The sequence below is a fragment of the Telmatherina bonti genome (genome assembly GCF_933228915.1).
Source record: "Telmatherina bonti genome assembly, chromosome: 24".
Taxonomy (NCBI): Eukaryota; Metazoa; Chordata; class Actinopteri; order Atheriniformes; family Telmatherinidae; genus Telmatherina; species Telmatherina bonti.
The window spans coordinates 28,468,335-28,608,746 of record NC_136633.1 but is presented as its reverse complement, the minus strand read 5'-3'; the positions used below and the strand labels follow the sequence as shown (position 1 = coordinate 28,608,746).

Genomic DNA, 140,412 nt, shown 5'->3' with positions numbered 1-140,412 from the left:
GGTAGTGTGAGGCTGCAGTGTGAGGCGGTAGTGTGAGGCGGTAGTGTGAGGCGGTAGTGTGAGGCGGTAGTGTGAGGCTGCAGTGTGAGGCGGTAGTGTGAGGCGGTAGTGTGAGGCGGTAGTGTGAGGCTGTAGTGTGAGGCGGTAGTGTGAGGCTGTAGTGTGAGGCTGTAGTGTGAGGCGGTAGTGTGAGGCTGTAGTGTGAGGCGGTTGTGTGAGGCTGTAGTGTGAGGCGGTAGTGTGAGGCTGTAGTGTGAGGCTGTAGTGTGAGGCTGTAGTGTGAGGCGGTAGTGTGAGGCGGTAGTGTGAGGCGGTAGTGTGAGGCGGTAGTGTGAGGCGGTAGTGTGAGGCTGTAGTGTGAGGCGGTAGTGTGAGGCGGTAGTGTGAGGCTGTAGTGTGAGGCTGTAGTGTGAGGCGGTAGTGTGAGGCTGTAGTGTGAGGCTGTAGTGTGAGGCGGTAGTGTGAGGCGGTAGTGTGAGGCGGTAGTGTGAGGCGGTAGTGTGAGGCGGTAGTGTGAGGCGGTAGTGTGAGGCTGTAGTGTGAGGCTGTAGTGTGAGGCGGTAGTGTGAGGCGGTAGTGTGAGGCTGTAGTGTGAGGCTGTAGTGTGAGGCTGTAGTGTGAGGCTGTAGTGTGAGGCGGTAGTGTGAGGCGGTAGTGTGAGGCGGTAGTGTGAGGCTGTAGTGTGAGGCGGTAGTGTGAGGCTGTAGTGTGAGGCTGTAGTGTGAGGCTGTAGTGTGAGGCGGTAGTGTGAGGCTGTAGTGTGAGGCGGTAGTGTGAGGCTGTAGTGTGAGGCGGTAGTGTGAGGCTGTAGTGTGAGGCTGTAGTGTGAGGCTGTAGTGTGAGGCGGTAGTGTGAGGCGGTAGTGTGAGGCGGTAGTGTGAGGCGGTAGTGTGAGGCTGTAGTGTGAGGCTGTAGTGTGATGCTGTAGTGTGAGGCTGTAGTGTGAGGCGGTAGTGTGAGGCTGTAGTGTGAGGCTGCAGTGTGAGGCGGCAGTGTCAGGCGGCAGTGTGAGGCGGCAGTGTGAGGCGGTAGTGTGAGGCGGTAGTGTGAGGCTGTAGTGTGAGGCGGTAGTGTGAGGCTGTAGTGTGAGGCGGTAGTGTGAGGCGGTAGTGTGAGGCGGTAGTGTGAGGCGGTAGTGTGAGGCTGTAGTGTGAGGCGGTAGTGTGAGGCTGTAGTGTGAGGCGGTAGTGTGAGGCGGTAGTGTGAGGCTGCAGTGTGAGGCGGTAGTGTGAGGCGGTAGTGTGAGGCGGTAGTGTGAGGCTGTAGTGTGAGGCGGTAGTGTGAGGCGGTAGTGTGAGGCTGTAGTGTGAGGCGGTAGTGTGAGGCGGTAGTGTGAGGCGGTAGTGTGAGGCGGTAGTGTGAGGCGGTAGTGTGAGGCGGTAGTGTGAGGCGGTAGTGTGAGGCGGTAGTGTGAGGCGGTAGTGTGAGGCTGTAGTGTGAGGCTGTAGTGTGAGGCTGTAGTGTGAGGCGGTAGTGTGAGGCGGTAGTGTGAGGCTGTAGTGTGAGGCGGTAGTGTGAGGCGGTAGTGTGAGGCGGTAGTGTGAGGCGGTAGTGTGAGGCGGTAGTGTGAGGCGGTAGTGTGAGGCTGTAGTGTGAGGCGGTAGTGTGAGGCTGTAGTGTGAGGCGGTTGTGTGAGGCTGTAGTGTGAGGCTGTAGTGTGAGGCTGTAGTGTGAGGCGGTAGTGTGAGGCGGTAGTGTGAGGCTGTAGTGTGAGGCGGTAGTGTGAGGCTGTAGTGTGAGGCGGTAGTGTGAGGCTGTAGTGTGAGGCTGTAGTGTGAGGTGGTAGTGTGAGGCGGTAGTGTGAGGCTGTAGTGTGAGGCGGTAGTGTGAGGCGGTAGTGTGAGGCGGTAGTGTGAGGCGGTAGTGTGAGGCGGTAGTGTGAGGCGGTAGTGTGAGGCTGTAGTGTGAGGCGGTAGTGTGAGGCGGTAGTGTGAGGCTGTAGTGTGAGGCGGTTGTGTGAGGCGGTAGTGTGAGGCGGTAGTGTGAGGCTGTAGTGTGAGGCGGTAGTGTGAGGCGGTAGTGTGAGGCTGTAGTGTGAGGCGGTTGTGTGAGGCGGTAGTGTGAGGCGGTAGTGTGAGGCTGTAGTGTGAGGCGGTAGTGTGAGGCTGTAGTGTGAGGCGGTAGTGTGAGGCTGCCTGGTGTTCTGTGTGACGAGCCGGAGTTGGTTGCTGTAAGTGGGTCACAGCTCTTCCCTGCTGCTGCAACACACACTTCATTGAGTCTGGCTGAAACCCTCCTTAGGCTGATTCAGGGAGAAGTAATTGGGGCAGCGGTTCCCAATCCCCTGGCAGGGTGGCCCAGTCCAGCACTGGGTGGGTGAGGCTGCCAAAAGACCCTGTAAGACCCTCTCACATGCTATTAATCTAGGGTGCATACCTGGCATGCCTTCCAGCACAGAGGAGCCATCATGTCCACACAGAACACGGTGATTTGGAGTTAAAATGAGAAGAAAACTGTCATTAGGAGTCCGGGAGGATCCAGACTGTAAATGATCTAACTTTAGGGAATAAACTCGACAGAAAAACACACAGATGCTTGAAAGCACCTTGCTGTTAAATGCGTTGAAGGAACCTTTACCGGCTGTTGCACCGGCCTGAGAAATTCCCTCCCATCTCTGCTTTATTTAGCAGGTTGTTTCTGTAGAGCCTGAGGCTTCGTTACAGGAAAAGGCAAGCAGTTTTGTTTTTTACGTGTTGGGATGGATGATGTGTGTGGAAAGGGCTGAGGAACTCCGTGTTCTCTGCCGGTGGCTCTTATGTAAGCCTGCTTTCTGCCTGGCAGCAGAGCGAAGCGTCCCGCTGCTAATTAATACACACCAGCTAGAGGTGTGCCCTCCCTGGCTGCCGTCTGCTGGTGGGAATCTGCATTGTGGATGTACTGCGTACATGCAGCATGAAGAAATGATGCCTGTGAAAAATATGTCAGCGTCATCACTGCAATGTGATGATAATCATGATGGTTTTCATAATTACTGGGTTGTAGAGTTTCCGTTCCATAGCTTTATCTACCACTTGCCTGTACAAATACCTGCAGGCAGGCTGTTCAAGGCCGTTTCCACAGAGGTTGTGTTGTGTAATGGAACATAAAGAACATTTCAGATGCTGAGATATTCGATCATTTTAATGGAAGATATAAGTTGACTGTGAATCTGTGAAAAGGCTGGAAAAATAAATTCCACAAATCCAAAACAACTGGAGGAGAATTTTACAGCTAATCAGGTTCTTCAGCAGCAGCTCAGTGTAATGACGGGGTGGGAAAGGAGCATTTCAGAGAGGCAGAGTCTCTCAGGGGGAAAGATGGACAGAGCTTCACCAGTCGGACACAAACTGGGTCTAAAAACTGGAACAATTTCAGAAAAAATGTTTGAGACGTTGAAGATTTCACCATCTGCAGAGTAAAAAATCATCCCAAGCGTCTGAGAATCAGAAGGAATCTCTGTATGCTGGGACCAGGCTGGATGCTGGTGATGTTCTGCATTATAACACGATTCTCTACTAGAAACCAGTGCATGGACTCAGGAAGCTTCCAGAAACCAGTGTGAACCCAGTTCAGGCTGAAATCCACACCTGCAGGTTAAAGCTCCATCATATGTGAAGAGGATCCAGAAACACGCCGTCTTCTCTGGACCAAAGCTCATTTAAAATGTTCTGAGTGGAAACCTGGATGAAGATGTGGAATAGTTTGTGGACAGCATGGACGGCGTGTCCTGCAGACTAAAGAGGAGAGGGAGCATCCAGCTTGTTATCAGCCTGCATCTCTGATGGGATGGGGTTGCATTAGTGCCGATGGCGTGGGCAGCTTCCACATCTGGGAAGCTCCATCAATGCTGAAACATCTGCTCCCATCCAGACAACGTCTGGACATTTTGAAACCTCATTTTAAAAAAAATAATTGACCATTTATTTCTGTGTCGTGTCTAAAAGTATGAAGTACTGAAAAGTATTTGTCAGATTTCATGCAGTTCCAGGCGAATGAATGCATGGACTGATATTTCTTTCTGAACAAACAGGAACCAGAGTTTGTTCAGACGGACAATAGAGTGACTATTCTGTTGTGTTCTATTCTATTCCTGCTGGTTTGTTTTAGAGAGACGTTTATTATCACCATAAAAGTAGTCCGAACTTCTGAAAACAGTCATGCTGAGACATCAGTACCTTTATTTTCCACAGGTCGAAAAAGAATAGTTTGGTCTTTGATTTAAAATTTAGCTCAAAGTCCAACATGACGCCAATATTTCTGAATCAATCTGTTTTGTTCTGTTGATCTGACTGTAGCTGGACAGTCATCTTTGGTCACTCATGTTTGGTTTAAAAACAGTTTTAACTTTATTTAGCTGAAGGACATTCTGACGCACACAGGTTTTGATTTGAGCGAGACATGAACTGAAACTTTGTCTGGGCTCAGAGTCTCCTGGTGAGACAGTAATATAGAGCAAAGCATCATCAGCATAATTATAACCAGATATTGTTTGTTTGTGAACCAGTGGGAGCATATGGAGGCTGAACAATAGGGGACCCAAAATGGAGCCTTGGGGAACTCCACACATCATCTTTATGTGAACAGATAGCTAATTGATAAAAAGTAGTCTTTGTCTGTAAGATTTAAACCTGTTCAGAACCGGTCCAAAGATTCCAGTCCAGTTTCCCAGTCAGTCTAACAGGATGTTCTGGTCGGAATAACTATACTGTATTTATTTAATTTTTTCAATTTCTTTTTTTTTATTATTATTATTATTTTTATATAAAAAAAACCTAAGCTCCATTTATTTATTTATTTATTTTATTTTTTTTATTTAATTATTTTCATATTTAAAAATTAACTGCATTTATTTGTTTTTTTCCTTTGTTTTTTTTCTTTTCTTTTTCTTTTTTTTAAAATCATATTTATATATTTTTAAAAAATATATATAGTAATAATAAAAAAAAATTTTTAAAAACTAAACTGCATTTAGACAAACAGCAAACTTTCCCCTTTCTGTGTCTGGTATCTGAGGTGTTTCCATCACAGATTTACGTATCAGCTCACACACATTATCATGGTGTTCTTCTTCTTCTAACTAGCATTACAAATAAACACACAACCTTTACTTCTGAATACCTGCAAACTGAATGTTATTCGTTCCATGAGAGTAAAGTCTGAAGATGAAATGATAAATCTATTATATACAGAGCAGATACCCCTACATCTCAGCTACAATACTATCTCTTAACCAATCCAAGTAACCATTGATAAGAAATGTAACCTTGTCAGAAGAAATATGTCTGCATTGATGGTGTATAAGGAAGCAGCACAACACAAACAACCGTGATAGCTCCAGCAATCTGCAGGGAATGTGTCGGAGATAAAGACGAGTGTTTTCCACTGTTTACTTCATGAAAGGAACCAAACAGCCTTCAGGAACAGCAGAGCTTCACAGGAAATCATCGACTTGCAACGAGCTTCCTGCTCAGCTTCCGTCTGAAGTTCCAGAAAAGCAAAGAAAGGTTGGAAGTGTTCTGCTCCTCATTCTGCTCAGGATGGCTGTCGGAAGTCCTCCTCTCAGCACAGGAAGCCATTTGACTCGCCGCCAAATACGTCACGTTTCAGAGGCTGAGGTGGAGAAAACTCAGGAGGAGAAACTCGACCCGGTGACCTTCGCTGTTCTTTCTCATAAAATCCGAAAATGAAAGCAATAGTATGAGGAGAATCCAATCAAATTCAGGGTTTGTGTTACATGTTTACTGAAACTGTAAACCAGTTTAATCAGATTTTTCCCTCATGACTTTACACACACACACACACACACACGCGCGCGCGCCAGTGTTTCCAGAAATTACGGTGTGGGATGTAAATGCACTTACCTGTAAATATTTTTACCATACTTTGAGAAATAATGTGTGTAAATGTTAAATAATGATTTGTATTATTTTTATTTAGAACTGGAAAGAAAACTTTTAACACAAAATCAAAACTTTTTAAGTTTGAAAATGAATAAAGTAAAATACTGATCAGGTCTTCTTTTGTCTATAATAACTAAATATGGACACTGCAGCGATTCCATAGTTGTGTTTCTGTTTGTTTCTTCCTTTTAAACCACATTTATTCTTCATTAACTGGAAAACGTTTGGATGCTGAACATCTGGAAAGCAATCATTCATAAGTCTGTATTGATTTAAACATATTTAAAATGGATCAACTCCTCAAATTTCTGTGTTTTTAGTTTGATCATGAGTTATCTGTTTTGTTTTTGTGGACTTAATCATTATTCTCATGATTTTTATTTGAAGAAGAAAGACCAGATTTATCGTCATGAATTCGCGCAAACTTCCACGCAGCATGTCACGTATGTTACGGAACAATGCAAAATCTGCAAAAACCACTGGTTTAAAAAATCTCTAAAGAATTTAATTGGATGTAGATTATTTAAATTAATATAAAATATATGTTTTTCATCTATTATTACTCCAAGGAATTTCATTTCAAACACTGTCAGGTTTTATAGGTAGATATATGAAAATGGCACAGAGGACAAATTTAAAAAATGGCTTTCCTAAAAATAAAAAAGACATTTAAAGATAAATCTGAATATCTCTGGATTGATGCTGCTGCTCTAAAATACTCGATCATAGAAAATGTGTTATTATCTACAAAGCAGCAACTCTGATAAAAATGAAGGAAAACTAAATTAATATTTTTATGCAGGAAAATCAACATTTAGGGACTTTTTCTCCATTTGTTCTCAACTCCTTTTAGTTCAGAGACCTCGGGTTATTAAAGGTTAACTACCTACAGCACAAAATAAATAAACTTTCTTTCTACAGGAAATAAATAAGCAGATTCCAATCATTATAGCCAAAATGTCTAAATAAGTTGCAGCACTTTACCTTATGGGAAAGACGACTTCAGTAAATAAAATTCATCATTTAGACATAAAGTTTCAGCAAATGCAAATCTGAATCTGAGAAAAAATACAAGACTTAAAACCACTAATGCCTTTTTGCTAAAGTCTCATTAAAAACCATAAATCTGTATTTATAACACTGAGAATACATGCTTCTGTAAGGGCTGATTTCACAGGGAAAGTCTTACTCATTTCAGCAATACAACTGCTGAAATAAATATTTATCCCATATTAAAACAGCAAACATCCAATAAACAGAGGACAAAGATGTAACTGTTTAAATAAATTCTTTTTTTTTTTTGTTTGCTACTCATATTTAATACAGACAAAAGCAATACTTGACTACCAGAATTTATAAATGGTAATTATCTCTTGTGAGCATCACAATAAACAATATGTTGAGCTATGTACAATGGAAGACAACACCACATTCAAACTGACTCAATCCAACAGCAATCAGTAAAGAACAATCTGTCCATTAACGCAGATGGAAAAAGAGCATTTAGACATTTCCAGAACAAAGTTCCCAGCAAAAAAAAAACAAAACCCTTGGCAGAAAGAGAAATGTACAAGGAGCGAAAACGGCTCCTATTTAGCAAAAACAAAAAGAAAATGCAATGTTACATTTGGTTCCACAGTTGTAAACTAGATTTTATTCATGTCACTATTGCATATGCCATTAGGTAAAGTGTATCAACAAGGCAAAGAGATTTCTATAATAAAATAAACAGTTTTTTTCATTTATATGTATAATCACAGAGTCTGTGAAGGAGAAAAGCATACAATACACTGTACAACCCAAAAGCAAAAAGCCCATCCCCTTTAATAAATCTGTAGCCAAAGTCTTTACACAGGAACATCATTATAACCTACTTAACTCTGAATTTCCAATAGATTTATTTCAGTTAAACTCTTTAAATATATACAGAATGTACACATTGAAAACTCTGAAGATAAATAGATATAACTTAGTGTGGTGCAGCTCCAATATTATTCAACACTAGTCATTAAATCTGCAGTATTTCCAGCAGCTCAACAATACATTCAGAAATGTACAGTTTTACAATCTATGTTACACTAAAAGGGCTGAGAGCCAGTTGGAGTCGGCACAGTGGACGGCACAAAGACCACAGTCAAAATGCAGTTCGTTTTAGTTTAGCTTCTTTAAGCTACAACCTGGAAACTGCTAAATGACAACACAAGTCTGGCTAAATAAAATAAGAGACACTGAATGTTTACTGGTGTGCCCAGTAGATAAATGGACTACTGTTATTATTAGCCAATTCAAGCTAGCATTAGTAACAAGCTAATGTTTGGGTTAGCTAACATTTAGCAAAACTCTGATAAATACACAAACTTTCCAAATTAGCCAACTAACGTTTGCATTTATCATTATAAACAAGCTTGGGGGCATACTTACAAACTTTTAATAAATGAAAAACACATTGAATGAATCTGACTGAATTAAATTAAATGCCACATGTTTACTGTTATAACCAGCGACTTGCTTACTGAGGCTAATGTTAGCTAATCCTACCGTTAGTAGCTTGTTTGTTTTTTCCTTATTTAAGTCTCAGATTTGTCCATATGTTGTATTGCCAGGGTGTATTTGTGACTAATAGGCATACTCAATTTTTAAATCAAAGTTTTGTTAAATTAAAAAAAAATGCTAGCATTAGTAGCAAGCACATTCCTACTAATGCTAGCTAGCATTATCAAACTTCTAAAGTGGATATGCTTGCTTTTCATATAGACCTACCAGCATTATGCTACATTAGCATTAGCATTTATCATTATAGACTGGCTTTGGGGATACTTTAATAAAAATATATATATTTTACTTTAATTATAAAACTCTGTTACAGACTTGTTCAGTCCCTTTACTTGGTCTGACTGCCTTTGGCTAATGGTTGTGACATTAGCCAACTTCAGCAATATACTCTTGTAAAATACACGAGGCCATCCTAGAACTGTTACGTAATTATACCCCACATTACGTAGTACTAGAGAGATACTTGATTTGAAGTGCAATATTACATAATTTTCTCAGCTAGCTCATTTTTTATGCTGCCTGTCATGTAGTTATTATTTCCAGACCAATGATTCTTCAGTGACCTTCCATATGGTGCCAGATGTGGCTGTATGCCCTTCCTCCGCTACTTTGTCCATGCAGCACAGCCTTAGTCCTGGCCTAACCGACCCAACGTTCACCATTTGTTGGGTCCACCCCTCCATTTTCACCTCAACCAGACAGTTGCACAGTCAAACGATATCACAGCAGGACGGCCTGCGTGGAGCTAAACAGCAGGCCGTCGGTTTGCAGGTAGGAGTGTGTGAGGTCTTCAGGCTAAAGCGAGGAACTGTGGGAGGCACAGTGCCTGGTGTTGTAGGGCTGAGTTATACCGATATGCATAATTCATAAAGACATTTAGAAATATACTTTTGCAAGTCCAAAGCTTTTAATTGAACAAATAAATAAACTTGGTTAGAATGATTAAGAAACTATTAAGAAAATACTTAAATATCATTAGAATGCATCAGATCTGGAGCATCCCCACTCTTCTGTACATTTCTGAAGTAATATATAATTAATGGTAAACTATGCGATTCGCGTCCACTAGAGAATAACAATATAGAGATGTAGGTCCAAACAAACAGAGCATCATAGAATATTTACCTCTAATTTTATAGAAAAAATAAGGACAGTATACACATTAAGGCATCATGTAAATCTTATCCAACATTCAACATCCAAAAATAAATAAAATATCTAATCTAAATATATATATATTTATACTCAGTGTACCTTGGTTTCCTCCTTGTAGACCTTGTAGCAGGTTTCATTGTTCACTGGCATCCCTGTCGCTTGTTTTTCGTCTCAGAAACACACACACACACGCGCAGACACTCGCACGCTGACATAAACCTACCCTCAGGTAAATAAGTAGTATCTGGGTACCGTTTGGAGCTTCGTATTGTCTGACTATCTTTGAGTCTGTGCTTGTGCCAAAATGTGGGTCACAGGAGAAATGGCCTCTCAAAGTGCAGGAAGGTAGACGTAGCAACACAAACGCACCTACACACACACACTTGTCCTGGATTCCCTCCATGCATAGTCGGCCACCTGCTTGTTCACTGTGTGTGTGTGTGTGTGTGTGTGTGTGTGTGTGTGTGTGTGTGTGTGTGTAAAGCCACTGTAATGCTTTACAGTCCTGGCAGTCTTTTTAGGGCTGAGTCGTTGCAGTTTTTGTTTGTCTTTGTTGAGCAGCAGGCGAGTCGAGACGCCAAACACGAGGACGGACGAGTCCTTCAGTCTGGAAGAGAGGAAAAGGGGAAATGGCAGTTAATGGAAATGTAGAACATCTTACACATTCTGGACCCTGGTTTGTGGTCCGATCGCAACACAGGTGCCAAATAATCAGACCTCAGAGAGCAGCCATGAGAGGATTGAAAGAACAGAGTGCTGCTCTGTTAGCGAATGCCGTGAACTCAGATTAATGAGCCGCACAAACAAGGAAACTGGCTTCGTCTCAAAGCCCAGAACAGCGAGTGCTGATCATGGACAGGAAGCTCCACGCGGCTACGTTTCTTTTCCTAAACACACCAGCTGTTCGCTCCGTGAAGCTCGTTGGCAACGCTAGCATCATCCACATTTCTTTGTATTTTGCCACCAAGCAGTCGGGATCTTCTAATGTGGTACGACAAACAGTTCCGTTTGGACATTTTCTGCGTTTTTCACCAGACATTGTCAGAAAGATATTACTTTCAGCCACTTAGCCCTGACTTATGAACCATGGAAGCAAAGCAACGGCTCCTAACTGGAAGAGACTCTCGCTGCGCTTCTATCACCCCTGGAAGCGTACGATATCATGATATAAATATCACGATAAAGGAAACACGTCGATAAGGAAGAAGTTTGAGAAAAATCGCGAAGTAGGGGGCATGCCCAGTGCCGCGGGCGGCTCACCTTCTGGAGGAAAGCTCACTTTCCTCCAGACTTAAATCCCTCGACCCCTCGTCCTCCCCCCATCACACACAGGCAGGGTATTGGGAGGTGTGCACGTGGCGCTGGGTGGTGAGAAAAGCCATCAAGGTGGTCTTGATCGCTGCACCCAGCCTCGGCTCACCCCCCAGTTTTAATTACACTTAGACACCAAACACCAAAACACTGACGACTCACATGATTAGGGGGGGGGGCGTGCGGTGTATGGTGGGGGGGCTGCTTAGGTGGTCCCTCTCCCAACACCGCGTGGCACTTCCCTCAATTTTAATTGCAACTAATACATACTTCACAATCAGGGGGGGGGGTATGCATGTATATGTGTGAGGGGAGTGCGTGTTGGGGGGGGGGGGGGGGGGGGTATGCATGTATATGTGTGAGGGGAGTGCGTGTTGGGGGGGGGGGGGGGGGTGTCCTGTACCCGGGGAGCGCAGCTGGTGCGCTGGGGTGCGACCTGGCTGCCGCTGGGTGGCGGTCTGGGGATCCTGGTCCTCCGTCGGTGTGGGCTGTGCAATGTTTTCACTAGCAAACACAGTGGGTTCGTGTCCCCCAGCTGAAAGCGAGGAGGCTGATCTACTCGGCCATCTAATCTCTCCCACAGAGGCGCTAATCTCATCTGGAGCCGTGGCGGGCTGAACGTGGGGAACGCTGGCCACGCAGTTATCTAGCAGTTAGCGCTTCTGTCTGGAACATCCCGGCCTACTTTAGCCCCCCTCCGCCTCTCTGAACCGTCACACACACACACACACTCAACGCTGGAAACTCTGACACAAGAGCCTTCAGGGCTACGTGTCCATGTTTGTGCTCTATATATCCCATAACGTGGCATTTCTGCATTTCCTGCCCTGGCTGCATGGGAACGGCGTGGTCGTTCTGGCAGCTTGGGATGCAAACACCGGTGTTTGGAAGTAGGGATGCCAGGCACAATCCGGCTGATGGGTACAATCAGGCGAGTGAGTAATTCCATGAGTAATTCCACAAAACGTGCATGTGATGGCAAGAAAAACGGGACCTCGGAACGTCGTTGTAACATAAAAAGCAAAAACAACATGAAATCCCACTTTTTCCCCAAAAATCATACAAAAAAAAAATCCATTTTCACAACCTAAAATATAATATTACAACATTAACACCTAAATCAAGAAAATCATCACCTGTTAAATCCTAAATATAACTGGCTATTTACCAAAATGTAAATTAATTTGCAAATCTGCATCGTTTATCACAGCCGTTTATTCCAATAATTTGGACTTTTAGAACATCAGAATTATTCTCATCGCATGCGGCTCTCTGACTCCTGCCTTGCGGCTCGTGAAGCAGGCTTTCTGAAAATGCTATCTAAACAAGTCATAATGATCCTCAACGCTGCAGTTCTCTCCACAACAAGAGCTGCAGGCTGCTTGCAGAAACTCTGCAGTCCTAACGGCCCTAACTGACCCTGTCAGAGTTGCCAGTTCTGGATGATTTCAGCTGCAGTGAACTCCACCAAAGAGCTGCTCCGTCGGTCGCTCCGTATATATAATGAAAAAGAAACGCCCACATTCTGGAGGCATTGTTGTATTTTCACCACATACTGTTGCATAAGAACGCCGTTACTCCGGGATGCACCGATCCACTTTGTGGTTCCGATCCAGATACCTGAAACCTGAATATCTGCCGATACCAGGTGTGTTTATGTGAACATTATGGTGACTATGGTTAATACTGCTGTTATAACTGTGTAAGATTTCATTAGGTTGTAATAAATGACCCATCCTTTCTGAAGTTACCTCACCAATACAAATATAATAACATTACAGAATTTCAACAGGTTTAATGCTGATTTAACACATTTTACCTAAATACAACTATAAAAGTGTGGTTTTGGAACAAAGATCTAGCTTTTAGTGGAACAAAAAATGTCACATTTTAACATTCAAGGCATTTATTTCTTTTAAAACACGTCCGAAGCATGTCATCACACACATCTGCACTGGCTTGACTAGTGTTGGGTATCAGAACACTTTTATTAATACCAAGTTCGAGAACACACGCTTGGTATTTACCCGAAACCAATACTAGTATTGGTGCATCCCTAATATTTAGGATAACCATTCCTTGCTAAACAGTGAGGATCACTGTTCCAGAGCATAAACTGTCCCCCAGGACGGGGTGAACAGGGTTGGGAGGTAAACCAAAGCAGGTCTCAGAAACTGTATGCATCAAATATGACATTATACTTTATACAGTTAATTATTTGTTGCATTTAAAACGCGTTTCTGTGAAAATACAGTGTAGCTAACTTAGCAACTTAGCCGCTATATTTAGCGCCATTTAGTCTGAAGCAGCTAGCGCTTAATGTTGCTACCTCTGTTGATCTTATTGGACACTTTTGAAGATTTTAAACTTGCAAAACTTATTAATGTTTATTGTTAATCTCTATATAATCTACATTAGATATTTACAGCAGCTAAATGAGGCTACATTAGCTTGTTTGGGGGGAAAAGAAGCAGCTCTGCTAAAGCGAACAGAAAACCAAACACAGCCTGACTTTAGATGTTGTAATGACTGGTTTTTCTGTCTCCATGGCGATCACTCCTGCGTGGTTATAATGTAACGGGAAACCAGTAAAAAAAACTAAACATCTCGCATGGTGACGGTAACTACGCCAACTGCATTATGACATCATTTAGCAACTTCTGCCAGCTAGCAGCTACGTTCCTCAGCGCGTCGGCAACACTGAGCGAATACCACGTCAGATTTATCGGAACGTACGGATCTACGACGCCGACCTGCAGAACGCGCTGTGGGTCAGGAGTTCAGATCCACCCGCTGCATCCTCTTTGCGATGACATCACTCGCCGTGACAACTGGATGACGTTAGAGGGAAGCAGGATTTGAGTAGATGGACGTGGTTGCCTCTAATCTGGCACACACACACACACACACACACACACGCACACACACACACACACACGCCACTGATGGTGCAGCTCCCCGAGGGCGGCAGATGGCGGGCCGTCATTAGCGGAGGGATCGAGTGTAGGTACGGATGTGCAGCCATATAGCAGCATGTTTAAGTTTAACGTGCTTGTACGTGCACAGGGACGCAGGGGAAGGGAATTGGTGTAATGAGTGTTTGCATGTGTGTGAGGATAAGACACCCCCCCCATACACACTTGCCCTCTGGAAAGCGGCCATCTGGGGGAACTCAACATTGCGATCCTTCATTTTTTAAGCCCATTTGATAGATTTTTCTAGAAAAAGTGAAATCTGTACAGAACTGAAAGAGTGTGGGGGCTGCAGCTCGCGCCTGTTAGCACCAGTTAGCTGCAGTTAGCGCCAGTTAGCACCTGTTAGTGCCTGTTAGCTTCAGTCAGCGCCTGTTAGCTGCAGTTAACACCTGTTAGCACCAGTTAGCTGCAGTTAGCGCCTGTTAGCACTAGTTAGCACCTGTTAGCACCTGTTAGCACTAGTTAGCGCCTGTTAGCACCTGTTAGCACCTGTTAGCTGCAGTTAACACCTGTTAGCTGCAGTTAGTTCCAGTTAGCACCAGTTAGAACCAATTAGCGCCTGCAGCAAGAATGAAGCAGATGAAAAGGTATTAGTAAGTGGAGGAGCTGGAAACGGAGACGGCTGACTTTGCTAATCTGAGTCTGGTACAGAACATCCACCTGGCTGAGCCGCGGCGAGCCAGCTTTGGTTAGCACGGCGGTAAACGCCACCTCCAGGTCACATGGCCTGGCCCGCTGACAGCACAAGGAGGTAAACAAACTCCTGACCCCTTTCCATGTAAGCTGACTCAGGGTGGGAAACCGAGGTGAAGAAAGGAAATCCAGCCGTCAGAAGCTAATCAACGGATACTTTCTCCCTATGGGGGCCGTCACGTGGCTGTTGGTGGGGGGGGTGACCCCGATCTCCACTGACGGGGTGAACTAACCTGCAGAAACCTGCAGAGTTTTGGGTCAGAGCAGCCTTCCAGCATGACGTCCTGATAAACACAGAATCAAAGGCGGTTTTAACCCCCCCCATCCCTCACCCCCCTTTGACCCCCGTCACCCCACTGAGGTGGACTCCAGTAAACAAGCCATAACTCCTGGTTTCCCAGAATGCAACACGCTGAAAAGAGGCCTTGCGACCAGTTTGTTGTCGTTGCTTTAAAAAGCCCGCTCCCCCTTCTCCCCCCCTCCGTCTTACTTCTGCTAAGTGAACAGCCTAATGAGGCAGAAGAGCTCCAGAGTGCACGTGCCGTCCTGACCCATTATGCACGCATTCATTCGCTCTCCTGCAAAACAGTGAAAAACAAACCGACTCGTGTGGCTGCGAACGCACCATTACACGTTACACGTTACATGTTATATGAAATGTATAATATGTACAATATATCTATCTATCTATCAGGTAGATATAAATACAGGAAACAAGATTTTACAATATATCTATCTATGTATGTGTATATATGTATGTATGTATATATATATATATATATATATATATATATATATATATATATATAGATAGATAGATATAAATATATAGATAGATATAGATAGAGAGATATATATATAGATCATATATATATATATATATATATATATATAAATAGATGCACAAAATGTACAAAATGAGAAAAAAGTGAACTTGATGATAAAAAAAAATGTTTTCTGTCGCTGAACCAGATAATTTAGTTTATTTATGACTGAAACTGGGAGTACTGGGAGTACGGGGAGAACAGGAGAACACACCACTGCATGTGTACGTGCTGCCGTCCACATGGATGTTCTCTTCTTCTGGCTCCAGCAGCACCATGGAAACGCCATGTGCGCGCGTGGAGCGCGTGCGCAAACATTCAGCAGCATCTTTCATCCCTCAGACGTCGTTTCACGGTGTTACGCGCATTCTGTCACTGTGTGTGTGTGTGTGTGTGTGTGTGTGTGTGTGTGTGTGTGTGTGTGTGTGTGTGTGTGTGTGTGTGTGTGTGTGCGAGCGAGCGCGTGTTGACTGTACATTCCAGCTTATTTACCGGAGCGTCCCTGTCGCGCGCTGCACGCACGAGCTGGAGGTGTTCTGCAGATAAAAACCACTTTCATTCTGCACATACAGGCGCGCGCATGCCCCCTCTACGTGCGGACGTGCACCTACTAGGCTTGGGACCACGGGCCTAAAGTCAACACCCCCCCTCTGGGCGTGGTGCGTTCACGGCCCTGCTGTCCTCTGTCCTACGCTGGCTGCAGTATTGATCAGAGAGGAGAGGAAATGGGGGGGGGGGGGGGGGGGGGGGGGGGCGCTCGAGGCTCAGTGACTTTCCAGCATGAAAACAGATCTGTTGCTTCCGTTTCACAAATGACTCCCAGATTATTGCAGAAAGTCGAAATTAATCTCCAATCTGTTGCTTCCATGTGGAAATGCAGAATGTTTTTTTTTTGGGGGGGGGGGGGGGGGGGGGGCTTGTTTATGTCCCCGCTTGCGCCTGGGTCACGTTTCACAGCAGCCCTGTGTTGTGTTCACAGGCTGCAGGAAATTACAGAGACAGCACACAGAGGGGACTAGTTTTAGAAAATAGAAAGAAAGCTGAGGTTAACTTTCAAACCTCCGAGTTTAGCAGGAGCCTTGAACGCAGCACCACTTTGTTTTACTTCTTATTTTTCCCTTTTCTTTTCTCCTCTCCCTTCAGCTCTACATAAACACCTCCTGCATAAAACTTCTTTTATTGCTCCTAAAAGAAGCCACGTAGCAGCAGGAACACCTGGACCAGGTGGTGGACCAGGTCCAGGTCCAGAAAAGACCCGTTGAGGCGTCTGCACCCACCTTTGGCCGTGGTCGCAGCCTCCTTGAAGCCCAGGCAGACGTACGGCGTGCTGTGTAATCCATTGATGCCTCCTTTGCAGCTGCCGGTGCGTTTGAAGCCGACCAGGTCTCCCCGTTTCTCTGCGTCCCTCTTGTCCAGCAGGTTCAAGGCGATGTAGTTGAGTCCGTTGGGGTAGCCGACCGAGCTCTGCAGGTTCACGGGGCTGCCGCACTCCTCGTCCGAGCCCTCGCTGCTCCGGGACGAGATGTTCTCCACCGAGCTGGGCCTTTTCACCGCCTCGCCGTGGGCGAAGGAGGGGAAGACCGGAGTCACGGTGGCGGTGGACGAGAAGGTCTCCGAGCTGTGGCGCCGGCGTCCCTGCGGATTGGCGCGGATCACCTTGGCAGAGCAGTCCGGGTCCACGGCGGAGGAGGAGGACGCCCCGAGGAGGAAGACGCCGATGCTCTGTGGGACGCCCGGGTCCTCCACGGACGGCCGCCTCTCCCTGCTGGAAAACGGAGACAATCATCAGATTTTACGCCTTTCAAAGGAAATCTGCAGATCAAAGTGGCTGGATGTCAAACACACCTTCCTGAGGTCTGCGGAACAAGCTGCGGCGGCGAGCTCGTCATGCCGAACGTCATCTCCGTGTAATCACTCTTCACCTCGTCGGCGAGCTGCCGGCAGCTGGTCTCGCTGTCCTCCGGGCAGGACGATGACTCCGGGAGCGTGTCCAACCTCTCGGCGGGCGTGTCGGCTTCTTTGGGCGAGTGGGAACCCAGCTCCAGGTTGATGTAGTCCTTCAGCGACGGCCTTCCCGGACCCCCGCCGCTGGACCCTAGCGATGGCGACTGGCTCTCCGTGGAGACAGCGGACGGCGGGTACGATCTGGTGAAGTCGATGTTGATGTACTCGCCGGGGCTCTTGGGTTCTCCTGGGAGGGGGTGCTCGTTCATGCTGGGGAGCGTCCTCAGGGTGTCCAGGGACAGCCTGTTGGGACGGCCGAGCCTTCCCCGGTAGGACAGGCTCTCTGCCCGGTTATGTCGGACGGGCGACGGCGCCGACGGGCTCAGGGGGGACGTCTGCATCACAGAGTAGTAGTCCGACTCCGCCGCCCTCGGCCTCGAACTCTGCGGGCTCATGAGCACGTACTGGTCCTCTTCGCTCCTGGACTGGAACTTGGCAGGCAGTGTGAGGGAGCCGGTCTGGTAGGCCGACCGAACCGCGGCAGGCTCACCTGCGATGAGGCCCATGTAGTGGTCGGGCGGCGTCTGGAGCGGGGGTGGGTTTCCGGGCGACATGTTCATGTACTCGCAGTGCCTGTCGGGGCTTTCCATGGAAGACTTGGAGCCGCACCACATCCTCATGTAGCCATTGTCCTCCAGCGAGCTACTGCAGGGGGAGATGGTTTTGTAGCCACCGTTTGCGGCCGCCTGGGGGTGCACCCTCGGGTTCACGATCTGCTTTGGAGCCGAGACACACATGGGGCTCATGGGGACGTAGTTGTCTCCCTTGATTGATTGAGCCGCGACGCCCGGCGTCATTGGCATGTAGCCGTCGTCGCCAAGGTTACTGCTGGAGCTCCTGGACGAACCGATTTCGATGTCTCCGTAATCCTCGGGGTAGCACACTTTGGGGGAGGCGGAGTGGGAGTTGTGTCCGTGGGCGAGTCGCATCATGGTGTAGTCATCCAGGGAGGCGGAGGACAGCGGCGCCACCACCCTCTGCTGGCGTGGCGTGGTGAGGGAGTGCGTCCGCTTCCTGTAGGCCAAACCCTCAACTCCGCTGCCGGACCGGACGCCGTTGGCGCCCTCCATTATCATGTAGCCACCCGGGTCGCTGGTGTCACGAGAGGGGGGCGTGCTGCAGAGGGAGTCGGGGGTGTCGCTCCGGGTCAGAGAGAGGAACTTCGGCTCTCCGGGGCTGGAGCTGTAGTCGTCGCAGAGCAGGAAGCCGGTGTCGCTAAGGGAACCGGAAATGGAGGCGCTGCAGCTGAAGGGGCGCCTGGCTTTGTCGGGGGTGGAGATGGCGCCCCCTCCTCGGGGGGACATGCTGATGGGGCTGGAGGCAGCTGGAGGGGAGTTGGTCACCGGCATGGACCGGCTGTGATGCATGTTGGAGCTGGACTCCAGCATCCTGCAGGTGCGCCCGCTGCTGAGGGTGTGGGACCTGCTGAGCTGGTTCCCGGAGTTCGGACTGGTGGGGATCCCGCTCACCGATATGGACATGGACACCGGCCGGGTCACGCTCCCGTCTCCCTCGCTGGCCGTTCTGATCCGACTGGAGGTAAACTTCCTCCCTGGGGACGTGGTGGCCATGCTGTCCGTCCTGGACCTCCTCACCAGCCCGGTCTGGCTCGGGGGCAGGTTGTTGAGGTTGCGCCTGGTGGGCACGGAGATGGGGTTGGTACTGGCCGACTGGCTCTTGCTTCTGGGTCTGAACTCCGACAGCTCCTTCATGGCCTTCATGGCCTCCAGGATGGTCTCGTGGATGTTCTGCGCCACCACCGAGTCCTCCACCTGCATCCAGAACTCCCCCGGCCCGGTCACCGCAGACCTGCCCACCTCTATGAAGAAGAAGCTGTCCGAGTGTCCACATCTCCTGATGTTCATCAGCTGCAGACTCACAGCCGCCGTTTCAGAGTTGAGTTTGACGAAGCTGATGTTCCTGCTGGACAGACACAGCCTGTAGACCCCCGTCAGGTTTTTCACCTGGCCCAGGCCCTTGGACTTCAGGTTGACCTGCCAGACCTCCTTGTAGGACGCCGCTGCAGGAGAAACGAGTCCATAGCTGGTCTCCTCGAAGCCCACCAGGGAGGAGGTGGACGCGGGGCTGTCGAAGACCTTCCCCTCCGCGATGAGGTCCGTGAGGACCCGGAACCAGCTCTCCTGGTCCTGCTCGCTGTCTGCGGCCACAGCGAAGTACTCGTCCTTGGTGTAGAGGGCGACCAGGTGTTTGTGTTTGGCGTCGGCGCGTTTGTTTACGCACAAACAGGAGTCCAGAGGAATGACCCGCTTGGCTGCGGACTTGTTCCTCCATTTCTTCTCGCTTTCATAGTACTCCAGCCGGGCTGGGCATCGAACCGCCGGTTCCCGGAGCACGAAGAAGCGCCGGTGTCCGTGCTTCTGCTTGCGCAGGTAGCCGCACTTCTTCACGTCGTCCGTCCCATTAGATAACAGGTGTCCCCCTGGAGGAGGAGGAGGACTGGCCATGTCTCCTGCTTCTCCTTTCAGCTGTTTCTCCGCTTTTTTCTCTTTTTGTTTCGTTTTGTGGGGAAAAATTCCCGGAGAGGAGGGTTAGGGGTCCGTGGCGGAGCAGGAGGAGAAGCAGCAGTCGGAGGAAAACAACATGTGACGCTGCTGCTCTAAAAACAGAAGAAAACACGGAGTCATAGGGGGCGGGGCGTGCTGCAGGGGCTGTGCCTGTCAATCACGCCCGACTCTCGCTTCCTATTGGCTGCTTTCTCCATTCAAAGCCCGGCAAGCCCCGCCCCCCGGCTGGCAGATTTCTCATGAAGAAAACAAACAGAGAAAAACAGCAATTCCTGTTAATGCTGCTGCAAAACGAAAGCAAAACGGCCTGAGTGTCAGATGGCTTGTTAAAAACTGCGCCAGAGGAAGCGGTTCAACACACATCCAGGTGTTTTTAAACCGAGTCCACTGGGGTTAATGGGGGTTGGAAATGTGCAACATAGTGCTGGACTGGAACCATTCATCTGTCAGGCAGGGAGACTGTAAACAAGCCTCAGGTCCCATTGGTTATATAAGGATTGTTGTGGCCTATTTTTAAAGCTGCGGGTATTCCTCTCCAACTGGAACGTTGTGTTTCCCATCCACCCCACCTCCCCCTTCTGTCCTTCCCTTCCACTCATCCTCACCCTTTCTGTTTGCTAGAAGAGCGTTTTCCTCTCAGCTTTCATCTGTAATGCTTATGGTGCATTTTGCTGCATATTTACAAAATGTTCAGTGAAGGAAAACAGCAATCTGCCAGTGAAGGGGGCGGGGGGGGGGGGCAAATGCGTCAGAGGGTTCGCTGCAGACTGCAGAGATGCTTCCATCCTCTGGCTGCAGGAGCTGCTTCTACATAACTCTTCATGATAAAGATGCAAAACATCCAGTTTGACCTGAAGTCAGAGTGAAAGGTGAATAGAAAGGCAGAATGAACGTTAGGCTGGGGGGGTCGGATCATCCTGCTGATTGGTACCCTGACCTGATCGGGGAGGACCCCAACACAACAAACAGATCAGGGCTCATTCTCCGAGGTGTCATGGTTCCATGTGAAGGCATCCTGCTTGTTAGTGAGCTGCAGCCACACAGATCTGCAGATTAAGGCTAATCCCTGCCGCCTCCAAACGCTCCTCATCGTTCCTGTTGTTCCAGGATCCAGGTTGGAATCTCCTGCAGGCTGCAACACGCCGCCACCTTTAATCTGACGTACAAACAAGCATTTAAAGACACAAAGAAAAAGTAAAGCAACAAAGAGACTATCGGGAGGCTTAAAGAGGATCGGTGCTGAAAAGGAGGAAAGACATCAGAAACAAAACAAGAATAATCTGAGAAGATTTTTTTCAGTCAATTTCAAATCTTTCAGAATCTTTTTTTTCACACAAAAAGCTGCAAATCTTCCCAAAAGTAGGATGTTTCAGGAAGTTTTCAGGTGAGTCTGGGTTCCCCTGCTCAGGCTGCTGCTGAAATCTGTTGAAACTCCAGCAGACTTCTGTTCACATCACAATAAATTACTTTTATGTTAATTAGAAGGATTTTTTTATCGATGTCTTTAAATGGGATGTTTATAAATTCAGTTTACAGCAAGAAAATAAACAAACAAACAAATGTCTTGCAGCTTGTTGTGATTCTGACACAACAGTGACCTCTTGTGGCTGAAGAGCAGAACTTCACACGATTTGTTTACAATAATACACATGAGGAAACAACAGAATAAATACAAACAATTTGAAAGTTTTGGCACATTTAAAAACTTACAAATTTTAATTTTCTTTTCTAAAACTAAACAGTTTTTTCATGATGATATAAAATGTTATTCAGTCACAATAATCAGGTGATTTATGATTAATTGTAGATAAAATGCTTTTGTTTGTCCCCCATTGAGCTCCAAATCAGACCCAGGTGAATTGTTTCTGGTACAAAACTTTTTAAAATATTATTTTTCATGATATTATTTTGCATTCTGGTTTAGTTTCAGAAGCATCAGTATCGATAATGTTTCTGTTTAAAGAGAGTTTAACTAAGATTAATCCAGTTTATCTGGGTACTTGGTCTGGTACTGGTCTGGCAGCATGCTCAGGTGAATCTTTGCTCAGATTCATGAGAGTTCATCGGAGATTTGTACAATTCTTTTGTTTTAACCCACAAAATCCAGGTGAGAGATACAATTCAAAACAAGTTTTTTTATTTGATAGTTTTTGCTTTTCGGGAGGAAATAAATAACCGTTGAAAGTGACATCTGAGAAGCTGATCGGAGGAAATAATTGTTTTCAGGCCAGATTAATGTGGTTTTTAGTGACGTCGCTCCATAAGAGTTCAGTAAGATGATGCTCTTTTTCTTACTTTTTTTTTTTTTTTTTTTGGGCAAACTAAACATGATTTCTTCGGATCAATAAATCCTCTTTCAACTTTCTTTCAACTTGTTGCAAACGTGCTTAAAACTGGTCGTTCAGACACAGTTATCTTTTATTGTGTCATTTTCCGATGCTTTCCAAATGGCGGCTTTTCTGCTTTCTGGAGTCTTAGAGGCGATATTCAGGCTGTTCGATGGTAATTATTGATTTATTCATAAACGTTGTGTGTCGTACGACAAGGAACTACAATCCCATAGACGTCATATATACAGAGACGCCTCATTGAGCGCTGGAGAGTGAAGCAGCGTCGCCGCCATATTGGATGGGTCGCCGCCATATTGGATGGGTCTCCACTTTCGAGTCTTGCTGCAGACTCAACGTAGTTTCTCCACAGAACTGTTTTCTATGGAACAACGCGTATATATTACACACAAACAAAAAACTTTTCTACATAACTGGTTTATAAATAATGTTAACACAGTGTATAATCTACTAAATGCAATTGATAAACTTTACTCCCATGAGGTGTTTCTGGAAAAATATGATATTGATGTTTCACAAAGAGAGTTTTACATGGTAGCATAATTACCTCCGCCAAGGAGGTTATGTTTTTAACCACCTTTATCTGTTTGTCTGTTTGTGTTCAAGATAACTTAAAAAGTTATGGACGAATTTTCATGAAATTTTCAGGACTCGTTGGAAACATGAAAAGGAAGAACTGGTTTAATTTTGGTGGTGATCTGGATCACTGTTTGGATCCGGGAACTTTTTAAAGGTCTTGGCGGAGGTTTACGTTCTTCAAGTATTTTTCTGAGTAACTTCTGAATTGCACAGTTTTGATACAACACTTTATTTTCAGACTGTAAAACTGTTTCTCTATATTGATAAATTAATAAATGTAAATTTTAAAAAAAGAGTCAATCGTAGTCAAGAGAAAGCAGCAACTATTCCTGTATTTTGTTCAGCATTCGGTTCCAATAACCGGTGAAATATTGAAAGCAGGTTGTGTGGAATTACATTTCACAAGGTTGAATAATAATTTATTTGACCAGATAAAAATAGACAAATCCAAATGCATCAATAAACATTAAAACATCTTTATCTTCATCTTCATTTTTTTAGCCGCTTATCCGGGGTCGGGTCGCGGGGGCAGCAGCCTAAGCAGGGAAGCCCAGACTTCCCTCTCCCCAGCCACATTTACCAACTCCGATCCCGAGGCGTTCCCAGGCCAGCCGAGAGATAGAATCTCTCCAGCGTGTCCTGGGTCTTCCCCGGGGTCTCCTCCCAGAGGGACGTGCCTGGAACACCTCACCAGGGAGGTCCAGGAGGCATCCTGACCAGATGCCCAAGCCACCTCAACTGGTTCCTCTCGATGCGGAGGAGCAGCGGCTCTACTCTGATCTCCTCCCGGATGACCAAGCTCCTCACCCTATCTCTAAGGGAGAGCCTGGCCACCCTGCGGAGGAAACTCATTTCAACCGCCTGTATACAAGATCTTGTTCTTTCGGTCACGACCCACAGCTCATGACCATAGGTGAGGGTAGGAACGTAGATCGACTGGTAAATCGAGAACTTCACCTTCTGGCTCAGCTCCTTCTTCACCACGACAGACCGGCGCAGAGTCCGCATTACTGCAGACGCCGCACCGATCCGTCTGTCGATCTCACTCTCCATCCTTCCCTCACTCGTGAACAAGAGCCCGAGATATTTAAACTCCTCCACTTGAGGCAGGACCTCACTCCCGACCCGGAGAGGGCAATCCACCCTATTCCGGCTGAGGACCATGGTCTCAGATTTGGAGGCGCTGATTCTTAACCCAGCCGCTTCACACTTGACAGCTCTGACACCTGTCGTACAGGGACCAGATAGCTCGTACAAGGGGGTCTGGTACCCCATACTCCTGGAGTACCCCCCACAAGAGCCCCCGGGGGACAAGGTTGAACGCCTTCTCCAGGTCCACAAAGCACATGTAGACTGGTTGGGCAAACTCCCATGCCCCCTCCAGGACCCCAAAGAGGGTATAGAGCTGGTCCACTGTTTCGTGACCAGGACGAAAATTCCCCCCACCGACCCACAACGTCCCAAGTTGAGGTCAGCAGCTCCCCATCTCCACTGTACACAGTGTTGACAGAGCACTGCTTCCCCCTCCTGAGCTGCCGGATGGTGGACCAGAATCGCCTCAAAGCCGTCTGGAAGTCTTTCTCTGTGGCCTCGCCAAACTCCTCCCGCGCCTTAGTTTTTGCCTCGGCAACAGCCGAAGCCGCATGCCGCTTAGCCTGTCGGTATCCATCAGCTGCCTCCAGAGTCCCACAGGCCAAGAAGGCCCGATAGGACTCCTTCTTCAGCTTGACGGCATCCCTCACTGCTGGTGTTCACCAACGAGTTCTGGGATTACCGCCACGACAGGCACCAACGACCTTACGGCCACAGCTCCAGCCGGCCGCCTCAGCAATAGAGGCACGGAACACAGCTCATTCGGACTCAATGTCCCCCGCCTCACTCGGGACATGGTTGAAGCTCTGTTGAAGGTGGGAGTTGAAGCTTGCTCTGACAAGGGACTCAGCCCAACGTTCCCAGCAGACCCTCACAACACGTTTGGGCCTGCCAGATCTGACCGGCTTCCTCCCCCACCATCTGAGCCAACTCACCACCAGGTGGTGATCAGTTGACAGGTCTGCCCCCCTCTTCACCCGAGTGTCCAAGGCATGTGGCCTCAGGTCCGAAGATACGACTACAAAATCGATCATCGAATTGCGGCCCAGGGAATCCTGATGCCAGGTGTACATATGGACACTTATGTTGGAACATGGTGTTCGTTATGGACAATCCATGACGAGCACAGAAGTCCAATAACAAAACACCATTTGGGTTCAAGGGGGGGGGGGGGGGCATGCCTCCCAATCCCTCCCCTCCAGGTCTCACTGTCATTGCCCACGTGAGCAATGAAGTCCCCCAGCAGAACAATGGAGTCCCCAGAAGGAGCACCCTCCAGCACTCCCTCCAAGGACTCCAGAAAGGGTGGGTACTCTGAACTGCTGTTCGGTGCATAAGCACAGCCGACAGTCAGGACCCGTCCCCCCACCCGGAGGCGGAAGGAAACTACCCTTTCATCCACCGGGGTAAACCCCAACGTGCAGGCACCAAGCTAGGGGCTGATGAGAATGCCCACACCTGCTCGGTGCCTCTCACCATGAGCAACTCCAGAGTGGAAGAAGGTCCAGCCCCTCTCGAGGGTACTGGTTCCAGAGCCCAAGCCATGCGTCGAGGTGAGTCCAACTATATCTAGCCGGAACCGCTCAACCTCGCGTACAAGCTCAGGTTCCTTCCCCACCAGAGAGGTGGGGAAGGAGCCAGCTTCTGCAGCCGGGTATCGGACCGCCAGGGTCCCCGCCTCTTGCTGCCGCCCAGCTCACATTGCACCCGACCCCTACGGCTCCTCCTGCAGATGGTGAGCCCACGGGAGGTGGGGCCCATGTAACCCTTTCGGGCTGAGCCCGACCGGGCCCCATGGGCAAAGGCCTGGCCACCAGATGCTCGCTCTCGTACCCCACCTCCAGGCCTGGTTCCAGAGGGGATCCCAGTAATCCGCGTCTGGGCAAGGGAACATTTATGCCCAAGTTTATCATCATCATAGGGGTCGATGAGCCGTGCTTGGTCTGGTCCCTCCCCTAGACACCTGTTTGCCATGGGTGACCCTACCAGGGGCATAAAGCCCCCGACAACATAGCTGTTAGGACCACAGGGACACACAAACCCCTCCAGCACAATAAGGTGACGGCTCAGGGAGGGGACATTCGAACATGTTAGTATCACATTCAAACATATTAGTATTAAATTCATTTCTACATTTATTTATATTTCAGCTAACTTATATTTTAGTTAAATAACATTATAAAAATATTTTAGCATAAAAGCAGGCTGTTTTAATGTTTTACAGTGATCTATATCATAACAAGATCTCTGGCCAAACCAAACTGTGACAAAAATCTTGTAAAAATAGGTGAAATTATTGTTGTGGTTGGGCCCACACCTTACAAATAAATGCATTGGAGTCGCATGGAGACCCATCCAAGATGGCGGCGAGATGTGACGTCAGCACGTATAGGCAGCGTGATGCCATGCGGCGTCTATGTATATTATGTCTATGTCTGCGTATCGTCCATAGACTGTACAGGAACTACAAGGAACGATAAGGAACTACAATCCCAACTTTGCTGAAAAACTACTTCCGTGTTGTCCGGACAACCCACCGTGCAGCCAACCATATGCTGCCACATCATCATTGAGCGCGGGTCATCAAGCTGTCTGGGGGTCTGTTTCTCTCAGCAGCTAGCCGTCACAAGCCGTCCGCTCACTTCTGCGGAAATATGAGGTTCTCTGTGGTTCTCCTACTTTTCTCTGCGGGTTCTGTGTGCGGACAACTTGTTGCGGAGAGAAAACTGGCCTACGTGACCGTGGTGAGTGTCGTTAATGTCCGTTTTAACGTCGTTAAGCCTGTTTTTTCTACAACATCTGCGGAACTCCGCGTGAGATTCCGGAAGTTTAAAGTTTTCTCTACTCAGATTAAAACTGTGTGGATCTGCAGACTAAATGTTATACTCGTCCAAAACCTGACATGTTGAAGTAATTTCGGCATTAAAATAATACATTTCGGCATCAAATGTTGTCTTTAAAAAGGCATTTTCAGGTAAATGTTTGTTTGTGTCAGACAGCCAGCTGGCATCAGGGAATAATTAGTAGTTAAAAACTGGCAGAATTCAGCTTTAAATCTACATTTTAGGTCATGATGTGTTTAATCAAAGCGAACATATTGAAAAGGTTTTGCTTGGTGGCGAAATGGTCATTGCAACATGAAACTTTGGGTGGAAAGGGAAATATTTAACACATGAAAGCCAGTTCTGCAACACCTGTCTGACCTGAAACCAGTAAGGCCTGCAGGTGTTTGACCTGAAACCAGTAAGACTGCAGAGAGCTAAGGTGGTATTTCTGTTGCTTTATTGCTGGTTTCAGATGTTTTATCTTTCTGTCCTCCCCCCCTCCCCCCTCCCTCCTGCTGTACGAGAGACAAGGATTCTTGCAGGATTGTGAGAATGGAGGCAGTGTCGTCATGTTTTCCTGCATTAAATCACGACGTGGAGCCTTCTGCACGTCCCGGTGTTTAGATACGTCCCTCTGGAGGAAGCTGGGCTTGGTTTGGACACATCGACTCCTAATGTGACGTTTAGTTCTGTTTCTGCTGCTGGTTTTCCTCCTGCAGCCGTTCTTAGAAACACGGCGCTGGTTTCCTGCTGCAGACAAGATTAGGGCTCAGAAAGGGATAATCCACCCCGTAAATAGTCGACCCGCTTATTTGGAGTGCGTCGTGCACGTCTCGTTTACACGTCAGGACAGCAGAAGTCCTGCTTCAGTCTGACTGCAGCTGCAGCACAAGTTGGAGTGTTTAAAGTCTCTGTGAGGTTTGACCCGGACCCGGCCGGACCCCTGCTGACAGATAAAAGCAGAAGGAAGGTTTCCGGTGGAGCTCAGAGAAGCTGCACCGTCTGCAGCACATGTTGTATTCTGCAGGTGTTTCCTCTGAGCCAGGTGGTCAGTTTTACAGCAGAAGTCTGATATCAGCCTCATCATCATCATTGTGTAGCTGTGATGGTCATGTGACCCTCCAGCAGGTCATGTGACCCTCCAGCAGGTCTACGGAGGTTTTCCAGCGTTTCTATCCGTCCAGGAGGTCTACAATCCAGATGTAGTGTTTATTCAGAGACTCTAGATGGTAAATCCACCATTATTTATCACATCTTCATCACCATCACTACCATGTTGCTAAGAGACCTCTATTTTCACCTGGACATGATGATGAAGACACTTCCTGTCAGACTTTCCACCAATCAGAGAGCTTAAACTGACGGTAACGTCCAATCAGGAGCAGCCAAAGATCAACAAGTGATGAGAAAAGCAGGAAAATAATGATCCTCTATGGCTGGAATAAAGCCAGGAAGACGTTTGGGATGCAGCTGAGGTGGAGGTGCTGCAGTGAGGACAGCAGGTAGATAGTAGCAGGAAGACGTGGAGATGAGTCTTTATGCTGCTTTATCTGTTCATACGTTCATTTTACATCATTTTAGCCTCAGAATCTGAAAACATCCCGTTTCCATGGAAACGTCTCGTCTGCATGCTGACAGGAGGGAAAGTTTCAGCTTCTATGTGATAAAATCCATAAACGTGTTGGAATTAAAGGGTTAAAGGTGACTTTAGGAGATCTGACTGATGTCTCTTCTTTGCTCCCTCCAGCTGTATCGCCATGGCGACAGATCGCCCGTCAAAGCCTACCCCACCGATCCGTACCAGGAGAAGGACTGGCCTCAGGGGTTCGGACAGCTGTCGCAGGTACGAGCACACGTAGCGGGAAGGCAGGACACCGCGGTGGGAGAGACGGGTGGAAAACGGATAAAAGCAGCAATGTTCGATTCCCTCCACATGATGTTGCTTCTGGGTTAAAGCCTGAAACGCATGCAGAGCGGGGCAAAATAAGTAAAACTGGGCGTGACCATCGTGGCGAGGAGAATGGCGGCGGCGGCGAATCTCCGTCTGGATATTTCTCAGATTTTAGCCGTAGACCAGCGGAACGATCTGATTGGTTGAAGCTGTCGGGACTTTCCGCTGCTCCAGAAAGCAGAAGCCTCTGCAGCTGTTTTGTTCTCGTCAGACTCGGTCAGGTGGCGTGGAGGCGGAGTAAAACCTCGCCGCTGATGCTGCGTTCCTGCAGCGCTGACAGCAGAGTGACCCCGCACCATCACACTTCCTCCTCCGTGCTTCGCAGAGGGGGAAGCAAAACCAGCTGCAGCTTCCTGTCATCAGCTGATCAGAGGAAACTGGAAGACCCGCTGCACGCCGCTCCACGTGGATCCACGCCGCTCCACGCCGAGCAGCTGACGGGTCCGCCACTTTCAGGAAAGTAACTTTCCTAAAGTTTAGAGGCGCCTGGCTCCTCCCACCCGGCCCGCCATCCGGACGCTGATCTCCGTCGTCTTTCAGACGGCGTATGTCTAGTTGTTGCGCCGTGCTGGAGTCTCGCTGCTGGTTATCAGACGGCGGCGTGATGGCGAGCACGCGTGGCGCATGGCCTCATCCAGTATGACCAGTTCCCAACGGGCCCTCCAGCCGCCTTGTTGCTTCCTCTGGACAAACGATGGACCAGTGTCTAGACTGGGACTGGGACGGTATCGCCCAGTCCAAACTGGGAGCATCAGAAACCACTTTTAAAGGGTTTTTAGTGTGTGTGTGTGTGTGTGTGTGTGTGTGTGTGTGTGTGTGTGTGAGTATAAAGTGCAGAACTGGACCAGGTTGTGTGACGTAATGAAAAGGGCTGTATAAACGTGCTGCCTTGCAGGAGGGCATGAGGCAGCACTTCGAGCTGGGCCAGTTCCTCCGGACGCGCTACCAGAACTTCCTCAACGCTTCCTACGACCGACACGAGGTACGGTGGCTGGCAGGTCACATGACTCCGTACCAGGAGTCATGTGACCAGATTGTTGATTGTCCGCCTCCTCCTGTCAGATCTTCGTCCGCAGCACCGACTACGACCGCACGCTGATGAGCGCCGAAGCAAACCTCGCAGGTCCGAACACGCACCGCTCTTCTTCTCCGCTCGTCTCCCTCCTCGCCGTTAACCTTCCCTATCTGCCGTCTCATCCAGGACTCTACCCCCCCAGCGGCCAGCAGGTGTTCAGACCAGACCTGAAGTGGCAGCCCATCCCGGTCCACACGGTGCCGCAGAGCCAGGAGAGGGTCGGTAGGAGGTGGACCAGCTCCGGCCAGGTGTTCATGCTGAAGGTTTAACCGCCTTTACCGTCTGTTTCTTCAGCTGCTTTCCTTTCCTCTGGGCGACTGTCCTCGCTACCAGCAGCTGATGAGTGAAACCGAGCACACGGCGGCGTTTCTTAACGTCACCGCGGCGTACCAGGTACAGCCGGAGGAAACGGGCCGGTCGGGCCGACATGCGGCAGATTTACTGGCTTGGTCTGAAATGCTGCTGGTTTTCCAGGACGTCATCGATCTGGTGAGGAACAAGACGGGACTGGAGAAGACCAGCGTGGAAACGGTGTGGAGTGTGTACGACACACTCTTCTGTGAGGTGAGAAACCAAGAAACGCAGAAGTAAAAACGCTCATCACCTCCTCGCGCCGCGCTCTTCCATGTCACGTCCAGGAAGACGTTTCTATGTCGAAGCGTCTGATAAACCACGTTAAAACTTTTTAGCGATATGAGACATTTTTTTAAAATGTAGGTGTTTCCATTAGCGGTTTTTATTGCGATATTTAATTGTAGGTATAATGGAAACAGAGATAGTTACAAGTAAAACGAGTATGAATCAGTTCAGAATGAATCCGTAGATTTTATTTGCTGTAGAAATGCACGTTATTATTGTGCCATCTTCGCGACCTTGTGATTCCATGATGATTCAGGGAGCAATGGTTGATACAGTAGATTACTCCAACAACTGGAGAGCTGAGTGGCTCTCTCTGGTACTCTCCAAAACTGGCTCAAAACAAACTTGTAGAACAGGAAGTACTTTGTGTCAGTAGGTAACTTTATATCTAAGCAGACAGGAATTACATGTGGAGTTCCACAAGGTTCCATCCTGGAACCTCTTCTGTTTAACGTCTACATGCTCCCACTGGCGCAGGTCATGTAGAATAATAACATTAGTTACCATAGCTACGCAGACAACACGCAGATTTATATTACAATGTCACGGATGACTACAGGTCACCACAGAACTGCATTCTATACACCTGGAAACCACCAAGCAGACCAGATATCTGGGTGTTGTGATGGACTTGGACCTGGAAACCACCAAGCAGACCAGATATCTGGGTGTAGTGATGGACTTGGACCTGAAAACCACCAAGCAGACCAGATATCTGGGTGTAGTGATGGACTTGGACCTGAAAACCACCAAGCAGACCAGATATCTGGGTGTAGTGATGGACTTGGACCTGAAAACCACCAAGCAGACCAGATATCTGGGTGTAGTGATGGACTTGGACCTGAAAACCACCAAGCAGACCAGATATCTGGGTGTAGTGATGGACTTGGACCTGAAAACCACCAAGCAGACCAGATATCTGGGTGTAGTGATGGACTTGGACCTGAAAACCACCAAGCAGACCAGATATCTGGGTGTAGTGATGGACTTGGACCTGAAAACCACCAAGCAGACCAGATATCTGGGTGTAGTGATGGACTTGGACCTGAAAACCACCAAGCAGACCAGATATCTGGGTGTAGTGATGGACTTGGACCTGAAAACCACCAAGCAGACCAGATATCTGGGTGTAGTGATGGACTTGGACCTGGAAACCACCAACCAGACCAGATATCTGGGTGTAGTGATGGACTTGGACCTGGAAACCACCAAGCAGACCAGATATCGGGGTGTAGTGATGGACTTGGACCTGAAAACCACCAAGCAGACCAGATATCTGTGTGTAGTGATGGACTTGGACCTGGAAACCACCAAGCAGACCAGATATCTGGGTGTAGTGATGGACTTGGACCTGGAAACCACCAAGCAGACCAGATATCTGGGTGTAGTGATGGACTTGGACCTGAAAACCACCAAGCAGACCAGATATCTGGGTGTAGTGATGGACTTGGACCTGAAAACCACCAAGCAGACCAGATATCTGGGTGTAGTGATGGACTTGGACCTGAAAACCACCAAGCAGACCAGATATCTGGGTGTAGTGATGGACTTGGACCTGAAAACCACCAAGCAGACCAGATATCTGGGTGTAGTGATGGACTTGGACCTGAAAACCACCAAGCAGACCAGATATCTGGGTGTAGTGATGGACTTGGACCTGGAAACCACCAAGCAGACCAGATATCTGGGTGTAGTGATGGACTTGGACCTGGAAACCACCAAGCAGACCAGATATCTGGGTGTAGTGATGGACTTGGACCTGAAAACCACCAAGCAGACCAGATATCTGGGTGTAGTGATGGACTTGGACCTGGAAACCACCAAGCAGACCAGATATCTGGGTGTAGTGATGGACTTGGACCTGAAAACCACCAAGCAGACCAGATATCTGGGTGTAGTGATGGACTTGGACCTGGAAACCACCAAGCAGACCAGATATCTGGGTGTAGTGATGGACTTGGACCTGAAAACCACCAAGCAGACCAGATATCTGGGTGTAGTGATGGACTTGGACCTGAAAACCACCAAGCAGACCAGATATCTGGGTGTAGTGATGGACTTGGACCTGAAAACCACCAAGCAGACCAGATATCTGGGTGTAGTGATGGACTTGGACCTGGAAACCACCAAGCAGACCAGATATCTGGGTGTAGTGATGGACTTGGACCTGAAAACCACCAAGCAGACCAGATATCTGGGTGTAGTGATGGACTTGGACCTGGAAACCACCAAGCAGACCAGATATCTGGGTGTAGTGATGGACTTGGACCTGAAAACCACCAAGCAGACCAGATATCTGGGTGTAGTGATGGACTTGGACCTGAAAACCACCAAGCAGACCAGATATCTGGGTGTAGTGATGGACTTGGACCTGAAAACCACCAAGCAGACCAGATATCTGGGTGTAGTGATGGACTTGGACCTGAAAACCACCAAGCAGACCAGATATCTGGGTGTAGTGATGGACTTGGACCTGAAAACCACCAAGCAGACCAGATATCTGGGTGTAGTGATGGACTTGGACCTGAAAACCACCAAGCAGACCAGATATCTGGGTGTAGTGATGGACTTGGACCTGGAAACCACCAAGCAGACCAGATATCTGGGTGTAGTGATGGACTTGGACCTGGAAACCACCAAGCAGACCAGATATCTGGGTGTCTGTCGGAGGATGGACTTTAAAGTTCTGCTGCTGGTCCATGAAGCTGTGAATGGTTCAGGACCAAAGTACCTCAGAGACCTCCTGTCCCAGTAGGAACCTACCAGACCCCTCAGGTCATCTGGATCTGGTCTTTTATCAGTTCCAGAGTCAGAGCGAGACCTGGAGAATCTGCATTCAGCTTCCGGTTCTGTCGTCCAGTCTTTTGCACGCTGTTGTGTATCCGTGTCGCCGCGTGAAACGACCTGTTCCCATCCTGACATGTGACTTCCTGCGTTGTCGGCAGGCCCGCCACGGCAAGGCGCCTCCTGATTGGCTGACCCCTGTCGTCATGGAGAAGCTCAAGACGCTGAAAGACTTCGGCTTCCAGGTAAACGCTGCAGCAACATGTCCGCCGTTTGGAGCTGATCCATGCTGACGTTTCTCCTCCGCAGGTCACGTTTGGCTTCTACAAGCAGCGGGAGAAGAGTCGTCTGCAGGGAGGTACGCACTGTCTCTGGCCATACTGGGCCATACTGGGCCATACTGGGACTATACTGGGACTATACTGGGACTATACTGGGCCATACTGGGACTATACTGGGACTATACTGGGCCATACTGGGACTATACTGGGACTATACTGGGACTATACTGGGTCATACTGGGACTATACTGGGCCATACTGGGACTATACTGGGCCATACTGGGACTATACTGGGACTATACTGGGACTATACTGGGCCATACTGGGGTCTTACTGGGACCATACTGGGACCATACTGGGGTCATACTGGGCCATACTGGGGTCTTACTGGGGTCATACTGGGCCATACTGGGGTCTTACTGGGGTCATACTGGGCCATACTGGGGTCTTACTGGGGTCATACTGGGACCATACTGGGCCATACTGGGGTCATACTGGGACCATACTGGGCCATACTGGGGTCTTACTGGGACCGTACTGGGCCATACTGGGGTCTTACTGGGGTCATACTGGGACCATACTGGGCCATACTGGGGTCTTACTGGGGTCATACTGGGACCATACTGGGCCATACTGGGGTCTTACTGGGGTCATACTGGGACCATACTGGGCCATACTGGGGTCTTACTGGGGTCATACTGGGACCATACTGGGCCATACTGGGGTCTTACTGGGGTCATACTGGGGTCTTACTGGGACCATACTGGGCCATACTGGGGTCTTACTGGGACCATACTGGGGTCATACTGGGACCATACTGGGCCATACTGGGGTCTTACTGGGACCATACTGGGGTCATACTGGGACCATACTGGGCCATACTGGGGTCTTACTGGGACCATACTGGGGTCATACTGGGACCATACTGGGCCATACTGGGGTCTTACTGGGACCATACTGGGGTCATACTGGGACCATACTGGGCCATACTGGGGTCTTACTGGGACCATACTGGGGTCATACTGGGGTCTTACTGGGGTCATACTGGGCCATACTGGGGTCTTACTGGGGTCATACTGGGACCATACTGGGCCATACTGGGGTCATACTGGGGTCATACTGGGACCATACTGGGCCATACTGGGGTCTTACTGGGGTCATACTGGGGGAACTGGATTCGCTGCCTGGATGTTACATTTTTGCTGCTTTCTGTTCAGTTTTCCTGACATCCATCACCTCGGTGTGTCTGAACGGAACATGACGTCTGCATCGTTCCCTCCCGCCATGTTTAACGGCGACATGGTTCCGTCTGCAGCATGTCTAACGTCCTGCTTTTTATCCACATCATTCTGCGTGAGTCCAGGCAAGCAGCAGACTTTTCCATGACTTTCCAGGCTGAGTGTAACCTGGAGGTCCTGGTTGGGTCGTGTAACGGCTGTGATGGAAGTCAACGTTCCTCCCAGTAACGTTACTGGTATCAATGAGGCGTGATCAGTGGAATCAGAGTTTGTAGTTTAATAAAAATAAACGAGAAGAAATCAGGAATAAAAGTCAGTTGTGTTAAAAAAACTGGTTCTGTGTCTGAACCTGGACCTGGTTCAAGACCTCAGGGGTCCAACTGGAACCGGTCTGACCAGGCTGATGGAGACAAACCAGTTCAACCAGTACTGACGAGTTAAAAGGCCACTTCACGGCAGTCTGGTCTCCAGTGGGCCGCACCAGTACGACGACAGCAGAACCAGTTAGAAACACGTACATGATCACATGACAGGTTCAGTAACATTCATATTTATTCATTAAAGAAGGAAAAAAAACAGCTGCCTGTAAAATAAGCAGAAATTAAATTAATAATAAACATTTTATGAAAATCATGACATTATTTTCTAATTCTGGTTCAATAGAATTTTTTTTATTAAAAAGCAAATAAATAAGATAATTTATGACATATGACATCAGTCATAAAGTAATATTTAGTTGAACTTTAATGTTTCGGCTCCAGTCAGACTTCTGCACCTGTTGGCAGGTATTTTGTCCCACTGTTCATCAGAAAACTGCTCTCATTTATCCCAGACCAATTTGTTTGTTTTCTTTCTTCTACTTGATTAAATGAAAACACAGAGTCTTATATTACTAAATTATATTTTTAGTTCTTGTTCCTTTAAGTCTCCAGTTATTTGAGTTGTAAATTCAACCTTTTCTTGATGAAAGGAGATGAAGACATATGAACACAGCTGGAAAATATTGTCTGTTTTCCGAGCCGCAGATCAGGCTGGAAATACCGACCATCTCCTCGCAGGAACACAGAAAACGGATCCTCCAGCCTGATAAACACATAAAACACTAAAAATGACTGCAGAAGTAGTTTTATTCTGCCAGAGAAATACTGTAAAATCATAAAAATACAGTAAATTCTGCAATAAAATGCAGCTTATTCATTTATTTATTCATTAAATCTTCCCATTTATTCCGACTTTTCAGTGTTTAATGACAGAAAAACACATTTTATTGTCAACATGTTTAATGTTTATATAATTCAGCAGCGAGACACCTGTACACACACGTCTACTTTATACGTTAACGTGTAAAGACAGAATCACCTTCCAGAAGCTGTTGGACCTCAGCTCAGCGTGTAAATACAGATAAACCCTGAACGCACCACCAAGCTGCTTTTCTCAGAGCAGCTGCCGTCCTACCTGGAGACACCTGAGGGGATTGTTTCCATCCGATGCGGACGTGTATTTATCAGCCATGTTTCTGTCTTCAGAACAACGACCATGAATCCAAGCGTGAGACGTGACTTCCTGCTGCTGACTGGGAGGAATGTCACCAGTTCTCCCAGCCTGCAGGCTGAACTGGGAGGTAAACGCTGCTGCTTGTCTTTCAGGAATGCTGCTGCAGGAAATCGTGAGGAATCTGTCCCAGATGGCGGCGCCGGAGCCCGGCCAGCGCCTCAAGCTGATGATGCTGTCCGCGGTGAGCTGGCGTCTCCGTCTCCTCCTCCTCATCACGTGTGTTTGCTTCTTCTTCATGTCTCTTAACGTGTTTCGCAGCACGACACCACCGTGGCCGCTCTGCAGGCCAGCCTGGACGTCTTCAATGGCGTCCAGCCGCCGTACGCGTCCTGCCACATGTTCGAGCTCTCCACCGACACCAACGGGTAAAACGCCTTTCCTCCAGACTCACACCTCAGGATGTACACGTCATGTAGGAACGAGTTCAGAACAGTTTTATTTCCCAGCAGAACGGCCAGGATGCAGGTTAGAGGTTTATTCACGACGTCTTGTTGGTTCCAGACTTCCTGTTATTTCAGACATAAAAAACAAAACCAGCCCAACAATAATGTGGAGACATGATGCACTCAGGCCACGCCCACATCCGCCGTTCCGATCCGAGTCCGTTTGCTCGGAAAGTCGCTTCCTTTGGGGAAATGTGAACGCTCCAAACAGATTCTGATTCAGATCAAAGGAGCGACTCGCTCCGCCTACAAACGCAGGTCTCGGTTTGTTTCAAGCAGACCTCATACAGGAAGCGGACTACAAACCAAGTCCCTTCCTGCATGTGGCGTAGCGTTGCATTGTGGGTAAATCCATAGCGATGGCGTTAAGGGTCCTCTGCCTCGTCTGGTGTTCATACTGCGTCCATTGTTGCAGTGGATTTCTGCAGGATACTTGCATAAGACACAATAAAAACCCAAAACAGCCATAGTTTGGTCTCCATGTTTAACTGGCAGGTGGAGGAAACAGAGTTTTCTTCTTCACGCCGGTCTGGTCCTCTCTTCTGATAAATACTAGTGCAGCGCCACCTCTGGTGGGAATGGGGAGATATTATTCTTATTTTTTGGCTGGTTTGACCAAAGAGCAGCGTGAACACGGTCCGCATGGATACACCCCCCTACAGCTGGACCATGTCCCCAACCGGACCGAGTCCCCAACCGGACCGAGTCCCCAACCGGGCCGAGTCCCCAGTCGGGCCGAGTCCCCAGTCGGGCCGAGTCCCCAGTCGGGCCGAGTCCCCAACCGGGCCGAGTCCCCAACCGGGCCGAGTCCCCAACCGGGCCGAGTCCCCAACCGGGCCGAGTCCCCAACCGGGCCGAGTCCCCAACCGGGCCGAGTCTAGCGGACTGTCCTGATGTGATTCATCTTTAAACTTGGTTTGACATCTTGGAAACTCCAACTGCAAAATGAAACAATTCATGTAAACATAATTCAACTTTATTTACAGCGTCAAATCACGGCAAAGCCATCTCAAGACGCCTAAAAATATAAACGGCCATAAATAAAGCAAACAGATAATCACATACATGTAACACGTATGAAAAGCAGCAGGACGAAGTGCCAACATACTAACTTCCCTCCCACTATCGTATTAAATTAGTTTCCTACAACCAATAATTTGCTGTAATAATTACAGAACCTGCTGGAAATAAGTGTTTTATACTGATAAACTGGTCCTTAGATATAAATACCCAAACCGCAAACAGGTTCCTGCAGAGGAACGTCTAGCGGAGCTTGTGAAGGGAAACGGCCAACAAGGACTGCAGCAAGTACCGGGAAGTACCTGCTACCAGGTGTGGAGTATAAAAGATGGGCGGAGCCTCCGTGACGTCACCTGTAGGTTTCTGAAGAGCTGAACTGAGGCTCGGTGGGCGGTTCCTACCATCATCACCTGACAGCGTGCCGGCGCTCCCAGAAAAGGAAAAACTGACGGGTTTTAGTGTTTTCTAGAAAACTCTAATTAGATTTAAACTCAACTTTTAGTGTGATTTACGTATTACATTCCTTTTCACGTGAAACACAGCGGGATTGAAGATAGGCAGAAATAATGTGAAATAAAATGTTTAATTTGCTGGGGGTTTTTTTTTTAATCTACTTTGATTAATTCATATTTCATTATTTTATTATAAAATGTCATTTTATTTTTTCATTATATAATTAATTTTCTGTGATGTTTAATTTAATCGTACCTTAAATTTTTATTGCTGAATTTAAAAGCGTTTTGACGGCCTTGTGTCTCCACCAGCTCTGCTTTCGTGTCGATGTTTTACCGAAACGACAGCAGCGCGGCACCTTACCCGCTGACGCTACCAGGCTGCTCGCTCTACTGCCCCCTAGAGGACTTTGTGAGAATTACAAAGCCGTGGATCTCAGATGACCGGGATCGGGAATGTCAGCTGCCTTCAGACGGGACGGATAGAGGTGAACTCCCGCTTCACGTCGCTGCTGACATTTAGAAATAAAAACCTTCCTGAACGGCGGATTTGTCTGTTTTCAGAGGTCATCATTTGCCTCGCCGTGTCTGGGTTCCTGCTCCTCATCGTCATCGCCATCCTCCTCGCCATCATTTGTCGGCAGAAGGACCCAGTCAGAAACCGAGGGTACCATCATGTGATCAACCAGGAAGCGGGAGAGGAATCCTGACAGACGCACAAACTCCTTCCCCGGAGATCTGCAAGCCCCGCCCCCTGGGACAGCAGCGGCGATGACGAACTGTGAACTGTTAACATGGCCGCCGGCAGAGTTTCTGCAAGCCGATACAGAGATATATTGATTTTAGATCATGTGATCTGGCTGGAAAGAAATGTCATGAGTGTCTTTGTGTGTGTGCGTGTGTGTGTGCGTGCCTTCGAGGCCTGACGACCAACATGCCTTAAATACGAATGTGTTAACTTCGATATAAAGTGTTAATTTCGGGACGTTAAGTTTAACGGGAATCTGCGAACTTTAAAAACTCTCGAAAATCGGACTTTTGCACCTTTTTTGAATCTTCGTCGTGGGAATAAAAGATGCTAATTAAAGAAAATCTAAATTTTTTTCTTTTAAAACGGGTGATTTATGTAGAAAACGAAGTTTCTGTCAGACGTGAAATATGACGAATGTCTTGTTCAGATTGGGATCGCGGACCTTGGATTAATTTGCAGGTTGTCGGCGCAATCGCGCTCATCTTGTGAATGACTTCATATAACTTCTTTCTTTCTTTTTAAACTGTTTTCCTTTTTTGGTAAAATAAATCATTTTGTCATTTGAAACGCCGATCACTGAGAAGTTTTGTGGCTTCAGTTTGCAGATTGGACATCGGGACTTCCGACATTCCCTGTTGGGTCATGTTTTTACGTCACAATACAATGATTTGGTATCTAGAGGGGTTTATGGCCCTTTCAACCACTGCAAACTGTCCAGGTCTTATGGCCGTAGAGCTAGCCCAGATCATCATCCCTTCACCACCGTGCCGCACAATAAAGGCCGGTTTATTCCCCCTTTTACGTAGGTTAATGTACATCTGATTGAGTGTTTCCGTTTCTCATGGAGTGTATAAGCTTTAATTCGAGTCAGGCGTGTGGGAAACCTGGCGAACCCCACGGAGGTCCAGACCCCCAGTTTGGGAACCACTGCTTTCTAAAGCTCAGTGTCCAAGTCCGGTCCTCAACGTCCACTATCCTGCAGCTGTTATTAGACTCCAACACACCTGAATGATATGAAAGGCTGGTTACCAGGCTGATTGACAGCAGGATGGTGCGTCTCTAGACTGGACTTGGACACCTCCGATCTAGAACGATCCAGGACTTCCGGATGTTCAGGTATGATGGCAGAAATGTTGTCAAGAGGAAGAGCCAGCCGCTCTCGACTCCAGTTGCTCCCTGTAACCTTGTTATCTGGTAAATTCCGCCATGTGACCAGCTGCGTGCACTAATGGGAAAGGTCAGACCCAGTTGGACACATGGCAGCAGAAACAATAAGAACATTGTTCATCGGTTTGACGTCTTCATGAGTCTGGGTTTGGCCAGATTGTAAGAACCACTAAACAGAGTATTTATGAATGATTTGCTTCGCTCTGGTCTTAGCAGTGCCACAGGCCTTTATTTAAACATGGTAGTGCTTTCCTTGCATACATCATTAGTGATCTGTTGCACAGGTTACATTCAATATGGCCACATTTAAAACCATCAATAACATAAAACAGCTGAAAAAAGGGACTTTCACTGCAATTTAGAAGCAGAGCAAATAACATTTTTACACCAATAATACCACCCTTGGAAGAAACATTGACACCGAGTTCTTGTACACTGAAGCAGAAACATGCATTCTGCTCTGCAGGCTAACAGCTGGACTGCGGTCTACGACTGTCCAGTGAAACGTGATGACCAAATGGAATCTTAAAGCGACGTTTTACCGCTTTGTTTCCTAGAAAAATTGCTCAGTTCTGGCTTTAAGTTCGACAACGTCATAGTTTTCATGGTCATTTACAAGGTTTAGTTTCGTGACAGCTGGAATACAACAGTGTTCAAAAGCACACGGGCAGCATTTCTTCATGATTTAGTGCAAACGCACTGCTTTTGGTCTGAGAGAAGGGTCATAGGCAACAAAAAATTCCTTAAGATTATTGCTGACAGGCTGCAGTGTGTCATGAGATTCAGGAAATTAGTGAGCTTATGAGCAACAACAGGAAGTAAAAATACAAACTGTAAAAATCTGTCAAATAAAAATTCTCTAAATGTCAAAAACAAACTAGACAACACACTAAAATGTCTAAAAATGTCACTGGACACATTACAAACTGATTGGCGTGAAGTGACAATTAAACGCATCTCCCAAATTCTTGTGCAAAAGCATTTTCTGTAAGGAATATAGCTACTAAATATGAAAATATGATGGCACACAGATGTTTCCTTTCACAAAGGAGAAGTAAAAAAAAGACAGTTACTGAAGAAAATACGAGAAGAGACGAAAAAAAAACCTACATTCAGGCTATGAAGCCTTTTTCCTCTGAAGGTTATCTTCGTCTAAGTGCAAATTTCTGCCTCACAGCTCACAAAACAGATCATACAAAGATATTTGGTCACAAATGAGCTACAAAGACCCTTTCAATCTGGATCGGAGCAGCATCAGGGCTGAGTTATAGTGATCACAGGTATCATACAAACGTTCAAATCACGGTGGGTTTCCTAAATCATGTTTGAAACCCGAATTTTGTTTGAGCCTTAAGTTTTACAAAAAAGTCTGGATTTTCCTGTTTTCATGTTCCAGAAACTGATCAGATGCCTAAAGGCCAGAACACGTGTTGTGTAGCGCCACATGTCTCATGTTGATACCACCACAACAAGCAGAAACCATGTCATGCACCCAACATCTAAGTTCACTTCCAATTTTAATCAGTAACCTGAAAATGTATCGTCATCGTTTTTTCAATCATATATTTTAGCAGGTAGTTTACTTTTATCAAACATAGAGCTAAACTTCCAATAAAATATCTATTTTAGTTGTAAAGGGATAATGTAAGTGATTTCAGCTTATATCAGCAGGGGGAGCAGTTGCATCTTAAAGTGAGATTTAACATTAATTTCAACTATTAAACATAATTACTCTTACGTTAAATCGATAAACTACTGTCCATTAAAAAATACATTTTAAAAAATAGCCACAGTGGTACACATTACTGAAATTTGTCAAGTTTCTTCAAGAGTAATTTTCTAGCAGGATTTCATCGTGGAATTGTTTACAGTGCTAATAATTAACATAAGATATGCCTGTCACGTGACCATGTTGTTTTGGGTCAAGTTACCACAACATATCAAAAATTTGAGGGAATCAAAACAAAGAATTTTTTAAAAAATAGGTGTATACAATATGCATCATATGGTACCAGCGTGTTTTGGCCTTTAGGCAGGATTCGCAGAGACACGATAAATGGGCAATGTAGTATAGCCACAATAGTGACAATCAGTGTTAATGCCAGATAGCTTTGTTAGCATTCTTCATTGCCAAGTTAAACTGTTGTTTCCATTAAGCTGTGAGAAGGTAACATTGTTCATAGCACATTTAAGTTTGTTAGCATGATAACAGCCAGAAAGTTAAGGATAAGCTTATAATGGATGTCAAACTGCACTGTAGTTACATGAGTACAGTGGAGCCAGTAGCATAGTGCGACACTTGCTAATGGCATGTTTAAATCTTCCTGTTTGCATTATAGCAAAAGGACAAAAAGAAAAACTAGCTTACAAAAACACAACACTACAAAGGCTTTTATGAGATAAAGTTTTGAGGTTTGATTGCACAGTTTTTGAGATTTTGCTGTTAACACAGGATATAAGATACCAATTCTTGCTTTAGCAGCCACCGACAAATTAGTACCAGCTAATTCCTGTCATAAGTAACAAGATATAAAGGTGAAAATGAAATGTTCTGCTAGCTAGCCAGCACTCTAAGCAGCATTGACAATTTCTTACTTTTGCTAACAGTGTTTTTACACAATTATATGTAACTACAAACAACAATACCAGTTGCACAAAACGGATAACTTGTGTTTAACATCAAATCTCTGGTGGATTTGACTTTCCTGATTTTATTTTGTAAACTTTGAAAGAAAAAAAAAAAAATTTCGGTTATGCTAACTGTAAGGGCAACATTGAGCTTAAGCTAAGTGTTCGAGAGAACTGTTGGCAAATTAGTACTAGTTCATTCCTGGTATGTGTAGTTAGATGTAAAAGTGAAAATGAAACAGCTAACTGCATGCTAGCTGCAGCATTGAAGAAAACATTTATTCTTATATGGCACCAGAATTAACACAAGCTAAAAAAAAAAAAAAAAAAAGTGATAGGTTGTCTCTAACAATGGATTTGACTTTTATAATTTTATAAATTTAGGAAAAAAAAAAAAAACCTTTATGAGGTTAGACTTGCTGCTAGCATTGAGATTAAAGTAAGTGTTAAGGAGGAGCTGTTGGTAAATTAGTATTAGTTCATTCCTGCCATATGTAACTATATATAAAAGTGAAAATGAAATGCCCTGCTCTTCAGCAGCTCTGCTCTTCAGCAGCCCAAGCCATGTTGATCTTGCTAACAGCATATTTTCATCAGGCTAATTCTTTTTGTGTGTCGCTGGAATTAACATTAACTGAACAAATCTGATAAACCTGCCTCTGACATTAAATCTGTGATGAATCTGACATTTCTGATTTTATTTTGTAAACTTTTTATGAAAGTTGAGGCAAGCATAGAGATTAAGCTAACCGTTATCAGCAGCCTTTGGCAAATTAGCATTAGCTAATTCCTGTCACGTAACTAGATGTGTGAAATGAAATGTCCTGTTTGCAAGTCAGTATCGACAGCAGCCTAAACTACCCTTTTAATTCTGAAAAGATTGTATTATTTTTTCCATCACAACAACAGAATGTCTCTAAACCCTGCACTTCTGACTAACAGCCTCGGGATTAGCCATTTTAGCTAGCTACAGTCGGCAACTGCTACAGGAACCCAGTGTTTGAAAAATTATGAAATTTACATGTGAAATGAGAACAATCTGCTCTCTGATTTTTCCGGTCTCACATATTATAATGCAACCACAGTATTTAACAGAAAAAGCATTAAAGTTTTCAGGCACACCGGCCATTAGTGCTGAAACTCCGATTTCTTCCTCAATTCTTCTGCATAACTGCTAATCCAAATTATCTGCAGAGTGCTACTTTACCATTTTAAAATAGCCAGTTTGGATGTAGCTGTTCAAACTTAACTGTAACAAACAAAATAGGATTATTCACTATGAGTCTTGCTCAGCTGTTACCGTGGACCCTGCTTAATTCTGTGGGGTGCAAAAATACATCTGCGAGTAATAATTCTGTGGTGTGGAATAGAAGTTATTATGATGATGATGTTGGTAATTGTTTTGTGGGGTGGAGTAGTAGTTGTGATGGTGGTGATGATGATTCTGGACGTTTCCATAGGCGAAGAGGAGGGGAGCTGTGGAAGGTGGTGGCTGCTGGGCCGAGGCCACCCCTGCTGCCAAACTCCCATTACGCTGGATGGAGCCATACCAACTGGAAGGTGCCAGCTGGGGTGTGGTGGAGAGGACACTGAGAATGAGAAGAGAATATTTGAAAAGGAAGACTAAAAGAAGAATAATAAAGGTACAGTATTTATCGAGGCAAGTTTGTTTGGATAGCTTTTCATTTAACTGAAGGAAATTACATTGCATTAATCTGGGTTTGGATTGGACAATAGTATCCTGGTGAGATGGTTACGTAGATTTGAGTGTCATCAGCATAACTATGATAAAATATTATGTTGTTTTTCATAACTTGAGTGAGTGGGAGCACGTAGATGTTGAACAGCAGTGGCGCCGAAAGGGAGCCTTGGGGAACTCCACAGGTTATTTCAGTTCGCTCAGATTTATAGTTACTTATAGACACAGTAGTCCCTGCCTTTTCTATAGGACTCAAACCAATCAATTGCAGTGTGACAAAGTGTCATCCAGTTTTTCTGCTGGTTTTGAGTACCCACCTGGCCCGATCACTCCTGCTATTGATACTTCTGGAAAGGTCATCATCACTATCATACCGTCTGGGATTGTCAAAGAAATAAGCTCTGGAGCTAAAACTGTGGCTGTTTATCATTCCTCCAGGAGCCTGAAAGACACAAACATGTTCAAACTTGGCCATTATATTTAAGCTAAATTTTACATTTTACTGCAGACATTTGGCTTTTTACCAGATTTTGGTGGGGTCTCTGGACTCTGAAGAAAACCACGACTAGGCTGGTAGGTAGCAGCTCCCAGAAGAACAGAATGATACCAAAAATGATGTAGGCCTCACCGCTGATCTCCTGTACATCAGCCTTCATTAAACACACAAATATGTACATAAATAAAAAGTTTAATATGCGAAGATAGTTTTATTTAACTTATTTTCAGTTTTATTCATGAATATCATGAAAGGTGCTCCTGATGATTCTCTACTTTGTTTCAGAATAGATCATTAATTTTTTCTACTAATTTTCTTTACATTTTTTAGATTTTCTGCCTTTATTTTACATAAAACACAGATCTATTCTTATAACATGTCAATAATATTAACCCATGTTGGATATAATGGCCAACAGCAATCGCAGTTAAAAACCAACCCGCAGTTAAAACCATGACTTTGTCAGGAAAATGTCAACAGAGGCAGCAAACCAAGATGGTGGCAGGGTCATTTCTTCTGTTTTTAATTTATTGTATTTTATGTTAACCAAAAGTTGTGCTGATCATGAGACAGAATGCAATGCGAAAGTAAATTTTAACAGCTTTAGTTTTGTTGTGAAGCCACAGTTTCTGGACTCCGGCTTGTATTACAGCCATTTTATTTCAACCAGACAGACCTGAATAATTTAAAGCAAGTACATCTGTAAGAATAGAAATCTGTAAGAAAGACTAATTTGTAGAGTCAGATTATGGCCATGTCAGATATCCATTGGGGTTCAACAAATACCGACACAATGGATCTGTCTCAAGGCCTGAGCCCTGATGTAGGTCAGCATAAACACAAACACACATACACATGGTTATTTATAGCCAGACAAAGCCCTTTACCCCACTGAGCAATGCTCTCCCAAATCTCCTAAGATGGATTGTCCATACACTCACTGTCTGGCTCTTTAAAGCTTATTTCCCACCTAGAGTTAAAAAAGACTTAGTACCTGATCAGAGACGCTGTACCAGCCATAATTAAAGGGACTGGGTGTGTCCAGAGGGGACAAGGCCACCCCCACAAGGTTGTAGCAGGCTCTGGACGTGTAGAGGAGGATCACCACCGCTCCTATGGCTGTTGCTTGGCACACTGACGTACCCTGGAGGAAGAGTCGTGGTTTTAAAACGAGCATCAGTACAGAATTACTCTGGATTTTAAAGATAAATAAATATAAGCCACAGATGTGATCCAGATGTAAGCTGAACAAAAACAGCAGCAGGATGCTTGTGTGAAGCATACGCACACTTCCTGTTTAGCCAGAGTTAGCGTCATCAGTCAGTTAGCTGCTAGTTCTACTGAAAAGACATGGTTGTTCCCAAAATAGTCCCATCATTACTAAAACATAACGCCCAGTGGGACAGTCGGATAGTCTGATATGCAACAAGCAAAGTGAAACTTCCAAACACATAAAGGATTGGAACAAATGAAGGGAGATGGTGCGTTTTAGCCAAATTAGCCAAATCAACCTTTCTGATTGAATCGCTCTCCTTGTTAACCCTTAATGTTCATACTAACAAAAAGGAGAAAAATGTTTGTTTAACTTTTTGTTTTAGACAGGTATAAACAGAATAAATGTTTTTCAGTAAATGGTTGAGATGTTAAAAAGAAGTTAATAATAATGTAACAACAGTGTAATAGTAGTGTTATGACAAACAGTTTGGGTTTTACATACCCAAACCTGTTGGCAGAGATGCTCAGGCTGGTTTATTTCCACTACTTTTTATAAAGAAATTCATCAAACTCACTGCATATTTACCCCGACTAAATGATAGAACAGGACCTTAAAGGGTTAATAACGTCTTTCTATACAAAACAGCATAAACAGGCTAAAAGTTTGGGTGGTTAAAAGTCCACCTAAAATTATTAAAACATTCAAGGAATCTGAAGAAACCTATGCATGTTGGGGAAAAAGCCAAGAACCAGTTTTGAATTACTTTAGTTCGTCAATTAAAAGGTAAGACCACAAACAATATCAACAAGATCAATCAACCTTTCTTCTGGGACTGGGTTTGTTTATTTATCAAAAGACAAAAGGTTTAATGTCCTGATTGATCAGACTGGAAATGCCTTTTGGAATCGGAGTCTCCATGTCCTCCAGGCTACGGAACAGAGGAGACATCTGGCTTTTTAATCAGAGTGGTAACAAGCCGGCGTGTGCGATGTATGGGGTGCATTCATGCAAAAGCTACGTCTGTAAAGGCAGCATTATCGTCACATGATGTACACGGCATTTACACCAATGTGTGCATTTCAGAGAAACCTAAGGAAACCAACCATGCTGTACGCATCCTAACATCACAAGATTTATTTTTTAGGCCTCTGCTCTAAAATGGCAAATTAGTTTGTGTGTTCTTGTTAAAGAATGAAAGAAAACGGCACAAAGCAAAAATAGCAAAAATTCTGGCTTGTCGAAAGAAACAATGGATTTCAAGATGAAATGATAAAGTTGTAGCTTTAAATCTGTGGATTATAGTCCAACATGAAGACATTTTCCCTGCTAAAGACGACCTGATGAGAAGAATCAGAACTAAATAAAGAGGTTTAGTGGAGGCGGTTGGGCGAAGCCTCTAAATGTTCTACCTTGGACTCGAGGTAAACATTGGCAGATGACATCTTGGCGATCTTGAAGATGCACACGGCCAGAGATATGGCACACAAGACGAAAAGACTGTCGTTGATCAGGACCCGGGCCAAAACTGCGTGTCTGATCCCTCCATCACTGCGGACAAAAACAAGTTCATCTTTCAGTAAAGCTTCAGGCCTTTTAGGTCCCGTTTAGGTCAAACTGGCTGTAGAAGCTGAATCCCAGTCAGCATGCCGACATGATGCGGTCGGGATGTCGGAACATGAGGCCACAGTAACCATTTACCTTCTATTCCAACAAAACCAGCTTCATCTCAGCTGATTTCTGCATCAGAAACATCTTCTTGGCTTTATTCCAGCCATAGAGGATCATTTTTCTCCTTTTCAGATCATGTTGATCTTTGGCTGCTCCTGATTGGACGTTATCATCTATTTAAACTCTGATTGGTGGAAAGTTGCTGTTTCTAGGTGAATATAGACTTCTCTTTGCACCATAGTAGTAATATTGATGAAAACATGGTAAATATTGATGTCATCATGTGTCATATAGAGTCTCTGAATAAACTACATGTTGCATCTGGAAAAGGAAATAAACAATCGGCCAAACTAGCCGCAATCGCTACGGTTACATGATGTTTTTTAATTCTGAATTAATAATCTGGAATTAATAATATTAAGGTATTCTCCTACGAGTTTACATTAAAATAGTAATTCAAAATGAAGGTTTACATGAAATACATCTTCACTTAATTCCTCTTTAGAGCGGCGGGTTGGGAAGGGTTCTGATTGGACAGAGGGGGCACGTGACGTATGACGTAGACCAGAAATAAACAAAGTTCTCTCCCTGCTTCTCGTCTTTTCAGTCGTAACTTGTAAAAACTACATAATAAGAACCAGTTTCACCGCTATTTTTATTATAAATGTGAAGTAGCAGCTCAACACCAGCATACTACTTCACTTTCTGCAGCAGCTGAGAAGGAGAAGAGAGATAGACCACCGAACACGGGAGGTAAAACAAGGCGCGTCATCGGGACAGGACAAGGTAACGAGCATGCTCAGAACGACTGGAGTTAACTTAGAGCGGAATGAAGGTTTACATGACAGAAGAATTAAATAGTTCGGGATTAAAATGTGAATAAACCAGACACTTACATCGAAATTCATTCATTCATTCATTCATTCTCTGAACCGCTTAATCCAATTCAGGGTTGTGGGGAAGCTGGAGCCTATCCCAGCTGGCTTTGGGCGACAGGCAGGGTACACCCTGGACAGCTCGCCAGTCCATCGCAGGGCACTTACATTGGAATTAAGTTTAATTCCGAATAAAAATTAGCATTAGGACTTAAATGTTTACATGGTCATTTTTCATCAGTTTAAAGTGGAATTAACTTTTATTTGGATTAAAGTAAAATTAAAACTCCCGTCTAAACGCAGCGACTGTTAACCTCCGGGACGGATAGAAATGCTGTAAAACATCTGAGCTCATCTAGGCTCAGATATCCGTCACAGTTCCAGATGACCAGTGCTGGGAAACCGTGCTGGAGATGGAAAAGAAGTCAGACAGTTGTGAAATCAGGAGGCGCGAACAGCTTTGTTTGGTCTCTGCTTACCTTGGCAGTGCAGAGTGTTCCAGAGCTCCTTGCACCAATAACGCACAAGTTAAATTCACCACCAGGAAAAAGATACTGAGACACAAGAAGAACAAGCGCAGAGGAATCCTGACGGCAGAAAAACGGCGGTTAGTTGTTAAAGTTACAGCTAAACGTTTTCAGTGTGAAACAGGGACTTACTTGTACTTGGTGAGCTCGGGTGAATACTTGGCCTTCGCCTTGAACATCACCTGAGAAAACATGAGAAAAGCCAGATAATCAGTATAAAAACAACACATGGAAGTTTATTCCGACCTGAAGGATGGCAGAAACAGCAAGAACGAGAAAACTAGGTTTGGTTTAGGAGCAGTGAGCTTAACGGAGCTCAGGGAGATTCCTGCATGTGTGGAGCATGTATTCAAACAATACAGCGTTAAAAAAGCCAACGTGACTAATAGTGTTTATGTTTGATGTCACGGTTCCTCCTGCAGGGGAAATGCTGATTAGCAGGGTTTAAAATCATTTCATCACCCCAGACTGTATATAAAAGACGGGCGGAGCCTCCATGACGTCACCCGTAGGTTTCTGAAGAGCTGAATTGAAGCTCGGTGGGCGGTTCCTACCATCACCATCTTGGCAGGGGCATGTATGTCGTCTCGTCCCGAAAATACAAATATGGGCAAAGAGGCGGAGCTGAGAGGGGGGCTGTGAGCGTCATGGTGGATGATTGACATCGAGCGAACTCCGAGCTTTCTGTAGCTAAGAGCTAACCGAGCTAACCTCGAGATAACACGACCTAACCAGCTAACGGAGGTAAGCGGGCTAAAGCTAAGTCACGTTGTTAACCGGCTAAAAACCGCGGTTGTTCTACGTTCTTCTGACTTGAAGAAGGAGATCGGGTACCTGTCAATCAAAAAGACACGCCGCTAAATATGCCGAACTTCGAGGTTAAATTACTTTTAAATGGGTGAGTTAGAAAAAATTCCCTCCTCCCACAGTTGTCATGAAGCTGGACCTGACCTATTAAACCTAACATGGATTTTTGAATGGATTCTAGTGGATGAAGGGGGAACTGCAGTTTTATGAACTTCCGCATAGGTTTTACTTTGAACCGCCAGAGGCTCCGTTCATCTTTCATATACGGTCCATGATCATCACACGAAAATGAAATGTTTCCAATGATCTGCATTATTAAACGATCAGCTGATCGGATTAATCCCTAAAATAACACACATGCATCGCTGCCTGGGTGGCAAACTAAAGCAAATTTAATTTTATACTCATTAAATATGCATCATGAAGGAGAAATGGGCACAAACGAGTGCTTTAAGCTCCTGAAGCTGAAAGAAATGTCGGAAGCCATGATGTTTAGTCTTTTTGTAGTTCATTTGTTTACATACATTTTACACTTTAACACCTTATGAATCATGTTTGATACAGTTTCTGAGACGTTCTGCAATATATGACAACCATACAAAAATGATTTCTGTTATTTAATTATTTAACCTTTTGTTAAAAATTTAGACTATGACTTAAAATAAAATAAAATCTCCCCAGTTGTTCTTGGGAGGGTTAAAAAGGGTTAAATCCTGAAACGCGTTTTATTTTATAAGTTGGAACTCGGGAATTTCTGCCTGACTACACTGTCGTTTCTATTACATGTATTTGCTAAATAAACATGATGTTCGTAAGTTCTGACAAACAATTGCTATTTGCAGGTGTTTCCATTGAATACTGTTTAGCACGTTAGCCTCAGTTCTCGTAAAATCTGAGAGAAACAAAATTTTACAAAAATTGCGGCTTATGGGAGGTAGCCACGTAACGTTATTTCTGGCTTTTCTACTTGCTGCAGAGAATTTGCAATGGTTTTCCGAAGCTTTTGTTCGTCATTTTCTGAAAGTCACAGTTTATTCCAACCCACGCTATCTTTACCGGAAATGAACTGGTCACATGACCCCCCACATCACGTCCGGCGACACTTAAATGCAAAACAGGTGTTTCCACTTTACTTATGCGATATATTTCTATGTCAAAACATCTGAAAAACCGCCTCACAAGAACGTGAAAAGCGACATTTGAGACTTTTCTTTTAGAAGAGTAGGCGCTTCTATTTGCGGTTTTTATTGCGATATTAAGTTTTTGCGTAGTTCTAGGTGTGATGGAAACGCAGCTTGTGAGACTAATGAGTTCAGTATATGCGGTTTTCCTGCAGAGCAGGAAACGCTCCAGAGGTTTTCCATGTTTCCCGCATCAACATGCCTGACTGGAATGAATGGGTCTTTGTGCAGAAGTTAACAAGCTGCTGGAGCATTTTGACTTGAATGTGGCGTTGGAGCAGGGAAACATCTAAAGCCTGCAGGAGCAGAGTTTGACCTCCCTGCTGTATGATGTCGGAGGATCCAACATCCACAGCGTCTGAGCACTGAAGCGTGGAAAAACATGAAAAAAAGGTACTTTTCCTGCCCCAACGGCCTTTTACTGCTTTGTATTGATGCATTTGTTCGTTATGTCGGCAAAAGTTCCACAGTGCGTGTCCATATTTGTTTATATATTTGCATAAGATGTAAAACAATCTCATTTAATTTAATTTCTGCACATTTATTCTCATTACCGACACCCACATGATCACATTGCACAGATGATTCTGAGCTTCCTGGTGGTTTATTATGTTATTTGCAATTAATCCCAAACTTTGCTGAACCTGCAGGTCACGTTGCTGCAGACGTGTCATCAGCAGCAACTGTAAAAATATCTTAAAATGATCAGCTTATGTACACAAGTCAGCAGGTTTGATCCTGTAGATGTTTAACGATCTCCAGTCTGTTCAGCGTTTCAGGACAGTCGGAGGAAACACACTTTTTCTGCTTTATATAGACGAGAATTCTTCTTAGAAGTTTAACAAACCTCATCCGTGTGTCACAAACACGAACACGCCCTGAAACACATGACCGGTCAGAGGAAAAGTAGGTCAAAGTCATTAGGAAGCAAACTCATGCAGATCAGGACATGTTTTCTGTCACAGCTTCAGAGAAACATCAGCGACCGTTCCAATACGTCTCTGCAGCAAGCAGTAGGAGGAAGTACATGATGGGTCAGATCTGACTCATCAGAAAAGCAGCGTTTCCACACGCTTGTGTCGGGCGGCCGTCGTGTGACGCTCATCTGCTGTCAGGCCGTGTACCACATTCATTCCTGTCAGGGAGGTCAAAGGTAAATGGTGCGTTTGTCACTGAGGTGCTAATTCAAAACTGGCCTCGTGAATCATTATTACGGCTTTGCTACGACATTTCTTACGTTCTTCTATGCCTGCATGCATCAACTTCATGTTGAAACACTTCAGTTTGAAGTTCAGTACAGGAACCTTTCCTTCACAAGGCCCATTTTCTGACAAACCCAAAATAAATGAAGTAGAACTTCACAACGATGAGGTTCTGTTGGTAATCCTGGTCTACAGGAAGCTGAGACGTGTCAGGTAACCACAGAGGGTTACACTCAACATACGTGCTGCTGACTCACAGTAGATTCAGCTGGAAAACAGTCGAAAAAATAGGGAAATGGCCGTCCCTTCCAAAAGCAAAGACCACCATTACTTTCAGGGAAAACCTGGGAACAGCAGCCTGATCCACCTCGGAAGTAGTAAAGTAATCCCTGGTATTACTAAAGCGGTCCTACCAATAAGGAAAGTAATACTAGGATATTTTGCTTCACAATTGTAAAATCATTTTTCTTTTTCATATAAATAAAAATAATCCAGTATAAAATTGTCTTTTTTATATTATTTTTATTGATCTTTTCCCTTGTCTTGTAGGGCTTTATAGCAGCTGATGGTCAGGCTACTGTTTTTTTTTTTCCTTTTTTTTTTCCAAACTGAAATCAAGGAAAATGACAAGCAGAAAAAGTTTCGTACATTTTTACTTGTTTTTAGTCTACAAAAATAAGATATTGAATCGTGAGAACAGCAATTTAAATCAAATCGACACCCAAAAAACTGGACTCGAATCGGGACGAAAGCATATGGTCACAGCCCTAGTTAGTATCCTTCGGAATTGGCGAAGTGGACCGAGTAAACTGGTCCGATGAATACGTAAAGCGGTCCTAGGAATGCACAAAGTTATCCTGAGAACTGGTAAAGTAGGTTTACAGATTAGTAAAGCAGTCCTAGTTTTTAGTTCAGTATACCTTGGAATTAGTGAAGTAGTTGTAGGAATTTATAAAGTAAACCTAGAACGAGTAAAGTTGTGTCCAATGAGAAACTCTGCTACAGTAGAAGGTAAAAAAGTCAAGCTGAGCAGTTTCCATGTGTTTAATAGAGGTGTTCGCAAGTAAATATGTCAGGAAGCCATTGGCTGATGATGGACACCACTATCAATGGTCAGAGTCAGGAGAATCCAGGGATTGACCCCACATTCGCCTTAGAAACACCATGAGGGTCCAGAGAGACGTGGAGTTCAAGATGGTTCATGACAAGAACAGAGAATACTTCACCATAAAAACCTTTTAATCTCCATAAAAAACTAGCAGGACCTTCTTCTCCATGGAAACTAGCTGGGCCTTCGTCTCCATGGAAACTAGCAGGACCTTCTTCTCCATGGAAACTAGCTGGGCCTTCGTCTCCATGGAAACTAGCAGGACCTTCTTCTCCATGGAAACTAGCAGTTTTTACCCTAAAAGTGAGACGGGATTTTTGATGGAAAAAAAAATCCATTATTCTAAATAATTAGCATGTATATTTTCATTTTATGATGATGTGAGGGGTCAAAATAACTGTCATGCAAATGGTAACAACCAGGCGGCCGAAGAGCAGTATTAGATTGTAAACAAAAGCTTCAGTGTTCGACCAGAAACAGAAAGTTTAGCTTCAACAGACGACATAAATGAAAGAGATACAGAAGCACAAACATGACACAGAGGTAGGTCGTTGATGCTGTTGTGCTTTTCGCAGGTTATGCAGGGCTTCTATCTGGGAATAAAGCACATCGTTCCCAAGAAAAGGTTCCAGTTCCCACTTCCAGGACTCGCCGTGTGTTTCCGCCCCAGCATGTTGGTCTAAACGGGGCCAAAGAATCCCTTCAGACGCATTAAAAAAAGCAACTGATTGCCACAAAAATACCGACAGATTGGGATCAATTCTGGCATTGTTGTTAGACTGCGAGATAGCTTCCAGTTTGACTTCTGGAAGAAAACGTGAATCTGACACGTTTCTCGGTCTGAACTAGTCGCACATACAAACCACAAGCAGGAAAGGTTTGTTCGGCACATAAATTCCATTTTAAAGATATGATGTGAGGATTGGAAGAGCTGGAAGCTCATTTAGTCAAATGCCAAATATGGGATGTGAGTAAGTTTTGCTGCTTCATGGAAAGTTAAATTTAACATTTTGTCTTCTACTTGGAGCAGGTTTAGGCGGCCATGTTAATTCAGCGGTCATATGACACAGTGAGCTGCGTTACCAAATGACTCTTAGACAGAAATGAGTCGAATTTCCTTCCTTTTTTATTGGACATGACCAATAAACACATGCCCCGCTGTGGTTTTCTTTGAAACAGTGACTGCAAACATGTACATGTGTAGCTGCTTTGAAACGACACACAGGTTGAAGTCTGGAGTTCACACTCAGCCAGCAACAGCAAACACCAACCAGGGACAAGTGCTTGAATCTAGTCTAAACGGGAAATCCTGGGACTCTCTCCACTACCACTGAAGCACCGTCCACTGCTTAACTTACGCAACTGTACTGTTGTCCAAATAAAATGGAAGTTCAGCGTTATTTCACTGGGATACAAACACAGTTCAACACACAGACTGTCAGCAGCTTAAAACATGTTGACCAGATTACAGAACTGGTTGCATCTTATTTACTTTTACAAAAACCTGTTTAATGTGAGGAACTACTTTATGGTAGGGAAGGATATCGCTAAAAATCCCCCGATTCATTTACAGATATTTATGTTAAGAAGACCAATTGTTTTTCCAATATTAAGAATCTTTTTGCATAACTATTTTGATTAAACACCTGATGTGTCTACAAATATCATCTACATCTACCCGTCCATTAGGACGGGTAGATGTAGATGATAGGATAAACATTAGGTGTTTGTTGAACGTGGTGGAGCCTGTGTTCTTAGCGTTAGCTGCTAATGTGAAAGCCCATGATCTTAGCATTAGGTATAAGAAAATCCATGTTTTAGCGTTATCTGCTAATGCGAGAGCCAACGGTCTTAGAATTAGACATCAATGGGAGAACCATGAATTTAGCATAATCTATTAACATGAGAGCCCACAGTTTAAGTGTTAGCAGCTAATTGGAGAGCCTACGGTCTTAGCATTAGCATTAGCGCTGCAATCTCCTGGTCTTAGTTTTAGCTGCTAATGTGCAAGTTAATAAGCTTCTAAGTAGCCCAGTTTACAGGTGATCCACTGGTGAATGAAAAAACACAATTTGGCAATAACTTGCTGAAAGAAGGGGGATTTTGGACTGAAAGAAACAAACCAGAGAAGAAGAGGAGCAAGGAGAGAACAAAGCATAAACTGCCAAAGTAAAAGTTCCCAAAAAAGACAAAAAAGAAATTGAAAACAGCAAAAAACTTAATGGTCTTTATTATCCTATTTCTTCTGATGTTTTTGGGCAGTTGTAAACAACTTTATAGTGGTGCATTAGCGCTACCAACCAGGGTAAAAACACTGAGGTGAACTCTGAACTCAGCCCACTGGTGGATGAACTTATTGAACTACTATGGCAACATAAAAGTATGATGGCGGCAATGTGACAATAGAACGGACATTCACATTTATGTAGTTAAGGGAGGATAAATGGACCTTAAGACGGGGTATATAGTTGCTATTCTGTTGGTTGCAATTCGTCATTCGTGCCACTAGGTGTCAGTATATTCTACATATGAGCCCTTTAATGTCAAAAGCAACAAACCAAAGCATTCGTCATCTTTCTCCTCTTGAATTTAGGCTACCAAGTCAAAACAGTTTAACTTTATCCTTTTTCTGTGATGTTAAGTTAAAACTCAAAATTTATGATTTCTGACTTGAAAAAAATGGAATCACAACATCCTAAACAACCTGACCTCAGCCGTTCCCATAAAAACAGCTTTAATAATATTTGCAAAAGAAAATGTAGCTGTTATATCTGAAGTAAAACATCAAGCTTGATACTTTGTGTGTCCTTCCAGTTATTTAGGTCTCACAAAGGGTAAAAAGCTTTACAGAACTGGTGACAGCCACGACTTTCCCCCCATACTGTCACGCAGAGGTCAAAAACGTCAATTTTAAGTTGTCATTTCTCAGTTATGAGGTACAAAACATGCAGCAGCCGCATGTTTACTGGAAATACAGGGATTTTTGTACTTGCTGAGACAACAAGGTTCCTCCAGAACGGGTCTCCAGAGGAAAGAAGGGAACATGAGGATGTGTGGAGGTGTTCAGCCTTACCTGTGTGAAGTAGAGGTTGAGCAGGCAGAGGGTGAAGAACTGCAGGCAGACTGGGCAGCAGTAGAGCAGCCAGTAGGCCAGAGGCTGCAGCTGGTTGGCCTGCACCACATTTTTAAAGTAGAAAGAGAAAAGGGTCGTTCGCAGCGCTGCCCACAGCAAACACAGGAACAAAAACACGCTCTGGTAGCTGAAGCGCTTGTGGCCGTAATGCAAAATGAGCCAAAGCTGCAGGTACACGAAAACAAAGAGGAAAGAGTACAGGACGGTGTAGATGGTCGTTAGACTCAGCTCCAAGGTTGGGGAGATCGCATCTCCAGATGACTCCTTCAGTGAGGTAAACAAATGGGAATCGACCTCCTCTCCTGTCGAAAACATCTCCACCACACCAACAGAGATGCTGTGCAGCCAAAGACACTAAAAGTGGGTCAGACCTGCGCTAAATGGGTGACAAAAACACGATGGTATTCCTGTGAAATGAGGCGATAAAAGCAGTTTCTTCTGAAAAGAAGTGTCATTATTAAAGTAAGACTGGGTTTAAAACAGCAAAAAGTGCTGATAAAAAGAAGAGAAATGGATGTGGGTTTAAAAGGCGCTGGGATTAAAATGAAAAGAAAGAAACAGGAGAGGTGCCCCAGTGATTGTCTGCAAAGCTCCTCTCTGCAAAAAACAACTTGAGGGGGGGGGAAACCTCCAGATCAGCTGTGATGCTGTTTTAAACCCACCCCCTTGTTCACAAGTAGACGGAAACTAGCGCTGCTGAGGCCGCCATTTTGGCTCATTAACACCACTTTATTGATGAGAAACAGCTGATCGCGGAGCCGCAGATTCCAGCTAGTTTCCGACATTAAACTCCGGGAGCATAAAGTCCACGCCCACTTTTCCAGATTATAATTCCATTGGCTAAAACAGCCACCCAACCTCCACACATCACTCACGTCATTGGTTTTCGATGATGTCAGCTGCACGTGTGCCCGCCCTTTACTCGCTCCTGATTGGTCAGTTGTTCAACTGAAAGGTAGCGTCTGATTTAATTGGTTCATATGAGCACGTGGGTGTTTCCACCAGCAAGCGAAGAGTCAAAACAATCATGAGGAAGTTACATCAAGTCTGAGAATTAAAGCAGGTTAGCGTATCGTAGCTTGCAAAGTAAAAGTCGCTGTTTGCAACCGACAGCTTGTTAATAAAAAGCTACTCCTATAAAATAGTTTGTATTTATTATATATATAAAACAGTTTAATATTTAAATTTACGGTACATTAGCTAAAAAAAAAAAAAATTAATAAAAAATTTAATTTTGAAAATCTAACAGGAAGTAGTTGTGTTAACACTTTAGTGGAGAATGAGCATCTTTCTATCAAAACACATTTTTTCTACATTTATACTACAGCAGAATCTACTTACTTTTATTTCTGTCCTTTATTATTGTGCAGATGTTTAAACATTTAAACATAATCTTAAACTATTCATGCTAACGTTAGCTGTACGTGCAGCTAGCATCAGGCAGCTAATAAACTAGCATCGCTAACAGCTGGAACAGAAAGAGACTTTTTAATATTTCTTCTGTAATTAGACTCGAAGCAGAAGATTTAGCGTGTTGGGAAAATGTCTGTTTTTCCTTTCAGCACGGCTTTAGCTGTGATTAGCCACCAGTTCGCCCTGATGACAGACTAAAGTTAAACAAAAACAGGTAATCTCCAATGCTTTTCATCTGTAAAAGATTAATGTTTAATCTGTAAAAACTTCATGTTTAATCTGTAAAAACTTCATGTTTAATCTGTAAAAACTTCATGTTTATTCTGTAAAAACTTTATGTTTATTCTGTAAAAACTTTATGTTTATTCTGTAAAAACTTCACGTTTAATCTGTAAAAACTTCATGTTTATGTGTAAATATCACCAAACAATACTGAAAATGAGTTGGGTTTTCATTGAGGAGCATTTCAGTCTGTTGTTTGAAACTACACCTTGTTTTACTAATAGAACAAAAAGTAATGAGATGTATGTTTGATTGATTATTTCTTCCCCATATCAATATCTGATGTAGTTTTATACATACTTGGAAAGCCTGATTAATTATCTTTACACTGAGATATAATTTGTGAGGATTATGCATTTGTGGAAGGAGCCATTTGTAGTATTTTGTAATGTTCCAGTAATTATCCATAAAAACTAAGCTTATTTTAGACTAAACTGAATGTATTTTAGTCTTTTATGAGCTTGATCATGTTTATTTCCCACCCAGAGAGCAGAAGTCGGCGGGGTCTTCATCATGTGGGTTTATGTGGTCTTCCTGCTGTGGACGACGTCAGGACGATGCACAGAAAAGGCCAACGCGTCAGAATACACAGCTGCAGACTTTCAGGACAAACTGCATGCAGGGAAGATGATGTTTATCTACTTTGAGCATGAAGGTAGGCTTCTTCCTGCAGCTCAGGTGAACACGCCGGCTTGATCCGTGTTCGTGCTGTAAATATGAAAAGGCCAGTCGGGACCTGTTGGTACAGAGATTCAGCGTTTAGCAGCAACGTGTGCAGACATCCTTTTCCATCGGGTGTATCGTTGTGTTGGAGGTTTGACCCGCTTCACAGTGTTAGTTGTATTTGCAGCTTTCCTTTCTGCACATCTCTCCCCCCAGCAGCTTACCTGGACCAGCGTCCTCGTCCCGCTACTCCTGCACAGAGCGGGAATAAGCAGCATATGTCTGCCCTACTCCGGGTTTTACTCGCCACAGGCTCGTTTCACTGAATGAGGGCAGCTGTATTGGACTTTTGCTTGTCGTGGTGTTAATTTTAGCTTTGCTGTTTCTATATAAAAGATGCAACATGGTGGAATGTGAGCAGAATACACCGGCTTGTAGGTTAGGTTGGACCGCCATGGTTCTGGCCAAGCTGCAAGAGAAGATGTTTCCTCTGCAACCTGCTGACTGAGGCCCGGACAGTCTGAGATGTGCCTGATCTCAGACCTGATGAGGATCAGTTTGTTTATCTTCACGCCCTGAGATGTTTAACCCTGGAAGTTGCGTTGTCGTTTGTTCTCCACATCATACTTTAGAAGTATTGCAGTACGTTTGTTGGAGCTTTTTGCTTTTCAAACGTGTGATGTGAGATCTGCAGGACGGTTCAGCTCGAAGATATGCTTTCTGTTACGTTAATGATGCGCTTTAATCATGCCGTCTGCCGTGCAGCTGCATGCAGAAACAGCAACATGAATATCTGAATCATCTGCAGTTTCCGCCGCTGTCGCTCTGTTCCTGCTGGAGCTGGAGAAGTCTGCCGAGGCGCTGCAGGATTATGGAGTTCTGGTTGGCAAGGTAACTGTTGCAGCTTTCCAGCCTGTTTTCCTTCAGATGTGCAAGTTAAACGTCATTTTTCTGTCTGTGTGTTTGCAGGTTAGCTGTCGGGTGGAGCTGGTTCAGCCGTACTGCAGCGAGGAACGAGGACGCCACACAGCTTTTCTCTTCAGGTAGGAAGAGCCGAGACGTAAACAGGCTAGGTGAAGAGGAAACATTTCCTCACAATCAGAATGAAAATATCTTCACTGTCAATGAAAATTAGGCATTAAAAGAATAAAATGTATAAAATATTAATGAAAGGATCGAGTCATTCCTGCTACACTAAAATATTTAGATTTAATGCTTCCCGGCGTTGCTGACGCAGCGTGGGATAAAACACGCAACGCAGTGGAGGAAATCGTAAAAAGGGAGGAAATGTGAGATGTTGGAACGAAGCAGACGGAGAGACGAGATGAAAACCGGTCAGGAAGGCTTCCTGCAGCAACACCAGCTGCGTTTCCTGAAACTAACTACAGCTGCGATTTTCTGGTGTTTCCGTTGATTCTGTGGTGATTAGCCACAGTTCCTGCAGACACATTTTACCAGACTACTTGCCAGCAGTCTGGTAAAATGTGTCTGGTCGTGCTGTTTCAGGGTTTTCTACGAGTTGCAGAGGATTTTCCGTGACTTTTCCAAACCCTTTTGTTTTCTATCAAGGATCGTTTTATTTTCTCTTTATCCTTAAAAAGATTGACACCCATCAAATTACGAGCTTCCTGTAGCAAACGGCTAACTGAGTTAACGAGGGCTAGCCAGCTAACAGAGGTAGGCGGCTGAAGCTAAGTCATGCTGTTAGCTAGCTAAAAACCGCTACACTCTGCTCTCTTGCTCTCCTGACTCCCCATACCTGGGCTCCTCCCCCTATCCAGGCCCCTCCCCTGCATTAGCTCCTCCCCTCGTATTGGCCCATACCCCCTGTCTTGGCTCCTCCTCCTCTCGTGGCTCCTCCCCCTCTGGTTCTGCTCCTTGCGTGATCCGAGGCTTTTTTATTCACAGTTTTTTCCACCAACGATTTTCTCTTTCTCGGCTGTTTAGCAGGAGGAGGGAAATAAACCGAGCCGGGTCGGGAAATCCTTCCTGCATTTTCTCAGCCATGTTTGCCTTCCGAGTTTCTTCTTCACTACTTTGTATTTTCATCCTAACACGCTGTTTATATGCAGGGTGTGGCTATCAGGTATGTGCTGCTGGAGGGGGAGGAGGGGAGCCGGGAGAAGAAGTTTAGGAAATATAAGAAATGAACAACTCCATTTGGGTCGGAACGTTTGGATTGGTCAGAGTTTTTACAGATTTACAGTAAACTGTTGTGTTTGCGTTGGTAGAGGCGGGAAGGAGTTCTTGACTTTCAGACTGGACACCGTCTTCGACGTGAACTCCATCGTCTCTGAAGTCCTCTTGTGAGTAGGAAACACATCCTGGTGGCTCGGTTGTTTCTGTCAGGTGGAAACTACAGCGGATGCTTTATGACAAGCAGAATGTAGAATAGTTTCACATCAGAATGAAAGAAAACGGCTTTTGTCTCTGTGTCCGTCCAGTGCCATCCTGCGTGAAGAGGTGAAGTACGTCCATACAGACGGCGACCTGCTGGCCATGGAGAAGGCAGCCAAGGGGACGAGGGACATGGTCCTGGGTTATGTTCGCAGTCTGGGAACTCTAGGTGAGGCTGCAGTACTGAAGAACAGGAAATAAAAGAGTAAAATAGGGTGAACTAAAGGAAGTGCGTGGTGTTTAACCAGAACACAGGTCCATGATGGAGACGGCGTACGTCTACGGATCCAAATATCAATTCATCCTCATAACCGGAGGTCCGGTTCTGAAGCAGCTGGGGTGAGTACTGTCGACTGGTCAGGCCCGTTTATGCTCCGCTACGTATCTGAGGACGTTCATCTCAAACGTTCCAGTACGTCGTCGCTCCACTGATTTCTGGGAGCCGTGGCACACGGCAGACAACCTTTACGTTTAGAAACTACAGCCTTTGTCATTCAGAGCAGAAATATTTACGTTGCCATGGTTGTTCAGTCACTTCATCCATTAGAGGGCAGCGCAGAGTTCAGAGGTCACTTCTGCATTTTGACCAAACAGCAACATCCAGTGATTAAAAGTGAAGCCGATGAGGAAGTTCCTAAAACTGCAGTTCCCCCTTCACCCACTAGGGGCTGCAAAACAGAGCGAATCCCCACAGACTCCCATGTTTAAAAGACCAACAACATCGGAGCATGTGTGTTTGTGAGAACGTACAAAACATCTCTGCATGTCTTTTTTTCAGGGTAAACGAATCATCCGTGTTGTCTCGAGTGTGGTTCCTCCACTGCAGAGTTCATAGCGGTTTCATGACCCCGATGACCTCTGAGCGCTGTCCGGTGACGCGTATGAGGAGTTCCCTGACCACGCTGAACCTGCACTCCTTCCTGCAGCTGATGGAGGCGCCGCTCGTGGTAAACAGGATGAAGATGCTGCTTTGCAGCACCTTTTTTTTGTAGTTTGGCTCTTTTGTACGGAACCCCAGGAGTGCCGAGAAAAAAGTAGAGCTCTGTGAAATATTCAGTTTTAATTTTTCTGATATTCGGTTTTTAATTTTTAAGAATCTTTTTGGTTATTAGTATTTTACACAAATTTATAAAGTACAGCTGGGCGATGCGATTTATTTTCAATATCATGATTAATTGAGTAGGTTACCTCTATTACGATCAAATACTTTCAGCATCATTTTATTTTAAGCTAGCTGAAGTATTTTTTTGCATATATTTTTATAATTGTAGCAGATATTGATAATAAGGGAAATTCTAAATATTTATACATTTAGGAAACTTTAAATTTTCAAACAATTTAAATAATTGATGAGCAAGATTACATCACATATTGGTTGTGAATGTCAGTTTTGATTAGTTTTCAGTTAAATATCCAGTCTGGCAGCCGCAGTAATGAAATAATAGAAAATTTATTCAGTCATAACTTAAAACTTTAATATCTTTTCACACTTTTAAACGTATTTAAGCTGAAAAAATGTGATGAGTTTTTGCGTCCAACAGAAAATATTCTGTTTTTTTAAAAAAAAATATTTTTACTTTTTTTTTTTTCTTTTAAATAGACAAAAATGCCAAAAGTTCCTTAATTCAGAATATTAATTTAAAGTTGTGAAAAAAAAAGGGAAATTACATCAGGAGATGAAGTAAACAATAAAACATTGTAAAATTCAACTTTAAATATTGACTTGCGTCTTGTAGCAGCACGGCTAGCATAGCTGCACAATGTTTCCCTTTTTTTACGTTCAACAAAATCTTTTGTACGAATAACTCAGAAACATTTTTATCCAATCCATTTCACGTCAACGCGAATGTTCACATTACAGACCAAATTCTGTCCAACTTTGGTCGATTTTTCTTAATATTCGTTTCAAACAGAGACTCACACAGACTACGTGTCACTTTGTCGCTGCTTTGTATCACCACGGTGACCATGGCCGAGAGTCTGATTGTCTTTTTTTCCCCTTTGAGGGAAATGGTGGGGAGTGAGGCGCAGTGTCCCCAGCTTTACTGTCCCCAATCGTTTCTCAGAGAAATGTTCCTTTTTATCCTGAAAAAAACCCGTCTACACAAATTGTCGGTCAGTTACGGGATATACACATTAATAGTAAATTACATGTTAAATGTGCCGTTCTGTGACTCCTGTTGTTTATAAGACTGATAAAAGCCACAATGTGAGGACGAGTCCAGCTGACGGACGAAGCATGCATGTAATACGGTCATCCTCATCTGAAATGCTTTGTAAAGTTAAAACAAGACTTTTGTCAATAATAAATCCAAACCAGCGTCTTCATATCGCTGCTATCTAACTGTGTGTGTCTGCCCCTGTCAGTCTGAAGTGTACGTTGACCCCTCCTCGGTCCCGCCGCCCCAGTTCCCGTACCAGCTGACCCCTCAGATCTTCCTGTTTTCTCGTCCGGCGACCGAGCATCTGGACCTGGACACGGCCACGGCTCTGGCCTGGCGGCTGCGTGGCCTCGCTCTGCTGCTGCTCGTACACAGGTACGTAGAGCAGCTCCACGTATGAACACAGATCTGCAGAAAGAAGCACTCTGTGAACGTTCAAGTCCACCAATCCTGCCTGAAACGTGTGTGTTCACCAGGCAGAGTCCGGCAGTGAAAACACCTGATGAATACAACGCTGCTTATCGGCTGCCGGATCAGGTACGATGCTCACATGCAAACGCTGACAGCTCTCATCACTGTCACCTTAACACATGTTTTTCTTCATTTCAGAGTTCAGAAGTGAAGTATTTGACTTTACACAGCCAGGATGACGTGTTGGAGCTCTTCACAAGTCAGGAAAAAGAAGAAGGGGAGGAGGAAGACGATGAAGAGGACGAAGAGGAGGACATATATTTTGGTACAAGCAGCAGAGGGACTGATGTACCAGCTGAAGAGGTGAAAAGCGAGGCGTAGGAGTATATCCCTGTGTATTCATGTCTCTGCATCTGTTTCCAGACAAGCTGGATGATGAAATTGCTGCATCTGTGTTTGAAAACTGGGACAACTTGCAGGAAACAGAGACAATAAACCAGCTGACCTCTGACAACTTCCACGCTGAAGTTACACAAAGGAGCCTCACGGTGGCGCTCTTCTACCTCAAATGTAAGACAGGACTTCTCTGCTCGCTGCCACATGTGGGTTGTCTTTGGAAATGTCGTCATTCATGTGGATTATGATGCAGTTTACCAGTCTGGATTGAGTTGAGCTCTGCCTGCTTTTCGCCACCAGGGGACGCTGTTTCCATGGCTTTTCTCAGCTCCTTCATAGAAGTTGCAGAGAGACTTGCAGGTAACCAGAAGATAAAGCACATTCCCAGTAACTCAATCTGCAACAAGGTGCTTTAAACACTGAAATACAACCATGCAGTTAAACAGTTAAAAACATGGCTTAAAAAACCAATTCAAGCTCATTTCTCTGAGGGAAAAGCAGAAAAGTTCAGATTTCCTTCATCCCGGTCTGGTCTTCCAGCTCATACGGGGAATCCCCAGCTGTTCCCAGGACAGCTGAGTAACACAGATTCTCCAGTCTTTCCTGGGTCTTTCCGGAGGCCTTTTCCCAGTAGAATATATTGAGGTTGCCTCACACGAGATGCAACCAGAGTAATTTAATCTGGAAACTACTCGGTGCCCCTCCTGGACGACAGTTTCTCCCTCCATCCTGAAGGAACTCTCCAGAAACCCTGTGGGGGAAACTCTTTCTGCCCAGTTGTGTCCATGATCTCATGCTTTTTGTCACTTTCAGTCACAGCTGGTGACCACAGGGGAAGTTACATAAGTTTGTTATTCACATCAGAAAATATGAACAATACCAACCAGATTCACATCTGATCCTGTTACAACAGTGCTTTTAGCTTTAAAAAGCCAACCCAACGTTAGCTTAACCTGCTAACCGCTGGTTTGCACTTTCAACTACAGCTTTTCTTTTACCAAAGATAAAAGATAATTTCTTGAATTTTAAACATTTTGAAGTAACCCAACCTTGTAAATTACATTTAAAAAATTTTAACAATAAAAACAGTTTCATGTCTGTTACTGTTAAGATGGTAATTTTAGCATTGAAAGCTTTATTTTTGCAACTAAACTAGCCAACCCAACGTTAGCTTAACCTGCTAACCGCCTGTTTGTACTTTCAGCTACAGCTTTTCTTTTGCCAAAGATAAAAGATAATTTCTTGAATTTTAAAGATTTTGAAGTAACCCAACCTTGTAAATTACATTAAAAAAATTTTAACAATAAAAACAGTTTCATGTCTGTTCATGGTAAAATGGTAATTTTAGCATTGAAAGCTTTAGCACTTTTTTTTTTTTTAGCCAAACTAACGTTAGCTTAACTTGCTAACCGCCTGTTTGTACTTTCAGCTCCAGCTTTTCTTTTACTCAAGATAGAAGATCATTTCTTGAAATTTAAAACATTTTGACGCAACAACCTTGTAAATTACATTGCAAAATTTAACAATAACAACAATTTTATGTCTGTTACTGTTATAATTGTAATTTTAGTATTGAAAGCTTTAGTTTTGCTACTAAACTAGCCAAACCAATGCTGATAGCCTGTTTGTACTTTCATCAACAGGTTTCTTTTTTGTTAAAGATAAAAGAGAATTTCTTAAAATTTTAAACATTTTGAAGTACCACAACCTTGTAAATTACATAAAAAAATTTTAAATAAAAATAGTTTTATGTAAGTTACTGTTACGCATTGAAAGCTTTTGCAGCTAAACTAGCCAAACCAATGTTAGCTTAATCTGCTAACAGCTGGACCGTATTTCCTTTTTCCCGTTAAGACATTAAAGATTTTCATCATTTTAAATAATGTGTTGATATAAGCTTACTAACCATGTAAATCACAAGTACACTAGCTAAATGACTATTAGCTTAACCTGCTAACAGTCTAACTGGACGATCAGCTAATGCTGTTTTTTTTTTAACTAAAGATGCTGAAGATTTGTGTCAGATCTTGATCAGTTTAATCAGCCGTCCTGAACATGCAGGGACGGTGATCAATAGTGACAAATTAATTTGCAAATCAATAACAAATTAATTATTAAGTAATGTTGATTTTATTAACAGCCAAATTGCTAAATTACCCATCAGGCAATGGATCTTGTATGAGTTTAGGATTAAAAGGTAGTAACAGGAGAATGCGTGGTAATAATATAAATTTTAGCATTTTATTGAAGTTTAAGACGACTAGATTATCTGACACAATGTTAAGATTTAGCTTTGTGATTTTACTTCTTCGCTTGTGTAAAACATGCTTTTATTTTCTTTTTGACAACATTTTAAGATGCAGGTGTTAGTGATGTTCAGATGAGTACCACTAATTGCGGAGAATGGACGGATCTCTGCGCCGCTCGGCCTGGCAGCGCCGTCCCGTTCCAGCCAATCACAGCCTTTCCCTGTGTCCTGCTGCTCCGCCCCCAGAAGCCAGCGCAGCACTACAGAGGAATGCTGGGTAGTGAGGCTCTACATCGCTTCATCATGTTGTAAGAAGATGATTTTATTTTGGCATTAAATTCGAAATCGTGAATTAACTTTCATCTCTTGACCTTCAGGGTAAAGTTAGCTGGGATTAGGGAAACCAGTTTATTTTTCCTGGCTAGCAACAGTCACTTAAATGACTGGATTAGTTTGCTGCGCTTTACAGATGAGTATTTTATTAACATTGCTCAGCTCCATGCTAGTTTATGGCGTAACTGCAGCTATAAGTGGAGGCTTGTGTCTTAACCTCAAGCATTACAGTTTAATGTAAACATTGTGGTTAAACAAAGCGAAAAGGCAGCTAAAGAAGCTAACAGTACTTTAAGTTATAGTTTTTCACTGAGCAACCACAAGGATCCATTTACTGTTAATATAGCCTCTAATAAACAGATTAATTCACACAAGCAACCATAGTGTACCTTTACCAACACCTTTCCCCATCCATTGTGTACAAAGGAAAGCAATTAGCGTGTTAGCATGCAAGCATCGTTAACTGAGTCAAACTCCAGTCCTCCAGGGTCAGTATCCAGCAGGTTTTTGTGGTTTTCCTTCACCAACACACCTGATTCCAATTAAACGGATCCAACAGCTTCTTACTAATTACAGTCAAGTGTGTTGGAGCATGGAGACAACAAAAATACGCGCTAGGGCTGTAATGATATGCTTTTGTCCCAACTCGATTCAATGACAATTTTATTGGGTGCCGATTCGATTTAAATTGCGATTGTCACGATTCTTCGATATTGCTAATTTTTGTGGACTAAAAACAAAAAAAGTACAAAACTTTTTCTGTTCAGCATTTTTTTAATGTCATTTAGGAAAAAACACAGTAGCCAGACTATCATTCTGCAGCTGTAATGCCCAAAAATACGAGTAAAATAATCAATAAAAATCATTAAAATGACTAGAATTTCATAATGGATCATTTTTATTTATTTAAAAAAAAACATTTTTTGAACAAAAAAAAAAGCTAGTTTAAAATCATGAAGCAAAAAATCCAGATATTTGACATTTTCTGTTCGATTCCCCTGTGTTGCCCCTCGAGGACTGGAGTTTGACCCATGTGGTCTGGATCATTAAACTGGGATGTTTTCTGCCTCAAAGGGAATGTTTTGCATTTTTACCAAATATCTGCACCTCTTAATGTGGCCGTAAGTAAAAACATATGGTTTATATACAGTGTAGAGCCGAATGGGGACATTAATCGCCATGTTGCACAAGTGTAGATGATTAGCATATTTTATATAGCGGAGATGTACTACTGTGATTTGGAAGTTCACATTATAATCTGAACCTAGATCTGGCTTGAACATGTATGTCTGGATTTAAGGTGAAGAAATTAGCATGTTTGCCAAAGTTTCTCATTTAAACAACAAACATAAGAGTTTGGACTTTTTACCAATTACCACTCTTCATATACTTTATACTAGGACTGGGCGACACGACCAAACCTCATATCCTGATATAGCTCCTTTTATCTCCCCATGACGATCCATAACCATATAAACTGTGTAACGTTGTGTCAGTCATCAGTTATGTATCAGGTGTTGCTAGGCAACAGCAGCAGTGATCTCCTTCCATCTGGGGGATCTATGGCCGTATGACGTTCCACAGGTAAATACCTGCTGCAGCGTCTGGAGTTTATTCTGAGCTTTTGCCTCCACATGACGCTGCTTTTTCTGCTTTTTCTCGTTGACTATTCTTCATTCTGGATTCTTTATCCTGATTCCTGCAGGTGATAAAATGAGTTAGTTGTGTCGGAGTCCGTTGTTGGGACTGTGAGCTGGTCTGTTGTCGGTTCCACCTCGCTCTTTTTATATCCAAACCGCATCCAGACAGAAATTTCTCTCTTTTAGGAACAAGCTCATCAGTTTGGGTCGGCTGCTCATCTTTTAGTGAATTATCCTCTGAAACACGTCTGCTGCCGTCTTCCTCCATGTTTGGTTGTGTGTTGCAGCGTGCCGTAAAGCAGCTTATGGTGGTGTAAACAATAGAGCCTCATATGAAACTATATATTTTCTATCGTCCAGAGGATATATATCGTCATATCACCCCAGCCCTACTTTATACAAAGAAGTAATTAGCATGTTAGCTTTGAAGACCATTTGTGTGTTTAAGTGTCATTACTTGTCCACATTGGAGGACAAGTAATGACCTCCAGTAATGACCTCAGTGTGCAGTTTTACACTTTTACTCTGGATGTAGTTCTGACACAATCCTGTATGGCTGGATTTGAGTGAAAACTTATTATTCACCAGTTGCAGCACCCAACATAACGACTGGGACTTAGCATTAGCACGTTAGCTTCAGATAACGGATGTAAAGGCATCATGAAGTGTGTGGATCAGGGCTATTCAGCTCGATCCCACGAGGGCTGTAGCTCTACTGGTTTTTAATGTACCCCAGGTTTTAATGGATCCAACAACCAATGAAGTTCCTGATGACGACTCATTAATCTGAATCAGGTGTGTCGTTGCAGGGATGCAAACCCTGCAGGGCTGCGGCCTTCCTTGGACCCACTTGAGTCGCCCTGCTGTAGATCATTTCTGCTTCAGCTCGAGTTTTTTTACCGCTATTCTCTGCGCTTCTTTAACTCTGCATGTCGGCCATATCGGGGAGGGCAAGAGTAACATTTAACAGGAAGTGCAGACTTATTTACTCGGCTAATCCACTACAACTGTCAAACCATTTGATCTTGATAAACACAAGAAGAAACAGGACTTTATAAGCAGCACAAGTCATGTCCCTTCATTTCCAAAATGCCCATCTCAGATAGAGACGTTTAGGGAAAAGCAGAACAAACGTCCTCCTGGGATTGTTTGTCTTGGATTCATAAATAAGATGAACTGTTTCCTCTGCGCATCGATCAAATCCAATCGTTGATAGGACAGATTGTGCTGAATTAAAACAGCATAATGGAAATAAAATAACAGCACAAGACAGGTCGGATGACTGTTTCCATGACGACAGAGACAACTTTTAGTGGTTTCACCCATCAGATCACCAGTTTGTTGTCCAACCACTATAAATAAAATGTGATAAATTGGAAGAATTCTGCTTCTGCTTGAAAAAATCAAACTTCTCCTCTTGGAGCAGCAGGGCAGAATGAATCCATCTCGGAGTTGTGTTTTCAGTAAGCCAAGTGATTTTCCACAGGCGAAGCTCCCATGTGCACGAATCAGAACGGATGGAATTAGACGGGCATCTCCTCACAACTTTATGAAATCAAAGCACTTTTTATACTAAAGTAGCACAACGTGCTTTTCAGAATAAAAAGCTAAGCTAAAACAAGGTTAAAAAAATCACATTAAAAAACATAGAATTTAAAGTCTAACACATACACTCACTTTTTCACACATACTCACATAGATAAAGCATACGGAACACACTCATCCAACCAACCTTAGGGATCCATCCACACCAGGACTCTAATCCTGACAGAGGCCACCACCTCAGGACCCACGCAGTCCATGGCAGGCCGGGAGCGCCCACCACGACCCATTAGGGAAGTGGAGGACACGACCAACCAACCACGACAATGGGAGTCTCCACAGTGGTAACTCCCTGAACCATTTGGACCCGGCCCTGGTGTGTAGGATCCCAATGAGGGAAACACTGGAGAACACTGAGGAAATTAAAATTCAATAAGGGAGATTAAAAACTTAAATCACTCTCTTGAAAGGAAACTAATTAAAAGCTTGATGGGTCTTAAGCTGACTTTGTAAAACCTCAACAGTATCCACCGTCCTCAGGTCCTCCGACAGACTGTTCCACAGATGTGGAGCGTAAAAACAAAAAGAAGACTCACTGTGAGTCTTTGTTAAAATGTTTGGAGTTTGTAAAAGTCGCCTATTAGAGGCCCTGAGGAGCCTGGATGGCTCGTAGTACCTGAGGATGTCTCACAAGTAAGAGAGCCAGAGGCCATTAAGAGTCTGAAAAACCAGTAGAAAGACCTTAAAACCAGCCCGGAAGCGGACTGGGAGCCAATGCAGAGACTTTAGGATGTGGATAATGTGGGCTCTCCCTCTGGTCCCTACAAGCAGACTGGTCCCAGTAAGCAGACTGGTCCCAGTAAGCAGACTGGTCCCAGTAAGCAGACTGGTCCCAGCAAGCAGACTGATCCCAGTAAGCAGACTGGTCCCAGTAAGCAGACTGGTCCCTACAAGCAGACTGGTCCCTACAAGCAGACTGGTCCCTGTAAGCAGACTGGTCCCTACAAGCAGACTGGTCCCAGTAAACAGACTGGTCCCTGTAAGCAGACTGGTCCCTACAAGCAGACTGGTCCCTGTAAGCAGACTGGTCCCTACAAGCAGACTGGTCCCTACAAGCAGACTGGTCCCTACAAGCAGACTGGTCCCTACAAGCAGACTGGTCCCAGCAAGCAGACTGGTCCCAGCAAGCAGACTGGTCCCAGTAAGCAGACTGGTCCCAGTAAGCAGACTGGTCCCAGTAAGCAGACTGGTCCCTGTAAGCAGACTGGTCCCAGTAAGCAGACTGGTCCCTGTAAGCAGACTGGTCCCAGTAAGCAGACTGGTCCCTGTAAGCAGACTGGTCCCTACAAGCAGACTGGTCCCTACAAGCAGACTGGTCCCAGTAAGCAGACTGGTCCCAGTAAGCAGACTGGTCCCAGCAAGCAGACTGGTCCCAGTAAGCAGACTGGTCCCAGTAAGCAGACTGGTCCCAGTAAGCAGACTGGTCCCTGTAAGCAGACTGGTCCCAGTAAGCAGACTGGTCCCTGTAAGCAGACTGGTCCCAGTAAGCAGACTGGTCCCTGTAAGCAGACTGGTCCCTACAAGCAGACTGGTCCCTACAAGCAGACTGGTCCCAGTAAGCAGACTGGTCCCAGTAAGCAGACTGGTCCCTACAAGCAGACTGGTCCCTACAAGCAGACTGGTCCCAGTAAGCAGACTGGTCCCAGTAAGCAGACTGGTCCCTGTAAGCAGACTGGTCCCTACAAGCAGACTGGTCCCTACAAGCAGACTGGTCCCAGTAAGCAGACTGGTCCCAGTAAGCAGACTGGTCCCTGTAAGCAGACTGGTCCCTACAAGCAGACTGGTCCCTACAAGCAGACTGGTCCCTACAAGCAGACTGGTCCCAGTAAGCAGACTGGTCCCAGTAAGCAGACTGGTCCCAGTAAGCAGACTGGTCCCTGTAAGCAGACTGGTCCCAGTAAGCAGACTGGTCCCTGTAAGCAGACTGGTCCCTGTAAGCAGACTGGTCCCAGTAAGCAGACTGGTCCCTGTAAGCAGACTGGTCCCAGTAAGCAGACTGGTCCCTACAAGCAGACTGGTCCCTACAAGCAGACTGGTCCCAGTAAGCAGACTGGTCCCTACAAGCAGACTGGTCCCTACAAGCAGACTGGTCCCAGTAAGCAGACTGGTCCCTACAAGCAGACTGGTCCCAGTAAGCAGACTGGTCCCAGTAAGCAGACTGGTCCCTGTAAGCAGACTGGTCCCAGTAAGCAGACTGGTCCCAGTAAGCAGACTGGTCCCAGTAAGCAGACTGGTCCCTACAAGCAGACTGGTCCCAGTAAGCAGACTGGTCCCAGTAAGCAGACTGGTCCCTACAAGCAGACTGGTCCCTACAAGCAGACTGGTCCCAGTAAGCAGACTGGTCCCAGTAAGCAGACTGGTCCCTGTAAGCAGACTGGTCCCAGTAAGCAGACTGGTCCCTGTAAGCAGACTGGTCCCAGTAAGCAGACTGGTCCCAGTAAGCAGACTGGTCCCTACAAGCATACTGGTCCCTACAAGCAGACTGGTCCCTGTAAGCAGACTGGTCCCTGTAAGCAGACTGGTCCCAGTAAGCAGACTGGTCCCTGTAAGCAGACTGGTCCCTGTAAGCAGACTGGTCCCTACAAGCAGACTGGTCCCTACAAGCAGACTGGTCCCAGTAAGCAGACTGGTCCCAGTAAGCAGACTGGTCCCAGTAAGCAGACTGGTCCCTACAAGCAGACTGGTCCCAGTAAGCAGACTGGTCCCAGTAAGCAGACTGGTCCCTACAAGCACACTGGTCCCTACAAGCAGACTGGTCCCAGTAAGCAGACTGGTCCCTACAAGCAGACTGGTCCCAGTAAGCAGACTGGTCCCAGTAAGCAGACTGGTCCCTACAAGCAGACTGGTCCCTACAAGCAGACTGGTCCCAGTAAGCAGACTGGTCCCAGTAAGCAGACTGGTCCCTACAAGCAGACTAGTCCCTGTAAGCAGACTGGTCCCTGTAAGCAGACTGGTCCCTACAAGCAGACTGGTCCCTACAAGCAGACTGGTCCCAGTAAGCAGACTGGTCCCTGTAAGCAGACTGGTCCCTGTAAGCAGACTGGTCCCAGTAAGCAGACTGGTCCCTGTAAGCAGACTGGTCCCTACAAGCAGACTGGTCCCAGTAAGCAGACTGGTCCCAGTAAGCAGACTGGTCCCTGTAAGCAGACTGGTCCCAGTAAGCAGACTGGTCCCTGTAAGCAGACTGGTCCCTGTAAGCAGACTGGTCCCAGTAAGCAGACTGGTCCCTACAAGCAGACTGGTCCCTACAAGCAGACTGGTCCCTGTAAGCAGACTGGTCCCAGTAAGCAGACTGGTCCCTACAAGCAGACTGGTCCCAGTAAGCAGACTGGTCCCAGTAAGCAGACTGGTCCCAGTAAGCAGACTGGTCCCTACACGCAGACTGGTCCCAGTAAGCAGACTGGTCCCTACACGCAGACTGGTCCCAGTAAGCAGACTGGTCCCTACACGCAGACTGGTCCCAGTAAGCAGACTGGTCCCTACACGCAGACTGATCCCAGTAAGCAGACTGGTCCCTACAAGCATACTGGTCCCTGTAAGCAGACTGGTCCCAGTAAGCAGACTGGTCCCTGTAAGCAGACTGGTCCCTGTAAGCAGACTGGTCCCTACAAGCAGACTGGTCCCTGTAAGCAGACTGGTCCCAGTAAGCAGACTGGTCCCAGTAAGCAGACTGGTCCCAGTAAGCAGACTGGTCCCTGTAAGCAGACTGGTCCCTGTAAGCAGACTGGTCCCAGTAAGCAGACTGGTCCCAGTAAGCAGACTGGTCCCTGTAAGCAGACTGGTCCCAGTAAGCAGACTGGTCCCAGTAAGCAGACTGGTCCCTGTAAGCAGACTGGTCCCTGTAAGCAGACTGGTCCCAGTAAGCAGACTGGTCCCTACAAGCAGACTGGTCCCTACAAGCAGACTGGTCCCTGTAAGCAGACTGGTCCCAGTAAGCAGACTGGTCCCTACAAGCAGACTGGTCCCAGTAAGCAGACTGGTCCCAGTAAGCAGACTGGTCCCAGTAAGCAGACTGGTCCCAGTAAGCAGACTGGTCCCTACACGCAGACTGGTCCCAGTAAGCAGACTGGTCCCTACACGCAGACTGGTCCCAGTAAGCAGACTGGTCCCTACACGCAGACTGGTCCCAGTAAGCAGACTGGTCCCTACACGCAGACTGATCCCAGTAAGCAGACTGGTCCCTACAAGCAGACTGGTCCCTGTAAGCAGACTGGTCCCAGTAAGCAGACTGGTCCCTGTAAGCAGACTGGTCCCTGTAAGCAGACTGGTCCCTACAAGCAGACTGGTCCCTGTAAGCAGACTGGTCCCAGTAAGCAGACTGGTCCCAGTAAGCAGACTGGTCCCAGTAAGCAGACTGGTCCCTGTAAGCAGACTGGTCCCAGTAAGCAGACTGGTCCCAGTAAGCAGACTGGTCCCAGTGAGCAGACTGGTCCCTACAAGCAGACTGGTCCCTACAAGCAGACTGGTCCCAGTAAGCAGACTGGTCCCAGTAAGCAGACTGGTCCCTACAAGCAGACTGGTCCCAGTAAGCAGACTGGTCCCAGTAAGCAGACTGGTCCCAGTGAGCAGACTGGTCCCTACAAGCAGACTGGTCCCTACAAGCAGACTGGTCCCAGTAAGCAGACTGGTCCCAGTAAGCAGACTGGTCCCTACAAGCAGACTGGTCCCAGTAAGCAGACTGGTCCCTACAAGCAGACTGGTCCCAGTAAGCAGACTGGTCCCTACAAGCAGACTGGTCCCAGTAAGCAGACTGGTCCCTGTAAGCAGACTGGTCCCAGTAAGCAGACTGGTCCCAGTAAGCAGACTGGTCCCTGTAAGCAGACTGGTCCCAGTAAGCAGACTGGTCCCTACACGCAGACTGGTCCCAGTAAGCAGACTGGTCCCAGTAAGCAGACTGGTCCCTGTAAGCAGACTGGTCCCAGTAAGCAGACTGGTCCCTACACGCAGACTGGTCCCAGTAAGCAGACTGGTCCCAGTAAGCAGACTGGTCCCTACAAGCAGACTGGTCCCAGTAAGCAGACTGGTCCCAGTAAGCAGACTGGTCCCTACAAGCAGACTGGTCCCTGTAAGCAGACTGGTCCCTACAAGCAGACTGGTCCCAGTAAGCAGACTGGTCCCTACACGCAGACTGGTCCCTACACGCAGACTGGTCCCAGTAAGCAGACTGGTCCCAGTAAGCAGACTGGTCCCTGTAAGCAGACTGGTCCCAGTAAGCAGACTGGTCCCTGTAAGCAGACTGGTCCCTGTAAGCAGACTGGTCCCAGTAAGCAGACTGGTCCCTGTAAGCAGACTGGTCCCAGTAAGCAGACTGGTCCCAGTAAGCAGACTGGTCCCTGTAAGCAGACTGGTCCCAGTAAGCAGACTGGTCCCTACAAGCAGACTGGTCCCTGTAAGCAGACTGGTCCCTACAAGCAGACTGGTCCCTACAAGCAGACTGGTCCCAGTAAGCAGACTGGTCCGTGTAAGCAGACTGGTCCCAGTAAGCAGACTGGTCCCAGTAAGCAGACTGGTCCCAGTAAGCAGACTGGTCCCTACAAGCAGACTGGTCCCTGTAAGCAGACTGGTCCCTACAAGCAGACTGGTCCCAGTAAGCAGACTGGTCCCTGTAAGCAGACTGGTCCCTGTAAGCAGACTGGTCCCAGTAAGCAGACTGGTCCCGGTAAGCAGACTGGTCCCAGTAAGCAGACTGGTCCCTGTAAGCAGACTGGTCCCAGTAAGCAGACTGGTCCCAGTAAGCAGACTGGTCCCTGTAAGCAGACTGGTCCCTACAAGCAGACTGGTCCCAGTAAGCAGACTGGTCCCAGTAAGCAGACTGGTCCCAGTAAGCAGACTGGTCCCTGTAAGCAGACTGGTCCCAGTAAGCAGACTGGTCCCAGTAAGCAGACTGGTCCCTGTAAGCAGACTGGTCCCAGTAAGCAGACTGGTCCCTGTAAGCAGACTGGTCCCAGTAAGCAGACTGGTCCCTGTAAGCAGACTGGTCCCAGTAAGCAGACTGGTCCCTACAAGCAGACTGGTCCCTACAAGCAGACTGGTCCCTACAAGCAGACTGGTCCCAGTAAGCAGACTGGTCCCTGTAAGCAGACTGGTCCCTACAAGCAGACTGGTCCCTACAAGCAGACTGGTCCCAGTAAGCAGACTGGTCCCTACAAGCAGACTGGTCCCTACAAGCAGACTGGTCCCTACAAGCAGACTGGTCCCTGTAAGCAGACTGGTCCCTGTAAGCAGACTGGTCCCTACAAGCAGACTGGTCCCTGTAAGCAGACTGGTCCCAGTAAGCAGACTGGTCCCTACAAGCAGACTGGTCCCTGTAAGCAGACTGGTCCCTACAAGCAGACTGGTCCCAGTAAGCAGACTGGTCCCAGTAAGCAGACTGGTCCCTACAAGCAGACTGGTCCCTACAAGCAGACTGGTCCCTACAAGCAGACTGGTCCCTACAAGCAGACTGGTCCCTGTAAGCAGACTGGTCCCTGTAAGCAGACTGGTCCCTGTAAGCAGACTGGTCCCTACAAGCAGACTGTTCCCTGTAAGCAGACTGGTCCCAGTAAGCAGACTGGTCCCTACAAGCAGACTGGTCCCAGTAAGCAGACTGGTCCCTACAAGCAGACTGGTCCCTACAAGCAGACTGGTCCCTACAAGCAGACTGGTCCCAGTAAGCAGACTGGTCCCTACAAGCAGACTGGTCCCTACAAGCAGACTGGTCCCTACAAGCAGACTGGTCCCAGTAAGCAGACTGGTCCCTGTAAGCAGACTGGTCCCTACAAGCAGACTGGTCCCTGTAAGCAGACTGGTCCCAGTAAGCAGACTGGTCCCTACAAGCAGACTGGTCCCAGTAAGCAGACTGGTCCCTACAAGCAGACTGGTCCCTACAAGCAGACTGGTCCCTACAAGCAGACTGGTCCCAGTAAGCAGACTGGTCCCTACAAGCAGACTGGTCCCTGTAAGCAGACTGGTCCCTGTAAGCAGACTGGTCCCTGTAAGCAGACTGGTCCCAGTAAGCAGACTGGTCCCAGTAAGCAGACTGGTCCCAGTAAGCAGACTGGTCCCTGTAAGCAGACTGGTCCCTGTAAGCAGACTGGTCCCAGTAAGCAGACTGGTCCCTACAAGCAGACTGGTCCCTACACGCAGACTGGTCCCAGTAAGCAGACTGGTCCCTGTAAGCAGACTGGTCCCAGTAAGCAGACTGGTCCCTACAAGCAGACTGGTCCCTACACGCAGACTGGTCCCAGTAAGCAGACTGGTCCCTGTAAGCAGACTGGTCCCAGTAAGCAGACTGGTCCCAGTAAGCAGACTGGTCCCTGTAAGCAGACTGGTCCCTACAAGCAGACTGGTCCCTACAAGCAGACTGGTCCCTGTAAGCAGACTGGTCCCTACAAGCAGACTGGTCCCTGTAAGCAGACTGGTCCCAGTAAGCAGACTGGTCCCAGTAAGCAGACTGGTCCCAGTAAGCAGACTGGTCCCTGTAAGCAGACTGGTCCCAGTAAGCAGACTGGTCCCAGTAAGCAGACTGGTCCCTGTAAGCAGACTGGTCCCTACAAGCAGACTGGTCCCTGTAAGCAGACTGGTCCCTACAAGCAGACTGGTCCCTGTAAGCAGACTGGTCCCAGTAAGCAGACTGGTCCCTACAAGCAGACTGGTCCCAGTAAGCAGACTGGTCCGTGTAAGCAGACTGGTCCCAGTAAGCAGACTGGTCCCAGTAAGCAGACTGGTCCCTACAAGCAGACTGGTCCCAGTAAGCAGACTGGTCCCTACAAGCAGACTGGTCCCAGTAAGCAGACTGGTCCCTACAAGCAGACTGGTCCCAGTAAGCAGACTGGTCCCAGTAAGCAGACTGGTCCCAGTAAGCAGACTGGTCCCAGTAAGCAGACTGGTCCCTACAAGCAGACTGGTCCCTACAAGCAGACTGGTCCCAGTAAGCAGACTGGTCCCAGTAAGCAGACTGGTCCCAGTAAGCAGACTGGTCCCTACAAGCAGACTGGTCCCAGTAAGCAGACTGGTCCGTGTAAGCAGACTGGTCCCAGTAAGCAGACTGGTCCCAGTAAGCAGACTGGTCCCAGTAAGCAGACTGGTCCCAGTAAGCAGACTGGTCCCAGTAAGCAGACTGGTCCCTACAAGCAGACTGGTCCCTACAAGCAGACTGGTCCCTGTAAGCAGACTGGTCCCAGTAAGCAGACTGGTCCCAGTAAGCAGACTGGTCCCAGTAAGCAGACTGGTCCCTACAAGCAGACTGGTCCCAGTAAGCAGACTGGTCCGTGTAAGCAGACTGGTCCCAGTAAGCAGACTGGTCCCAGTAAGCAGACTGGTCCCAGTAAGCAGACTGGTCCCAGTAAGCAGACTGGTCCCTACAAGCAGACTGGTCCCAGTAAGCAGACTGGTCCCTACAAGCAGACTGGTCCCAGTAAGCAGACTGGTCCCAGTAAGCAGACTGGTCCCAGTAAGCAGACTGGTCCCAGTAAGCAGACTGGTCCCTACAAGCAGACTGGTCCCTACAAGCAGACTGGTCCCTGTAAGCAGACTGGTCCCTGTAAGCAGACTGGTCCCAGTAAGCAGACTGGTCCCAGTAAGCAGACTGGTCCCAGTAAGCAGACTGGTCCCTACAAGCAGACTGGTCCCTGTAAGCAGACTGGTCCCAGTAAGCAGACTGGTCCCTACAAGCAGACTGGTCCCAGTAAGCAGACTGGTCCCTGTAAGCAGACTGGTCCCAGTAAGCAGACTGGTCCCAGTAAGCAGACTGGTCCCAGTAAGCAGACTGGTCCCTACAAGCAGACTGGTCCCAGTAAGCAGACTGGTCCCTACAAGCAGACTGGTCCCAGTAAGCAGACTGGTCCCAGTAAGCAGACTGGTCCCAGTAAGCAGACTGGTCCCAGTAAGCAGACTGGTCCCTACAAGCAGACTGGTCCCTGTAAGCAGACTGGTCCCTACAAGCAGACTGGTCCCTGTAAGCAGACTGGTCCCAGTAAGCAGACTGGTCCCTACAAGCAGACTGGTCCCAGTAAGCAGACTGGTCCCTGTAAGCAGACTGGTCCCAGTAAGCAGACTGGTCCCAGTAAGCAGACTGGTCCCAGTAAGCAGACTGGTCCCTACAAGCAGACTGGTCCCTACAAGCAGACTGGTCCCAGTAAGCAGACTGGTCCCAGTAAGCAGACTGGTCCCAGTAAGCAGACTGGTCCCTACAAGCAGACTGGTCCCAGTAAGCAGACTGGTCCCTACAAGCAGACTGGTCCCAGTAAGCAGACTGGTCCCAGTAAGCAGACTGGTCCCTACAAGCAGACTGGTCCCAGTAAGCAGACTGGTCCCTACAAGCAGACTGGTCCCTGTAAGCAGACTGGTCCCTGTAAGCAGACTGGTCCCAGTAAGCAGACTGGTCCCTGTAAGCAGACTGGTCCCTGTAAGCAGACTGGTCCCTGTAAGCAGACTGGTCCCTGTAAGCAGACTGGTCCCTACAAGCAGACTGGTCCCAGTAAGCAGACTGGTCCCAGTAAGCAGACTGGTCCCTACAAGCAGACTAGTCCCTGTCAGCAGACTGGTCCCAGTAAGCAGACTGGTCCCAGTAAGCAGACTGGTCCCAGTAAGCAGACTGGTCCCTGTAAGCAGACTGGTCCCAGTAAGCAGACTGGTCCCAGTAAGCAGACTGGTCCCTGTAAGCAGACTGGTCCCAGTAAGCAGACTGGTCCCTACAAGCAGACTGGTCCCAGTAAGCAGACTGGTCCCTACAAGCAGACTGGTCCCTGTAAGCAGACTGGTCCCAGTAAGCAGACTGGTCCCTACAAGCAGACTGGTCCCAGTAAGCAGACTGGTCCCTACAAGCAGACTGGTCCCTGTAAGCAGACTGGTCCCAGTAAGCAGACTGGTCCCAGTAAGCAGACTGGTCCCAGTAAGCAGACTGGTCCCTACAAGCAGACTGGTCCCTGTAAGCAGACTGGTCCCAGTAAGCAGACTGGTCCCTGTAAGCAGACTGGTCCCAGTAAGCAGACTGGTCCCTACAAGCAGACTGGTCCCTGTAAGCAGACTGGTCCCTGTAAGCAGACTGGTCCCAGTAAGCAGACTGGTCCCTGTAAGCAGACTGGTCCCAGTAAGCAGACTGGTCCCTACAAGCAGACTGGTCCCTGTAAGCAGACTGGTCCCAGTAAGCAGACTGGTCCCTGTAAGCAGTCTGGTCCCTACAAGCAGACTGGTCCCTACAAGCAGACTGGTCCCTGTAAGCAGACTGGTCCCTACAAGCAGACTGGTCCCAGTAAGCAGACTGGTCCCTACAAGCAGACTAGTCCCTGTCAGCAGACTGGTCCCAGTAAGCAGACTGGTCCCAGTAAGCAGACTGGTCCCAGTAAGCAGACTGGTCCCTGTAAGCAGACTGGTCCCAGTAAGCAGACTGGTCCCAGTAAGCAGACTGGTCCCAGTAAGCAGACTGGTCCCTACAAGCAGACTGGTCCCAGTAAGCAGACTGGTCCCTACAAGCAGACTGGTCCCTACAAGCAGACTGGTCCCTGTAAGCAGACTGGTCCCAGTAAGCAGACTGGTCCCTACAAGCAGACTGGTCCCAGTAAGCAGACTGGTCCCTACAAGCAGACTGGTCCCTGTAAGCAGACTGGTCCCAGTAAGCAGACTGGTCCCAGTAAGCAGACTGGTCCCAGTAAGCAGACTGGTCCCTACAAGCAGACTGGTCCCTGTAAGCAGACTGGTCCCAGTAAGCAGACTGGTCCCTACAAGCAGACTGGTCCCTGTAAGCAGACTGGTCCCTGTAAGCAGACTGGTCCCAGTAAGCAGACTGGTCCCTGTAAGCAGACTGGTCCCAGTAAGCAGACTGGTCCCTACAAGCAGACTGGTCCCTGTAAGCAGACTGGTCCCAGTAAGCAGACTGGTCCCTGTAAGCAGTCTGGTCCCTACAAGCAGACTGGTCCCTGTAAGCAGACTGGTCCCTACAAGCAGACTGGTCCCTGTAAGCAGACTGGTCCCAGTAAGCAGTCTGGTCCCTGTAAGCAGACTGGTCCCAGTAAGCAGACTGGTCCCTGTAAGCAGACTGGTCCCAGTAAGCAGACTGGTCCCTGTAAGCAGACTGGTCCCAGTAAGCAGTCTGGTCCCTACAAGCAGACTGGTCCCTGTAAGCAGACTGGTCCCAGTAAGCAGACTGGTCCCAGTAAGCAGACTGGTCCCAGTAAGCAGACTGGTCCCTGTAAGCAGACTGGTCCCAGTAAGCAGTCTGGTCCCTACAAGCAGACTGGTCCCTGTAAGCAGTCTGGTCCCTACAAGCAGACTGGTCCCTGTAAGCAGACTGGTCCCAGTAAGCAGACTGGTCCCTGTAAGCAGACTGGTCCCAGTAAGCAGACTGGTCCCTGTAAGCAGACTGGTCCCAGTAAGCAGACTGGTCCCTGTAAGCAGACTGGTCCCAGTAAGCAGTCTGGTCCCTACAAGCAGACTGGTCCCTGTAAGCAGACTGGTCCCAGTAAGCAGACTGGTCCCAGTAAGCAGACTGGTCCCTACAAGCAGACTGGTCCCTGTAAGCAGACTGGTCCCTGTAAGCAGACTGGTCCCAGTAAGCAGACTGGTCCCTACAAGCAGACTGGTCCCTGTAAGCAGACTGGTCCCTGTAAGCAGACTGGTCCCAGTAAGTAGACCAGAAAGAAGCATGACATCCTGCAGGTGCTGAAGGCGTGGATGAGAGTCTCTGTATTGGCCCGAGAGGGAAACGGTCCAACTCTGACCATGTTGTTAGGATGATAAAAGAAAATATTCCTGATTTTCTTAATGTGGACGTTAAACCTGAGTTCAGAGTCAAATCTAACCCGAGGTTTTTTCACCTGGTCACGGGGTTCTAAAGCCAGAGTTCTAGTTTCTCCCTCTCCGCCTCAGAGCCCACAACTAGAACCTCCGTCTGGTCCTGGTTTAGAGGAAGTTTGCTTCCATCCATGATCTGGTTTCTAAGATTCCCGTCAACAAGACGTCCGTCGGATTGGTGTCTTCAGTCATCATGGAGTTCGTTCTGTTTGTTTTGCAGGATTACTCAGTAACGATGGATGGATTGGCATGAATAGTTCAAAATGGTGCCTTTTGGAGGATTTCCGTGTTTATTTAGGATGTTTACGTTTGTTTTCTTTTTTAATGCAACCAGGAGCCGCTCAGCCTCTCCTGTGCTGCTGTCCACCCAGGAGGAAGTGATGTCATTCCTTCAGGAAGTACCTCACCCTGAGCTCGCCGGCTACAAGCCAGACAGAGTCCTGGGATTGTTCAGGACTGCCAGAAAAACAGGTAGGAGGCTGCAACGGCTTCACGACATGCCATTGGCCGAGGGTAGCCTGGCTGTAAAAGCTGAAGGAGATCAGTTCAAATATGCTCATTTTATTTCTCATCGTCAAATCAATCAATCAATCAAACTTTGTTCATAAAACCATTTTCATATGAAAATGCCTTCGGGGCCCTGGGGCCCGCGCTCTGTCTGCCCTGGGTGTCCGGCGGGGCCAGCCCTCACTGATCTGGGCCCGCTGGGGCCTGTTCCCTCTGACTACGGGGGGCTCTGGCTGGGTCTCGGGGTCTTCCTGGCCTTCCTCTTGCCTTTTTGTGGGCGGGGCCACATTGTATGGGCGGGGGGGGGGGTTACAGTATGTGGGCGGAGTCACAGTATGTGGGCGGAGTCACAGTATGTGGGCGGAATCATATTGTGTGGGCGGGGTCACATTGGTATGACCACTCTTCTCTGAACACGTTCCACTCTGTATGTTCTGCATGTGACACTGAGTTGCTTATTTACTTTCTGTGTGTCTGATTTAACTTGTGAGTTCTAGGTTCTCCTGATAGTTGATGGCTCCTGATAGTCATGTTCCTCCTCCAGGGGGAAGATGACTCCACGTGCTCAAATGCATTAATCATGTTAATGTGAAGCACAACTTCACTGTTAGATGATCGTAATTCTTACGCAGCATCCCTTTTAAAGTTTTTGTTTTAAAATATCAAAACTTCCTACTGCTGTCTGGTTGTCTGGATGCTGCTCCACAGGCTGAAGTTGAGGTGTTCATCAGTCAGGCTCAGATATACAGTTTGGAAACTGTCACCATGCCGACTACAGACCTCTGCTAGCCTGGAAGCTAGCTCGGCTATTTCTGATCCAAAAACAGGTTTCTGATGAAACAAAGGGGGAAATGAGATGGAGAGACAAAGTGCTGGAACATGTGAGAAAAAAGAGCCTGCAGCATCTGATAACAGACATTAAGATGCTTTGTGGTCGACGTGGCTGCTCTGTAGTCTTAGTTCTTATTTTAATGTGGCTTGTATGAACAAATAAAAAGAAAAGAGAAACTAACAACCTGTATTTCTACCGTCTCTGTTTGTGTGGCTCCTGGGCTCCTTTCTGAGGGGCCACAAAGGTCTCCAACATGTTCTTCAAAGTCTAATTTTAGCATCTCTGGAAGGTTATTTTCAGCAGCTTAATAATGTGTGTATGAAATATTAATGGGAACTCCAAGCTTGGGTGTGTGTGTGTGTGTGTGTGTGTTTCACAGGAAGAAAGTAATCAATGGTAGGTGTCTGCTTTTGTGTTGTGGTTTCTGGTCTTTCTGACCAGTCAGAGTACTTCAAAATGACACAAAAACGCTCCGCACAAGGTGAAGAAATGAGTGGAAGTTTCCAGATTTCTTGTTTTAATGCTGAAACAAAGTGAAGTTTCTCTGTGTCTCCAGGTTTCTCAGCGTTTACTGAAGCAGCAGAATCCCTGCGAGGTGAAGTCCTGAGTGGACTGCTGACGGACGGACTGGCAGAAAGATGGTACTGCTCTAATTTCACCAACGTCTTCACAGTTTCAACTTTTTCCTGTAAAAACAGTTTTTTATTGGTGGCTCAGAGTTTGAATCAGTCATTTAGTGCTTTTTCTTCAACTTGATTGGAAATGATGAAGCAAAAGTTAATACAAGACAAAACATGAGTTTTATGAATTGTTTTACTCTTAAAAAAACAGCATTTTATTGTCAGATGATGATGTCGCCAAGTGGAGGTGTGGACCCAAATGCAGAGACAGATGGCAGGAGGAACAGGTTTTAATATTTAAACCAAACTAAACGGTATTATATAATACAAGAACAGGACTAGACAGAGACTAAACAGGGAACTATAGTTAAACTAACTCATGCAGCAAACACAAGCAATGGGAACAGAAACCAAGGATTATAAATGCAGGGAAACCAAACAATACACAGGTGTAATGAATCAGCTGAGTCCAGGTGGATGTAATGAACAAGCTAAACAGAAAACACGACACCAGAGAACTAAAGAGACGACATGAAACATCACACCATGACAGAAAATGGTGCCTTCAGTGTTTTAACCCCGTCAGGTGTAAGACTATCATCAAATTGTAGTTTTTCTGGTTTAAAAATGAGCTATTCAGGCTTTTAGCGTTGAATGTTGCATCAGGAACACGTTTGGACACAAAGGCAGGTTTTTAAAACCTGTTTTAAAGAAAACTTTCTGGCTCTGTCAGGAAAAGAAACGATGCGAGTTATGATTCAACAAACTGTTTTCCTGGACATTACAGATTCATGTATGATGAGCAGCCATCCTCATTTCTCTAATTTAACTCAGATGTCATGAATTGCCACTCAAAATGGAGAGTTAGCGAACAACTCAATATGAAACGTATTAGTCAGTTAGCAACTAGGCAAATTAGCTAGCTAGCTAGTTAACATTTATCTTGTTCACGTTTCCTTTTTCCTCCCGAAATGGTCAAATTTGACTAACGGTAAAGGTTCTGACTTCTAAGTCTTTAGGTTTTTGCACATCGAGACTGGAGCGAAATTGGAAATAATAAAGTCTCAACGTGTTGATCTGATGCTACGAAAAAAAGAGAAAAAAGAGGAGGTTCATTCTGCTCTAGAGAAGAGAGGAAAACTTGTTTAGTCCAGGATCTGAAGCTGGACCGCTTCAGGATGGACTTTAGAGGATCTGCTTTAGCAGCTAGCTGCTAGCTTGAAGAAGCTAGCTGCTAGCTTGAAGAAGCAATAACAAATAAAGACCACACCCAGCCATGGTGATACCATGGTAACCATGGCTAAATGAAGCAGCAGCGATAAAGTGACACATGCAAAGCTTGCCACTGGCTCTGGTGATGTTGCTAACACGCCTCCTCTGATTGGCCGATCGTGTATCTGTTGGATGCAGACATGAAGAGAAATGAGACGTGGTGATGTAGACGTTGCCGTTGATCTGAGGAGAAAATTCTTGTCGATTAGCCACGTTAGCTTGTCCACAGCGCTCCTCTCATTGCTAATAGATGGAAAAGTCGCAGTTAGATGGATAGAAACAAGTTTATATGACTTTTCTGTCATTTTTGGGTCTTTAACTTCACCACGAGGTGATTTTAAACTTCTTTCTGACTTGTTCTGTGTGTTTTTCAACATTCTTCGTGGTTTTTAACACAGTTCACTTAAAAAGGAAGTAAGAAACCTGAACATTTGTCTTTTGCTTGTGTTTAGCTGCTGTCTGTGTGTAGAGATCATGTGTGATGTTTTCCACACAGGGCTGCAGACCACGCTGTGGACCCTCCATCAGTCTTGGTGTTCCCGTCCTGGGAGACGCTCGCTCGTCCGTCCGTGCTGCCCGCGTCCTCCTCCGCTAGCAAGCTTCTCACACACATTAACGCTGCACTTCTCCAGCCGGTGGTATGTGTGTTTGTGTCTCTGTAATCAGTTAAATGATGAAACCAGCAGGGCAATCATGTCATTAGGAATAACAACTGAAGTGTTTCTAAGAAAGCATCCTGCTTTAAACCTCATGGAGAGAAATACTTGTAGATAAATAGTGTGTGAAGCTACTTGGCCGTTCGCAGAAGCTGGAAGTCTCACGGAAAACAAATGCAAGTCATTTCTCACCATCAGGTTTACATTTGCTGAATAAACAGTTGCACAAACTGATGCAACAACAACTCAAACGCTTCGAATGCGGATGTTCCTCAACAAGCTCAGCTCTTCCTCCGACTTTAGTTTGCTTGACCACACAAGACGAACGTCCTTACCCTCCTTCGGGCTGATGCTCAAAACCATCAGTCAGTGATAAGCAGGTCGTCTGAGAGTATGAAAACGGTCAATCCTAAGAGCTTTTAAACCTCTTTTTCCCTCGTGTCGTCCCGCCCGGAAAATACAAATATGGACAAAGAGGTGGAGCTGAGAGGGGGGCTGTGAGCGTCATGGTGGATGATTGACATCGAGCGAACTCCGAGCTTTCTGTAGCTAAGAGCTAACCGAGCTAACCCGGAGATAACAGGAGCTAACCAGCTAACGGAGGTAAGCGGGCTAAAGCTAAGTCACGTTGTTAACCGGCTAAAAACCGCGGTTGTTCTACGTTCTTCTGACTTGAAGCGGGAGATCGGTACCTGTCAATCAAAAGGACATGCCCCTAAATATGCCGAACTTCGAGATCAAATTACTTTTAAACATGTTTATTTCTGCTGTAAACGTGTTTATTTCTGATGTAAACATGTTTATTTCTGCTGTAAATGTGTTTATTTCTGATGTAAACATGTTTATTTCTGCTGTAAACATGTTTATTTATGATGTAAACATGTTTATTCCTGCTGTGAAGTTGGTCTTTTTAACATGGGAGTCTATGGGGATTCGCTCTGTTTTGGAGCCCCTAGTGGATGAAGGGGGAACTGCAGGTTTTGGCTTCACTTTTAACCACCGAGGGTTTCTGCCTGGTTGCAGTGAATGTTCATGTTTTTAAGAGCCGGTTGACAAGTTTCTGTTTGTCTTTTAGTTGATCTGTTTTACTGATTCTTGGGGTCCTCCAGTGTTTGTGGGGGTGTCTGTAACCGGGGTGGTGGTGCAGACTGGGTGCAGTGCTGCTGGTGCTGTGGTGGAGGTTGGTGTTCAACTGTTCAAGGTTATTTAGGATTTAGACAGCCCCCATGTGCAGGAAGTCTTTTCCAGGTCTCGCCTGTTCCCACGGCCGTGAAAACCAGAACGTTTTCCAAACGCTGCCTTCAGACCAGTAGCAGTAGCTGCTAGCGTCCTGCTAGCTCCGGCGTTAACTGTCCCCCCCCCCGACACGTTTGGGTTACAGACCGGTTCCCAAAGCTTCCTGTCTGGCTTTGACGTTGCGTTTCTGTCATTTAATCATAAAAAATAATCGTTTTGGAATATTTATGAATTGTAGCCTGTGATGCATCGAGATGAATTGATTAAATGTTGAATCGGCCCACCCTGTTTCACCACAAAGAAACCCCCCCTATCCGTTACACCGCTCAGGATCTGGTTTTAGGCTTTTCTGCAGGTTTCCATTCGCTTCGGGCACATGGAGACATGCTGGGTTTAATGTTTCATCCCTCCATGTTTTACCTCCAGCCTGAGTTGACGGTGGAGAACCTGCCTTCCTTCCTCTTGCTGGGTAAAGCCCTCCTCCTCCTCTTTGTGGGGGAGGAGGAGGACGAGGTCGGGCGGAGGCAGAACCAGGCGCTGGTGCAGGAGATGAAAGGACTGGTGGAGCTGGGAGGAGCGAAGATGGAGCGGTACCTGCCCTGCTGGATCCACCTGTACGGACATCAATGTTATCCAACATTTATTGCTATTATTTTCACACTTATGAAGTCATAAATGGTGTTTGTGTTTCAGTGGGCACACCCCAGCTGGTATGTCCGTGCTGGGCTCATATCTGGGGTCCATGCCGCCGCTTCCTGCTCTGGTTCTCACACATTCACTGTCCGGAGGTAAAATCTATCAGTTCCCGCCCAACACCCCCATCGTGGCCTCGACTGTGCTGCGGTGGCTGCAGAGGGTGCAGGACGGGGCCGAGACACCCGCAGGTGAGAGGAGGATACCTGAGAGCTAATAAACCTGAAATCCTGCTGCACGAAGCATTAAAACGTTTACATCTCTACCAACAATCTCAGACAGGTTAGATCACCAGGTGGAAAGTCCTGAAGCAGGTTGTTCTACATTACTCCTACATTCTAACTGCTGAGAACCTGCAGAACATGCTTGAAAGGAAGCTCTATGTGGGTCAGGAGGGCAATAAACCTCCAAACAGCAACTTTGGGAGAAAATTAAAATTGCATTTCTAACTAATGAAAATCTGAATATCTAAATGTCCTAATTAGATATACTTATCAGTACCTGTAGACCCCTGTTTAATATTATATGTCCACATATCCATTCTGCTGGCCATACCACTTTTAGCAACTACAATGAGCCTTCAGCATCTACTGAGAGCCTTTAGCATTTACTGAGAGCCTTTAGCATCTACTGAGAGCCTTTAGCATCTACTGAGAGCCTTTAGCATCTACGTATAGCCTTTAGCATCTACGTATAGCCTTTAGCATCTACTGAGAGCCTTTAGCATCTACGTATAGCCTTTAGCATCTACTGAGAGCCTTTAGCATCTACTGAGAGCCTTTAGCATCTACTGAGAGCCTTTAGCATCTACTGAGAGCCTTTAGCATCTACTGAGAGCCTTTAGCATTTACTGAGAGCCTTTAGCATCTACTGAGAGCCTTTAGCATCTACTGAGAGCCTTTAGCATTTACTGAGAGCCTTTAGCATCTACTGAGAGCCTTTAGCATCTACTGAGAGCCTTTAGCATTTACTGAGAGCCTTTAGCATCTACTGAGAGCCTTTAGCATCTACTGAGAGCCTTTAGCATCTACTGAGAGCCTTTAGCATTTACTGAGAGCCTTTAGCATCTACTGAGAGCCTTTAGCATCTACTGAGAGCCTTTAGCAACTACTGAGAGCATTTAGCATAATACTGAGAGCCTTCAGGATCTACTTAGAGCCTTTAGCAACTACTGAGAGCCTTTAGCATTTACTGAGAGCCTTTAGCATCTACCTAGAGCTTTTAGCATCTACTTAGAGCCTTCAGCATCTACTTAGAGGCTTTAGCAACTACTGTGAGCCTTTAGCATCTACTGAGAGCATTCAGCATCTACCTAGAGCTTTTAGCATCTACTTAGAGCCTTCAGCATCTACTTAGAGGCTTTAGCAACTACTGTGAGCCTTTAGCATCTACTGAGAGCATTTAGCATCTACCTAGAGCTTTTAGCATCTACTTAGAGCCTTTAGCAACTACTGAGGGTCTTTAGCAACTACTGAGAGCCTTCAGCATCTACTGAGAGCATTTAGCATCTACCTAGAGCTTTTAGCATCTACTTAGAGCCTTTAGCAACTACTGAGAGTCTTTAGCAACTACTGAGAGCCTTTAGCATCTACTTAGAGCCTTTAGCATCTACTTAGAGCCTTTAGCATCTACTTAGAGCCTTTAACATCTACTTAGAGCCTTTAGCATCTACTTTGAGCTTTTAGCAGCTATTTGGAGTTTTATCATTTACATTGAGCCAATTGTAAGTACGTGTAGTTGTTAGCATCTACATGAATCTGTTAGCATCTAAATGAATTGGTTATCATCAACATAAAAACGTCAGCATGTAAATGAGACCATTAGCATCTACATGAAGTGGCGATTATCTACATAGATCCGTTAGCGTGTAAATGGAGACATTAGCATCACGTGAAGCCGTTAGCATCTACATGGAGCACCCAGAGCAGCCCATTTTATTTGCTATTGACAAACAGCATGACATCAAGTGGTTCCCCAAAACTATCTTAACATCTACAAATAGGGACTGATATTAATCACAGTTAATAAAAAGGCGAATAAAACTATAGAGATATTTTCTATACACTGTGCAGCACTAATCCAGGTTATCTGGTCTTGTGTTTCTTCAGTTTGCATTCTGTCTGCACTATGAACATGTTGTCATTTCTAGCAGGTGGTGGATTTGAGTTGTTGTGTATTTGCAATCAGCTTCTCTGTGAAGCAGCTGGCGGTGATGTTTTCCACTGCAGCAGTGGTCTGGAGCTGCAGCGACTCTCCTCTTACATGCTGTGATTAGCTGATGACTTTCCAGCTTGCTGTGCAGGCTGCGTCTCTTCATTACAATTAAATCTGTGAAAGATGCGAGTTGAACAAAGTGTCCTTTCAGAATTAGGGTCATGACTTTTACTTAAATCATTTGAACCCCTTTAGATTTTAAATGAAAGAGTTGAGATAAAATGATGGTTTTGAACCACAAGATCATCGTTTGCTCATGTCCTCCAGAACATTCCTTCCCTGCTCTGCTGGCTGAACAGATGCTGAATGTTTTTAAAGGCTGGACGCCAAATAAATTTCCTCAGTTAATCAGTTTTTGTTTGTTTCTCTGTGTGTTGACACGACGCTAGGAGGAAAGACATCAGCAACCTGTTGGACATTCTGCAGCTTATCAACATTAACAGCTGGATTTAGAGCAGATATAGTGACTCAATGTTTGCAACCCCCCCCGCCCCCCGCCCCGCTACGACTGAGTGGTTAATAAAATCAAATGTTGTGTCCTCTAAATGTAAGACGGGGAAGATGTGAGAGTCTTCGTGAACCTGGAGGATAAAAGGGGATTTTTAAAGTAGAAGTCCTGCCATGTTTATGGATCTACCTGTGTGTTTAGGACAGGTCTTTCCACCAACAGACTCGTCTACCTGCAGAGGAGCTGAGCTGATTAATCCAGTTGCTTTAGTCACTGCTTGGAACTGGATTTTTACTTTAAAGCACTGTTTCTCTAATGGGGGTAGCCTGGGGCTACTTCAAGGCATTCCAGGGGGTACGTGAAATTTAAAAAAATAAAATAAAATAAAAATAAAAATATATATATATCTATCAATATTTTTGTTTTCTTTAAAACATCCTTAACAAATAATATAAATGTCACATAAATATTTAATATATTCCAATAAATGTAAGTGTACGTTGATAAACTGAATTTACATTTAGATTGACACCATTTCTTTCCTCCAAAAATCCCACATTTCGACGTGAACTGAACCCCACTGTTGCCTTGACAACGCAAACAATGGAGTCCTGCTTAAAGTGCGCAGTAGAGATGTGCAAAACACAAAGTTTAAAAGGCCAAATGATAAAATGCTGTATTTGGTGTTTTTTCTGAACCAGAAGTACTTTGCACTGCTTAGGGAGTACTTGGCTGAAAAAACATTTTCCAAGGGGTACTGTGCTGCAAGAAGGTTAACCGCTGCTTTATGGCAGACCTCACAGAGGTAAATCACATTTTAAATGCAGCTCGTCTGCACACTTTGGTGTTTGAGTTCCAATGTTAAAAAACTAAGATGCAATTATATATTTAAATCTGCATGAAGGGTTTAGATCCTTCTGAAATGCTCCCAGTTTGAGAACCACTCATCTCGACTCATCAGAGCTGATTATTCCAGTAATCTGATTACTCCATAATCAGACTCTGAGTGGATCAGGAATTATTAGCAGAAATCTGCCTGTAACCTGAGAATCTCCTGAAACCGCGGACATGTTTGTGGCTTCTCTCCGTAGGGACGCTGGGCGAGGACCACTGGCCGCCTGCCGCCGAGTTCCACGACTTCCTGAAGATCATGGACACGCAGGAACCCGACTCCACCCGCCAGCACACTTCTGCAGAAGAGGAGGAAGTGGATGAAGAGGAGGTTAATGCTGAGGAACATTTAGTGGCAGAAGATGATTTTAATGCTGACGTTCACTCTGAACTGTAAAATAAACAGATGATGACACTACTGGTTAAACTGGTTGGCCTGTTGTTGTTCGTCTCTGATCAAACTGTGTTTTCATATGATAAAAAATTAGATTTGTTATCAAAGGAGATAATGTGAGTGGTTGTGATGAAACACCTGCAGGACAAACGGCACGAAGCAGGGGAGAGTTATGTCAGAACCAAAACCTCAACTGGGGAAACTGGTCACGATGATCTGGGAAAGGAAATCAAAAATACAGCGAGGAACCCACGGCGCAGATGGAGGAGGAACGCAAACCGGGTGAACACAAGGCAAGACCCTTCAAAATAAAACAGGAAACCAAAACTAAATATGTCTGGACCATCTATCCATCCATCCATCCATCCTTCCAGCCATCCAATCATCCTTCCATCCATCCATCCTTCCAGCCATCCATCCATCCTTCCATCCATCCATCCATCCAATCATCCTTCCAGCCATCCAATCATCCTTCCATCCAATCATCCTTCCATCCATCCATCCATCCATCCATCCATCCATCCATCCTTCCAGCCATCCAATCATCCTTCCATCCATCCATCCATCCATCCTTCCAGCCATCCAATCATCCTTCCATCCATCCTTCCATCCATCCATCCATCCAATCATCCTTCCATCCATCCACCCATCCAATCATCCTTCCAGCCATCCAATCATCCTTCCAGCCATCCATCCATCCATCCTTCCAGCCATCCAATCATCCTTCCATCCATCCATCCATCCATCCTTCCAGCCATCCAATCATCCTTCCATCCATCCTTCCATCCATCCATCCATCCAATCATCCTTCCATCCATCCATCCATCCAATCATCCTTCCAGCCATCCAATCATCCTTCCATCCAATCATCCTTCCATCCATCCATCCATCCATCCATCCATCCATCCATCCATCCATCCAATCATCCATCCATCCATCCAATCATCCTTCCATCCATCCATCCATCCAATCATCCATCCATCCATCCATCCATCCATCCATCCATCCATCCAATCATCCATCCATCCATCCAATCATCCTTCCATCCATCCATCCATCCAATCATCCATCCATCCATCCATCCATCCAATCATCCTTCCATCCATCCATCCATCCATCCAATCATCCTTCCATCCCTCCTTCCATCCATCCATCCATCCATCCAATCATCCTTCCATCCCTCCTTCCATCCATCCATCCATCCAATCATCCATCCATCCATCCATCCATCCAATCATCCTTCCATCCATCCATCCATCCATCCAATCATCCTTCCATCCCTCCTTCCATCCATCCATCCATCCATCCATCCAATCATCCTTCCATCCCTCCTTCCATCCATCCATCCATCCATCCAATCATCCTTCCATCCATCCATCCATCCAATCATCCATCCATCCATCCATCCATCCAATCATCCTTCCATCCATCCATCCATCCATCCAATCATCCTTCCATCCATCCATCCATCCATCCATCCATCCAATCATCCATCCATCCATCCAATCATCCTTCCATCCATCCATCCATCCAATCATCCATCCATCCATCCATCCATCCAATCATCCTTCCATCCATCCATCCATCCATCCAATCATCCTTCCATCCCTCCTTCCATCCATCCATCCAATCATCCTTCCATCCCTCCTTCCATCCATCCACCCATCCATCCAATCATCCTTCCATCCTTCCATCCATCCATCCTTCCAGCCATCCAATCATCCTTCCATCCAATCATCATTCCATCCATCCATCCATCCAATCATCCTTCCATCCATCCATCCATCCAATCATCCTTCCATCCATCCATCCATCCATCCTTCCAGCCATCCAATCATCCTTCCATCCATCCATCCATCCATCCAATCATCCATCCATCCATCCAATCATCCTTCCATCCATCCATCCATCCAATCATCCATCCATCCATCCAATCATCCTTCCATCCATCCATCCATCCAATCATCCTTCCATCCATCCATCCATCCATCCAATCATCCATCCATCTGTCCATCCATCCAATCATCCATCCTTCTATCTATCCATTCAAGCATTCCTCCATCCATCCATCCATCTGTCCCTCCATCCATCCATCCATCCATCCATCCATTTTTTTAACCTCAGTCTAATTTCCCAGCAATCACTGGGCAAGTGGCAGGGTACACCTGGACAGGTTGCTTGCAGGACTGGACTACACAACCTTAAACCAAAACCATGAGAAGATGCTGCACTGAATGACGAGAAGGACGGTGAGTGCAGCTGCGTTTCATGTCGGCTATTCCATGTATTAAAAACAAGGATCAGCAGACATCTTTTCTCTTTTTCACATCTTCTAGTTAGTCAAAAAGGCCCGTTTTTACACACGGCAAGGTAACGTAGCTAATTTGGTCGTTGGTTTCTGGGAACTTATCCATCCTGGACATGACGCAGAAAATGGAGCAATACCAATGGAAGTTGCAGGGGGCAGTGTTGAGTTGAACAGCTGACATAACAGCGAAAGGAACAAACCAGAGAAGAAGAGGAACAGCAAGAAGACGACGCAGAAACCACCAAAGAAAGACCTGAAGAAAAAGAAGGGAATAACTGCAGAAAACCGTGGCAACGTAAAAGATAAATGGAAGTACGATGGCAGGGACGTATGACGGCGTTTGCAACGGATGTCACTTCATAAATGAGAACAAAGTGTTTGTTGTCGGATTCAGTTCACTGCAGTGACAAAGATCGCACAAACTCCTCCTACCTCATCAGATGATGCTAATAATTCATTTCTATGTTAATGAGTTAAACATGAATGCATTCATTCCCCAGACTCATTGCAGAAGTTGCTTTCAGTTCAGTAACGCTTTCACTTCGAAAAAGTTTCGGAATTGACAAAATGAGCCCTGAATGTAGTTTTTAGATTGATACTTAATCCTGCAGTATCACACACCACTGCTTTCCGTTAAAAAGAAGAAAAGGGGGTTTTGGTGAGGTGTAAAGAAAACGTAATGAGATTTATGGCTCTTTATCAGATTATTTCATCTGATTTCTGGTAATCAGATTACTTCTAGTGAGCCTGTTTACATGACTGCAGAACCGAGTCTGGAGGTCATACCTGCATTTCTGCAGCGCGATATTTAAAGAAACCTGCTCTGCATGTTCTGCTTGGATTTCCTCCACAGTACGTACGTAGTGACGTAAGTTTATATTAAAACATGCAATCTTAGTTGCAGTTTGAGCATGAAATTTCATGGGAATGTTTTGCTTCACAATATTTTTTAACAAAAAATTGGGTTTTTTTTTCAAATAAATAAAAATAATCCATTATAAAATTTTTGTCATTTTTTAAATTGGTTTTAATGATCATTTTACTTGTCTTCTTAGGCATGATAGCAGCAGAATGATGTTCTGGCCATTGTGTTGTTTTTTCCCAATTGAAATCAAGAAAAATGTTGATTTTAATCTACAAAAATCAGCAATATCGAAGAATTGTGAGAATTGCAATTTAAATCGAATCGGCACCCAAAAGAATCGGAATCTAATCGAATCAGGACGAAAGCATTTGATCACAGCCTGAAGAATTACTGTAGATTTTTTTTACTCTAAGTACATTTTCTTTTAAAAACAATTCATTTACTGGTGAAAATGAGGCCTTGTGGTTGAAAACTCATCTTTTTGACTTTCCAACTTCTTGGAAATCCTTCTGACAGTTTTTCCCAACAGTCCAGTTACTTCCCAGTAAAGTCCATAGTTTCATCAGACAGTCTGTTTTTCCTGCCTGTTGAAAAGCAGAAGAAAGGAGACGAGGCGGTTTGTTTTAATTACTTCGGTGGTTTAGATGTGACCTCTGCGACCTCGAGTTGTTTGGATGAATTAATCTGAAACATCCATCTTGGACTGTGTTTGTCCTGGTTGGACCAGTTTGACAATTTATTATCTTCCATAGTGGTGTTAAATGAATATCACTTGAATCAACATTTTTAAATGTTTTGGTTGATTTTTGGAAAAATAAATGCTGTTTTGGGATGAAAATATTTGATGTGATTTATAAATCATTACGTTTGTTTGTACTTACATTCTACAGTGAATGAATTTAAAACCTGTTATAGATCAGATCATTTTTTGACGTTATCCTGGATGAACACCAACTCTGCAATGTTGTATTTTGTACCGTTGATCCAAACACAGAAACTTTAAATGCTGTTCAGTAACGCAGGGAAAAATAGTTGCTCTTAAAAAGTGTCTAGATGGACCCAGTTGGGTCCTGATGTCCTACAGGGTTAAATTAAACTGGATGCTAAAGCGGCAACTGAAGGTCAATTTATGCTCAGCAAAGAAGTTGGAAGCTCAGACAGATGGACAATTTTTTCCATCTTATGCATCAGTAACGCCTAGTTTGGTCCCTTTTCAAAGAGCTTTGGGATCTGTCGCTCGATGCAGAAACTGGAGCAACACCACTGGAAATCGCAGGTGGCAGTGATGAGTTGTATAGCTGACACACAACCAGCATAAAGAACAAACCATAGAAGAAGAAGCTGATTTCGAAACCACCAGATAAAAAGCACCTGAAGAAGAGAAGACAGAAGCAGAGAACAGTGAAAAGCATTGTGGTTTTTATTCTTCTGGTGTTTTTGGAAAGTTGAAAACAACTTTATCGCTATACATTAACTCAACACTGTAACCATGGCAACAACGAATGGAAGGATGAGGGTGGCAGCCAGAAACTATACAGGCAGTCCTCGGCTTATACAGTTCTTGACTTGCGTCATTTCAACTTTATGATGCTCATTAAATAAATGTCAGTTAAGAAATAGAGCAAGTTTTAACCTAACGAGGTTCTGTATAAGTTCTTGCGATGCATGACGCAGAGGCTGACAAGACAGTGTATATATTCATTTTATTAAAATTGAACTGTCTATTTTATTGGTCTGTACTGTTTTTTTTTCCATTAATATGATGTATAATATGTGTATATATGGTTTTATATATATATATGTATGTATATATATATATATTCATTCATTTTCCGCACCGCTTATTCCAATTCAGGGTTGCGGGGAAGCTGGAGCCTATCCCAGCCGGCTTTGGGCGACAGGCAGGGTACACCCTGGACAGCTCGCCAGTCCATCGCAGGGCCACACAGAGAGACGAACAACCACTCACACACACTCACTCCTAGGGGCAATTTAGAGTGACCAATTAACCTATCATGCATGTATTTTGGAATGTGGGAGGAAGCCGGAGTACCCGGAGAGAACCCACGCATACACGGGGAGAACATGCAAACTCCACACAGAAAGGATTGAACCAGCGACCTTCTTGCTGTCTGTGAGGCCACAGTGCTAACCACTGCGCCACCGTGCAGCCCTATATATATATATATATATATATATATATATATATATATATATATATATATATATATATATATATATATATATATATATATATATATATATATATATATATATATATATATATTTATGGATTAAGAATCTGATTTACGCAAAATTTCAGGTTACGCCGCATCGTAGGAATGGAACCAGTTCATAAACTGAGGACTGCATGTATATAAAAGATGGGCGGAGCCTCCGTGACGTCACCCGTAGGTTTCTGAAGAGGTGAATTGCAGCTTGGTGGGCGGTTCCTACCATCACCATCTTGGCAGAAGCATGCGTGTCGTCTCGCCTGGAAAATACAAATATGGGCAAAGAGGTGGAGCTGAGAGGGGGGCTGTGAGCGTCATGGTGGATGATTGACATCGAGCGAACTCTGAGTTTTCTGTAGCTAAGAGCTAACCGAGCTAACCCGGAGATAACAGGAGCTAACCAGCTAACGGAGGTAAGCGGGCTAAAAACCGCGGTTGTTCTATGTTTTTCTGACTTGAAGCGGGAGATCGGGTACCTGTCAATCAAAATGACACGCCCCTAAATTCGCTGAATTTTAATACAAAAGTACATATAAACTAAAATAAATAATTTTTTTTTTTTTTTTTTTTTTAAATCACTTCCGCCACAGTTGTCATGAAGGTAAACCAGACCTGTTCAACCTAAAATGGATTTCTGTGCCAGGCTGTAAAAATGTTTATTTCTGCTGTGAAGTTGGTCTTTTAACATGGGGGTATATTAGAATTTGATCTATTTTGGAACCCCGAGTGGATGAAGGGGAGCTGAAGGTTTTAATTCTTCTGCATTGGCTTCACTTTTGTTGCGTGGGAAAACCTTTTAAAATTATTTTGCAATGTAAAGAATAATTTCATCGTCTTCTCTACAAACTAAGCTAATGCTAGCATTGAGCTGGATTAGCAGTGCTACGCAGCTTATTACCCCTCCCTGAGCCGTCACCTTATCGTGGTGGAGGGGTTTGTGTGTCCCGAAGATCCTAGCAGCTATGTTGTCGGGGGCTTTATGCCCCTGGTAGGGTCACCCATGGCAAACAGGTGTCTCGGGGAGGGACCAGACTAAGTGCGGCTCAAAGACCCTAATGATGAATACAACCATGGGCATAAATGTTCCCTTGCCCGTACGCGGGTTACCGGGACCCCCCTCTGGAGGTGGGTGGTGGGGGAGGAAGCCGGTCAGATCTGGCAGGCCCAAACGTGTTGTGAGGGTCTGCTGGGAACGTCTGGCTGAGTCCCCCGTCAGAGTGAGCTTCAACTCCCACCTTCAGCAGAGCTTCAACCATGTCCCGAGTGAGGCGGGGGACATTGAGACCGAATGGGCTGTGTTCCATGCCTCTATTGCTGAGGCGGCCGGCCGGAGCTGTGGCTGTAAGGTCGTTGGTGCCTGTCGTGGCGGTAATCCCAGGACTCGTTGGTGGACACCAGCAGTGAGGGATGCCGTCAAGCTGAAGAAGGAGTCCTATCGGGCCTTCTTGGCCTGTGGGACTCTGGAGGCAGCTGATGGGTACCGACAGGCTAAGCAGCATGCGGCTTCGGCTGTCGCCAAGGCAAAAACTAAGGCGCGGGAGGAGTTTGGCGAGGCCACGGAGAAAGACTTCCAGACGGCTTCGAGGCGATTCTGGTCCACCATCCGGCAGCTCAGGAGGGGGAGGCAGTGCTCCGTCAACACTGTGTACAGTGGAGATGGGGAGCTGCTGACCTCAACTTGGGACGTTGTGGGTCGGTGGGGGGAATTTTCGTCCTGGTCGCGAAACAGTGGACCAGCTCTATACCCTCTTTGGGGTCCTGGAGGGGGCATGGGAGTTTGCCCAACCAGTCTACATGTGCTTTGTGGACCAGGAAAGGCATTCAACCTTGTCCCCCGGGGGCTCCTGTGGGGGGTACTCCAGGAGTATGGGGTACCGGACCCCCTTGTACGAGCTGTCTGGTCCCTGTACGACAGGTGTCAGAGCTGCCGAGTGTGAAGCGGCTGGGATGAGAATCAGCACCTCCAAATCTGAGACCATGGTCCTCAGCCGGAATAGGGTGGATTGCCCTCTCCGGGTCGGGAGTCAGGTCCTGCCTCAAGTGGAGGAGTTTAAATATCTCGGGGTCTTGTTCACGAGTGAGGGAAGGATGGAGCGTGAGATCGACAGACGGATCGGTGCGGCGTCTGCAGTAATGCGGACTCTGCGCCGGTCTGCCGTGGTGAAGAAGGAGCTGAGCCAGAAGGTGAAGCTCTCGATTTACCAGTCGATCTACGTTCCTACCCTCACCTATGGTCATGAGCTGTGGGTCGTGACCGAAAGAACAAGATCTCGTATACAGGCGGCTGAAATGAGTTTCCTCTGCAGGGTGGCCGGGCTCTCCCTTAGAGATAGGGTGAGGAGCTCAGTCATCCGGGAGGAGATCAGAGTAGAACCGCTGCTCCTCCGCATCGAGAGGAACCAGTTGAGGTGGCTCGGGCATCTGGTCAGGATGCCTCCTGGACCTCCCTGGTGAGGTGTTCCAGGCACGTCCCTCTGGGAGGAGACCCCGGGGAAGACCCAGGACACGCTGGAGGGATTATATCTCTCGGCTGGCCTGGGAACGCCTCGGGATCCCCCCCCCGCAGAGTTGGCAAATGTGGCTGGGGAGAGGGAAGTCTGGGCTTCCCTGCTTAGGCTGCTGCCCCCGCGACCCGACCCCGGATAAGCGGCAGAAGATGCATGGATGGACGCAGCTTATTAAAGGATGAATAATTTGAAAACTACCTTCAGTGTGATTTCTTGTGTATTGATATCTGTGTGGGTCTGGAACCAGATTTCTCTCCTCTTCCTGTGACCTGTCAGTCACCTGAAATGTAACCTGGAATGCCCAATCAGATTAGAGATGTGGCCGCTACCACCCTGGCTCCCCCTCTAGCGCAGCCCCTGCATAACACCTGTTCTGCATTAAGTTGTCGTCTTGCTCTCCTGCTTTACTTTGTTCCTCCTGAACCAGTCAGCTGTTCATGCTGGGTGTTTTCTTCAGCTGGACTTTAATATGAAAACTTTTTTTTCCTAACTTAGTTATAAAAATGTCCATGATTTCCTCGCCTGTCCCCCTGCCTGTCCTGGATTTCCTCATGCTCTGTCCATGGATTGTGGATTCACACTCTGAGCTGTAAGTAAACAAAGTTTCATGCTGCTTTTCTATCAATATAAATCTGTTTTCATGTGGCTTTTTGTATATGAAGGAGCTTTGATAACTAACTGGTCTGTGGAACAGTACAAATATTTTCCAGCTATTTTTACGGCCGGCTAAAGTTTAGCTGGAACTGCTGTGGTTTACATTAATGTGGTAAAAACTAGTGATAGCTGATGCACATGGCTGAGCAGGAACTGACATGGAGTCTGATTGAATATCCCTGCAGGAGTTGCATCACATGACATGTTCACACTCAAACAACAGTTCTGATACTGTAAATGTTTCTTGTTGATGGGGGGCATTTGTTTATTTTTATTTTGGCTTTTTCTTGTCGGTTTTGTCCTGCTGGAGGAACCAAGCAGAGAACCTGGGATTTGTTTGTGAATTTTGGCTGTAGATTACTTTAGAACACTAGTCCACCCTGAAATGAAACACCTTCGTACTGCATACTTGTTATAGAAAACACAAATACTGTTGTTAAAATTTAAACAATATTTTTGTGGGTCAAAACTGACTCAAAATATCTCCTATGTGGTAAAAACATGAACTGTATAAAAAAAAAAAAAGTTTGACCGATGAATCTCATTCAATCAAAAGGGCACGCCGCAATTATGCAGAATTTCAAGATTAAATAACTTCTAAATTTATTGACTTAAAATAAAACAAATTCCCCCACAGTTGTCATGAAGGTAAACCTGACCTATTAGACCAAAAATTGTTTTTGTACCAGGCTGTAAACGTGTTTATTTCCACTGTAAACATGTTTATTCCAGCTGTAAACATGTTTATTCGTGCTGTAAACATGTTTATTCCTGCTGTAAACATGTTTATTTCTGCTGTAAACATGTTTATTTCTGCTGTGAAGTTGGTCTTTTTAACATGGGAGTCTGTGGAGATTTGCTCTTTTGCAGCCCCTAGTGGATGAAGGGGGAACTGCAGTTTTCAGCTTTACTTTTGTTACTTGGGGAAACTTTTTTTTTCAGTGTAAATAATAACTCCATCGTTTTTTTTACATCACGACAACATAAAAAAAAAAACCAAAAAACGGTGTTAATTAAAAGCTGTTTCAGGGTTCAGTCACATGAACATGGAACCAGTGAACGCCTCATTTCATCGATTCTGGTTGTAAATCTGCTCCAACTTTGTCCGCCGAACATCATGAGACGTTAAAAACTGATCCACCCTCCAGCTGGCTTCAGGCTCTCTTCTTATCAGGACTTCAGATCCATCAAAACCCCCAAAGCAGTCGGCGTGTCTTTGATCTCCTCTAAACGCTGGAGAACTGCTCCACTGTTGTTCATGGTGAATCACTGGAGCCCCTCTGTTCCAGGAAGCTTCTTTGTCGTCATGAAATCTATTTACTCATGCATTCAGTGAAGAACAAACAGGTCGGTTTGAGGAGTTCAGCATGTAGCTGCACTGGCCTGCCTGGTCCAGAGGTTTCATGCTTCTCCATGGAGGTTTTATTGTTTTGGTCTTCTGAGCCTGTAATCACACCGTGTCATCAGGTCATGTGATGTTTTTAAATCACTGGAACAAAAAGTTTACCAGGACTTATAATTTATCCCAAAGTGCAGACAGACCGCCTCAGACCAGTCTAAATGAGCTTTGGTCCAGAGAAGACGGCGTGTTTCTGGATCCTCTTCACATATGATGGAGCTTTAACCTGCAGGTGTGGATTTCAGCCTGAACTGGGTTCACACTGGTTTCTGGAAGCTTCCTGAGTCCATGCACTGGTTTCCAGAAGAGAATCATGCAGAAAATCACCAGCATACAGAGATTCCTTTGGATTCTCTGAATCTTTTGATGTTACACACTGTGGTCCGCGATCCTCCAGGTTTGTTGTTTCCCTGCTCCAACACACTTAAATTAATGGGTGATGATGAAGAGTTAGATCCATTTGAACCAAATCAGGTGCGTTGGAGCCGAGAAACATCAACCTGCAGTATAGTGGTCCTCCAGGACCAGATACCAATGTCACGATCACTTCTGTCGATTGATCCAGCTATTTTACATTCCTTCATCAATTACTGAATCCAGGACCTTCAGGTCCACCAATCCCAGTCCATCCTCTTTCTGTTCTCACATCAGCAAGACAGACTTCTACTCATCTTCTCTGCATCCGCCCTGCAGGTCGTCGCTACCGTTTCTTCCTGCTGTAAACATGTTTCTTCCTGCTGTAAACATGTTTCTTTCTGCTGTAAACATGTTTATTCCTGCTGTAAACATGTTTCTTCCTGCTGTAAACATGTTTCTTCCTGCTGTAAACATGTTTCTTCCTGCTGTAAACATGTTTCTTTCTGCTGTAAACATGTTTCTTCCTGCTGTAAACATGTTTCTTCCTGCTGTAAACATGTTTATTTCTGCTGTAAACATGTTTATTCCTGCTGTAAACATGTTTTTCCTGCTGTAAACATGTTTTTCCTGCTGTAAACATGTTTATTCCTGCTGTAAACATGTTTTTCCTGCTGTAAACGTGTTTATTCCTGCTGTAAACGTGTTTATTCCTGCTGTAAACGTGTTTCTTCCTGCTGTGAAGTTGGTCTTTTTAACATGGGAGTCTATGGGGATTTGCTCTGTTTTGCAGCCCCTAGTGGATGAAGGGGGAACTGCAGGTTTAGGAACTTCCACATGGGCTTCAGTGTAAACCGCGGGAGGTTGCTGCTTGGTGGGAACGTAGATCATGTTGTAATTTCAGAGAAGCAGCCAGAGGAGGGATTGTTTTCTGGTTTTTTATCCCATAGATAGTCTTAATTTGGCTTCTAAGTATTTATTTGGAGTGTGAGTCGGAGTCTTTATGCAGACGATGCCGACGGAGCAGATCTGCGGGTGAAAGGGATAAAGTGGAATCTGTGTTGCAGCACAAAGCGAAGCTCTTCCTGTCCAGCTTTCATCACCTGCTGGATGGGAAACCAGAAGCTGCTGCTGGTGTGAAGCTGAACAGGCAGCTTGTCTGAGCTGCAGCTCTACTTTCTGCTTTCAGCTGCTCCAGCGAGACAAAGTTCAGCTTTAGTTTTTCTTCCAGTGGAAATGAAGGTTAATATGAGCTGGAAGTTTCTCCTCATTCCCTTCATTCTCCCGGCTGTTTCCTCAGAAGTTTGGCAGAACTTCATCAACACTTTTTATTGAAGTTTTCAGTAAAACCTGTTTTCTGTGGAGCAGACGTGTTTCTGACAAACGTTTCTCAGCTTAGAATGACGGTTTACTGGATTTCTCTGTTTTGTAAGCGGAGATGTTTTAGCTGGAACACGGCTGAGGTGTTGGTGCAGGAGATCAGGTCTTCAGACCATCGTCTTGTTGGGGAAAAACCGGGTCTGAAAACCAGCGGCAGGATCCGTTTGGGTTCTGCAGTTTGTTTCTCGACATGCCACCGCTGGGCTGCAAAAACACACAGATTAGGATCAGTTTATCCCCATTCAGATTAAAAAACAGGTTTTTATTGGAAACTAATTGGAGGAGGAGGAGGAGGAGGAGGAGGAGGAGACGACCCCTGTCCTGCTCCTCCCGGGCAGGATGGGGGTCTCTTGGGGGGGGTGGGGTGGGGAGGGGTCTTACTGCTGTCTGAACCTGCTGCAGTGAAAACATCCTCCTCTCTGCGAACACATGAACAACGTGGTAAACATCGTCCCTCGTCCTCTCAGGAATGTCCCGCTGACTTCATGATGGAGATCAGAGGACAGAAAGTCTGTCCAGCTGGATAAGGACAGCGGAGACCACCCATCATAAAGACAGACCCTCCCTCATGTCTAGACCACATGTGTGTTTTCTACCTGCTGTCCGCTTCCTTTCTTCCATCTTGTTGCCGTCCAGAAGGATTTTAAACGTCACCGATGTTTTAAAATAGTTTTCATTCATTTGATTTGGCAGAAATGAGTCGTCCAACCAGTCACCCAGTTAATCCCCCAGTCAGCTAACCAGTCACCCAGTTAATCCTCCAGTCAGCTAACCAGTCACCCAGTTAATCCTCCAGTCAGCTAACCAGTCACCCAGTTAATCCTCCAGTCAGTTAACCAGTCACCCAGTTAATCCTCCAGTCAGTTAACCAGTCACCCAGTTAATCCTCCAGTCAGTTAACCAGTCACCCAGTTAATCCCCCAGTCAGCTAACCAGTCACCCAGTTAATCCCCCAGTCAGCTAACCAGTCACCCAGTTAATCTTCCAGTCAGTTAACCAGTCACCCAGTTAATCCCCCAGTCAGCTAACCAGTCACCCAGTTAATCCTCCAGTCAGTTAACCAGTCACCCAGTTAATCCTCCAGTCAGTTAACCAGTCACCCAGTTAATCTTCCAGTCAGTTAACCAGTCACCCAGTTAATCTTCCAGTCAGCTAACCAGTCACCCAGTTAATCCCCCAGTCAGCTAACCAGTCACCCAGTTAATCCCCCAGTCAGCTAACCAGTCACCCAGTTAATCCTCCAGTCAGCTAACCAGTCACCCAGTTAATCCTCCAGTCAGCTAACCAGTCACCCAGTTAGTCCTCCAGTCAGCTAACCAGTCACCCAGTTAATCCTCCAGTCAGCTAACCAGTCACCCAGTTAATCCTCCAGTCAGCTAACCAGTCACCCAGTTAATCCCCCAGTCAGCTAACCAGTCACCCAGTTAATCCCCCAGTCAGCTAACCAGTCACCCAGTTAATCCTCCAGTCAGCTAACCAGTCACCCAGTTAGTCCTCCAGTCAGCTAACCAGTCACCCAGTTAGTCCTCCAGTCAGCTAACCAGTCACCCAGTTAATCTTCCAGTCAGCTAACCAGTCACCCAGTTAATCTTCCAGTCAGCTAACCAGTCACCCAGTTAATCCTCCAGTCAGTTAACCAGTCACCCAGTTAATCTTCCAGTCAGTTAACCAGTCACCCAGTTAGTCCTCCAGTCAGTTAACCAGTCACCCAGTTAGTCCTCCAGTCAGTTAACCAGTCACCCAGTTAATCCTCCAGTCAGCTAACCAGTCACCCAGTTAGTCCTCCAGTCAGCTAACCAGTCACCCAGTTAGTCCTCCAGTCAGCTAACCAGTCACCCAGTTAATCCTCCAGTCAGCTAACCAGTCACCCAGTTAATCCTCCAGTCAGCTAACCAGTCACCCAGTTAGTCCTCCAGTCAGCTAACCAGTCACCCAGTTAGTCCTCCAGTCAGCTAACCAGTCACCCAGTTAATCCTCCAGTCAGTTAACCAGTCACCCAGTTAATCCTCCAGTCAGTTAACCAGTCACCCAGTTAATCCTCCAGTCAGCTAACCAGTCACCCAGTTAATCCTCCAGTCAGCTAACCAGTCACCCAGTTAGTCCTCCAGTCAGCTAACCAGTCACCCAGTTAATCCTCCAGTCAGTTAACCAGTCACCCAGTTAATCCTCCAGTCAGCTAACCAGTCACCCAGTTAATCCTCCAGTCAGCTAACCAGTCACCCAGTTAATCCTCCAGTCAGTTAACCAGTCACCCAGTTAATCCTCCAGTCAGTTAACCAGTCACCCAGTAAACCTAAACTCGTCCACATTGTTTCACATCAGTTCTACTTTTGACTGTCTTTTAGCATCTTCTGCTGATATAGACTGGACTGGTCTGGACTAGTCTAGACTGGACTGTAGTGGACTGGACTGGACTGGACTAGTCTAGACTGGACTGTAGTGGACTAGACTGGTCTGGACTAGTCTAGACTGGACTGTAGTGGACTAGACTGGTCTGGACTAGTCTAGACTGGACTGTAGTGGACTAGACTGGTCTGGACTAGTCTAGACTGGACTGTAGTGGACTGTAGTGGACTGGACTGGTCTGGACTAGTCTAGACTGGACTGTAGTGGACTGGACTGGTCTGGACTAGTCTAGACTGGACTGTAGTGGACTGGACTGGTCTGGACTAGTCTAGACTGGACTGTAGTGGACTAGACTGGTCTGGACTAGTCTAGACTGGACTGTAGTGGACTGTAGTGGACTGGACTGGTCTGGACTAGTCTAGACTGGACTGTAGTGGACTGGACTGGTCTGGACTAGTCTAGACTGGACTGTAGTGGACTGTAGTGGACTGGACTGGTCTGGACTAGTCTAGACTGGACTGTAGTGGACTGTAGTGGACTGGACTGGTCTGGACTAGTCTAGACTGGACTGTAGTGGACTGTAGTGGACTGGACTGGTCTGGACTAGTCTAGACTGGACTGTAGTGGACTGGACTGGTCTGGACTAGTCTAGACTGGACTGTAGTGGACTGTAGTGGACTAGACTGGTCTGGACTAGTCTAGACTGGACTGTAGTGGACTGGACTGGTCTGGACTAGTCTAGACTGGACTGTAGTGGACTGGACTAGTCTAGACTGGACTGTAGTGGACTGGACTGGACTGGACTGTAGTGGACTGTAGTGGACTGGACTGGTCTGGACTAGTCTAGACTGGACTGTAGTGGACTGTAGTGGACTGGACTGGTCTGGACTAGTCTAGACTGGACTGTAGTGGACTGTAGTGGACTGGACTGGTCTGGACTAGTCTAGACTGGACTGTAGTGGACTGTAGTGGACTGGACTGGTCTGGACTAGTCTAGACTGGACTGTAGTGGACTGTAGTGGACTGGACTGGTCTGGACTAGTCTAGACTGGACTGTAGTGGACTGGACTGGTCTGGACTAGTCTAGACTGGACTGTAGTGGACTGTAGTGGACTAGACTGGTCTGGACTAGTCTAGACTGGACTGTAGTGGACTGGACTGGTCTGGACTAGTCTAGACTGGACTGTAGTGGACTGGACTAGTCTAGACTGGACTGTAGTGGACTGGACTGGACTGGACTGTAGTGGACTGTAGTGGACTGGACTGGTCTGGACTAGTCTAGACTGGACTGTAGTGGACTGTAGTGGACTGGACTGGTCTGGACTAGTCTAGACTGGACTGTAGTGGACTGGACTGGACTGGACTAGTCTAGACTGGACTGTAGTGGACTGGACTGGACTGGACTAGTCTAGACTGGACTGTAGTGGACTGTAGTGGACTGGACTGGTCTGGACTAGTCTGGTCTACACTGGACTAGACGACACTAAACTGACTGCTGTGGTGAAGGTGGGATCTGGTTCTGATTCAGCAGAAGCTGCGTTTAGAAACCAGCATGATGTTCTGGCCTTTGTACTGGTACTGGTGGAACTGGGTCCTTCTCCAACATGGTGCAGAACTGGAGACCTGAGAAAAAGACCCCGAGACCTGAATGATGTGTTGGGATCCAACTGTAACAAGAGCCGGAGTCCTCCAGGAGGAGGTTTTATCTGGTGCAGATGAATCCTCCAACTCTGAGCAGACAGTTTTATTTCAGCTGGTTGGTCGGTGTTTTCCTCTGCTGGCGCGCTGCAGTAGACCAGGACGCTTCCTGAGTAACGGCATCATTGTGTTTTCTGCTGAGGTTCCATCTTGCTAACTGGTTTTCAGACACTGGGAATGGCTCCCATTCATCGTCTTCTGGAGATAAAGAAATGTTTGTTTTCCAAAGCAAACCAGGAAACTCGTCTTTCCTTTACAGCTGCACTGCAGCCGACGCTGGTCCAAGGAAAACTAAAATGGCTTAATATTAGTACAGTTTTATGTATTGGTAGAATAATACATGTTAACATGTTAATTAGGACAATAAATTAGTACAGTAAATTTATATGTGTGTGTGTGTGTGTGTGTGTGTGTGTGTATACACACACACACACGTCAGGACTGAGAGAAGGTCGACAAACCGGGACGACCAGCAGCCGCCATGGAGCATGAGACCCGGTAGTCCACTGCAGGACCATGCACCCACCCAGAAGACCCCACTCAGCGCTCCATGGAGCGAGGACATGAGTCAGGTGGAAGATCCAGGTTACCACCCATAAGGACCAGGACAACCAGGGCTGCATATCCTTTCTGTATACCTCTACATTTTATCCCACTTGCGTCACTGAGTTTGCTGAGTTTGTGTTTCTACTTCCTCTGCGTTGGTGGAAACCACATCATTTTGAGGATGTTGCATGTTGGGAGTGAAGACATGTAGCATTTGTGCATGGCTGTGTTGCCTCATGATGAGGGACGCAGGTTGTCACCTTTCATGAGTTCAAAAAAACAAAACGATTTTCTTGGCGGCAACAGGAAAACATGTCAGAAGGTCGGCATGCAGGCAGAAAGTCTGCCATGTCATGACGGTCCAGTTGGCAAAAGACTGAACCAGTAAGGCTTGTTGGGAAGGGTTGCAGTAGAAAACATGGCAGTTCAGCTAACCCCCAATTCCCAACTGGCCGAGCGTCGCGTTCCGGCTGCAACGTGGTTTCATTCTCACCCCGCGACGCCATGAGATCACATTATTTTCATAAGTATAAACTTATGTTTACAGAGAACAAACGTTTTGTCACAAAGGTGACAGAGAACTGGTTGGTTTGCTGCTTGATGCAGAACTGATGGAGAAACCCGGAACTTTCCGGACCGGAGACGTTTCACTCGGTCAATCCCCCGTCGGTCGGTTGCGTTTACCCACAATGCCCTTCACGTTGCAGTCCGCTTCCTGCATGCGTTTCCCCTGCAGGAAATGTCACGTACAGCTACAACGATGGAGGAATAAAGAGCTGCACTCGTCCTGCAGAAGCAAACAACCATGATGCAGTTTTCAGGTTTTTTACCATTAAAAAGGAGTCGGAGGACTGGGAGGTTTACGGCTGTGCTGCATGCAGCTGGGAGTGGAAAGATGGAAGGTTTAGACGACATGGTGGGGCGTGAAAGCCAAACATGCCTCATTGCTTTGCTCTAATTGTTTCCTGGAAGTTCCTACGACTTGTTGGACTTGATTCTTCAGTCTCGTCTGTTTCATCTTACCAGGAAATGATCATTCATGCTTTACTAGTGGTGCTGTTCAGGCATGTTTCCACAGGTCGTTTCTGCTGCAGTCCCATCGGAAGGGAGAACAGACATGGCAGCGACGGAGAGACAAACAGAGGCTCTGTCAATATTTATGGATGATGAGGGTCAGAGGGGAGCGTCGGAGGAAGGTAGACGGGGAGAACAGAGGAAGTCAGAAAAGGGAGGAAGTCAACATAGATAAGTTCAGACGTCAATATTTAGGAATACTTTCAGAGGAATAAAAATATTTCTGATAAGAAACATGTAGTTTTAGTTTCATCTCTTTCATCTGGTTTTATGGAAGTCTGATCATGACCTTTATAAGTCATAAGGACATTTATAGTTAGATGAAACTGGAAAGGAGATTTGAAGTCATAGATATGAGATTCAGTGTAATAACAGTCAAAAGTGAGATGAAAAAAAGTCGTGAGAAATTATTTGTAATTCGTCGTAATCATAAAATTTTGTGTAATTAAGTCAAAATTCTCATTTAATGAGATTTTTAGTTATGGTGAGATTCAGTGTTAACAGACTTCGAACAAATTAACATGCATATGTCTGCTCATGCCCCACACCGCCCTCTGGTGGTGATCAACCAGAGTGACAGACGCAGAAAATGGCAATGTGGCCGTTAAGGCCTGCGATGTCTTGCTGCAATGCATCTGAATACCTTTCATAGCGCCCAGCGTTCTCAGCAGACCTTGGGTTGTGTACGTCAACCAAGCGGCAACCTGCGGAGGTGAAAAGTGAAGCCGATGCCGAAGTGCATAAAACTGCAGTTCCCCCTTCATCCACTAGGAGCTCCAAAACAGAACAAATCCCCATAGACTCCCATGTTAAAAAGACCAACTTCACAGCAGGAAGAAACATGTTTACAGCAGAAATAAACATGTTTACAGCAGGAATAAACATCTTTACAGCAGGAAGAAACATGTTTACAGCAGAAATAAACATGTTTACAGCAGGAATAAACATCTTTACAGCAGGAAGAAACATGTTTACAGCAGGAATAAACATGTTTACAGTCTGGTTCAAAAATCCCTTTTTGGTTTAATAGGTCAGGTTTACCTTCATGACAACTGTGGGGGGAGTGATTTTTTTTCTAACTCGCCCGTTTAAAAGTAATTTAATCTCAAAGTTCGGCATATTTAGGGGCGTGTCCTTTTGATTGACAGGTCCCCCATCTCCCGCATCAAGTCAGAAGAACGTAGAACAACCGCGGTTTTTAGCCGGTTAACAACGTGACTTAGCTTTAGCCCGCTTACTTCCGTTAGCTGGTTAGCTCCTGTTATCTCCGGGTTAGCTCGGTTAGCTCTTAGCTACAGAAAGCTCGGAGTTCGCTCGATGTCAATCATCCACCATGACGCTCACAGCCCCCCTCTCAGCTCCACCTCTTTGCCCATATTTGTATTTTCCGGGCGAGACGACACGCATGACCATGTCAAGATGGTGATGGTAGGAACCGCCCACCGTGCTTCAATTCAGCTCTTCAGAAACCTACGGGTGACGTCATGGAGGCTCCGCCCATCTTTTATATACAGTCTATGGTCCTCGCACTGTGTGCTGCCCCCTAGCGGGGACCTACAGTCCTGAACGGTTGGCCTGCAGCATGCTTGCATTGTTTGCAGCAAGCATACAGACGTAGCAAAGCGTTGCCATGTACACAAGCGTACACAGCACAGTTAATCCCAACTTTTCCATACGTAAACATGATTAAAACTTCGAACATCACCACTGTCATACTTCTCTGTCATATCCGACGCAGGAGATGAAGGAAACAATCCATCTACGCATATGTCTTCTGCGTCCAGCATAAATGGGCCTTAAACGTTTGGAAGTAAGACAACAGTAGAACTTTGGACAAAGTTTTAAAGTGGAACTATTCTGTGCATTTCAGGCTAATTTATTTTTATTTCTGAGCCCAGAAGGGCTGGGATTGATGGAGTTATTGTCACAAATGGCTTTACTTACTTCAGACCGACCCTCTCCGTAGGCTGTCAGATCAGCTTGTGGGCAAAACGAGTGGATTGAGACTCTTCCGCATTAAGCCCCGCCTCCCGCCACTGCACTACATCGGGAGCGCGCACCGCACCTGCTTTCACCGTCATTGTAACGTCTCATAAACAGAAGGATTAGGCTCATATGAACACAATAAAAAAACCAACTACAATGTCAACACATAGCATCCAGCCCTACATGTTGGAACCTGAATCAGAGCCTGAAAACGAAGTGGAAAACAGCAACCCACAGCAAGGAATGCAGCAGGATGTCTCTCTTTGGTAAACTCACCAGCCATCGTTGGAAGTAACTTTATCCCACGTTTTCCACCCGCCTGATGTATTTGTACATGCCCTTGTTAACCAGTAGAAGGTAACCAATCACCCAACCTTATCCCCCGGGACGTCACAAGGATTTCCACGTAGAAAAAACTCTCTAAAACCACGCGTTTTTCGTCACCATGGAAACCGAACGGAGAGCGTGCTGGAACTCAAACTCAAACTCAAACATGTGTTTAGGTGATTAAAAAACAGTGTCGTTCACATGTCTGATGAGGATTCAACACTGTAACACTGTAGAAAGCTCAGAAAACTCCAAATACCATCATAGGAACCCTTTAATAGTGAACAACTTGTAAGGAATTGAATGAACTGAACAGCCGCGTAGCCGAAGAAAACCACTAATCACTGACTTGAATCGGAGAAACAGGCTGGTTTACTCGGGAGGATAAACATCGGACTCTGGAGGATTCTGCGTGAACTGAGCCTAAAACAGAGTTCAGTTGTGTGTTACGATTCTGTCTGGTATGAAACGACGCCTCTGGAGCACCTTTGCATCAGTTGCAGCTGCAGACACAACCAGAGCAGCTGACAACGTCGTGTCACCATGGCAACAGATGCATCCCGCTGTTCCGAGCGAATAGCATCTCCTGACGGGATTCCTGTTTTGCAACCGGAGCGTGGGAATACTGCAGCGGCGTTCCACAATCAGGATGATGATGATCCGAGATAAGAGTTCCCAGCTTTGGTCCCAATCAGCCTGAAAAGTCGCAGATCGCTGCAGCTCCTCTAACACAACCATTTAAAGAGTTTCTCATAAAGCGATGCTGCTTCCGAGGGAAGCTCCTCTAGGTCAGAGGATCGGTTGCCTTCGGGGATATCTGAAGTATTTCAGTAAACTGCTGAAGATGCTTAATGTTTCTGTGGCTGGGTTCAGATAGAAGACATGACTTCCAGCAGAGTCTGAGTGAGGCCACAAGCCTCTGTGGGAAGAATGGAGGCGGGTTTCTACCAGGATGACAACATGATGTATGTAGAGGCCAAGTTATCTTAGAAAAGCTGTAAAGTTTCAGATTTAATGGAAGCATTCAGGACACACTTCTGAACCCTTGTGTGTGTGTGTGTGTGTGTGTTGTGTGTTTTGATGATTCTGGCAAAGCAATCAGACAGTTTCTTTGAGCAGGTCCTGACAAGGCTGGCAGGCATATAAAAACACTCCACCCCGTCACCGCCGTGTGTCGCATGCTGAACAGAGAAGCTCACCGGGATGACCGGTTTCCGAGAAGCAGGAAGAGAAAAAAGACAGGAATTATCTAGAACTAGCAGCTAGCATCATAAACCAGCTGGCTCGGCTCCACTTTCTCACTGACTTGAACAAAAACTTGGCAGGAAACAAGATGAAGGGACGAGGCGGAGCGTAAAATACATGTTTAATATGAAAAATGATCCGTTAACCCTTTAACCTCCAAACCATCTTCTGCTATTTTTGCTCTGTTTGTTTGTTTTTTATATAAACTCCATTCTTGGTTTTATTCCAGCCATAGAGGATCATTATTTTCCTGCTTTTCTCATCACTTGTTGATCTTTGGCTGCTCCTGATTGGACGTTACCGTCAGTTTAAGCTCTCTGATTGGTGGAAAATCTGACAGGAAGTGACATCATCATGTCCAGGTGGAAATGGAGGGGGGGTTGATTTAGAGCATGTATGTTCTGTATATAATGGCTTTTGAGTGTGTATGAATGATATACGACGAAGGCAGGTTGCTGATCAACCCTCGCCCCATCTTGGTGTTTTCATGTGAGTCTGGTCATGTGAAGCTCACGGAGGCTCAAGACGGGAAATGGAAAAGGAGAATTTATCGTGATGAAAGAAAACAGCTGTGTCTGAATGTCAACGCCGGTCCCGACCCCTCTACTGTCCCCCGATTCAACGTGGAAGAGCGTCTTCGTCAGCTGCATGCATCATTGTGGCGAGGACTGTCCCAGTTCAAAGGCTCCGTCCAATCTGCGCTTCGTTTCCAGATGAACATGCATACTTCGCAGACTCTTTCTCCCAGAATTCTTTGCGCTAAATAGAAAAGAATGAGCAGCAGAGCACCAGCCAGGGTGTGTGTTTGCATTGCATGTGTATTTACACACATTCGTCCCAGCATTGTGTCCAATAAGCACTGAGTGGAACTACATGTGTTAAAGCAGGATTATTTTTACTGAAGTTAACGTCAGCTCTACGGGACGATCTGACAGCCGGCGGAGAGCTCGTCCTCCTGCCGTAAGGCTGAGCGAATAGGGAAAAAGATCACTGACAGGTGTCTTTCCAAATCTGATGGTTTGGGTTTATATCTGTCTACAGTAAAGGAAGCAAAAAGAAAATATTTTGCTAATATTATCCTTTTAAATAGTCATAAACCATATTGGTTATATTATTGCATATTGTTTAAGACAATTGATGCCATTCTTAATGCCCCTCTGACTTCCTGTTGTGAGCCGTCCTTTGAAATTTGCGAAAGGTTTTTACGTTTTTTTCATTGACAAAGTAGCTTCAGCAAGGGTAGAGATAACACTTTGCCGCTCATCATACGTTATAACCGTGTAATGCACGGCTCCTCTCTGTTAAACCTGACTTATACATGAACTGATGATGATTATCACCAAATCCAGACACATTTATGGTTTAATTTAATCACATATCCACAACGCATCACATTAATCACCATAACGTGGCCTCAGGCTCCAGAACGAGCAGGGAGGCTCTGATTGGCTGAAAGACTGCAGGTAAATGTCAGGTGCAGCTTGAGCTTCTGTGACTTCGGCTACCACAGGAAAGTACTAATAAACCGCAGGTTGCTGATCACAATCATAAAACATCAATCAAGTTGTTTGTGGTTATTTTATTGATCAGAAATTGATCTCATTTAACTGGATGTGAAATATATAAAAACATCGAGTCTTGTTCCAGATTATTTCAGGCTCAATAAAACACGATAAATAACGTGACATTATTTTGTTGTATGACCGTGGGTGGGTTTTTAGGACCACAGTCTGGTTTAAGGACATGATCTGGAGTGAGGACGGACGGTCTGGTTTGAGGACCACCGTCTAGGACCACGGCTGGGTTTTTGGACCACGGCCGGGTTTTTGGACCACGGCTGCGTTTTTGGACCACGGTTGGGTTTTTGGACCACGGTTGGGTTTTTGGACCACGGCTGCGTTTTTGGACCACGGTTGGGTTTTTGGACCACGGTCGGGTTTTTGGACCACGGCCGGGTTTTTGGACCACGGTTGGGTTTTTGGACCACGGTTGGGTTTTTGGACCACGGCCGGGTTTTTGGACCACGGTTGGGTTTTTGGACCACGGCCGGGTTTTTGGACCACGGCCGGGTTTTTGGACCACGGCCGCGTTTTTGGACCACGGTTGGGTTTTTGGACCACGGTTGGGTTTTTGGACCACGGTTGGGTTTTTGGACCACGGCCGGGTTTTTGGACCACGGCCGGGTTTTTGGACCACGGTTGGGTTTTTGGACCACGGCCGGGTTTTTGGACCACGGTTGGGTTTTTGGACCACGGCCGGGTTTTTGGACCACGGCCGGGTTTTTGGACCACGGTTGGGTTTTTGGACCACGGCCGGGTTTTTGGACCACGGCCGGGTTTTTGGACCACGGCCGGGTTTTTGGACCATGGCCGGGTAAGATTGGAGAAAACAGCAGCATGACCTGCAGCCTCTCCCTCATGCTTATTGCTACCCCGTGGTTACACAGGTACTTTGTTTCAACTAAAGCTTCTTTCAAAGCTTCTGGCGTTCAGGTTCTGCTCTGATCTGATGGAGGTTTGGAGCTGCAGCTTCATATTCATCCTAAGTGTTTATTTTTTCCTCAGGCAAGCCGGAAACTGATTCACGTTTGCTTTCTTGGCTTCACCTCCAACACACACCGATGTTTACACAACGTAATAAACCTCATATGTTCCACTTATTATATCTGAAAGTATAAATAGACCTTGAGGTTCTGGTTTGGTAAACTGTTTTACTTTTCAGTCGCAACCAGATGTTTGCATCTTCTGCAGTTTTTTCTACGCAGCGTTATGTCTGCAAATCACCACAAATTCCAAGTTGATGGAATTTAAAATCAACACATCTGTGTTTGAATGACCGCATTGCGTAACGCAGATGTGTGTGTGTTTGTGTGTGTGTGTGTGTGTGTGTGTGTTCTGGTCGCCTTCAGCTCTCCAGACACGAGGAGTTTTTGACATTCTCAGCTGCTTGGGATCAGCTCGGCCTGGAGAGCTGATGAAGTGTTGCTGCAGGACGGAGGAACTGTTGCAACAACGCGGGACTGAAACGCATGTGTTCAGACTTGCAGCAGGCAGATGTGGGAACGGCTCCCAGCACACACACTCTGACTGGAGAGATTTTCTTCGCGATAAAACAGCAACATTGACATGTGTGAGGTATTTCTGACTTTTAGAGTCTGGTTGCAGGTCTGGTGGAGACACGACGACGCGCCGAGGTCATGACTCGCCCCTCATACGGCTTTTAAACAGCCTGACGTCCCGTAAACTCCTGGCTTGGTCTTTTACAGCAGCTTTAAACTTTCTGAAGTTTTTCTCTGAGTGTTTTCTGCTTTTTGACTCATCTGATGAGTCATCCGTCTCCAGAAGGAGGAGCTTCTGGTTTATCGAGACACTTAAAGCCGATCTGTGAACCATCCAGCAGGAAAATAAACTGGAGATGAAGCCGACTTCTTGATGTTTGGTTTTTACCTCGTCGTATCTCAGAAACTGGACACCTGGAGGACAAAACACCAGTCAGGACTGAAAAACAGGATCCAGCAAAGACCTGAACCAGGACCTGAAACGCCTCTAGACCTTTAGCTGATCCATCTGCTGTTGGTCTGAAACATCATGAGAACTGGTCTCCATGGAAACGTGGTTGTCATGAGCCTCAGAAGAGGCTGAGGTCACATGACCCAAGACCTGGACTGAAGATCAGTGGAAATGGATCTGATGGAGGGACGGATCCAACCCAGAACCTGGACCTTAGTGGGTCTGATGGAGGGACGGATCCAACCCAGAACCTGGACCTTAGCGGGTCTGATGGAGGGACGGATCCAACCCAGAACCAGGACCTTAGCGGGTCTGATGGAGTGACGGATCCAACAGAACCTGGACCTTAGCGGGTCTGATGGAGAGACGGATCCAACCCAGAACCAGGACCTTAGCGGGTCTGATGGGGGGACGGATCCAACCCAGAACCAGGACCTTAGTGGGTCTGATGGAGGGACGGATCCAACCCAGAACCTGGACCTTAGCGGGTCTGATGGAGAGACGGATCCAACCCAGAACCAGGACCTTAGTGGGTCTGATGGAGGGACGGATCCAACCCAGAACCTGGACCTTAGCGGGTCTGATGGAGGGACGGATCCAACCCAGAACCAGGACCTTAGCGGGTCTGATGGAGTGACGGATCCAACAGAACCTGGACCTTAGCGGGTCTGATGGAGAGACGGATCCAACCCAGAACCAGGACCTTAGCGGGTCTGATGGGGGGACGGATCCAACCCAGAACCAGGACCTTAGTGGGTCTGATGGAGGGACGGATCCAACCCAGAACCTGGACCTTAGCGGGTCTGATGGAGAGACGGATCCAACCCAGAACCAGGACCTTAGTGGGTCTGATGGAGGGACGGATCCAACCCAGAACCTGGACCTTAGCGGGTCTGATGGAGAGACGGATCCAACCCAGAACCAGGACCTTAGTGGGTCTGATGGAGGGACGGATCCAACCCAGAACCTGGACCTTAGTGGGTCTGATGGAGGGACGGATCCAACCCAGAACCAGGACCTTAGCGGGTCTGATGGAGGGACGGATCCAACCCAGAACCTGGACCTTAGCGGGTCTGATGGAGGGACGGATCCAACCCAGAACCTGGACCTTAGCGGGTCTGATGGAGGGACGGATCCAACAGAACCTGGACCTTAGTGGGTCTGATGGAGGGACGGATCCAACCCAGAACCTGGACCTTAGCGGGTCTGATGGAGGGACGGATCCAACCCAGAACCTGGACCTTAGCGGGTCTGATGGAGGGACGGATCCAACCCAGAACCTGGACCTTAGCGGGTCTGATGGAGGGACGGATCCAACAGAACCTGGACCTTAGTGGGTCTGATGGAGGGACGGATCCAACAGAACCTGGACCTTAGCGGGTCTGATGGAGGGACGGATCCAACCCAGAACCTGGACCTTAGCGGGTCTGATGGAGAGACGGATCCAACCCAGAACCTGGACCTTAGCGGGTCTGATGGAGGGACGGATCCAACCCAGAACCTGGACCTTAGCGGGTCTGATGGAGGGACGGATCCAACAGAACCTGGACCTTAGCGGGTCTGATGGAGGGACGGATCCAACCCAGAACCTGGACCTTAGCGGGTCTGATGGAGTGACGGATCCAACAGAACCAGGACCTTAGCGGGTCTGATGGAGGGATGGATCCAACAGAACCAGGACCTTAGCGGGTCTGATGGAGGGACGGATCCAACCCAGAACCTGGACCTTAGCGGGTCTGATGGAGGGACGGATCCAACCCAGAACCTGGACCTTAGTGGGTCTGATGGAGGGACGGATCCAACAGAACCTGGACCTTAGCGGGTCTGATGGAGTGACGGATCCAACCCAGAACCTGGACCTTAGCGGGTCTGATGGAGGGACGGATCCAACAGAACCTGGACCTTAGCGGGTCTGATGGAGGGACGGATCCAACAGAACCAGGACCTTAGCGGGTCTGATGGAGGGACGGATCCAACCCAGAACCTGGACCTTAGCGGGTCTGATGGAGGGACGGATCCAACCCAGAACCTGGACCTTAGCGGGTCTGATGGAGGGATGGATCCAACAGAACCTGGACCTTAGTGGGTCTGATGGAGGGACGGATCCAACAGAACCAGGACCTTAGTGGGTCTGATGGAGGGATGGATCCAACAGAACCTGGACCTTAGTGGGTCTGATGGAGGGACGGATCCAACAGAACCAGGACCTTAGTGGGTCTGATGGAGGGACGGATCCAACAGAACCAGGACCTTAGCGGGTCTGATGGAGGGATGGATCCAACAGAACCAGGACCTTAGTGGGTCTGATGGAGGAACGGATCCAACCCAGAACCAGGACCTTAGTGGGTCTGATGGAGGGACGGATCCAACCCAGAACCTGGACCTCAACGGGTCTGATGGAGGAACGGATCCAACCCAGAACCTGGACCTTAGTGGGTCTGATGGAGGGACGGATCCAACAGAACCTGGACCTTAGCGGGTCTGATGGAGGGACGGATCCAACCCAGAACCTGGACCTTAGTGGGTCTGATGGAGGGACGGATCCAACAGAACCTGGACCTTAGCGGGTCTGATGGAGTGACGGATCCAACCCAGAACCTGGACCTTAGCGGGTCTGATGGAGGGACAGATCCAACAGAACCTGGACCTTAGTGGGTCTGATGGAGGGACGGATCCAACCCAGAACCTGGACCTTAGTGGGTCTGATGGAGGGATGGATCCAACAGAACCTGGACCTTAGTGGGTCTGATGGAGGGACGGATCCAACCCAGAACCAGGACCTTAGTGGGTCTGATGGAGGGATGGATCCAACAGAACCTGGACCTTAGTGGGTCTGATGGAGGGACGGATCCAACCCAGAACCAGGACCTTAGCGGGTCTGATGGAGGGACGGATCCAACAGAACCTGGACCTTAGCGGGTCTGATGGAGGGACGGATCCAACCCAGAACCTGGACCTTAGCGGGTCTGATGGAGGGACGGATCCAACAGAACCTGGACCTTAGCGGGTCTGATGGAGGGACGGATCCAACCCAGAACCAGGACCTTAGTGGGTCTGATGGAGGGACGGATCCAACAGAACCTGGACCTTAGTGGGTCTGATGGAGGGACGGATCCAACAGAACCTGGACCTTAGCGGGTCTGATGGAGGGACGGATCCAACAGAACCTGGACCTTAGTGGGTCTGATGGAGGGACGGATCCAACAGGACCTGGACCTTAGCGGGTCTGATGGAGGGACGGATCCAACAGAACCTGGACCTTAGTGGGTCTGATGGAGGGACGGATCCAACAGAACCTGGACCTTAGTGGGTCTGATGGAGGGACGGATCCAACAGAACCTGGACCTTAGTGGGTCTGATGGAGGGACGGATCCAACAGAACCTGGACCTTAGTGGGTCTGATGGAGGGACGGATCCAACAGAACCTGGACCTTAGTGGGTCTGATGGAGGGACGGATCCAACAGAACCTGGACCTTAGCGGATCTGATGGAGGGACGGATCCAACAGAACCAGGACCTTAGTGGGTCTGATGGAGGGACGGATCCAACAGAACCTGGACCTTAGTGGGTCTGATGGAGGGACGGATCCAACAGAACCTGGACCTTAGTGGGTCTGATGGAGGGACGGATCCAACAGAACCTGGACCTTAGCGGATCTGATGGAGGGACGGATCCAACAGAACCAGGACCTTAGTGGGTCTGATGGAGGGACGGATCCAACCCAGAACCTGGACCTTAGCGGGTCTGATGGAGGGACGGATCCAACAGAACCTGGACCTTAGTGGGTCTGATGGAGGGACGGATCCAACAGAACCTGGACCTTAGTGGGTCTGATGGAGGGACGGATCCAACAGAACCTGGACCTTAGTGGGTCTGATGGAGGGACGGATCCAACAGAACCTGGACCTTAGCGGATCTGATGGAGGGACGGATCCAACAGAACCAGGACCTTAGTGGGTCTGATGGAGGGACGGATCCAACAGAACCTGGACCTTAGCGGGTCTGATGGAGGGACGGATCCAACAGAACCTGGACCTTAGCGGGTCTGATGGAGGGACGGACTCAACAGAACCTGGACCTTAGCGGGTCTGATGGAGGGACGGATCCAACAGAACCTGGACCTTAGCGGGTCTGATGGAGGGACGGATCCAACAGAACCTGGACCTTAGCGGGTCTGATGGAGGGACGGATCCAACCCAGAACCTGGACCTTAGCGGGTCTGATGGAGGGACGGATCCAACAGAACCTGGACCTTAGTGGGTCTGATGGAGAGACGGATCCAACCCAGAACCAGGACCTTAGTGGGTCTGATGGAGGGACGGATCCAACAGAACCAGGACCTTAGCGGGTCTGATGGAGGGACGGATCCAACCCAGAACCTGGACCTTAGCGGGTCTGATGGAGGGACGGATCCAACAGAACCTGGACCTTAGCGGGTCTGATGGAGGGACAGATCCAACAGAACCTGGACCTTAGCGGGTCTGATGGAGGGACGGATCCAACAGAACCTGGACCTTAGCAGGTCTGATGGAGGGACGGATCCAACAGAACCTGGACCTTAGTGGGTCTGATGGAGGGACGGATCCAACAGAACCTGGACCTTAGTGGGTCTGATGGAGGGACGGATCCAACCCAGAACCTGGACCTTAGCGGGTCTGATGGAGGGACGGATCCAACAGAACCTGGACCTTAGCGGGTCTGATGGAGGGACGGATCCAACAGAACCTGGACCTTAGCGGGTCTGATGGAGGGACGGATCCAACAGGACCAGGACCTTAGCGGGTCTGATGGAGGGACGGATCCAACAGAACCTGGACCTTAGCGGGTCTGATGGAGGGACGGATCCAACAGAACCTGGACCTTAGCGGGTCTGATGGAGGGACGGATCCAACAGAACCTGGACCTTAGCGGGTCTGATGGAGGGACGGATCCAACAGGACCTGGACCTTAGCGGGTCTGATGGAGGGACGGATCCAACAGGACCTGGACCTTAGCGGGTCTGATGGAGGGACGGATCCAACAGGACCAGGACCTTAGCGGGTCTGATGGAGGGACGGATCCAACAGAACCTGGACCTTAGCGGGTCTGATGGAGGGACGGATCCAACAGAACCTGGACCTTAGCGGGTCTGATGGAGGGACGGATCCAACAGAACCTGGACCTTAGCGGGTCTGATGGAGGGACGGATCCAACAGAACCTGGACCTTAGCGGGTCTGATGGAGGGACGGATCCAACAGGACCAGGACCTTAGCGGGTCTGATGGAGGGACGGATCCAACAGAACCTGGACCTTAGCGGGTCTGATGGAGGGACGGATCCAACAGAACCTGGACCTTAGTGGGTCTGATGGAGGGACGGATCCAACAGAACCTGGACCTTAGCGGGTCTGATGGAGGGACGGATCCAACAGAACCTGGACCTTAGCGGGTCTGATGGAGGGACGGATCCAACAGAACCTGGACCTTAGCGGGTCTGATGGAGGGACGGATCCAACCCAGAACCAGGACCTTAGCGGGTCTGATGGAGGGACGGATCCAACAGAACCTGGACCTTAGCGGGTCTGATGGAGGGATGGATCCAACCCAGAACCTGGACCTTAGCGGGTCTGATGGAGGGACGGATCCAACAGAACCTGGACCTTAGCGGGTCTGATGGAGGGACGGATCCAACAGAACCTGGACCTTAGCGGGTCTGATGGAGGGACGGATCCTCAGGATGGAAAAAAGGCAGAAAGATGGTGGCCCGGGTCAGATACTGGAAGTGAATCTGGTGTCCAACAGAACCGTTGGGTATGGATCACCATGGCTGTGAAAACCCGTAGAACTGGTCCTGAAGGCGACGAGGGAAGCTCCTCCTAGGCCTGGAGCTGAACGGTTTGTATGTTTGATCCCACGTCGCTCATCTTCCTCCTGGTTCTTCTTCTTCCTCATCTGGCTTTTCAGTCTGCATCTTCAGACCAGTAAGACCTGTGAGGATCAAGTCAGAACCAGCTGAAACCACTGGTGTCCTCCAGAAGCAGCCAGTCGTGGAACATCTGGAGCCAGACGTGTTGCCCTGCAGACATCCGTCCTCTGCCCTGGATCTTGTCTCTGGACATTTACTCTCCGTCGGGTCGGTTCAGTGTCGGCGGTGAAGAAATAAAAGCAGCCAGAAAAGAAAACAGCTCGTCTAGACCGCCGACTTCTCCCCCTGAAACCCAAACGCACCTTTTACCCCGTTAACTTTGCCTCGTCCTGCAGAGGAACAATGAACGTCTCATTATCACAGCTGGAGCAACAAATGTTTCTGCTCTTCCTCCATCAACAGATGCATCCTGGTAGAATCTACAGAAGAAATCCTGCTGCTGTTTCAGGCTTGCCTTCAGTTGTTTCATCTTCTGAACGTCGGGATCAGAACCTGCCAGAATCCAAATAACCTGACATCAGTTCGGATGTTATTTGGGAGCCAGCAGGAGTTATTGCCAGTTTTCTTTTCATTATTTCCATACTTGACCACTTTGTTCTCCATGAATGTGTTCTTGGCCCGAAGGAAAATCCAAGTTGGACCATTTGGATGTTTAACTGAGCTGTCGGAGTCGCTGACGGTTTCTGTCGGACCGAGAGCTGCACTGTACCGAAATGTTGCCGTTATGAAACTCCTGATGGAAATAACTGCGTTTAAAACTCCCCAGAAGTCTTTACGCTCTCATGAGGTGCTTTTCCAGATAGAATATGTCACAAAACTGTTTTCTGCACCACCGAATATGACGTATGGGGTCACATGACCAGTTCGTTCCAGGTGGCGCGGGATGTGTGGATGAAGGACAAGATGGAGATCTGATTACGAATAAATTAACGACAAACGTCCATCAGTTTATTTCAGCACTTTTCATGCAAAAGCAGCTAAAAGTGCTTTACAGAATAAAAAGCGAAACTAAAACAAGACTTTCATTTCATTTTTATTCATTTCATTCAAAACAACATAAAAGTACATACAAAATAAGACTGCCAATTAAATATGGCTTGAATGAAAAGGAGCAGAAAGAAGAGCAATCTTCTGATATCGGCCCCTTAATTTCATGATCATCCAACAATATTCACATACAACATCCAGTTGTTCCAAAATACCCAGATTAAAATAGATTAAAAACAAGCTTCACAGACAGGAAACAAATCTGACCCAAACACATCCACTCATGTTTTTCCACCTCTCACACGGTAAAACATATAAAACACTCAACCAGCAAACAGTGGACAACCGCAGGCTTAGAAGAATATCTTCAGATCCAAAAACAGCAGTCTGATAGAAGAGTGTAATGAATATAAAATAAACCCCTACAGAGTTCAATAAGAGAGATAAATAACTTTTACTGAATTTATATCATAAGAGGAAGAGAGAGGTCTGATTAAAAAGCTGATGGGTCTTCCGGCGACTTTTAAAAACCCAGAACAGTATCCGCCGTCCTCGGATCCTCCAGCAGACGGTGCCAGATGTGGAGCGTAAAAACAAAGAGAAGTCTTTGTTTAAATGTTTGTAGAAGTTGCTTCTTAGATGTCTCCTGGTCCCGGGGTTCTAAAGCCAGAGTTCTACGTTTGCTGTTTAGGTTCTGCCTCTCCGCCTTCGAGCCAATCAGGAGAAACATCTAAACTCCGTCCTGGATGGGAAATGGCAAAATGTAGTTTGACAATGAGTTAATAAGAGGCTTTAAAAATCCTCCACAGCAAGAGGAAGACCCTGAAGCGACGCTACCTAGCGCGAGCCACCATTAAACCCTCAGACGAGATGGAAACGATGTCGTGGTTTGTTGGAAGCGAAAACATGGATGATGTTCAAGCTTTCGTAAAATCAGCCAGAAGTTCGCATTTTTCTGCACCAAAGAAACATAAACGCATTAAATTTTAGTAAATCCTTTTTAATCCCAGATGGTTTTTTTGTTTGTTTTTAAATAAAAGACAAACTTTTCTCACCAACTTTATATTTTCCACGTTTTTCAGGAAGATTCACGTTGTCATAACTTTCCTTTTTCTTTATTGTTCGTAATGTTCCCGAAGATTTCCCGACCATCAGTGACTGCTGGCGACATCATTTGTAAAAAGATTTCCATCTCCTCCTCCGTCCACACAGCGCCATCGTTACAGGACAGGAACTGGTCATGTGACCCCCTGCAACATGTCTGGGGGCTCGTACAGGTGCTTTTATTAGACTTTTAAATTTCGTTATATATCGTTATGTCCGAAAAGCCGACTCAGTCTCGAGTTTTTCAAGTCAAAATAGACGCTGGTTCGTTACTTTGTACTGAAACTTGCTTTTCTGTCCATTTCTTAATTCAAGAGTAAAATATGATAAAAATCATTCTTAAAAACCAGACAGCTGAAAGTAACTTCTGTTTTCCTCTCATCCAGTTTAACTCAGTTCAGTTCAGAGTATTCCACAATGTTTTGTTTTACTTGACGAGACATGACTGGCATCGCCATGGTAACCACACCTCATGTCCGACCTCTGGATTTACTCGCGGTTATCCTGAAACTATCCAGCTGCAGCAAAACATTCATATAAATATCATTTTTCTAACTTTCTTTCTTTCTATTCATATTTATGTAAAATAAATCAGCCCTAAATACCATGTAGACCTTTTAACGATCATCCCAGTCTTTCAGTCCTGTTCACACCTGCTGTTTTAGACTCCTTGACCTTCCAGGTAAAGTTCAGTTCATCAGTTTCCTGCAGGGCAAACAGAGCTTCTTATTCTCTAGTTTAATCATTATACATGTAATACATAACATATAACGGTGAAGGAGACACAGAAGTCTCTTTATTTATATATTTTCTATTAGATTGGTGATTTTTTTTCTTTTTCCCTCAACGAGCCGGCTCGAAGAGCCGATTATTGGTAGTAAACCAGAAAGAACTGATGACTCTCTAAGAGAATCAAATCTTTAAAAGAGGCGGGGCTTTATTTTGCTGGGCTCATTATGGGGTCAATCCCAAAGGAGGAAAGACTGGGATCACACCAGTATGTAAAGAAGGGAGACCGGGAGTACAGACCAGGTACACAAAGACCTGAAAGGCAGATTTAAATGACTGAATAGTGATGTGTTGTTCATAAATGAGCTGGTCCTTAGAGCTAATTCTTTAGTGAACCAGAAGAACTGATTTCTGAGTGGAATCTTTTCTGTTGGTGGTGCTTTATTTTGATGGGCAAACTATGATTTAAGTACAAGGAAAGACTGGAATTATACCATTATGTAAATAAGGGAGACTGGGAGTGTACTGGTACAGACCAGGTATACAAAGACCTGAAAGGCAGATTTAAGTTACAGGTTTGCCAGGAATAAAATGGAGAAATTTGTGAATTGAAGGTGTCATAATGTTCAGACTTTGGCTTTTATTTAGTTGATTAGCTTGGTATGAGTTTGTGTTCGTATGTTTTTATAAAGTTTTGATTAAATATTAGAAAAATGGAAATATAAATAAATGAAAATAAGAATCTTATTCTTTTAAAAAAAAGGTAAATAACAAAAAACAACAAAAAAAAAAAACCCTTTATAACAGCTAAATTAGAGTAAAACAGAAGCTTTGAGTGAAACTAAATGCTGAATCATTTCAGGGCCAAAAGAACCATCTTTTCCTTGGGAACTGAGTCAAAAGAACCAAATCTTTGAAAAGACTCAAACTTCCCATCACAACTTTGAACCTTTATCAATGAAACATGGCAACATGTTTACAGTTATGTGACTGTTACAGCCCATGATGGATATCAGGTCCTCATAAGGTCATAAGAAATGACTTGACGTCCATTTAGGCATGATGTAGAAGGTGTGTGTGTGTGTAAAATCTTGTGTGAAATGGTTTCAGTGCACCAGTTTGTACAGACTTGCAGTGAACTGGTGTGGATGGTTTTTATTGGTGACGTCTGCTGGAGCTTCTGGGTTTTCCCTCCTTTCTTCCTGGAAATCTTTCAAGCTGAGCTGAATCTTGTCCGGTGTGACTCGGTTTGCTTAAAAACCAGGGAAAGTACGGTGTACATGTGCCCTCTGCTCTGAGTAAAGTAATGAACACAGGCATCTGTAATTTCCCGCTGACATGAAGACCTTTAGTGTGTGAGACATAAGTGATTGGTTGGGTTTCATAGAGTGACTTTAAGGTTGAGTGTTTCACAGAGAAGGGGGCTGGTTTTCATTTGGAGCGTCAGAGTAAAAGGGAAAATCCTGTAAAGGTTATTTTTAGACATCAGAAGGTGTCCAGAGACGGTTTGTCTCTGCATTCTTTGTCTTCGTCAATGAGCTGTGCCCTCTGCAGTGATGCAACAGGAGCGTAGTTTTGGTTTGCAGAGGAAGTGGTTTCATCACCATGAGGATGGAGAGAGGACGTGCAACCGTCTGCAGCCATCCAGCCACCCCTTCTGATTTCTCAATGATCACTTACTCAGAAAAGACAACCAGATTGTGGGCAGAGATACCATGACCTCTATGCTGGCTTTCCATTTCAAAGTTCCTGTTCAGTCTCGTTTTATTGATTTTAAATCAGGATTTTCTTTGTTTTCGGTACAATTAGCGGTAAAATTCTAGTTTCAGTTATCGGTCAGTTTTGTGTATGTTGTGTGAGTGACAGACAAGTCATGTGGCGCGGTTTAATGCAGAAAACCATGAGTCTGGCAGCTTTCACTTCACCTTTTCAATTTAATTCAACTTTATTTATATAGCGTCTAATCACGGCAATGCCATCTCAAGACGCTTTACAGACAGAGGGGAAAACATAATGAAGGCCAATTCATAACAGCCTATATAAGGAAACCAACAGATTGAGTTGAGTCCAACTCAATCTCCCATCCTGAGCAAGCACACTGGCGACAGTGGGAAGGAAAAAACTCCCTTTTAACAGGAAGGAAACCTGGAAATGGCAGGAAATGTCCCTCAGCAGTCTAAACCTATAGCAGCATAACTAAGGGATGCCAACCGTCCCTAGCTATAGGAGTTTATTGTAACCGTAACGTGTGATGGACTCAATAAATGCCAGTAACTTGAGATTAGAAATGATGATTTAATATGGCAACAGAAAGTTATATTGGGAGACCAGGTGATGCAGTCAGTGAGCCAGGTGTCAGGGTCTCTAAAGATGAACAGATTATTAACGGTGCAGACAAAACAGGAATGTCAGAATTTTAAGTGACACTCACTGGTATGATGAAGGAGCCGGGATCCAGTGGTGGTGGGTGAACTGGCTGACTGGGAAACAATGTCTAAGGGAAATTAAACCTTTCAATCCAAGACAATATTTAGATCCACTTCTGTGTCTGGCTTCACAAAATAAATCACATTCAAAATCCAACTCCGTAAATCCAGATCCAAATCCAAATTCTTTAATCCAGGTCCAATATCCAGAAACATTCAAAGGTAAGAAAGAAAAAACTTAGTTTTCCAGGGGGGGTTGGTAGGGTCAGAACAAGAGGCCAAGTTCAGAAAACACAGGATAGAGCAGGGGGAAAAACTCCCCGGCATCAGGAAGCCACTTCACAGTGTTGACTGTAGACAATCTGGCAGGGATCTGAGACAGACACTGCTTCTTAAAGGGAAGAGAACAGGTGAGGTTAATTACGGCAATCAACACCAGTCTTCAGGAAGTGTTCAAATAAGGTGAAGTCAATCAGAACCGTGACATTTATTCCATGCTGTCTAATAATTTTGCCTAAAGGGAGCATATATAGCGTGAAGAGTACTGGTCCAAGTACAGAACCTTGAGGAACTCCATGACTTACTGTAGTTTGTGAGGAGGACTTGTCATTTACCTGAACAAACTGAAGTCTATCAGATAAATCTGATCTAAACCAGCTTAACGCTGTACCTGTACCTTTCATTCCAATGCGTGCCTCAACAGGTTTGGACACGCCCCCTTGGCTCGACGTAGGCTTTGGGGGTTCTGTTGCAGATCTAACACACCATCTCGTGTCTTTGGTAACTTACAGTCCATGGGTGCAAAACGAAAGGTTTGCAGACCTCTAGGTGGCGCTACAGGCCCGAGCGTGTACAAAATTCACACAATATTCCCAAGACTGTCTATAAAAGTTGTTTGACCTCTCTTTAGTATCCTTTGATCTAAACTGGGAAGTTAAACGAAGGGAAAAAGGAAAAAGGATGAACATAAAAGAAAATGTAAATGTTTTGGAGTCGAATAGAAATGTTCCCCCTCAGTTTCCTTCAGTCCGACTGAAGCTGCTGCAGAGCCGACCGGCTCATCCAGGGCCTCAGGAGATGAGACGTTACTGATGCCCCGAGGCAGAACGTGTTTTCATGTGACTGGAGATATAAACCCAGAGCTGCAAGCTATTACTGCCTGTTGAAGGACACTTCAGGTCTCGACTCTGCTCCTCTGATATCTGCAAGATAACCAAACTTTTACTCCCAGCAGCCGAGATTATTAAAAACATAATTAGCTAATTTGTTTTTAGTGAAATCAGCGGTTGTAGGTCATGACAGGACCTTCGTCTTCAGTCACAGAAGTATTTTAATCAATAATTCATAACTGGCATATTAACTTCCACCTTGCGAGAAGCATCTGTCAACAGGATGGATATGAAGGAGACGTTAATGAGCTCTTCTATGGTTTCATTAAACAAATGAGAGGATAAATTTATAATGCATGAAACACACATGCATGACAAACCAGTTAGTGGATGTTCCCGCGAGTTCAGCTCAGTCGGTCCGTGTAACGTTTGTAAAACTGTAAAAATACATCTCACACTCTCCAGGCCTCAGTTAGCTTGTTAAATGATAAAGTTTGGGACAGTCCAGTTAGAAAAATCAGCTTCTCTTGTTGGGACGGTTTGCAGGGTAAAAGATTTTCTGTCAAAAGAAACTTCTGGAAAAGATTCCCTTGGACAGACCAGACTGCAGTAAACATGTCTGGTCAGGAAGACCACAAAGAGGTTGAGGGATCACCCGAATGAACTCCTCTGGAGTCAGAGCTGAGTTTTTTTTAATTATTATTTTAATATATTAAATTAAAAAAAAGGAAATCCCATTCAGACTGGAATCTCTTAAGAGCAACCAGAGGTCAGCAGCACGTCTTAGAATACAGATAAAACATACAAATAAACAAAGAAAAACAGCAAAAACATTAATGCAAAATTAGGAATGATGTTGGAAACAATTAAAAACTTCAGCTTCTCGCATCCGGACAATAAATAACAGATAAAAGGTATTAAATAAAATGAGTTTAAACATTTTAGTTTCAGATTGTAAAGAGTTCCAGGCAGCAACATGAAAGACCAATTTCTGCTCCCTTACGGACATAATTCTGGACGTCTAGTTCCACCTCATGCCTCCAAGCGTTTCTTCCGTTGCTATGGTTCAGTCAGTTCATCCACTAGGAGGCAGTGTTGAGTTCAGGGCTCACTTCTACACCGGTTGCTAGCGGTAACGCACCACTATAAAGTCATTTACAACCATCCAAAAACACCAGAAGAATAACAACGGCTTCTGCAACGTCTTCAGGTGCTTTTAATTTGGTAGTTTCTTCTTTCTGTTTCTCTTTTATGGTTTGTACCTTTCGCTGGTTGCGTGTCAGCTATGCAACTCAACACTGTGCTTGTGGTTTCTGGTGGTATTACTCCGTTTTATGCATTAAGTGACCAAATTATGCACGAAACCAACGTAGGAATATCTGCGTGTCCGTCTGCGTGCCCGTCTGGGTGTCCATCTGCGTGTCCGTCTGCGTGTCCGTCTGGGTGTCCGTCTGGGTGTCCGTCTGCGTGTCCGTCTGCGTGTCCGTCTGGGTGTCCGTCTGCGTGTCCGTCTGCGTGTCCGTCTGCGTGTCCGTCTGGGTGTCCGTCTGCGTGTCCGTCTGCGTGTCCGTCTGCGTGTCCGTCTGCGTGTCCGTCTGCGTGTCCGTCTGGGTGTCCGTCTGCGTGTCCGTCTGCGTGTCCGTCTGCGTGTCCGTCTGGGTGTCCGTCTGGGTGTCCGTCTGCGTGTCCGTCTGCGTGTCCGTCTGCGTGTCCGTCTGGTTGTCCGTCTGGTTGTCCGTCTGCGTGTCCGTCTGGGTGTCCGTCTGCGTGTCCGTCTGCGTGTCCGTCTGGGTGTCCGTCTGCGTGTCCGTCTGCGTGTCCGTCTGGGTGTCCGTCTGGGTGTCCGTCTGCGTGTCCGTCTGCGTGTCCGTCTGCGTGTCCGTCTGGTTGTCCGTCTGGTTGTCCGTCTGCGTGTCCGTCTGCGTGTCCGTCTGCGTGTCCGTCTGCGTGTCCGTCTGTGTATCTGTCTGCATGTCCGTCTGCGTGTCCGTCTGGGTGTCCGTCTGCGTATCCATCTGCATATCTGTCTGCGTGTCTGTCTGCGTGTCTGTCTGCGTATCCGTCTGCGTGTCTTCTAGCTGATATAGCTAGAAAATGGGCCTTAAGAGCTTGTTTCCCCAATTCAGTCAGGACTCGGCGAATATGAAGATAGAAAATATGATTTCTGGGTCAACCCGGAGGAGGCGTATTAATCAGTAACAGACAATGTTGTGTCTCTATAGATGCTCAGCCAGTTAACATGCAAGTCAGTGACCAGTGATGCGACAACCAGCGAGAAACCAGCTGAAAGGTAAACTGCTCTTAAAGAACGAAGATGTTTGTTGCAGCGTTTCCATTACATTTTTTTTTTGGAACATAAAAGCGATATATGTACGTTGTGACAAACAACTCCTTTGCATGTGTTTCCATTGAACAGCGCATTAGCCACAAGTCTCGTAACACTTGTTACTCTCATTAGATTTTACAAGAATTGCAGGTTATGCACGTATCGTTACTTTGGGTTTTTCTACTTGCGGAGAATTTGCTTTGGTGTTTCAAAGCTTTTTGCCACGATTTACTTTTCTAAAACGCTGAAATTTGCTGTTTGTTCCACAGCGCGCCATCTTTACCAGAAAGGAACTGGTCACGACCCCCACATCACATCCGGGGACACGTAAATGCAGAAAAAGCCTTTCCGTTACACTTCTGCGATAAGTTTCTATGTCGAAATGTCTGAAAAACCACCTTTAGACAGAGTAAAAACTTTTTAGCAATATGTGAGATTTTTTTTTTTTTTTTAAATGGGTGTTTCCATTAGCATTTTTTTCTTGCGATATTTATGTAACCCACTTCAAGGTATGTACACGTCACTACTCTAGGTTCGTAGGAGCTGGGAGTAAGGTAATGAACCACTGGACACAGGTATAAGTGTGTAACTGCAAAATTTAGTTGCAAAATTATAAAATAGTTTACAACATATAATTGTGCACAACAACAACATAAGGCAATCTGGGATTTGCGAACCCTAAGACTGGCGCAGATGTTAACTTGTCAATGATCTGATCAAACGCGTCTTGGCAGACTTGGGTCCACCTTTCTCCGAAAGGTTCTCTGGGATTATGGTACTTAGCAGCTGTGTTGTAGATTTTAACGCCTTTCCGTACAGGAGGGTAGCCAGCTGTGAGGTTAGTTAAGGGCTTTACTATTTTAGAATACCCTTCCACGAACCTTCTATAGTACCCGGAAAAACCGAGAAATGACCTAAGGTCTTTTAACGTCTGAGGTCTTGGCCAGGTCTTAAGTGCTTCTGTCTTTTGAGGATCGGTCTCAACTCCGTTTCGCGATACTATATGCCCTAAGTAACGGACCGAAGTTTGAAAAAAACGGCACTTTTCAGGAGATAACTTTAAACCGTTTTCTCGCAAGCGGGACAGCACGTTCATGAGACGGTTTTCATGCTCCTCTAAGGTTTTTGAAAAGACAATAATATCGTCTAGGAACACAAGCGCCTCACGCAGATTGATGTCTCCCATACACTTTTCCATTAAGCGTTGAAAAGTGCTGGGCGCGTTTGTGATCCCCTGTGGCATACGATTCCACTCCCAAAAGCCTAGCGGGCACACGAACGCGGTCTTTGCTTTGTCACTCTCCGTCATCGCTCTTCAGGTCCATTACGGAAAACCATTGAGAACCGCTCAGGGCTGAAAAAGATTCCTCAAGGTTAGGTAATGCATACGCGTCCTTGACTGTTTGCATGTTTAATTGTCGGTAGTCTACACATAATCTGACATCACCATTTTTCTTTTTGACTACGACTATTGGAGATGCAAAGGGAGACTGTGATTCGCGAATGATACCGGCTTCAAGGAGAGACTGCAAGTGACGCCTCACTGCGTCATAGTCCTGAGGATGAATGGGACGTGGGCGTTGTTTGAAAGGTGTCTCATCCTTTAGCTTGATGGAATGTTTCACCTTTGTTGCATGTCCGTAGTCAAGATCGTGATGCGAGAAAATGTCCGAGAATGTGTTCAACTTATCTGTCATGCGAAGTTTCCACTCATCTGGAAGTGACTCTCCAAAGTCAAAGTTTAAAGTAGAACTTGGCTGATTGCTTGTCTGGGTAGGTTGCTGTTGGTGAATACTGCAACTAGCAGTGTTCTGAGTTGGAACTATTTCTTTAACAGCACAAAGTTCACCAATGATGCACCTAACAGGTAGGCAAATGTCTCGGTCCATTTCGTTCCTTACCACAACAGGTATTTTGTAAGGGGAGTCTCTAGGGATGTTAATGAGACAACATTCAACAAAAATTCCCCCAGGTAAGGATGACACGGTAGGTTGCTCAAGTAAGGCACATTTCTCGTTGTTCACGCTATCAATATTTGCATATCCTTCTAACACAATCTTTTCACCAGCAGGAATCACACTTGGTTCCGTATTTCTCAAGTTGACAAGGCCAAGTCGGCCATCTTGACTTTGTTTGTGTCTGACTTGTAAAGTTCTCAGGACTTGGTGGTAGCCACAGTAAGCATTATTTGGAAAGGGATTGTCTTCACAAAACTGTTCGTAAAGTGGATCAAGAGTATTAGTTCCGACTAACAATGGTGTAAGACTATTTGAACAGACATCTGGTACTATGAGTGCCAGTGTCTCGATTACAGGCTGAGTGACAATAAACTCTTTTGGGAACTGGAGTGTAACCTTTACATACCCCAGGTACGGCACCGATTGACCGTTCGCCCCTTCAATCTCTAATAAGTCAGCAACTGGGTGAATGGTCTGATCAGAAAGGTAACGATTATAGAATGACGAAGACATGGTGGTTACCTGAGACCCAGTGTCAAGTAATGAGTTGCACTCAAGCCCGTTAACCTTAATATTAGCAGTGCTTTTACTACCAACTAGCCCTTTAGGTAAGGTTTGGTTATTTGTTACTCTGTGCTCTTTTAATTTTGCCTTTGGTTTTGTCTTTGGTTCAGTTGTGGGACTATGAGGTTGAATTGTTTCCATTTGTCCCTCAATGGAAACACTGTTTAGTTTAACTTTCTGTCAGGTGTCAGATTGTCTTTCTCCCAAGCTTGTTGTTTCTCTTTTAACAGAGTTCTTTTCGCGGACACTAATGTGGGATTAGAAGGATAGTTACAGCTTGTGGCAATATGCCCATCCTCACCACAGTTAAAACAGTACCATGGCCTTGGCTTTGGTTTATCTGTTTTGGGAATGGCTTCAGAAATAGGTTTTGAAGTTGGTGTCTTTTTGTCAATTGGTTTCCCTTTCTGTTTGTCTTTCTCCTTTTTCTTTGCAGGATTGTTTGCAACAGGTGTTTTTGGTTTGGGACTCGAGAGGGCGGCAATTTGAGCCTGAAGGTCGACGATTTGTTTTTGAAATTGTTGCATAGCTGGTTGCTCAGCAAGAAAAGACTGAGGTGAATCAAAAGTATCTCCAAAATATACCTCATGAGAGTGTGCTGCAACTCAAATCCCAAATGCTGTTTCATTCTGTTTGCTTTTGCACTTTGTTTGTCCTCTTCTGTACGTAAAAGGAGTAAAAACTCTGAAAAAGTGGGCGGATTATCTTTTCGTTGCTCAAGCTGAAGGTTGTTAATCAGCACATTATTCCAGCAGCCTCTACAGAACTGCTTCAAGAGTTGCTTATCTGAGTCTTGAGGCGAAAAGGTTTTCATTTTCACGATTCGGTTCAAAAAGGTTTGGAGTCTTTGGACATAGTTAGAAGGTTTCTCGCCAGAGTTTTGATTAATGCTGAGAAACTGGGCGAAAAGTTCATCCCCGTCTTCCACTGTCGCATAAGCAGAGTCAAGCAGGTCTAAGAAAGCTGATGGTTTAGCATGAGGACCAAGTGACTTGACTACTGTAGCAGCAGGGGGGAGTAAACTATCAACAATGCGTCTTACCAGCTGTGCACTGGAAATGGTAGGATCTGCTAGGTGGCATTCAACGCTGCTCCTCCAAGTATCATAATCGACCTCAAAATTTGGGCAAGGGACTTTTCCGGAAAATGGTCTAAGTTTGGCTGGTGCATGTATCTGAGAAGAGAGATCTGAACTTTTGACTATGTGTTCGACCACTAGACGCTGCACTTCAGGCAGGTTAAGCTGTTCGGCCGAAGGCAAGAAAGAAGGTAATGACCCTACCTGTGTGGGCACAGCATTTGCTGAAGGGATGAAAGTTGAGTTGGGTGGGTCAAGATTGAGATTTTGCTCGTTAATGCCTGAGTCTGTTTGAGTTGTGTCAGGGGAGATGGAACCAGCAACTGTTTCAACAGGTGCTACGGCTGTGTCCTGCTTTACGCCAGACTCATTCTGCCCTTTAATCAGTCCAGTGATCCTCGTTAGCTCGTCATGTAAAAGTTGTTCAAAAGATTTTCCACTGAGTTTTGCAACATTTTGGAGGTCTGACAGAAATGTTTTAGTAAGATCAGTACCCTTTTCACTCGAGTAAACACCAGATAGGGCTTCAACATGAAAGACAACACTCTTATCCGCCTCACAGTCTATCAAGAGGCAAACCTTTGTCAAGTACCTCCATAGCAGCACCAGATGTATATTCTACAAGAGCCTTACCACATAAGTCAGAAGTTGGGTCTGAAACCTTGATTATTCTGTCAATAGATCCGTATTGCTTTAAAAACTCGAGTATTTCCTCGTCCACATCAGTACTTGTCAAACCTGATACAATAACAGCATTAGGAACCATGACACCTTCTTTTTCAATAACATCCATTTTGGCAAAATGTTACCAATTCACACTTTAGTCGTAAGGACCTCAGGGTTATTACTTTACTCAGAGCTCCTGGCTGGCTCGCCACGTTTTACCGTGTAACCCACTTCAAGGTATGTACACGTCACTACTCTAGGTTCGTAGGAGCTGGGAGTAAGGTAATGAACCACTGGACACAGGTATAAGTGTGTAACTGCAAAATTTAGTTGCAAAATTATAAAATAGTTTACAACATATAATTGTGCACAATACCTTGGGCCCATGAACTAATAAAAATAAAATAAAATAAAAATAAATTGTCCTTCTTTTAGGAATGTTCCTTTTGAATTGGCTTGTCCAAATCTGTTCCTTTTTTATTTTTATCAATGCAATGTTCAAGTCAGTAGTCAGGGGAATAAGTCAAGTCAGGGGTTGTATCCAAGGTCTCTCTTGTGGTGTTAGTCAGTTGGACTAACAAAATCCTACCACCCGATCCGCTGAGTGGAGGAGATCAAAATTCGACTGGGAGGCTCGCCATCGACAATCGCTGGTCAACCTTGTAGAACACACGGACCGGATCTTCACCTTTTTTCCTGGAGGACCAAAAAAAAACCTGACCTGTATACAAAACAGGTTACAGTACAGGTTCTAGCATAAAAGTATCTGATTAGGGGTTGTACAACAGTAAATTTATCTTATCAATTTGGAAAATAACGTACAGTAGTTTACAGATAGGTAAACATAGCCATTTTCATAACAAACAGTCTTATATTGTCAAAATATATCATTTTAACAAATTACTATTTCAATGAAATTACTTGGTATGATCACATTTTACCAATGAATTCACTTATTTATAGTGATCAGCTGCTCTTTAAAGTGTCATGCTTAACTTGTAGCTTTCATGTACATCCATCTTGTTTCAATCCCTTTATACATAGGATTTTAGATTAAGAAATAAAATAAATGAAATACATTGCTTTCTAATTACCAACATAACATAAATTACAGCTTTGCTGCTTTTACCCATTTTAAATAACTTAAAATTATAATTTTCTCTCATGCTATGCATGGCTTTAACCTTCCATCACGTGCAGAGGAAGTGACGAGGCATTTCACAAAATAAAAATTCTCAAAGTACTTTTTTTTTTTTTTTTTTAAATGATGCAGGACGAATCAGCAGTATGTTTCCAGTTAACATGTTAAATAAATGTTGGTACACGTTTTAAAACAACATAAAAAGTAAGAAATACTCTGCTGGAGCTAGCATAGTGACCACGTGTTTTTTTAGTTCACATACACAATCATGGAGAACAGGCCAGAACTAGCTTACCAAGAATGGGATTTCTACTGGAGAAGCCAGGACAGATAAAGTTCTTCCACACGGTTCTCCAACCTCTAAAACGGAATTTTAGTGAATTTACAGCATGTACTAAATCACCATTAAGTTTCACATCGAAATTAGCAGGTTTTCATACCTCATTTCCTCGTTTTCCAGCTCACATGGGAGAAACGGAAGCAGTGTTCAGTCCGTTATTAGCGATATAAAGCTAGGAGGAAAACTGTGGCATGCTACTTCCTGTTTTCACCAAAATAAAACTCGTTTTTTCAAAATAAAACTAGCATTACTTACAATGCAAAATAAACCAAAAAAAATATTAGAAAATTAATACAAATTATTAGTAAACCCATTTTTAGGTGGGTTACATTTAGTTTTTGCTCAACCCGAAGTGCAACAGAAACGCACCTTCTGTAATCAGAAAAAAGCAGCAACGAGACGCTTTTGTGGCTTGAAGGCGAAGCTGTGTTAATATTCACCCTGGTTTCCACAGCATATTATAAATGTGACTTGTTTTTTTAAAAAAAAGAGCTATTAGAAAAAGGAAGGTACTTGTCATTGGACACTAACTGTCCTGGTAGTTCCTGTTGGAGAAAATACCAGTTTTATCTGTATTTAAATCCAGTTTCAGGACAAGCAGCTGAGCCTGAACCGTATCAGAAACAACCTGTAAAAACTCTGAAGCAGGAGATTCACCCAACGGGACAATGATCCCACACACCAGCAGATCTGCATCAGTCAGGACCTGCAGCCTCTGGTTCAGTTTCTCTTTCTGGTCCAGTTGACATGTTGTGATTCCAGAGAGCTGCAGAAACCAGCGCTGCAAACCTCAATCAGCTGAAGCAACGAAGGAGCGGCTGTGTGAGGCTGATAACATCTAGGAAACCATTACTTCCAGTTTCAGCAGCTAGAAACGTTCAGGCTTAACTTGCACTCGCTGCTTCAACGTCTCGGCTTCATCTGAGATTCAAAATAAATGTAAGAAAGGGGAAGTTCTGTAATTTCCCTTTTAACTGACACAAACACCTACACTCCTTTCTGAGAACAGATCAGTGGAAAGCAGGCTTATTAATATCTGTTCTCCTGGAAACCAGACGTTAACATGTGAAAGATGCTCAGCCAGATACAGAAACGGTCCAGAAGTGTGGCTGACTAAGTGAAACTTTCAGCATGAAAATAAGACGCTTCCAGGGAACTTCTGCCACATGAATGGAAACTTCAGCAACTTTATGCAGAATTTTTTGCTGGAACAGTTTTATAAATAAAAGTTGTTTCTTCAAGGATTCTGGAGAACGATTCACGGAGACAATGCAGAGGATTGGTGGCAACCGATGTAGATGCAAGCAGTTCATCACATGTCCAAACACCATCAGTACAATTATGGATGAAAAGCTTCATCATCAGGCACCATGGAGGGAACTGGAGACTGAGCCTGAATATTCAGAAAGAACAAAGTTATATTTCACCTGTTGCTTCACAAAAAGACAGAAAAAACAAGACAAGAGACATGAAAACAATTAAAACTAAACAAAATCAAGTTTAAACGATGCGTTTTTAAAGGAGTTCCAGACGGAGGAAGCTACAGCTGGAAAGACTTCATTATCTTTGCTTTTAAAGCATGTTTGTTTAACGATCAGCAGATCCTGAACACGTGATCTCAGTTCAGTTTATTTACCGTTTGCAGGATTAAAACCACACTGGAAAGCAGTAGTCAGACAACATTAGACAAACAACACAGAGAAATCCTAAAATAGAGCAAAAATAAAATCAGACATAAAAAGCAGCAGGGATGTTACATAAAAATCCATTTTAGGTTTAACAGGTCAGGTTTACCTTCATGACAACTGTGTGGGGAGCGGATTTTTTTCTAACTCCTCCATTTAGGAATTTCATATTTCATATCAAAATTCAGCAGATTGAGGGGCGTGTCCTTTTGACCGACAGCGACCCGATCCCCCACTTCAAGAAGGAGGAATGTAGAACAACTGAGATTTTTGGTCTGTTAACCCTACCTCCACTTACCTCCGTTAGCTGGTTAGCTCCTAGCTTAGCTACAGACAGGTCGGCGTTCGCTCGATGTCAATCGCCCACCATGACGCTCACAGCCCCCCTCTCAGCTCCACCTCTTTGACCATATTTGTATTTTCTGGAAGTGACCAAACGTATGACGCTGCCAAGATGGTGATGGTAGGAACCGCCCACCGAGCTTCAATTCAGCTCTTCAGAAACCTCAGGCTGACGTCACGGAGGCTCCGCCCATCTTTTATACACAGTCTATGTATCAGTCTGAGGAGGATGTCACTTTGGAGAGGTTTGGAGAGTCTGGAGAACTATTCCTGAAGAATACAGAATGAAGAATCGTGTCACGTTTAATGAAGGGAACGCTACCCCCATATCCCACTTCACCTGTCCTACTATTTTGGGGTCCTTTTGTTGGAGTTCCAATCTAACCCAAAAAGGTGGAGCTTGGTACACTTTGATTGGTTGAATAAAAGTCACTTTCTGCATGACCTGGCATAAAAATAAAGCAGGAACAGCTTCTCTTTTTGTGAATTAAATCTGCATTTAAAATGGCATTACAAGGCATCGTTCTGTAGACGTCCATACTTTCCCCAGGAACATTGCAGAGGAAGCGGTCCAGATAGAACTCAATGGCTTATATTTTACGGAAAGTGTCCTGCCGCGATGGCGCTAATTCTCCATTTTTATGGCGGAATAGAAGGGAACGAGGGTTTATTTGAGAGTTTTGCACCATTTATCAGTCAAGTTTTATTGTTCATTGTAACACGTTTTTAATACCTTATGTATCATATTTGATGCATGCAGTTTGAGACATTTTGCATCACTTTATAGTAAAAACTTCACTCAAAACCCTGTTGTATACAACATGATACCAGTCTTCTGCCCCCTGGTGGACACGTTTTGCATCATAATAATCTCGACATAAATGGGAACATATGCTAATATATATAATATATATGATATATTACACATTTTTAACACGTTAAAGGGCAAAAATAAAGACTTCAGATAAAAATAGATTTCTTCCCATTAAGTTTCAGACTCTGAAAGGTTCAGCTTTAAACACATTAACGGTATGTCAAGCCTACTGTTGGTGTTCTGTAATTTACACGTTAAGAACACTAAACCAGAACAGTGAACTGATTCCAAACAATAAACTAAACTTTTCCATTTTCTGGCTTTTAAACTTGTTTGTTTCAGTCTAATGGAAAGAGAATTTCCATCTGGAGGTGTTTTATTATGATACAAGCCGTTTTCCTCCTGTATTGTTGCCAGTTTGCCAACAAACTGGTTTCCACGTTTTGGACCTTTTTATTGGCAGCTTCTTGTATTTGTTTAAAAACTGTTTCCCAGAATCATGATCAGAGTTCGGTAATGTCTGAGTTACATGTTAACTCCTTCCTCTGACATAAGATAATCCAGTTACAACCAGACAGGCTTCATCAACCAACTAAACAGGATTAAACTGAGAGTAATGTATTCTTGATGTCTGGTGAAACGGTTAGATGATAATTATTTTGTGATGGAGCAAGAAGTTAGCGTCCACACAGGATACAGAGGGCATTATGGGTAATTATGAGGGAAATGGCATTCCGGTTAAAATGAGTCTCTCAGCCTGATGTACCGTACTGAGTTTGACTAAATACTGCAGGTCATCCAGTTGTTTTTAAAGCACCTTTCTTTGATGGTGATTGCTGCAAATTGATTACTTATGTGACTATGTGAAACAAACATGTCCTGAAATGATTGATTACAGAAACGATCTCTGAGTAAAAACAGAAAATTCTGATGAACAGAATATTGTAGTGTTCCTGTTCTTCTGGGAAGAAGGATTTACTGGAAGAATGTAATGATCAGTCACGTTGTAACTTCAGCCTTTATCGGACTTTATGGAAGTAAAATCAGATGTATTGATCAGAGATGCTTGT

At 45.8% G+C, this 140,412-nt stretch overlaps 4 protein-coding genes across 4 annotated transcripts; 2 read left to right on the top strand and 2 right to left on the bottom strand.

Moving 5' to 3' along the window:
• Positions 1-16,575: 16,575 nt before the first annotated feature.
• LOC306774172 (insulin receptor substrate 2-like) lies at positions 16,576-19,859 on the bottom strand (the record flags this gene model as incomplete). Its single annotated transcript, XM_079264152.1, has 2 exons — positions 16,576-17,155; positions 17,236-19,859. The coding sequence occupies 2 exons, from the start codon at positions 19,857-19,859 to the stop codon at positions 16,576-16,578; spliced, it is 3,204 nt and encodes a 1,067-aa protein (XP_079120278.1).
• A 6,687-nt stretch (positions 19,860-26,546) lies between these two features.
• Positions 26,547-39,423, top strand: acp2 (acid phosphatase 2, lysosomal). Its single transcript, XM_079263633.1, has 13 exons — positions 26,547-26,682; positions 28,511-28,606; positions 29,610-29,696; positions 29,777-29,837; positions 29,916-30,007; positions 30,084-30,182; positions 30,264-30,353; positions 33,374-33,457; positions 33,522-33,570; positions 36,378-36,466; positions 36,544-36,650; positions 38,513-38,688; positions 38,765-39,423. The coding sequence occupies exons 1-13, from the start codon at positions 26,593-26,595 to the stop codon at positions 38,908-38,910; spliced, it is 1,266 nt and encodes a 421-aa protein (XP_079119759.1). The 5' UTR covers positions 26,547-26,592; the 3' UTR covers positions 38,911-39,423.
• Positions 39,424-44,058: 4,635 nt separating this feature from the next.
• Positions 44,059-56,973, bottom strand: gpr137c (G protein-coupled receptor 137c; the record flags this gene model as incomplete). The annotated part of the gene is made up of 8 exons (XM_079263615.1): positions 44,059-44,335; positions 44,763-44,887; positions 44,970-45,095; positions 45,936-46,085; positions 47,567-47,705; positions 49,180-49,287; positions 49,360-49,409; positions 56,599-56,973. 8 exons carry the CDS (start codon positions 56,971-56,973, stop codon positions 44,059-44,061), a joined length of 1,350 nt encoding a protein of 449 aa, XP_079119741.1.
• Positions 56,974-58,234: 1,261 nt separating this feature from the next.
• Positions 58,235-91,740, top strand: txndc16 (thioredoxin domain containing 16; the record flags this gene model as incomplete). The annotated part of the gene is made up of 20 exons (XM_079264151.1): positions 58,235-58,285; positions 58,840-59,008; positions 59,825-59,907; positions 59,986-60,059; positions 61,248-61,322; positions 61,461-61,582; positions 61,662-61,752; positions 62,192-62,360; positions 63,781-63,950; positions 64,052-64,112; positions 64,185-64,311; positions 64,410-64,556; positions 64,683-64,742; positions 66,740-66,938; positions 82,309-82,445; positions 83,870-83,954; positions 85,702-85,843; positions 87,524-87,711; positions 87,791-87,981; positions 91,544-91,740. Exons 2-20 carry the CDS (start codon positions 58,867-58,869, stop codon positions 91,738-91,740), a joined length of 2,460 nt encoding a protein of 819 aa, XP_079120277.1. The 5' UTR covers positions 58,235-58,285; positions 58,840-58,866.
• Positions 91,741-140,412: the final 48,672 nt, after the last annotated feature.

Bases quoted from the DNA above. Each gene is read 5' to 3' on its own strand.
- acp2 (XM_079263633.1), top strand. From the start codon at position 26,593: ATGAGGTTCTCTGTGGTTCTCCTACTTTTCTCTGCGGGTTCTGTGTGC. The intron at 33,571-36,377 runs GTACGCACTGTC...CTTGTCTTTCAG, and splicing joins GAAGAGTCGTCTGCAGGGAG to GAATGCTGCTGCAGGAAATC. The intron at 36,651-38,512 runs GTAAAACGCCTT...TGTCTCCACCAG, and splicing joins CTCTCCACCGACACCAACGG to CTCTGCTTTCGTGTCGATGT.